Source organism: Styela clava, chromosome 13 (assembly GCF_964204865.1).
Source record: "Styela clava chromosome 13, kaStyClav1.hap1.2, whole genome shotgun sequence".
Lineage (NCBI taxonomy): Eukaryota > Metazoa > Chordata > Ascidiacea > Stolidobranchia > Styelidae > Styela > Styela clava.
The window spans coordinates 14,494,890-14,639,068 of NC_135262.1; the positions used below are offsets into that span (position 1 = coordinate 14,494,890).

Genomic DNA, 144,179 nt, shown 5'->3' on the forward strand with positions numbered 1-144,179 from the left:
ATACGCATGAGTGATCTCGGCGATACGCTCCAGTGAGCAATATAGGATTTTACATTTTCATCTTCTTCTCGAGAACGACACTACTTAGAGACTTGAAATTTACATCACATGCAGATATTAAGTCCTCCATCATAAATTGCAAATTTTATGCATGACTGACCACGCTTTCACGCTCCAGTGAGCAGAACGCGTTTTCAGTTTTTTTGCGATTTCTCAAAATTGATACATGCTATTGGGTTGAAATTCATAACAATGATTAATGGACATGTTCCGGATACGATATGTCAAGGATACGCATGAGTGACCGCGGCGATACGCTCCAGTGAGCAATATAGGATTTTACATTTTCATCTTCTTCTCGAGAACGACCTTACTTAGAGACTTGAAATTTACATCACATGCCGATAATAAGTCCCCCATCATAAATTGCAGACTTAATGCATGACTGATCACGGCTTCACGCTCCAGTGCACATAGCATAATTTTCAGTTTTTTTCGCATTTCCCAATTACTATTGAATATTAAGAACTCAAACTTGGTATTTGAGGTCGGTTGATACACCACAACTTATGTTAGCCTTTTGGGGTAGCACTCCCGGTCACATGAATAAGTCATGCATGAGTGATTTTTTCATATTTTACGTTATTTATCAATATTTTTTTTTTTCCAAATTGGTCCTACAAACTTGAAATTCACCTCAAATGTGTAGAGGTCCACAACTAACAACAAAATGCAAATTTTATTCATGAGACTACGATTTCTTCCAAAGAATATCAACTATTCACTACGTGTGTATTTTGTACGTTTCTCTTCACAAAAATAGATTAATCACAACTTGCGTATTTTGAATGTATTTAGGGTGAAACGGGGACTGGGACGAAACTCAAAGCTATTCGAATACCATTATGGTAGCTATAATACGTCGGCAATGATTCTACAGTTACTTTACATGTTTTTATTTTTATGTACACGTGATCCAAAAGAGTACACCCGTCTGTGGTGTAAGAGTGAACAACCTGAGTAAAGCCAGCAATGCTGAACATCTGCTCGATACATTTATTGTCAGCCAACAGATCTTCATTGAAATCGCCCATTATGAGACAGTCCATATCCAGATTTGCAAGTTCTTTTAACAAAATCTTTAACGCATTGCTAAATTTTGACAAAGGATAAGATGGCGGCCTGTAAATACTCACTAATACGGTATCTTTTTCGACGAGCAGAAGGCATAAAAATTCCAGGTTTAGAACTTCAATGTCCATCACCCTCACTTTCAATTCGCTTCGAAGCAAAAATCCAACTCCCCCTTGCTTTTTTGTTTTAAATTGTCCGAAAAAATCATCGTTTTTATCATAGCATTCACTTCTGTTTCGAATTACGATATTAAAAACAGAAGATTGAAGTGAGCAGATTCCGTGCGTTTCAGTCAAGCAAATAACGTTGCATTCTGTAAACCGGGAATCACTCATCAAGTCTTCCCAATGTGCACGTAATCCTTGAATATTTATCAAACATATTTTCAATATAATATCGATATTATCAAATATTTTGCATTTTTCAGGTAAAAATCGAGACATTTTTGACATGGCACTTTCAATTCCTTCGTCGCAATATATAGCGCTTTCCCTGAAATTTTCTATGATGAGATTCTGAACACATCTCACCCTACTGAGCGCGACATACATTTGACCAGCTCTAAAGGCTTTTTTGAAGTCAACGAGAGCTGCGTCCACTGTAACACCTTGCATTTTATGAATAGTGCATCCCCACGACAGTTTAAGGGGAAACTGTTTGTAACTGCCGCGGCCTGAAAATGAATCTTCGACTTTTGTGATAGGAACGCCGTCCTCATATCTGCATTTTGATCTCATTCTCAATGCGGCGCCAACACGATGGTCGTCAAATCGGACATGGATGACATCTACTTCAATTGTACCTTCTGCGCGGTGAATGCTCACAATGGTACCAATTACACCGTTAACAAGTCCATCGGTTGCATCAATGTTGCGTAGCAACATCACCCTAGCCTCAACAGAAAATTTCAAAGTCTTTTGCAATTGACCCATTGGTATATATGTCCGACAACTGGATGAGCGATTTTCTGACGTGGGAGTTAAAACATCAGCAGCTATTTCTACTATTTCCTTATCAAGAGAAATAAGACGTTTCAAGTTGAATTCATTCACTTGAGCGTTTGTTGGGTAAATGTGGATGATATCTGATTTTGTTTCACCAGTTTCACGCTGAGAGAGCATCGAAATATCACATGCGTTCATTATCTCGCCTTTTTTCTTTGTGCTTATACGATTAAGCATTTCTGCAAATTTTTTATCGCCCTTTTGCCTCATAATTTCGTTAAGCTCTACTAGCTTAAAATAACCATTCCATAGATCGCCCAACGGATTTGGCTTGAACAACGGGGATGCTTTAACCGGAGGAAGTTGATAGAAATCCCCTACTGCAATTATGCTTACTTTGCCAAATGGAAACTCATCGCTTGCGCTTTTTATTTGGCGTAATCTTCCGTGAATATATGATAATAATTTGTAATCGACCATTGATATCTCATCAATGATCAATAATTCCAAATTTTCATACCTGCATTTCAAGGTGTTGAGTTTTTCTTCTGCAAGTGGTCTGTATGGAATTGTCGCTTGTACTGGGATGCTAAATGTACTGTGTATTGTTGTGGCTTTGATATTGTATGCTGCAACGCCAGTGGAAGCGGTCAGTAATACTCGGATTTGAGAAATGTCTTCTGCTCTGTTGGCGAGCACCTTGGATGTCTCGTAATAAATTGCTTTCACTAAATGTGATTTCCCGGTTCCAGCTCCGCCAGATATAAAAAGATGAAATGGATCTGGATTTTTTCCATTTGCTTTTTTTACACACCATTGTCGAATCGCGTAAAAAACCTCAGTTTGCATTTCGTTGAGAGATCTTAGAATTGGCAAGGCTTCGTCTTTACTAATAAAAACATTTTTTACGAATGTGATCTCGCTTGTCGTCTGATGGAGATCAGGTATATCATCACATTCCTGCTCGTCTTCAACAGTGTGTATTACGTTGCTGTCTCTACCCTCGTCACGAGTACGCTGTTGGAGCTCTGTTATTAGATCAGCCCACTCATCTTGTGAAAGCTGTTCATCAGCTAACATATTTCCGGCTTCCGAAAGTTCTTCGCGTATATTTTCAAACTTCCGCATATTTTCTGTCACGAGCTCTTTTACATTCATGCTTCGACCATGAACCGAGCACTTGCCAAATTTGTAAAATTCTGTATAATTTTTGTAATAAAGCGGCTTCAGATCTTCGTCGGTTCGGTGTGGGAAAAAAAGTTCCAATATACTTCGATAATATTTTTCACTATTTTTTTCTTTACGAAAACGGGGGTATCGAACTATTGCGGGTTGAGTTGTTTCTCTCTTTTGTACATGACCTAATTCTTTTTCCAGTTCCAGAGCTTTTTGATTTCCTTTCGCCTGTGTTTGTGACAATACGCGATATCTTGAAAAAAACTCACCATAGCATACTTCGTCTATTTCCTGTTGTCTTGGCCTTGCCCTATATTTTTCTATCATACTTGTCATCCACATATCAGACGGGTTGAGCTCGCCGCCACTTGCTTTCAACTTATTTTTTAGCACTGACAATGGCAAGCTTATTTTTACAGAATCACCCCCAGTTGGTAAAAACACTACGTTTCGTGAACATCCTTTTAAAGGCATATTGCAAGCTCTGAATGCCGACTCCTGTGCACTCACTTCCCTGTTTCTCAAATACAACATCCCAATCTTTTTCATAACGTCCCTTGCAGAATGATGGCCTTGGTTCAAGCATTCGTTAACGCATCCTTCCATTAGAAAGCTCATTTCTCTCTCTCCCTTAGAAATATAGGATAGAATATAAACTACACATGCATATGCATCCGTTACAAATTGCACATTCAAATTAGCGTTCCAGGCCCGCAGCAATGTAGGGTTATATGGATTAGTCCATATGCTACTACATTCTCTTTGTAATATCACCGAAACCTTCTTTGTGATCATCCTGCACGACATTTCGATATCGTCCTGAGTTATGTTCAACTCTTCAAGCAGTTTCGCTAAATTTGCATCCTCAGCACATTGCCATTTTTCATTGAAGATGAGTGACATTATTTTTTTTAATATATCCTTGGCCTTGACAATGGCCAAATCATCTGCAGCAATACCTTGGTCACACTGAGCTATAAACGTCCTGGAAGAAGGTGGCCTGGGAAAACCATATCTACACACAGTGCCTTTCTTCCGGCACGATTTGGTGTGGGATTTACTATGCTGTTGTACACTATTAACTATGTCAAAGAGTTCTTTGTCTTCATGCTCTTGTGGAATCTGACAAGTTACGTGCCTATCTATATATGCTTCAACCTCCGCGTTGCTGTTGACCCCGTATTTCGGGGAATCTTTCACCCACAAGAGGCAGTGAATGTGAGGGGATCCGCGTTGTTGGAACTCTACCCTAAAGAAATAATCTTCCACTTCTCCAAGAGGTTTACATGAAGAAAGTATAATATTTCTCAAGAAACTCTGAAACCGATTTTGAAAAAGTCTGGCAGTCATCACACAGTTTTCGCGTAGAATTTGACATTTTTCCAACCAATCGATTTCTGATGACAAACGCTTATCACCCCTTTGACGAAGCAAACAGTCAAAAACTTCCGGCCATCTCATTTCCGCGGACGAAAAAGAGCAAAACCAAGTCGGCAATCCAAGCTGGCGGACCATTGCCAATAGGTCTTTCTGCGCGGCCTGCCAGAATGCTGGTGTCCCTCTGACAGGTCTTAAAAATTTGTATGCCTCATCTGATGTTAATAGTGACCGAATATATTTTCCATCTGTTATATCCTTAATAGTCATTTTTCGAATTGAAGAATCAGTTCCTTTGCGCAATGCAATTGAAATGTTTGATAAAATTTGATTGAGTTCACTCCTATACTGTGAGAAGAATATGTAATCTACGTTTTTCGAAAATCGATCATCAGCACTCATCAAACGACAATTAATATATCTCGATAAAGTAATTTGTTCGTCCCGAAATGCGCCAAAGGTCCCAAGGCCTGAGGGAAAGAGTGTTGGAAAAGCTTTGGCTTCATTTTTGTCATCCATCAATATTGAAATTGGGCGGTTCCCTTCAGCGGGAGCAATGCACAGAACGTCTTCGGAAATTTGGTCTAAAACTTCTTGAGCAATATCTACAGGTTGCAAGCAAGTGTCAAGAGTGGCATCTGATATAATAACATCTTCGGAAGGTGCCTCCAACAGTTCTTCATCTTCCTCCTCTTCACGTAGGTTTATGTCAGGATTCCAGATTTCGTTAAACGTTACATCAGTGTAAAAATCATTATTCTCTTTTAACCACATGATGGCGTCCCTTAGGTTACCTTTATCTGCAACTTGGTAATCATAGTAACCCTTGTATGAAAGTTTTCTTTTTAGTTTAATTGTCAACATTTGGTCATCCACTCTCACCCGTGGTAGGACGGTAACCGTTTTTTGGACATTGGAAGGTACACATATCACTGGACCATGAATTCCGTATTGGCGAGTTTTGGGCAACTGACTTATTTTCATGAAAGGAATATGTAGCGAGATTAGATGGCGCTCAATTGAGTTTAGTCTCGCTAACTCGGGCGGAACTTCCTCTACAAGCATGTTGTTGTCCCACGCTTTGACAGGAACTTTACCACTCTTGAGTTTGCTGCTACAAGTATGACATATCCAAATATTTCTTGCGTTAACAAATCCACAGGGCTTCGTGCAAAAAGTGTTACATTTGTGCTTATATTTTGTACTGATGTTCCCGCATTTATACTTTTTTCTTTTGTATACGATAACGCTTTTACGGAAAAACGATCGAATGCATATGCAGCATACGCAATCTGGTCCACATTTTATCGACTTTCTGAATTTTTCAATAGAATTTTTAGCTGACATATCGCGTTTACTGCACCAGTATTTCTTTTGAGCTACGTTTCTGACACGTTGGTTATGTTTTGCATCAAATCTGTACATATTGGCACTCCTGGTTTTAACTTCCTGTCTGTGTAGTTCGTCAAGATCGTATTTCTTCACGCTTCTAGTTTTCATTCTCTCCCTGTGTTTTTCGTCATGTTTGTACTTCTTGACACTTCTGGCTTTCATTTGCTCCCTGTGTTTTTCGTCATGTTTGTACTTCTTGACACTTCTGGCTTTCATTTGCTCCCTGTGTTTTTCGTCAAGTTTGTATTGCTCAGCACTTCTGGTTTTTACTTGCTTCCTGTGTTTTCTGTCAAGTTTGTACTGCTCAGCACTTCTGGTTTTTACTTGCTTCCTGTGTTTTTCGTCAAGTTTGTACTGCTTCACGCTTCTAGTTTTCATTCTCTCCCTGTGTTTTTCGTCATGTTTGTATTTCTTGACACTTCTGGCTTTCATTTGCTCCCTGTGTTTTTCGTCATGTTTGTACTGCTTCACGCTTCTAGTTTTCATTCTCTCCCTGTGTTTTTCGTCATGTTTGTATTTCCTGACACTTCTGGCTTTCATTTGCTTCCTGTGTTTTTCGTCAAGTTTGTATTGCTCAGCACTTCTGGTTTTTACTTGCTTCCTGTGTTTTTCGTCAAGTTTGTACTGCTCAGCACTTCTGGTTTTTACTTGCTTCCTGTGTTTTTCGTCAAGTTTGTACTGCTTCACGCTTCTAGTTTTCATTCTTTCCCTGTTTTTTTCGTCATGTTTGTATTTCTTGACACTTCTGGCTTTCATTTGCTCCCTGTGTTTTTCGTCAAGTTTGTACTGCTTCACGCTTCTAGTTTTCATTCTCTCCCTGTGTTTTTCATCATGTTTGTATTTCTTGACACTTCTGGCTTTCATTTGCTCCCTGTGTTTTTCGTCAAGTTTGTACTGCTTCACGCTTCTAGTTTTCATTCTCTCCCTGTGTTTTTCGTCATGTTTGTATTTCTTGACACTTCTGGCTTTCATTTGCTCCCTGTGTTTTTCGTCAAGTTTGTACTGCTTCACGCTTCTAGTTTTCATTCTCTCCCTGTGTTTTTCGTCATGTTTGTATTTCTTGACACTTCTGGCTTTCATTTGTTCCCTGTGTTTTTCGTCAAGTTTGTACTGCTCAGCACTTCTGGTTTTTACTTGCTTCCTGTATTTGTCATCGAGATGGTACTTCTGAATATTGCTAGCTATTACCTTTTCTCTGTGTTGTACGTCAGTTTCGTATTTCTTTACGCTTCTTGTCTTTAATGCTTCTCTGTGGCTTTCATTATATTTATATTTTGCTGAGCTGAGCTCAAATTTGATTTTTTGTTGTAGTTTTGATCGGTTTTATACCTTCGCCTGCTACTTCTTTTCACATTCTCTCGATATTCTTCACATAATTCATAGCGCATATCGGCTTCACTCATACTTGATGTTGTTTGCTTTTCTATGTGTCCCACCTCATACCATTCGGTATTTCTCGTAACTTCGTGCTGAGTAACCATGGCCGCATCCCCCTCATCATCGCCATTCTGCCAACTCTTGACGTCCGTAACAATTTCATAATGATTTCCACCTTTGTTATTTAAATATATCGATCCCCTTGAATGCGTAACGTAATTGCGATTCAGTAACGCTCTGGAATACTTCAGCCACGTGTTTTCAAAATACGTGTATATGTCTAATGCCAGTAAGTCACAAGCAGAAAATATTTCCACTTCTGTTGCCCACGTGCCGTCATCAAACATCTTGGACTGTTTGATATAATTCTCAACCCCATCTTCCGCGTATTCATCGCGCAAAATATTTGAAAAGACGCATGGATTTTCTTCGATATTTTGCGCAATTGCTTGCCTAAGTTGTGCGTTATTGTGTTCAGTTCCGGACAGCTCATGAGATAACGCATTGAAAAAGCAATTTCCGTCTGCCTTGACTGAAACAACTTTTGCAGGTTTGTTCAGTCGTTCGTTGATTGGATTTTCATCTATTAACAATTCGATTTTCAATCCCAGTTTTTTACAAATGTCAAATCTTGTGGCATAGTTTAGTCTAGAAAAAAGCATCTCGTGTTGAGTACTCTTAACTTCTTGTACCACATCTGTGTCATTTCCAGCAACAACCTGGGTGATTTCGACGGCGACCATTTCAAACTGACAAGCAAAATCCTCCGAGGGCGAGATATTTCGGTGTAGTATTTGAAGGTGACAATGAACGTCATCTAAACACCCAAATTCAAGCGTAATTGACGTGCCATTATAGCACACCATACCATCTCTATTACGAGAATGAGGATCAAAAACAAAGTACGTCGATTCGTCCTTGATTATTCCCAATGTGTTGCTGTTCAGCGTAAAGAGAGCACATACGCTGCTACTAAACGTCTCTGCAAGAGCATCTGCAAGCGACATTATGCCAACCATATGTTCGGACGGTGCTTCTGACGAACCAACGGCACCAGTTAATGGGCTCTGGTACTTTATTTCGTACAGTACGTCGTTCAACTCATAAGTTGAGGGCAACTCTGTGACCATGAGATAGTTGTCAATATAACCCAAAAAGTCTTGGACCCCACGATATAGTTTGTCGCCTTCTACGAGAATTTCATCCAAATCATTTGAACGCCATAAAGTTGCACGAGTATTGGCGTGCTTAATAAGCGCAATCAGGCAGTTTGCAATGCATTGTCGTCCACGGCTGGAGAAGTTAAATCTAGCATCAGACTGGCTGAATTCACCAGTAACCACCTTAAGAGCAAGGCGTTTACGCGCCATTTTCCAGTATCTTTTTCGTGGCATTTCTACGCACAATAATAGTTATACCGTATTAGTTAGCAACCAATTCCAGAAAGTGCTGTCAACAACGATTTCTGCAAAGGAATGAATTATTATCCTTTCGTCGATCGTCTTATCAAAGAGAGCGCTTATCGCGATGCGTTTTTTCCTCGCGTGTTTGCTTCTCTCGCTTACTGCGTCGTTAGCTTAATTAGGCTTCCCGCTGCTTGTCAGCAGGGAACCTATTGTATTCCTGTGTTTTATTATTAGGCTTCCCGCTGCTTGTCAGCAGGGAACCTATTGTATTCCTGTGTTTTATTATTATTATTATTTATTAGGCTTCCTGCTGCTTGTCAGCAGGGAACCTATTGTATTCCTGTGTTTTATTATTATTATTTATTATTATCATTTATTATTATTATTTATTATTAGGCTTCCCGCTGCTTGTCAGCAGGGAACCTATTGTATTCCTGTGTTTTATTATTAGGCTTCCCGCTGCTTGTCAGCAGGGAACCTATTGTATTCCTGTGTTTTATTATTATTATTTATTTATTTATTTATTTTTATTATTTTTTTTTCAAATTGGTCCTACAAACTTGAAATTCACCTCAAATGTGCAGAAGTTCTCAGCTAGCAATAAAATGCAAATTTTATGCATGACTGACCACGCTTTCACGCTCCAGTGAGCAAAACGCGTTTTCAGTTTTTTTGCGATTTCTCAAAATTGATACATGCTATTGGGTTGCAATTCATAACAATGATTAATGAACATGTTCCGGATACGATATGTCAAGGATACGCATGAGTGACCTCGGCGATACGCTCCAGTGAGCATCATAGGATTTTACATTTTCATCTTCTTCTCCAGAACGACACTACTTAGAGACTTGAAATTTACATCACACGCAGATAATAAGTCCCCCATCATAAATTGCAAATTTTATGCATGACCGACCACGCTTTCACGCTCCAGTGAACAAAACGCGTTTTCAGTTCTTTTGCGATTTCTCAAAATTGATACATGCTATTGGGTTGAAATTCATAACAATGATTAATGGACATGTTCCGGATACGACATATCAAGGATACGCATGAGTGACCTTGGCGATACGCTCCAGTGAGCAATATAGGATTTTACATTTTCATCTTCTTCTCGAGAACGACACTACTTCGAGACTTGAAATTTACATCACATGCAGATAATGAATCCCCCATCATAAACTGCAAATTTTATGCATGACTGACCACGCTTTCACGCTCCAGTGAGCAAAACGCGTCTTCAGCTTTTTTTACGCGGGAAGCCTGTTAAAGCTGCACGCAGCTCTAGTTATTAGTTAAGTTATGCTAAGACGTTGTTGAAAAATGTATAAGTAAGTTATTAAACACTTGCAGATCCTTACCACGGATATGGGCCGTGAGACGAAGCCATGAAAACGCCCAGAAAATGAGTTTCGTAGCGCACATCTGGTAACTAAATAAATTCTTCAGTTTTGTGTGAAAACGAACATAATGAACGCATTACAGCTTGTTCCACAATCCTGGTGCGAAATTGAATATAAGAGGTTCCCGGAAATTCAATAACCATAAGTTTACAACACATACATAAGAACTATGCAATACGAGAGCCCTACAGCACACTAACACAAATGTATTCCTGTAATGTTTTGCCTGACCAAAATCGGACTTCCTCAGTCAATCATAATTTATTAGGTAGATTACGAAAAATATGGCATACATGTAACCAACAACAAAAAATACTTTAATTGTGTGACAGGAGTTGGGAGTGACCTCGAAAGCAGCGACACCAACAACGCTGATTCACATTTGCGAATAAATTTTATGTAATAACCACAAGCAGTTTACATACAACAAGAACAGCATAAAAAGCTACATCCATTTTATAGAAGCTATCAGACGTATTTATTTTTAAGCAATGAAGTCACAAATTAACATCGTGAGCACGAAAGCACAAATAAATCAGTTATTTCTCACTTAGAAATTTACAGCAAAAGTCAAGAAAATTAAATGAATGTACAATATGTACATAACATAGTGAACAGAAATATTACAATTAATCTTTTTTTAGTTTATGTGGTTATGTATTTGAACAAAGGCAATAATATTACTAGAAACAGGACTACGACACTAACAAATGTCCGAAAAAAACAACAAATAAATGATACTTATTAAATCAACTGTAATATCTAATTCACTTTCTGCTGAATTGTTTTCGAAATCCACTATCTCAAAAATCGACTTTTCCTCTATAAGTGTACTGTGATTTTTGCAGTCAATACAAAAACAAAAATCTGTGCAATTTAAGTTGATTTTGGCACACTTTCATAAATTATTTTGACTATTTTTCTTACACTTGCAGTTTGCCAACTCAAGAACTGATTTGAGGGCCACATGCTTCTTCAGTGAATCATTGTTGGGTGGAGAGTATAATCCTTATGTTTGACAGTGTTAAATAGACGTGCCCTGGTATCATTTACATTCTTCTATCCTCTTCAAATTCCTCAGCTTTATTTATTAATGCCTCGTTAACCTCAAAAGATCTTCATAGTCGAGAGAAAAAAATGAATTGAAAATCTCAATGAAGTCTCCAACATGAATTTGATGGGCAGTTCCAATTGCAGAAAAGTGCTAAAGTATTTCAATATGAATAGCCCATCTAAGCTGTTTGCAACTATTATGATTCTCATATACCTTTAAGCTTCAAGACTTCTTGTTTAATCCATTTTATAGCACTGATAGCAGCAGGGATCAGAGCCTGCGTTAGGTCGGATTGGTGGAACATTGCCGTTTTCTTTTGTAGTACAGTATCTAAAATGAGGAAGAAAATAATATTTGGAGCAGCATGAGTTTAAAAATACCCCTAAATACTAACTAATACCTTGAATACATAATGCATTTTATCTGATGTACTAAATGAGCGTATATATATTCATTGCATGTACTACAGTCCAGCAGTGTTTGCATACCATTACTAGACTATATCTACACTAAATTTTGATATATCACAGTCTGAAATGCCCTATGACAGTATGAGTACGGACTAGGCTATAGACTATTTTTTAAAACATCAACTGTTTGTCTACAACTTGATTTCTCACCTCTCAATCGTTTCCAATGCTACTTTCTTTCCACTCCGGCATAACTTATCATTGCTTCCCAGGTTCTTGTCGACTCTATGAATTTAGATTTAGACCAACCGACATTAGTAAAATTGAATAATTTCTTCTCTTTCACACAATCGTGCATTACAGAAACAGTCATTCATTTCTATTTACAAATATGCTGTGGCCTATATAGTAGTATAAGTCTGCTGAATAGTCAAGAAGAGTCATTAAATTAATCATAAACATTTCATGCAAGCCAGAAAATATCGTTGTTTGTGACATACGGTATTATGCTAGGTCTAGCCTTCCTTGGAGTTACCGGTACCGGTACCGCTCCGTACCTATTTAACAACGTCTTATGAGCTAGTGCTCAACTAATATTGCTCTTTATGGTAAGGATATACAAGTGTTTAATATCTTACCTATACTTTTCAACACCTCCTTAGAATAACTGAACTAATATTACCGGTAACTGAAAAAAACTATGGAAAGGCTACTCAACGCAAAAGCGAGCAGTTGTAGTACATCTGATATTCATCCGACCACTGGGGATCCACCTACAGCTGACTAACTTGACTGTTACGTCGTGCAGAAGTCTGCGTTCATTGGCCCATGATACCGGAAAAGCAGAGAAAATAGGACAGATGGTAACACATATTTATTGTAGTAAAAGCGCCTTTTCTGTGAAACGTGCAACTTTTGGAAGTGGGAACAAGGCAATATTTGTTACTAAATTTCTAAGGAACATTTTAAAATCATTTTCAGGTAGTTACCTGATGTGCGCTACGAAACTGAAAGATAAATGGCCTCGGCTCGCGGCCTATTTGCAACCAAATTGGTTAATTAAATTAAAACTACCAGGGAGACAGGGTGACCATTAAATAATCTGATTTACATTTAAGTTTACAAAACACAACTGAAAACTAACGAATAGAGTTCAAAAATGCGAAAACGAGATAATGTTTAAGACGCTTGAAAATCTGTCTGAGTGAGAAAAGTGTCTGAGCGGATGCGAAAAGGAGCATAGTTACATCACTTTTTGCAATTTGCTGATTGGCCAATGTCACGAAGTAAACAAGGAAGTCGATGCTCGGGGAAAGGTCCATAGGAACCTAGAAGACTAAAAAACCGCCATTGTTACCGGTGGCGGTAGACGGTAGTGGAATTGGGCGAGCAATCTGTCAAAAATTTGCAAAGGAAGGAGAAAGTGTTGCAATCCTTGACATAAATTCTGAAGGTATTACTCGAACGCTAAATGAATTACCGAGTAATCGTACAAATAAACATTGTGCTATTGAAACTGATGTATCGTCATCTGAACAAGTAAAACATTCATTTGTGTTAGCGGAAAAAAAACTGGGAAAGAGAAGCACTATTCTCGTTAACAGCGCTGGGATTGCTGATTTGAAAGCATTTTCGGACGTTGATGATTTTATTTTTGATAACATCATCAACGTCAATCTGAGAGAAACTTTCCTGATGACTAAAGAATTTTTAAAGAAGACGTCAAAAAATGCTTCACGTGGGAACGATATAATTGGTTATATAATCAACATATCTAGCATAGCCGGGAAGCAAGGTTGTGCTGGACTAGGTCCGTATTGTGCATCCAAATTTGGTGTTATTGGTTTGACAAAAACTGTCACGGCCGAGTTTCCGAAACACAAGGTCCGCTGCAACGCTGTTTCGCCCGACATGACTGACACCGATACTCGATGGCTGTCCAAAAGATATTCAATAAGCCACTTTGAAACAGATTCCTATGCAAAGATTCGGACACCCGGATGAAGTCGCAAGTGTTTGTTTGTTTGTTTTTGACATCTGATGAAAGTACTTATGTTAACGGCGCTTGTTCAGAAGTTTCTGGTGGATACGAATGTTGAATATCATTCTTATTCATCAATCCACTGGATATCAAAATTGGTTTCGAGTATAATATTGAGTATAGCACTCTGAGCGTTTTTGCATACTAGCACGAATAAGCACTCGTTTACCCTAAATCGATTTCGATTTATATTATCGAAAACTGGGAACAACAGGTCTTTTAATTCGTTGTTGCAGCGCCACGTCTTCAATTGAAAAACAAACAAAATTTTGTTGCTTTTTACAACGTCTTTCTTATCGTCTTTCTAGCACAGACAGAAAGTTTGAAAATGTGAGGACGAATCTCTATAGGCTTTATACTATACAGAAAAATGTTAGCTTTTATGAATAAAATACAAAAATGTTTCCTCGCGTTTCAATAAAGATTTTTACAATTAGAAGAATGCATCATATCAGTGCTTTTCACCAGTGGGTCTATTTAGCCATTTAGTAATGTGAAGTGCAACATGGTATCAAGAAATTTGAATTTATTTATTCGAATATATGCGAGGAGCAAATTATAGTTATATGGGTAGTTAGTATGGAATCGAAATTTATTTTCTAACTCTGTGCTGTGGAGGAGAGGTTTGCTAATATTCCAGGCGTGCAGCATTTTAAAAGACTTCTATTTATTATTGCATTTTGATGTATTTGCGGGTAAAAAAATATACCGTGTCTGGCCCGTGACTTTTAGCTCCTGCAGTCACGTGTGAACTTTACACATTTTTAGCAGTGCTGTCCGATTCGCTAGTGTTGTTAAATATTTGTTTTGCAGCTGTAAATCGTACCGAGTTCTTTGACTTCCACACACGTATTTTAAATATATTTTGTGTTATACTGACTCTAAAGTCAGTCTCAAGTCGAAAACTTGAAGCAAACCGAAGTATAGTCATTAGTCAATGCATTATCAGTTATACTAAGTAATTCAATTAACGAGATGTGAGGCACGAGAGTATACTGTATATATTACAAATGTATGACATTTTGTGAATAGTATTGCAGATATTAGGGCTATTCAAACAAACGAATTGCATAGAAAGCAAGTAAATGTACTGTGTTCGTAATAATACATACGTTATAATTGAATAATACAATTCTTTCTGAACATAAAAACAAAAGAGCTAAAGTGATTCCAGGGAAATCAAACATTACAGATAAGGCAGCGCAAGCAGACGTCATATAGATTTCAGTGGAATGATAAGGCAGCTTGTACATTCAACCAATTAAACGAAGGCGACAGGGCGATTTATTTTTGTTTGGAGTTCTTTGTCTGGCACATATTTACGATGTCGTTGCTTACATCATTTCCTTTAGTTTAACGTATGTTGTTATCTCATCAAATACGGTTGCGATTATAAATTTTGAGAATAGACTTGAAAATGTATAAATAGTCACATAATTTGACGGACATTCATTTTACCAGTAGTTCATGTACTGCGCAACAATACGATTTGTCATAAACAGCTCAATGAGCGAGGTGAATTCTTATATTTTTTAGATTTTTTTATAGCTCCAATTTACAGTCCTAGACACTGAAATGTCTACTGGAAGACTAATCGGAACAGCCGCCATTGTTACCGGCGGTGGTAGCGGAATTGGGAGAGCAATCTGTCAAAAATTTGCAAAGGAAGGAGCAAGTGTTGCAATCCTTGACATAAACTCTCAAAGTATTACTCGAACACTAAATGAATTGCCGAGTAATCGTGCAAATAAACACTGTGCTATCAAGATTGATGTATCGTCATCTGAACAAGTAAAAAATTCACTTATGTTAGCGGAGGAAAAACTAGGAATGAGGAGCACTATTCTCGTGAACAGCGCTGGAATTGCCAAATTGAAAGCATTTTCGAAAGTTGATGATGCCACTTTTGATAACATCCTTAACGTCAATCTGAGAGGCACTTTTCTGATGACTAAAGAATTTTTAAAGATGACGTCAAAGTATACTTCAAGTGGGAACGATATACTTGGCTCTGTAATCAACATATCTAGCATTGCCGGTAAGATGGGTTCCGCTGGCCAGGGTCCGTATTGTGCATCCAAATTTGGTGTTATTGGTTTAACAAAAACTGTCGCGGTCGAGTTTCCAAAACACAAGGTCCGCTGCAACGCTGTTTTGCCCGGCATGACTGACACACCGATACTCGATGGCGTTCCAAAATATGTTCAAGAAGCCCATTTGAAACAGATTCCTATGCAAAGATTCGGACATCCGGATGAAGTCGCAAATGTTTGTTTGTTTTTGGCATCTGATGAAAGTTCCTATGTTAACGGCGCTTGTTTAGAAGTTTCTGGTGGATACGGATGTTGAATAAAGAAATTATAATTTTTGTTTGTCATATACATGTTTAGTATACTGTATATGATTTTACAACGTTATATTTTACAAACTGTCAGAATAGCATAAATTATGGAATTCGAAGTTTTACCAATTGCTTATTCGTACTTCCCGAAAGTTAGTGCAGTCGCATTCTAGTTGATTTTAGTTAAAATTCAATGTGTAAAATAACCCAGATTAAAGATTTCCATGAAATTATATTTTATATATAATATATAATAAAAACATATAAATATATATATAAAAAAATAGATATATAACTATATTTCCATGAAAATATATTGAACGCTAAGGTAAAACACCAACTGACACAAACTTATTTGGTAAATCAAAGAATTACCAGATAATGTTAACGAAGAGAATATTCACAAAATGTGCCCTGGTTCTGTATGGCTCTGGTATGACCGTCTCTGCCGTAAGCTATTACAGATAATGCTCCTGAAGTCACGAACCCATTGTTCATCATAAAGGTCTTTTTATTTAACCTTAATTTTGAGCCCTGATCTGAGTTAAACCTCCGAGCGCGTGTTGCAATATTTATTATCTTAAGATGTCTCTTAAAAAGTTACTCTTGATGTCTATATGAGACTTATATATTTATTCAGGGCGGGGAAAAACAAATCATATATGGTGATCCGAATTTTTGATTACTGGCAATAAATTAAAACTCATCAGAATACTGAGTGATAATGAGGTATTTAATTTGTACTTAAATTTCAGAAATACAACTAAAAATCGACAAGTAGCTAGCAAAACAACATTAAAAAGCCAACGTTCATCGCCATTACAGAAATCTGTTTCAGTGAAACTTGAGTGCTAAAATTTCAATTGTTATGTTACAACGGGCATCTTGTTGATTAGCCAATATTATGGAAGCAAGTGAAGAATACGATGCTCGGTAACATCCAATGTATGAGAGAAGCTGAACGAAAGTTGGATGAAAGAATTGAAAGGACTCGATGTGTTGAACAATTCTATAAAATCTTAACAATATTTGACCAAGGGTTTTGATTAAACATATAGAAGAAAGAGTAATTATCATTATCTTACCCACCAAAACAAATGTAGAAAAAAACGTTTCAAAGGTATAAATCGGCCAAAAAATTTTAGAGGTGGGCCACAAACATAACAAAAATTTCAAGAGTTAAACTTTAATTGTAGTAACAATGAATGATAATGCTGTACTAAGCTACCAAATGGTAATTTTAATTATGGAAATGGATGTGTCTAACTTTGCATAAAGAATTATTTGTTTTAGTTGTAGTTTTTATCTTGCATGAGAAAGTTATTGCGCCAAAGATTTTTTTTTGTGCAACGGAAGTGAGCCACGAGAGAAAAAAGAAAAACCAGTGGTATAAATAATGAAGATATCAGTCAGCTCCCACAAATTATATCATGTGTTGAAAATCCGTGGCAAAAGTAGCTAAACGAAATGGCTATTTCCTTTAAATTTTATCTTCAGCTTAAATATATCAGAAAAGCATGAATTTGACAAAGTATTCTAACAATTACTCTGCAAATATAAATCTTGGTTTCGCTACAACAAAGCAATCTTTGTTCACTATAGCAATTATAATTACCATCTGAATTCGTTGAAAACACAAAATAGAAGTGAGAAATAAGAAAACAATGGAGTAGTACGAAAATATATTTTTGCACGAAAGCTTAAGTGAACTTTCACATTTAAACCACAAGCCATGCACTAGGTTGGTACGTATGAATAAAGAGAAATGCAAGTTTGTGTTCCATCTCAAATACAATTGCCTAAAACGATATTTCCTGTCCAATTAATTGTAAATGATGGTGCGTTTGGCTTGGATACAATGTTGAACCGTAAATAAGTACTAATACTTGAACACACTTATTTTGGAATACCTAATTGAAATACCACATTTAGTTATGACCCTTATGTATAAATAAAAACTCAATTTGAACAATTTTTTGACAGTGCGCCTTATAATTCGGTGTGCCTTATGGGCCGTAAAATACGATAATTTCCATTAAGCTTTATGTTATACCCATAAATGAGATCAGCAATATTTCTGTAGTACGTAAAATTAGTGTTGTTCAATAATGCGGCTCTGTATATACTGTCCAGTAACTTGCTCGACTCGGCGAATTTCCAAAGACTTCATTCATTCAAACAAAATGATTCAACTCGAACACAAACCAAACGCCGGAGAGACTTGACTTAAAAAACAAAAAATATTTTTGAGCAAGTTTTTGTAATAAAAAAATCCAGTAAAATGGGATTAGCACGTTAATAAATGTTGTATTATAATTTGAAAACAGGCAACGTTATGACTAGGTTATATATTATCAATAGTCACAGTCAAGTTAACTATTTTCAGCCAGTAAAATAAAAAGCCATAGAATACATAATTTCAAGAATCTTCAACACGCAATCACATACGTATTACAAAATACAGATCAATACAGAGCTGAATCATATTCTTATTCTCTGTCGCAAGACATCTTTATTGATCATAGTGCGTTGCCCGTCTTGAGTTTCGCGTCAACAGGATTCAACGAGAGTTTTATGCATGAACATAGTTCTGTTTCAGTACCTCCTTGCAGTTTTGTGGTCACTCGGAAGTTGGTACCATGGGTTTCTGAACCAGTGCGCGTGACATTGCCCTACTAAAAAAAGTCTTCATATGAGACAAATTCCAGGGAATGAATAAGCAGCAAAGTTGGTCTGGCCAACAAAAACTAAAATACAATCGATGTATTGGATGCCTAAGATACAATGACAAAACAGCTCTATAAACAGGGATTTTATTTCATCAGACCCGTTTTCAATTATAAAATTTGAGGCCAGACTTAAAAATGTATGAATAGTTGCATAATTAGACGTTGTTTTGAATATTCTAGTCCTGGTGGGGAATTACGACATTCAACGTGGACCGACATTCACTTTACCAATAGAACATGCGTTTATTAGGCTATATATGAAGATATTGCATACAGGCAGAGTGCTAGAAACGGAAACGTGTTTAATCGTTACCGATGCAATATTATTTAAACGTATATATCGATGATTTGTCACTATTTTCGATATTTGGACAAATATGTTGGGGCTTAAATAAGGACAGTTTCAAGAGTAATCTATCTCGCACATAAAGGTTGTTCAAAATTGAAACAATATATATATACATGGAAGAATTTACACGTATTCATCTTATCTTTATTGAAATTTATTTGAACGGGAAACTACAATGTATGTTCATTGAATAAACAGCTGCGCTATTTACATTACAGTACTATTTGTCATAAACGGCTCAATGAGCAAAGTGAATTGTTATATTTTCTTAACTACAATTTGTATTCCAATACTCTGAAATGTCTATTGGAAGACTAATCGGAAAAGCCGCCATTGTTACCGGCGGCGGTAGCGGAATTGGGCGCGCAATCTGTCAAAAATTTGCAAAAGAAGGAGCAAGTGTTGCAATCCTTGATTTAAAGTCTGAAGGTATTACTCGAACGCTGAATGAATTGCCGAGTTTTCGTACAAATAAACATTGTGCTATTGTGACTGATGTATCGTCATCCGAACAAGTAAAAAATTCATTTGTATTAGCGGAAGAAAAACTGGGAATCCGAAGCACTATTCTTGTTAACAGTGCTGGGATTGCTAAACTAAAAGCCTTTACGGGCGTTGATGATTTCACGTTTGATAACATAATCAACGTCAATCTGAGAGGAACTTTTCTAATGACTAAAGAATGTCTAAAGGTGACGTCAAAGAATACTTCACGTGAGAACGATATACTTGGTTCTATAATCAACATATCTAGCATGGCCTGGAAGCAAGGTTCTGCTGGACTAGGTCCGTATTGTGCATCCAAATTTGGTGTTATTGGTTTGACAAAAACTGTCGCGGCCGAGTTTCCAAAACACAAGGTCCGCTGCAACGCTGTTTTGCCCGGCATGACTGACCCACCGATACTCGATGGCTGTCCAAAAGATATTCAAGAAGCCACTTTGAAACAGATTCCTATGCAAAGATTCGGGCACCCGGATGAAGTTGCGAGTGTTTGTTTATTTTTGGCATCCGATGAAAGTTCTTATGTTAATGGCGCTTGTTTAGAAGTTTCTGGTGGACACGGGTGTTGAATATCTTTCTTATTTATCCATTGGATACCAGTATTAGTTTTGAGTATATTATTGAGTAGAGCACTCTGAGCGTTTTTGCATACCGTCATAAATATGCAACTGATTATCCTTATCGATTTCGATTTATATCGTCGAAAACTAGAAACAAGAGTTCCCTTAAATTCATCGTTGCAGCGCCACGTCGTCAGTCGGGAAACAAACAAAATTTTGCTGATTTTCCAATACGTCTTTCCAGCATATATAAAAGTTTGAAAATGTGAGGACGAATCTCTATAGGCTTTATACTATACAGCAAAATATTGGCTTTTATAAATAAAATACAAAATATTTCCTCGAGTTTTAATAGCGATTTTTGCAATTAGAAGAATCCTTCATATCAGTGCTTTCCAACCAGTGCTGGGTCTATTTAGCCATTTAACGTGAAGTGCAACATAGTATCTAGGAATTCGAATTTATTTATTTAAATATATGAGAGGAGCAAATTATAGTTTTGAGTAGTTAGTATGGAATCGAAATTTATTTTCTAGTTCTGCGCTGTGGAGGATAGGTTTGCTAATATTCCAGACGTGCAACATTTTAAAAGACTCCTATATATTATTGTATTTTGATGTATTTGCTGGTAAAAAATATGCCTCGTCTGGTCCGTGACTTTTAGCTCCTGCAGTCACTTGTGAACTTAACATTTTTTTAGCAGTGCTGTCCGATTCGCTAGTGTTGTTAAATATTTGTTTTGCGGCTGTAAATCGTACCGAGTTCTTTGACCTCGACACACGCATTTTGAATATATTTTGTGGTATACTGACTATAAAGTCAGGCTCAAGTCGAAAATTTAAATCAAGCCTGAGTAGAGTCAGTCATTAGTCAATGCATCATCAGTTATAGTAAGTAATTCTATCAACGAGATGTTTGAGGCACGAGAGTATACTGTATCACAAATGTATGACATTTTGTGAATAGTATTGCAGCTATTAGGAATATTCAAACAAACGAAAAGCATAGAAACTAAGTAAATTTACTGTGTTTGTAACTAAAACATACGTTATAATTAAATATTAGAATTCTTTCTGAACATAAAAACAAAAGAGCTGAAGTGATTTCAGGGAAATAAAACATTACAGATAAGGCAGCGCAAACAGACATCATATAGATTTCAGTTCAATGATGAGGCAGCTTGCATATTCAACCAATTAAAAGAAGGCGACAGGGCGATTTATTTTTGTTTAGAGGCTTTTGTCTGGCACATATCTACGATGTCGTTGCTTACACCATTTCCTTCAGTTTATCGTATCTTGTTATCTCATCAGATACGGTTGCAATTATAAATTTTGAGACTAGACTTGAAAATGTATAAATAGTCGCATAATTTGACGAACATTCATTTTACCAGTAGTTCATGTACTGCGCAACAATACGATTTGCCATAAACAGCTCAATGAGCGAGGTGAATTCTTATATTTTTTCGATTTTTTATAGCTCCAATTTGCAGTCCTAGACTCTGAAATGTCTATTGGAGGAATAATCGGAACAGCCGCCATTGTTACCGGCGGTGGTAGCGAAATTGGGAGAGCAATCTGTCAAAAATTTGCAAAAGAAGGAGCAAATGTTGCAATCCTTGACATAAACTCTGAAGGTATTACTCGAACACTAAATGAATTGCCGAGTAATCGTGCAAATAAACACTGTGCTATCAAAATTGATGTATCGTCATCTGAACAAGTAAAAAATTCACTTATGTTAACGGAGGAAAAACTAGGAATGAGGAGCACTATTCTCGTGAACAGCGCTGGAATTGCTAAATTGAAAGCATTTTAGAAAGTTGATGATTCCACTTTTGATAACATCCTTAACGTCAATCTGAGAGGCACTTTTCTGATGACTAAAGAATTTTTTAAGATGACGTCAAAGAATACTTCAAGTGGGAACGATATACTTGGCTCTGTAATCAACATATCTAGCATGGCCGGTAAGATGGGTTTCGCTGGACAAGGTCCATATTGTGCATCCAAATTTGGTGTTATTGGTTTAACAAAAACTGTCGCGGTCGAGTTTCCGAAACACAAGGTCCGCTGCAACGCTGTTTTGCCCGGCATGACTGACACACCGATACTCGATGGCGTTCCAAAATATTTTCAAGAAACCCTTTTGAAACAGATTCCTATGCAAAGATTCGGAAACCCGGATGAAGTCGCAAATGTTTGTTTGTTTTTGGCATCTGATGAAAGTTCTTATGTTAACGGCGCTTGTTTAGAAGTTTCTGGTGGATACGGATGTTGAATATAAAAATTATAATTTTTGCTTGCCATATTCATATTTAGTATAATGTATATGATTTTACAACGTTATATTTTACCAGGCAGATATTCACTAAACTGTCAGAATAGCATAAATTATGGAATTCGAAAGTATTACCAATTGCTTTTTTGTACTTCCCGAAAGTTAGTGCAGTCGCATTCTAGTTGCTTTTAGTTAAAATTCAATGTGTAAAATAACCCAGATTAAAGATTTCCATGGAATTATATTTTATATATAAATATATGATAATAGTAATAATATATAAATATAAATAAAATAAAAATAGATATATAAATATATTTCCATGGAAATATATTGGACGCTAAAGTAAAAACACCATCTGAAACAAACTTATTTGGTAAATCGAAGAAATTACCAGATAATGTTAACGAAGAGAATATTCACAAATATTACCTTGGCTCTGTATGGCTCTGGTATGACCGTCTCTGCCGTGAGCTATTACAGATAATGCTCCTGAAGTCACAATTCCATTGTTCATCATAAAGGTCTTTTTATTTAACCTTAATTTTGAACCCTGATCTGAGTTGAACCTTCGAGCGCGTGTTGCAATGCAATATTTATTATCTTGAGATGTCTCTTAAAAAAAGTTACTCGTGATATCTATGAGATTTATTCAGGGCGGGGAAAAGCAAATCATACATGGTGATCCGAATTTCTGATTACTGTTAATAAAATAAAACCTATCAGAATACAGAATAACTGAGTGATAATGAGGTATCCAATTTATACCTAAATTTCAGAAATACAACTAAAAATCGACAAATAGCTAGCAACAGGACAAAAAAGCCAACGTTCATCACGATTTCAGAAAATCTGTTTCAGTGAAATTTGATGTGCTACTAAAATTTCAATTGTTCCGTTACAACGGGTATCTTGTTGATTAGCCAATGTTATGGAAGCAAGCAAAGAATCGATGTTCGGTAACATCCAATGTATGAGTTGGATGAAAGAAGTTGAAGGCACTCGATGTGTTGAACAATTCTATAAAATCTTAACAATATTTGACCAAGGGTTTTGATTAAACATAGAAGAAAGAGTAATTATCATTATTTTTACCCACCAAAACAAATGTAGAAAAAAACGTTTCAAATGTATAAATCGGTCAAAAAACATTTTCAGGTGAGCCACAAGCAATAACAAAAATTTCAAGAGTTAAATTTTTATTGTAGTAACAATGAATGATAATGCTGTACTAAGCTACTGAATAGTAATTTTAATTATGGAAATGGAAGTGTCTAACTTTGCATAAAGAATTATTTGTTTTAGTTGTGTTTTTTTTCTTGCATGAGAAAGTTTGGAGACAGCACATTTGGACTCATATATTTGCACCCGTGTATCCGCGGGTTCAATCTATATGCGGGTGCTATAATCCATGGGTTAGGGTTAGTATGGGTTCAAATATCCGTAGGTGCAAATTTCCATAGGTGCAATGGTATGCAGGTGCAATCGTCGTGGGTTCAAATGTACGTGGGTTCAAATGTAATCGTTCTGTTTCAGTACCTGTGCATCTTTTCATCGTCTTGCTGAAGCAAAAAAGATCAGAAGAACACGACTTAATTAACCGGATAGTAACTGCTAATTTCAGAGATTCACAAGATTTTTGCGGGGAATTGACCAAAAACCACCACACAGTTCTATTGTAAATAACTCTAATTTGCTAGATCGCAAAAATACGAATTAAAACTGGATTTATTCGTGCAGCTTACCACGTATTTTCATATATCGTCACACTAATAAAAAAATTGCCTAAGTCACTTTTTGTCGATTTTGAGATTTTGGTATCGCTGGATTCGTTGGGGAAAGATCTATCTTTCTATGTTATTTAAACATTCATATCTGGTATAAATCAGCCGCTAGGGGGCAAAAACGAATCTGCCTATCTCAGGAAGTGGACTTGGGCAGATTTTGGTTTTGCCTAAACTGACTATAATTGAGATAGGCACATTTAAACACGCCTGTCCGCATCCAGTTTTTGTACGTTCTGGTGTCGTTACGGCACTCTTCGACTAGCAACGCTTTCTGGTTCAAGTAGGGTGTACTGCAATATATATTTATTTCAATATCTGGACGCTACCGGCAAGTAATTGTAGTGGTCGAATATTAACAGTATGGAGTCCAGGAAGCTGAGAAACTATGCTCTACTTGGAAATGCTTCTGCAAATGATAGTGTCACACGTGGTAAGTTATTGAACGTCAAAAAATGCGGATTTATACGGCGATAGTAGCGAGCGAACTTAATATGTATTCGTATTTAATTTTCACAGATGAGGTGAATGAAGTTGGAAGTTTTATAGAGCTTCAGCTCGATGGTTGCGAGGGGGATTCCGATGCATATTTATATAGTGAAAGTGGCTATTTACCGTTCCACGAAATACTGGATATTGATGTAAGTCTCGATAATCTGGACACGACGAGTATTTCGAACAATACCAATGAAGGCTCTACAAGATCAGATGGCACTATTGAAACCTATGACGAGCCCTCACCTAACCGAGAAAAGAGACCAGTGCACGATAAATGGAAACAAAATAAAGGAAAAATCAGGCGCCTCCGTGGAAAATCATATAGAAACTGGAAAGGAAAGAATGTGCCCAATCGTCAACCAGGGCCACCATGTAGATCTGCATTCTGTAGCAAAGTCAAAACTCGCCAGTGTAACGTTGTAGATGAAGATCAAAGACTTGCTATGTTCATTAAATTTTGGTCTATGACGACTTGGAATGAACGCAAAATATTCATAAATACTCTGGTTGGGACACATGAGGTTAAACAACAAAGATCTTCCGGTGTATCTAGGAGAAAATCTTCATATGTTTACAAACTAAAGCTTTCGAATGGTTCTGAGCTGCCAGTCTGCAAAGAAATGTTTGCTTCCACGTTTGGGATGCCTTGCAGAACTTTGGTATCTTGGATTAAAGATAAAACCTCTTCTAACCAAACAGCTGTTGTTCAAGCAGGTCCGAAAAGTGGAAAGTGTGTAAAAGTAAGTGAAAGGGATAGAGAGTTTATAAAAGAGTGGCTCAGCACACTACCAACTGTAGACTCCCATTATTGCAGAAAATTGCCAAGTTACAGAAACATAAAATTTTTGTATCCAGGCACCACAATATCTGCCCTCCACAGACATTACCAAAATGTTGCAGAGGAAGAAAACAGGAGGGTCGTTAGTGAAGCTTATTTCAACGAGTTTTTTCACAGATATAAATACTCAGTTTTCATTCCCCGAAAGGATCAGTGTGATAAGTGTGTAGGTTACAAACATGGTAACATGAGTACAGTTGAGTATAACTTGCATATCAAACTGAAGGATGATGCTAGAAAAGAAAAAATAACCGACAAAGATTCTGCAAGTGCAAATAAATCCGTTTGGACGATGGATCTACAGGCCGTGCTTTTATGTCCTAGAACGAGAGCTAGTACCTCATATTACAGAACTAAACTACAGGTACACGATTTCACTTTATATGATACGAAATCAAAAGCAGGTTACTGCTACGTCTGGAATGAAACTGAAGGCAATCTTTCTAGTGAAGTATTTGCTTACTTGCAGTCTGAGCATTTTAAGCGAATCATTTGTAATAATCCCGAGCTGAAGCATATCATAGTTTGGAGCGATGGATGTGGTTACCAAAATAGGAATAGCACGGTAGCCAATGCATATTCTAGTCTGGCAAGAACTTACAACATAGATATAGAGCAAAAATTTTTTTGGTGGCTGGACATACACAAATGGAATGTGACTCGATGCACAGCGTCATTGAACGAAAGATCGTAGGCGACATTTTTTCTGAAAGAGATTTGATCGTACTTATGGAATCCGCAAGAATCCATCCATCACCCTATCATGTTCGCCAAATGAGGCACACTGATTTCAAAAGAATGAATCAATTGTTCCTTCAAAGCATTAGACCCGGAAAAAGAGTAGGAGATCCCAGAGTGCATGATTTGCGTGCCCTGAAGTACGAAAGTGATGGTAGTATTCGTTACAAGCTTTCGTTTGAGAAAGCAATTTGGAAAGCGCTACCACACCGTGTACAGAATGTTCAAAGTCAATGGGTGCCAATGTTCAGATCTCGTATTCCAGTTTGTGCAAGGAAATTTAATGATCTTCAAGAAATGAAATCAATTATGCCAATTGACTGTCATCCTTTTTATGACAACCTTCCTCACGAGTAGATTATACAAACTTAAATGAAGTATACTACTATAAATTCATGATTACAGTTGTTTGTTTATGTTGATGTTTTAGGTTCAAAAGAGTTATTTATGTTTTGATTCTATTATATTGTTTGTTGCTTGAGTTGTGAAATTTTACATTCCTTGTATCAATTGAATACAATTCATCTGGCCTGTGGGCTGACATCTATTCTTATGATCATCAAAGCCAAATTATGATTAAGGAGGAATATCGAATTTTTGACTTGGCTTTCGTGTCATATTAATTTAATGGAAGTCACTCTCTCATTATTTGCCGAATGGACTTTTACAAAGTATATAGGTCAAGCGAATGTACAGAGAAAATATAGGGCGAAGATGTGAATAATATTGCCTAACTCAGGGTGCGGGAATAAAAAAATGCCTAAGTCAATTTTAGCGCATATAAAATAGAATTTGGAAGTTATAGATATCCTAAAATGATTAAAAATTTGATAAGATAAATCTAGATAAAAATTTTTTTGAAATAGATTGAAAAATGGGAAAGTTATGAAGTTTTTTTTGATTTACTCAAAATGTTAAAATTTGACTTAGGCAATTTTTTTATTAGTCTGACGATATGCAGAATGCCGTGGCATTTTAGAGTAGAAGTGCTTTCATTTTAACGTATGTCGCCGCAATCGCGAGATACGTGGAACACAGTTATTATGGAAAGACATTCTAAAATGCTCGAATCGGCCACAAATTAAAATATTTTGCGCAACAGAAAAATTTAAAAAGTTGAAAACATGCACATTACATGCATTCGTGTACCGAAAATTTTGAAATGCTACACAGATTACATCGAATCCGGAGTATTGTGCAATTAGTCCTCGAAATTCAAACTGGCTTATTCTATCATGAAATGCCTTCCTTCAATACGTGCAAAAACTAAAAGCCACACCCGACCAAAAAGCAACAAACTCACACCCACGATTTTGTTACATTAACTCTTAACCATAGGCCTACCCAATAAGAAATAATTGCAGTTTCTGCAGCTGCTCAGACAGATGTTCAAGCAGGGTTGTAAACATTGCCTCGTTTTTATGGTTTTGCGTGATATTTGTCAGTTTTATCTTCTGTTTCCAAAAAATAGTTGTATAACTTAATTTTCATTACGCCTGATATGGTTCATGCGAGCTTTGGTTTAGTTCTGCAATTGCAGTAACGATGTGATTAACTACGCTAAAATTACTGAATTAGATATCAGTGGTCCACCTGTGAGCGGCAGGGGGTTAGAAAATTTTTTAATAAAATTGATGGTTTATAAATTTTAAAAGTGAAAAAATTTTCAATAGTAAAGCACGATATACTGATATATGAAGAATTTTTTAAGGTATATCACAAGTGTAAGTAGAAACATGTAGGTATATTACATACTGACAGACTGAGGCGGCACCTTGTATTGTATATATTGAATGGTAAAATGATGCTGTCCGTTTGATATTTATTTTACTTTCTACAGTTCTATAGGAACTTTACTTTCTATTTGTGTGCCTCACTGAATGAACTGATGGCTCTACATCATCATCAGTACGTTGCCAAGGGCTCAAAACCTGACAAATCATGGGGCTTTTGTACTTAGTAAAATTGTTGGCTTTTTTATGTCTTGATTTGGCTTTTTTTATCGCTGGGGTCTGGCAACCCTGGTCTCACCTACAGAATGGCAGTTCCACTCGACTGCGAGATTACCTTCGCTAGCGTATTATAGACGCAATTACGAAAATGGAACTACAGTTCCGTTTTGGCTGAACACATGAATAGCTGCGTTCCTGGGCCTTCAAGTACAGACAGATGTACTAACAACAACAACAGTTCCGTTGACTTTACCAAAGTAAATTGAGATGCCAGAGAATGCGATTAATGCTAGCATTGCTCTATGTAATGAGCAATAAATCATTACGTCCATCTGAACTCCGAAATACCACGACAAAAATCACCCCCAGTGAAACACGTTGGCATCGGTTTCTTTGCTGCCAAGCTTGACAGGAACGCACATTGACTAAGTTCGGGTTTCTGTCGGAGCAAAAGCTAATTTTTATTATCACAAAAACAAAATTTATAAACCGTCTCGATGTTGACATTGACATTCGTCTAGCTATAAAAATGACTGCGCCTAATACGATAAACCTTGTCAGTCAGTCCTAAGCGCAAGATTCCCTTTGATTGTATACTGGAGAGCGTTTACTTTCTTGTCTGTGGTTTGCTTTTGCATTCCATAATAGGTCGTAAACACATATTACAATCCAACACGTTTTGTTTTTGGAATGGCGAAAACGGAGACCGCGAGTGCAAAAGGGCGCTGGAAGGGGGCCACGAGCCATAAAACACCTGGTTTAGACGTATATCTTGTGTAATTTTTTGGCATCAGTGCCAAATTAGGTCGTGTGTGACTGCCTTGGTTCATTTAAAACGAGTTTTCGCTTCGTTTATAAGGTTTTGCCACATTTTGCCGCCCTCCAGTAACGTGCCGCCCCTGGATTTATGGTCCGTAAAATACGATAATTTCCATTAAGCTTTATGTTATACCCATAAATGAGATCAGCTTGCAATATTTCTGTAGTACGTAAAATTAGTGTTGTTCAATAGTGCGGCTCTGTATATACTGTCCAGTAACTTGCTCGACTCGGCGAATTTCCAAAGACTTAATTCATTTAAACAAAATGATTCAACTCGAACACAAACCAAACGCCGGAGAGACTTAACTTAAAACACAAAAACTATTTTTGAGCAAGTTTTTGTAATAAACAAATCCAGTAAAATGGGATTAACACGTCAATAAATGTTGTATTATAAATCGAAAACAGGCCACGTTATGACTAGGTTAAATATTATCAATAGTCACAGTCAAGTTAACTATTTTCAGCCAGTAAAATAAAATGCCATAGAATACATAATTTCGAGAATCTTGAACACGCAATCACATACATATTACAAAATACAGATCAATCCAGAGCTGAATCATATTCTTATTCACTGTCGCAAGACATCTTTATTGATCATAGTGCGTTGCCCGTCTTGAGTTTCGCGTCGACATGATTCAACGAGAGTTTTATGCATAAACATAGTTCTGTTTCAGTACCTCCTTGCAGTTTTGTGGTCACTCGGAAGTTGGTACCATGGGTTTCTGAACCAGTGCGCGTGACATTGCTCTAATAAAAAAAAGGTCTTCATATGAGACAACTTCCAGGGAATGAATAAGCAGCAAAGTTGGTCTGGCCAACAAAAACTAAAATACAATCGATGTATTGGATGCCTAAGATACAATGGCAAAACAGCTCTATAAACAGGGATTTTATTTCATCAGACCCGTTTTCAATTATAAAATTTGAGGCCAGACTTAAAAATGTATGAGTAGTTGCATAATTAGACGTTGTTTTGAATATATTAGTCCTTGTGGGGAATTACGACATTCAACGTGGACCGACATTCATTTTACCAATAGAACATGCGTATATTAGGCTATATATGAAGATATTGCATACAGGCAGAGTGCTAGAAACGGCCACGTGTTTAACCGTTACCGGTGCAATATTATTAAAACGTATATATCGATGATTTGTCACTATTTTCGATATTTGGACAAATACGTTGGGGCTTAAATAAGGACAGTTTCAAGAGTAATCTATCTCGCACATAAAGGTTGTTCAAAAATTGAAACAATATATATATATATATATTATTACATGGAAGAATTTACACGTATTCATCTTATCTTTATTAAAATTTATTTGAATGAGAAACTACTATGTATGTGCATTGTATAAACAGTTGCACTATTTACATTACAGTACTATTTGTCATAAACGGCTCAATGAGCGAAGTGAATTGTTATATTTTTTTAACTCCAATTTGTATTCCAAGACTCTGAAATGTCTATTGGAAGACTAATCGGAACAGCCGCCATTGTTACCGGCGGTGGTAGCGGAATTGGGCGCGCAATCTGTCAAAAATTTGCAAAGGAAGGAGCAAGTGTTGCAATCCTTGACATAAACTCTGAAGGTATTACTCGAACACTAAATGAATTGCCGAGTAATCGTGCAAATAAACACTGTGCTATCAAGATAAATGTATCGTCATCTGAACAAGTAAAAAATTCACTTATGTTAGCGGAGGAAAAACTAGGAATGAGGAGCACTATTCTCGTGAACAGCGCTGGAATTGCCAAGTTGAAAGCATTTTCGAAAGTTGATGATGCCACTTTTGATAACATCCTTAACGTCAATCTGAGAGGCACTTTTCTGATGACTAAAGAATTTTTAAAGATGACGTCAAAGAATACTTCAAGTGGGAACGATATACTTGGCTCTGTAATCAACATATCTAGCATGGCCGGTAAGATGGGTTCCGCTGGACAAGGTCCGTATTGTGCATTCAAATTTGGTGTTATTGGTTTAACAAAAACTTTCGCGGTCGAATTTCCAAAACACAAGGTCCGCTGCAACGCTGTTTTGCCCGGCATGACTGACACACCGATACTCGATGGCGTTCCAAAATCCATGGAAATATATTGGACGCTAAAGTAAAAACACCAACTGACACAAACTTATTTGGTAAATCAAAGAAATTACCAGATAATGTTAACGAAGAGAATATTCACAATTATTACCTTGGCTCTGTATGGCTCTGGTATGACCGTCTCTGCCGTAAGCTATTACAGATAATGCTCTTGAAGTCACAATTCCATTGTTCATCATAAAGGTCTTTTTATTTAACCTTAATTTTGAGTTGAACCTCCGAGCGCGTGTTGCAATATTTATTATCTTAAGATGTCTTTTAAAAAGTTACTTGTGATATCTATGAGACTTATATTTATTCAGGGCGGGGAAAAATAAATCATATATGGTGATCCGAATTTTTGATTACTGGTAATAAATCAAAACTCATCAGAATACTGAGTGATAATGAGGTATTCAATTTGTACTTCAATTTCAGAAATACAACTAAAAATCGACAAATAGCTGGCAAAACTACAAAAAAAGCCAACGTTCATCGCCATTTCAGAAAATATGTTTGAATGCTACTAAAATTTCAATTGCTACGTTACAACGGGTATCTTGTTGATTAGCCAATGTTACGGAACCAGGTAAAAAATTCGATGCTCGGTAACATCCAATGTATGAGAGAAGATGAACGAGAGTTGGATGAAAGAAGTCGAGGTTGTGGGACAAGTCTATAAAATCTTAACAATTTTTTACCAAGAGTTTTGATTAAACATATATATATAGAAGAAAGAGTAATTATCATTATCTTACCCACCAAAACAAATGTAGAAAAAAACGTTTCAAAGGTATAAATCACTGGTGGCCAAAAAAAAAACATTTTCAGGTGGGCCACAAACAATAACAAAAATTTCAAGAGTTGAACTTTAATTGTAGTAACAATGAATGATAATGCTGTACTAAGCTACTAAATGGTAATTTTATTTATGGAAATGGAGATGTCTAACTTTGCATAAAGAATTATTTGTTTTAGTTGTAGTTTTTTCCTTGCATGAGAAAGTTATTGCGCCAAAGATTTTTTTTTGTGCAACGGAAGTGAGTCACGAGAGAAAAAAGAAAAACCAGTGGTATAAATAATGAAAATATCAGATTCATGGGGATCGAATTGACCCCACATCGGATTCGAACCCATGAGTGGTAATCAGAGGTGCGGCTACGATCCCATTCCTAACGCTTAGCATGATGTGCCGCCATTGATACCTTTGAAGTAATCGATAGTGCCACACCGCCGAGCAAAACGCAAACAGCGATTTTCATTCAAATTTCGCTTTGATTTTGGGTTCCAGGTCGAAACATTACTGCTTTTATAGTCTACTTCTTACTTTTTATATCGTAACGATACACCATTCGTGATCGTGTATTTCAGCTTTATATAAAATGGATATTGTTCTTGGGGTATTTGTCATTCTCACTATTCAATTTTATGGAAAGACTGAAGAAAACACATCTTATGGTGAGTGAATAATTCAGAAATAATATAGATTCTTGTAGATTTGTCACAAGGCGGAACAAGTTTACCAGGGGTGTATTTAGTACGATTTGACTCCAATCCATCGAAAATGACGCTGCCAACGCATGCGTTTCATCATTTCCGATTGGGCACAGTGATTTATGCATGTTCTTTTCCGAAGTAGGCCTATATCTGTAGCATTCTATAACCACAAGCGTGTAATCTTGGTACTACACTAAACACAACCGTTCGCAGTTATACAAATCAATGTCATACAAACTGTGAAGTTCTAATTAATATATTATATTTAAAAACCACCCAACAGGCTTTGTACTTTTCATGTGGACTTAATATTTCGCACAAGATGAACAACGTTTCTCTTGAATTTCTTTCCACTTTTCAAATTTATGCATTCAAGATTTTGGTTTCATAATGATCTTTCACATCCCGAGGCATCAATATAATCGATCCCCATGTGTTTCTGCACATCTAGACTTGAGCCTTGTCCCAAGTGAAACTCTCTTTAAACGGGAGTCGCACTCCTCTTTAATTCGACAAACGCTACGTCAGTTTTTTTGTTGAACTTTCTACAGAAATTCTTGAATGGCGCAAGTATTATTTTTCGGAAAGTCCAATGTGATATGCAATACATTTGAGCAAATCTTGCTACTTTTCTGACATGTATTGATGTTACGAGTGGTTTTTGCCAGATATATTAATAGTTAAACACGTACGTCTGTGAAGAAAATCGGATGAAATAATCATAATCATTCAGGGAGAGAGGAAAGTGGATTCGGCGACTTCATCATACGGAAAACAACGATCCATCGGCCCACTATGAAATGGAGTCGGGTGTGGTATTGGTTAACCAGTTATTCGTCTCAGATACTTGGGCTTATAGTCCGGCAGAATCGGGCCTTAACATTGTTTTGGGACATAAAGTTTTTTTTATTGTTTAGATATAATGTATATGACATATATAATGATACCCATGTGGGTGTGGAGTATATAATGTTGAGCAATTTTTTTTAAGTGGATTTAAAGTATTCGGTCCAAGATGACGCACATCCTGAACACTAACCTGGTAAACAGAAAATGTTCAGGTTGTGCCCATCTTGGTACGAATACTTCAGGAGCGCCTTTTTGTTAAAAAAAATTATTTCATAACTACATGGTTTAGTTTTGCATACATAGTAACAATGAATCTCCTTGCAATGTCAGAAATTCAATTTTAGTAGAATAAATGGTAGTTTATTTCACTAATACAAGCCAAGATCCATTGACAGCATCTAACCACTTTCTATTGCGTTGCCGCGCGCATTTCGTTTTTCTAGTTTAAGCTTAGGGACTTGGAAAATATTTTAGTAGTTGAATTGGATTGGAATATTTGACCTCGTCTTTCACTCCGAACAAGGCCATGTAAAATCATCCACCTGTATCTAAAGATGTGTAACGTGTTTTCTTTTGGAAGAACCGCAACCTTTCAGTGCTGCATTGACTTTGGCAAAATTAATATATCCTTGTGGAGATAGAAGGTATGCGTATGCGAAACCGAGATGTGCACCTGTTATGCCAACATAGTTGAGTCAAACGTTTTGAATACTAGTACATCACACACATTTTCTTGCGTGCTTCGGTTGTAGTAGTAACGCGCACATTTTTGCGCACATGCATCAAATTCCACTTGATTATTGAGCTATAGGTTTTTGACGAGCTTTTGTGTATGATTTCATTCCATAGGATTTGTATGCTGTTCTAAAGAATACTAGTTTCAGCTTTTTCATTCATTCAAACCGCGTGTTGGAAGTAAGTAAACACAGTAAGTAAGAAAGTAAGTAAACACAATTGGTTTCCAACATCCTTAAATCGGTGATGCCAGTAAATCTTTAATACAAAAAGATCAGTAAAATCTGCAATAAAAACAGCAGTACCCACTCAAATGACAGCTGGGGAATGGATACTCTTAGTATCTGCTCCATCGCGTGCCTCTTACAGTCTTACCAGTTTACATGAGTGAGTGCCAATTGGTATCTAGGCTCAGCCAGAGACAAAAAGTTTCGGACTGCAGTTGGCGTGACGAAATATTTTTGAATATATATCAACCATAAAGATTATTAGATTGCATAATACTGAAAGTTCCGCCTTATATGTCTTTTCCCATTGTACTATTCCTTTACTGATATTCGATGATATGACGCTCATCTGACATAGTTCCTAAAGTGTGCAAATATGGGTATAATCTTTTCCACGCTGTTCAGATGGGAATGCGCGAATATATTATATATAAGAATCCCATCTTGGCATTTCTGCCTCTCGCAATTGCTGCGTATACTTATCGGGGAAGTTTTTTTTTTATTTTTTTTTTATTTTTTATGAAAAGCACTTCGCAAAATAGCATTTCGTGCTGAACAATGGAAAATCTGTCACTAAAATGTTGTGAAAAAAAAACCTGTGGCGTGGTTATCAAATGAAAAAAAACATGGGAGTATTTTTTCTACTTCTCTACCACTATCAAACCTTGACATTTTGTGAAAACTTTTTTCCATGTAACCTTTTTTTTAAACATCCCCAACAACCACAATTAATTCTGTTATTAAACTTCCGAAACAAACACATAAAATCATCAACAGATGCATATCACCAAGTAGATATTGCTGAATTGATCTTTATTTTACCATTTTTCATGTAATTCTTCTTGGTAAACCTGTTATCTATCGTAAATACAGCACATTTGACAATGTTGTAGTGTGACTTTTTTGGCCTCACATTTTTGATATTTGTAGTTAGAACTCTTGGGGCTCTGTCAAACAAAGTTACATACAAAATATTGGTTGTAAATTGCAAAGCATGATCATGTTGTTGGAATAACTTGGCATTTTACCACCATTCATTGTTGAGAATATTAATGAAATCATAAAATTTAAAAATCCGTTTCCGTGAAATTTTTGTTGTAGCTGAATTCCAGGGACAGCATGACAACAGGCAAGACAAGAGAAGCACGGTCGCCTTTTTTAGTTTATGACAGGGTTTCTTAAAAGGGGACCCCGTCCTCCTTGGAGGCCGCTGATCGGTTATCTGGGAGCACGAACAAACAGATGGAAATGCGAATATATAATAACAACGTATTTTTATAGAAGAGAAGAAGCAAAAGTGTTGAGAGTCTTTGGTAGTTTGAAAAGCATTGACATGGAACATAAGAATGAACTACATTCTTTCCCAGGGATATACTATAAAATGTAACAATTTTCTCATTCTTGTTCTCGTGATATCATTATCTTTCACTGCGTCGACGTGATCATCCCGCTGCATAACAATTCTCGCTAACAAATAATTGACTGTTCTCCACCGGGTGTATATCCACTTGAACCACCGGCGACTGCATTAGCAGGCTTGTATTGTTAATTGCAACAAAAAATAGTACTCTTTATTTTACGCGTATGTTTTGACAGTATTTCCATATACTGTATATGGGTCGCGACCCAAGCTGGGCTCAACAAATACCTAAAAGTTATTGATTTTATTTCTTAGTAAATTTGGTGCTTGCGTAGTTTGTGCACCAAGATTGCGCCCAACCTGAACATAGTATTGTAACAGGTCATGGTCCAGGTTGTGCGTCATTATGATGCTTAGGCTTGACGAAAAACACTAATACAAATATCGAGCCGTAAAAAAAATTGCTCAAGGCTGCAAACTCCACACCCATGTAGAAATGATGGGCAATGACCCCAAGATGAATAATCACAAATAAAAAAAACTTTATGTCTGAAATCAAACTTGGGCCAAAAAGGTCCCCTTATCTGCCGGACTATTATATAGGGTGACCATATTTCCAAACCCCAAATGGAAGACACACCATTCAGTAGAACCATGTTTTACCCGTGCCTGATATATATACATTATATATCTACTAAATGTCTATGCTTAAATATGGAAGTGACAATAGACGATGTGACGACAATGCAATAATGCTCTTTTGTCTTGTCAACATGCAACTGTAAGCTAATCTTGCCTTCGTTCACTTCAGAAACGAAAGTACCGTATCCGCAAGTAATGCACACCACTTCGCTATTAGTTTTATCTTTTCTGAGGCATGGATACTTCTGCTTTAATTCTTGTGTAAATTGAGTTTTTAATGGGTCTACTGACGAAATTTTCTGCCAAAATCGAAACTTCACTAAATTGCGAAATACAAATGAAATAACGTAAAAAATAATTGACTATTGTAGAGAACCTTCGGCGAACCTCTTGAACAGCTCCTCCAAGTTTCTACTTACTTTGGAATTTTCTTAACACATCAAAAACTGTTGAGTATATCATAAGAGAATTTTGAATATTTAATCCCGCGAAAAAGGAGGACATTTTGACTTTTTAGAGCGTCCTCGGAGGACACAAAATTTTCAACGAAAAAGGAGGACAAATCCTCCAAAAGGAGGACGTATGGTCACCCTAGCTTATTAAATAAATAGTCTGCATCTTACAAATTTCTCATGTTTTTGTATGTATTTATGTTATTGTAGTTTCATTGATACATAACGAATAGCGGTATTATTTGAGTTCAAAGTTTCCCAATTTCTCAGAAATATCTTCTCTTTGACCAAGTCCCGAGCGTACTCCGTTTAAGTTTATGTGTCCGCAGTAAGCAAACCACCATCCGCCTCTCTGCCTTTTCACACAATCGGCATCCCTCCATGCGTCGTTGTTATGACCATGAGTACTAAAGCGAGTGTGCATACTGAATGCTAACAGGTTTCCTAATCCCGGTGTGCCCTTGTATCGCCCTAAATTTCTTATTTGAAAATCGTATTGCTCTGAACTCAATGCAAAAGAATCATATTCCAAAAAACCTTTAACGCCATCCCAATCCTCTAAATCAATGCGCAGAAAACTGTCGTAGGTGTCATATTTTCCTATCCTTTTCTGTTTAGTTATTCTGATAATATTTTGAAGACCTATCTAGTGTTCCCCATCAGGAAATCCGAATCCGTTAACGTAATCTTCCCATCCGCGGTCGAAGTTGACTTTCCCATCAATTCTACATTGAATATAGTTATCCAACCAGACTTATTTAAAGCGATCCTACTGTTTCCATGTCACAAAAGACGCTTATCGATGTTTGCCCGTGAAAGAGATGAATCCTATTAACTCCACTTTTGTGATATCCATTTTCGTAAATTTTGTTGCAGTCTGTGTTAAAAGTTAGAAAACAGTGAGTTTGCCCAAGTCAAGAAGCTCACGATAAAAGTGGGCGAAATTGGAATCGAAAATTTCCGCGCAGCATTCTTCGCGATTAAAAAAGCGGATAACGAGATTTTTGTTGCGTAAAACATACAATCTATGACCGATGCGAGCATTAAAAGTGTCCTGTCGTAAAATTTTAATTGTGCTCATCGTTACTCACCTTCGATTCGAGATTACTATTAGGATTACTAAAATGAAAGAATTCTATTCTAAAATAACATATCGTCACGCTAATAACCGAATTGCGTAAGTCATTTTTGGCGGTTTTGAGTTTTTCATAAAACAGGTATTTATGTAATGCTGCGCACCTGTCTGTTAACTCAGATTTTATTTTAAGAATTCCGAAACCAATAGAGATTTTGTATAATATGCAAATTTGTTCAATTGTTTCGTCATAATGAATTATCACTGTTAACGCAGGACTATTGTGACGCCACAAAGGCAAAATAACCTCGGCGAAGGATTTTCGAGTTTTTGCATCTCAGATTCTAGCTTAGCGCTTATAAATTTCAATTTATACTACAGTATAGGAAGGCGTCCACTTGTGATATTCACTGCCTGAGTCCAATTCACCTTGGTTGGCTTTTATACAAGGGTACATCGCTGTTTTATTCCTCATATTTAACTTTAGTCTTATTTCGGTGGATGTGCAGAGCGTGTTGTATTGATGAAATATATATTTTAAACTTAAAAAAATAATGTAATTGAAACAGATTAGCTTATTTGGGGATTAGACTTCGTATATACTAAGAATTACATTCGTTTTTGGATTGTTTGGTTTTCAGGACTGGTACATATAGTCAAGTTGCAAAATTGCGTATGTCCCCTAGTCATAGACACATTTCTGCCTAAGTCACAGTGCGTCATTATGATGTCACATGACTGTGTCATACAAATTAACTTAAATCCGGCTACGATCAAAAAATTCAACCATGGCAAATTATTGACTCTCAATGGCATAGCAATTTCATTAGGAAGTTTTTTACGTTTTTCTCAAAACTGCTAAAAATGACTTACGCAATTCGGTTATTAGCGTGACGATATAATACGTGATAAACTGCCAACTTTAAATAAATTAGAGTCGTATTTTTGCGATCTTGGGATTTGTCAAACTTGATTAGTTCTTTTGCACTCGAGATTATTTTTAAGCAAGATACCGCCTTTAAAAAATCAAAAGGTCTGGGCAAAATACGAACGATTGAAATTTATTTTATTGCATGCGGCTCTGTCGGTAGTTTCAGAATGAAAAAAAGGTACATCGGGCGCACAATTGACTGTGTTTCGATTTCGCAGTTACTATGATGAATAACCAAAGAAAACCTAACATAACACCAAATTTTGTGATTTACAATGCCTGTAAAAGCGTTTTTAATCTGACGTGAGTCTGCTGAAACCGAACTTATAGTGTGATCTTCCATTTTAAGTTTTAATATTGTAAAATGCCGTTTTTCAATCAAGAAATTTGAGTTGCGGATTTACCTCTTTAATAATTATTATTTTTAGCATTTCGTCGCCGATGACTATAATATGGTTACATGTTTTTCACATTGAACTCATAATTCCACACGAGAACAAAAAAACAATTATCTCATTGTGGAACAATACATGTATATGATGCTGAAGGAAAGTTTTGATTTAGGGAGAATAAACACCGGCGTAAAGATGTTTAAAAGCACGCCATGCTGACGAAAACAATCGGCAATTGTGACAAAATGCAATCGCGCACGTTGTTAGCGACCTTCTAAGTCTTCCGAAAATGTCAAAAAGCAAAAGATTCGACCCCTAATTTATTAATATGTTTGTCAAATGTCAAATTTACAGCTTTAGTTTATATAATTTATCTTTGAAATTTAGATTTATTTATGACTTGTATTATCCTTATTAAAAAAGGTTTAGCATTTAAATTTAGTAACGTACTTTTAACTTACTCAGGAATATTGATCGGAAAGTATCAATTTTAACATTTCTTTTGAGGCTCCGTGAATAAAGGTCAACCTTTTCAAGGGCTCCGCAACACCAAAAGTTTGAGAACCCCTGGTTTAGGGTGTCTCAAAATCGTCGTTTCCACATTTCCACACTTTTTTCACTTATCCCACACTTATTCAACTCTTGTCTCACTTGTTGCGCATTTGTCCCACTTCTCTCAAACTTGTTCTAAGCCTGTCCTACATACCACTTCTCCCACTGTTCTAAGTACGGTTAGATCGGATACCTATAATTTGTATTATCCAGATAACGGATATATCCGGGTATTTATTATTTTAAATATCCGGTTAACCGGATAGTTACTGTTAATTTTAGAGAACCGATTGCACAAGAATTTTGCGGTGAATTGACTAAAAACCATCACACAGTTCTATTGTAAATACGCACACATGTATTATTTATCTCGAATAAGAATGATTGTGCATTTTGATGTTGCATGTGCCAATAAATAAAAATTTAAGCTCTGTAATCGTATCGATTTACAGCGGAATAATAAAATGAAACAATTTTTAATAATACTGTGTCCTAATTGTCTTTCCCCGCGACTGCTAAGTTATTTTCTCCTGTTCAAATCATATGTAAAGATTTATATTATTTCTTACTTTGTTGTTAAATTTTTTGGAAGTTTCTTTTTGATCCTAGAGCCCCTTTTTTTAAATTTTGACTCGTATTAATTTTAGTGTCGCAGACTCACGATGACCATTTCTGATCCTTCGCAACTTCCTATCAATTCCAATGAAATTTATTATTGTCATGTATAGTATTTTGTGTTCTATATTAATTTGTGATTTATTGCACGACGAAATAAACTTTGTACATATATACCGTAGGAGCATATACATATAAATGAAATCATGAACACAAAAAATCAATCCAAAAAAAAAAAATAGAATACAGGGGGGACAAAGTGCGTAAAAGTGTATATAGAGAATATTAGTAATTTGAACGAAATTTTTAATAACAAAGAAAAATGATGATTTAAAAAAACCGAACTAGTCAGAAATTTCCTCTAATTTGAAAACTTCACTTATTAAACATGTCACTGCAAATATTCTCAGGTGTGTACTAATTGGGCCACAACTTTAAATCTATTCCAATCAATCATTTATTTTGGTAAATGATTACCAATGCCATGATTTCCATTCGAATATCTTTTAAATTAAACTAACAGAGCCAAAACAATGCTGCACCAGTTTTTGAACAACAATATTATAGCCGATCGTTTTTCTTCCGCGTCGCGTGATTATTTCAGGAATGACCATTGGCATTATGCCAGTTTTAGTTTGATAAGAAGTAACATCCCGTGAAAAGTTACCCTTGTTGCAAATTCAGTAAATACGATTATTACGAAATTTTGGCGATTCAACAGCGCCTAGTATAGCGTTTTATTTTTTCAATCACTGGCTCAGAAATCAAGAGTCGTGGTATTTTCGTTAGCATTTACTTTCCTATTTTCAGTCAAAAATTAGGGGGGTTTCACACTACTCTCTTAATTAATGATAGATAGATACGACGATAGATAACATACTACGGCAATTTCAGTTCCGGGAGAAATAAAACAATTATCGGCATTATATACCGACGAGACCGCACTCGACTTTTCTCTCGAATATGTTGATATATACCTAAGCTAATTAATAACTGTATTTATTGTTCTAAATGAATTATACTCATTGGAATTGCAATAATAACTCAAATTTGAGAAATTCGAAAACTGGAGTTATTCGTGCAGCTTACCACGTATTTTCATATCTGAGGTAGAAGTGCTTTTATTTTAACGTAAGTCGAGCTCTTCTATAACGCAAATACGCAATAATCACATTTGTTCTGCGTGTTTTGTGATGTAATAGTCAAGTTCACTCCAGCATTACAGGGATGGCTAAATATAAGCACAGTAGTGTGAATATAAGTTTTTATTATATGCTCTGGGAGATGTCAATCGCCACTCAACAAAAATATATAAAAATCACTAATGTGCATAAGCATTATTTATACTGCCCTATTATCCGGTTAACCGTCACAATTATATCCGTTTACCAGATAGCAAAATACCTCTCGGTTAACCGCTATCCGGATAATCCAACCCTAGTTCTATAAGTAATTCTAATTATAACTCATATTGTAAAATTCTTGGTTGTTCACCTGCGCAAAAAAAAAACTATTTTGCCCAATTCATCGTACATTATATATCGATCGATTCCATCGATACTTTTGGGTACGACGGTAAAATTGCGCACCAAAACTGAGAAAATGATCACTGTAGCTGCGTTCTCGTATTTATCATTGTGATGTCATAACTCGTATTTGACAAAATAGGTCTACGGGAGATGAATCAAAATAGTTTTTGTAGGCTATTGTCGCATTGTCATAGGCAGCAACTTTTCGAGCGTATTACAAAAAAGACGATATTAAACTGCAAATAATTTCCTAAAATCTTAATTTAGTCGCGGATCCCCTGGAAATGCTTCGCGGACCACTGGGGGTCCGCGGACCCCCGGTTGAGAACCACTGTTATAGATCATATTTTCGCACTCCTGGTAGTTTCTTGAGTCAAAATATTTAGAAAATGCATATGAATTGTTCTTTGACACTTTCGTTTACCTATTTATTTAAATTATTTTGAAACTCTAAATTTCCATATATATTAAAACGCAAGAATATCGAAAATCTAGCTTTCACATCAAAACAATTTTGCATTTACTTGCTGTTATGTATTTTATCGGCAAAGGAATTTTAGCGTGAAAGTCATTATGGTCACGTTATGCTGCGAAAAAATTAGAAACAAAATTTTTCGGTACCAGAAAAATCGTTAGCAATATGTGTGTTTATTCACATTTTTACAATTTCGATATTTTTTTGACTGTATATATGGGCTATTCCAAGTGACACTAAGGGACAATTCCAGAAATTTTGCAAGTTGTTAGATTCAATATATTTTCACATTTTCAGCTACATGTTTTGTTTCATTGTCCAATCAGTTGCTTTATTGAATATGTAAAAAATTGCACAAAAGTTACACCCAACCTTACTTAGTAGATAAAAAAAATATAGTAAAATATAGCGTGACACTACAGGACAGCAAATCCACCATGCACTAACAGTACGTTGTGTTGTGCTGTAAAATTTTTGCGATGGTACAGTAGGAGCCCATAATATTTTCTGGTGCAGTAGCTGAACTACCCCTCTATGTGTTGCTCAAGTTACTTAATGTAACACTGTAAATCCATGCCAATAATGTGCATATTGTATGTGACACTACAGGACGTGACACTACATGACATTTTTCCACTTCGGAATAGCGGCATCTATCATCTCTTAAAATTCTGGTAATAAATCGTTAAATGGGTGAAGAAATGTTCTACAGCACTGCAAACATTTAAACTTTATTAACTTAAATCCAGTGCGTCAATTCCATATGAAATAACTGTATCACACAATCAAACCCTTTGTGCCAGGAATCATCACAAAATATGTCAATTATACCAAAATTTCTACATTTCAGGCCATTTTTCAAAAACCATCAAAAACCTGGGTGAAATTTTAAATTGTTCGATGAAATGAATGCAGTCCAATAAAATTCCAATGTCTTTTGGTACCAAAAATAAAAAAAAATTACTTTCACTACACTTTTTAAAAAATTGATGGAATTCAACTTTTGCTTGGAATGGCCCATATATGTTTTTTTACTTCAGATTTTTGTTTGCATTTATCGACCGCCCCTCCCCCAATCTAAAAGACGCTATAAAAGCACTGACCAGAAGTAGTTTTCTGCATCATTTGTGTTCAGACCAATTTCATTTTTGTGTATACATTTATTGTTTTGCTCAGTAATTTGTATATATTGATTCAGGAGTGGATTGCAATACCATAACGGCGTTGTCAAAAATTCAGAGCAGAGAAAAACTGTGCTCTTTAAACGTTGAATTTGTTCGTCTGCGCTGCACTCGGACTTTCAAAACACGACTAAGTTTCAACTCTAGATAGCTATCGGCTGCTCATATAAATTCCAACAGTCAAAATAATGAAATGGTCTGAATTTTTTATTCTCAAAATCTTAGCTACATAAATATCGTTCTGGAAACGTGTTTTATCGAGACCAGCGTAATCATATTCATAATTATAAATCTCGATTTCCTCTTTATCTGAAAGTGTGACATTAGAAATACGCGCTAATTCAACGCAATTTTCTGCAAAAATTCTATTCTTCGGCATATCTGCAATTGTTCTGCTAGATCGCTGAAAATACAAATAGAGAATCTGAATTAATCTAAGACACTTCTCTATTATTCTAGTCACGTATTCATGTCCATTATACTTGGATTTCATTTGGTTTAAATTTGAATCATATCACTTGTGCATACTTTATGTCACGCCTCCTAATCTGATGTTTACAACAAAATTATTGTAAGCCAAATTTTTCCCTGCTCCGCAAATTCTCATATAAAGCATCTTAATAAACCCGACTGCGCCTTATATGACATAGGAAACTCATTAACTACGTTATCTGCTCAATAAACCAACATAATTGGCTAAACTGAACAGACAAATCTGAGCTAATTTAACAACCAAAATCTACTTCTGAGGGAAGATGTTGTACCTATGCAACACTAAATTTTAACCACCCCCTCATTAAAAACACATAAACCTTTTGAGGCTGCAAACAGTTTGTACAGCTTCTGTATACACCATTCTTTTGTCCCAAGCACAGATATGACGAATTTGGTGTATATTATTTGGCATGGGTGCTTGAGATGTGACCTTGGCTCACCAGCCTGACACGAGCATCGGAGACGGAAACTTGTTAAAGCCGCTTGCAGCGTCATCCGGTGGCGCCAATGAAAAGTAGCAGTTGCATTGAATCAACTATAAGTACCACAGTAGTACTTTGGGTAGAAAAAAGCATTCTGCGGCAGAAAATGTGGGTCACAGCTGGTTTGCAATAAGCTGTTGCATACGTGTTACGCATTGCCGGAGAAGGATATATTCATGAATTTATATGTCAAAGAGCCATCACTTTTAATGAAAGAATATCCGCATATTCCCCATTTACATCGCTAGTTACGAATACCCATTTTATTTAAATGCCTCTTGTTCCAGGAGCTTTTGCAAATTAGCTATGGTTTCGGGGTATCGATTTCTGTGAGTTGGTACTCAAGGTATGAGCTATTGTTTTACTTCATATTGTAAACGAAATGGGCCCACGGGTCGTTTTGTTATTATGTTAGGATTCTTCTTCTTCTCGTTGTTGTAATTGTGAAAAATTCACGCATAATATTGGAGCAATTGCTTTGGAATTTTCAGTGGTTAAAGATTGTTGTTGCCGCTAGAAGGCTTTTGCTTTTATTTGTTTTAAAATTACCTACTAATCCTATGAGATCTGATATTTCATCCAAAATTTTATTCATAGGAACACCGTTTTCATTCCGCCAGGCATGACAGCTTAAGTCAAGACTGTCCTCGGTTTTGATTTTGCGAACTCAAACCACGCGGAAGTCGAATTTTTTGATATGGGTACGGTAGGCAACTGGGGATCTAGTGTAGCTTAGTACCACAAGTACTTCTAGTGAGCGTGGCGCAACAATTTTTGCACATGCCATTCCTGATCCCCTCTGTCAATGTCACTCAAAATTCATGCGACGTCACAATCACGTCAATACGAGAAAGAAAGCGCTGGCTTTTGTGAGTTAGATATTGTTGTCGCAGACGCCATTACGAGCGATCGTCGTTATACTTTGGCAAGCTCTATTACCTGATTGTGGCGTAATTTTACGATGACGTAGACAAGTTGTTACGCCACTAGAAGTACTTGTGATCCGGTTTCGTGTCCAAACTCAGCGATCTGAGAGAAAAAGCAATAATAATGTGGATAAAAAATATTTGGACTATTCCTATCGTATTGAGATTTTTGGATCGCTGACCTACCATCTCAAACTGTCCGGCAATCCATTCGAGTGACTAAATTGTATGTTAGTCTTTAGACCGACAAAGCATGGTTTCCCGGACCCTTAATTCCTCATATATACCTACCTTACTTGCTCCTTCACTGCGATAACTACGGGGACGCTGACTTCGAATTGGGATGCGCTGGTTTTCCAACTGGGCCCCTGTCAAGTTAATGATAAACGAAGAATAATGTTGTTTTGGATTTTCAGTCATGGAGGTGTTTGGGATTCAGAAAGTTGTCCAAGAGGGCGATTCTAGAAAAAAAAACACGAAACACTGGACTAGAGTAGTCTAGTGGTTTTCGACCCTTCCGATGGAGGCATGGAGCGGAACCCCGATAAAACATTCCAGAGGCTCGAGGAACCCATGTGCAATAGTTCGATTTTTTTTATACATAAAAACATTTGATTAATAAAATAAACTACTGTACTCATATATATAACTTTATAACTTAGGGTGACCATACGTCAATATGTCCAGTTTTACGATATTAAAAAAAAATAACCCAGCAATGTTGACGACGATTAAAGGAACTGCCAAATACTCATGGTCTAAGACATAGGTTCTCAAAGTGCTCCGTACGGAGCCCCAGGGCTCCGCGAGAGAAACCCAGGGGCTCCGCGAGCTATCCGATTACTTTTCAAAATAATGACTAGTTTTGTAACTGTTCAAAGAAACAATAACAGCTTTGATAAAATTTGACAACAATATAGCCTCGAAATATGGCAAAGAGGCGGAATTGAAAAATGACATTATTTATGAGCTGGAGCGCAGCCAGGATTCTCAAGAGGTGGGGATTTGAATCGGAAATTTCCGCGCAACATTCTTTGCGATTATAAAAAGCGGATAAGGAGATTTCTGTTGCGTAAAATATTCAATGTATGGCCGATGCGAGCATTTAAAGTGTCTTGTCGTAATAATTCAATTGTACTCATAGTTACTCAAGTTTCATTCGAGATTACTATTAGGATTACTAAAATGAAAGAATACTATTCTAAAATAACATAAAACACGTGATAAACTGCCAACTTTAAATAAATTGGAGTCGTATTTTTGCGATCTTGGAATTTGTCAACCTTGATTTGTTCTTTTTTGTTCTTATTATTAAGCAAGATATCGCCGTTTAAAAAATCACAAAATCTGGGCAAAATACGATTGAAATTTATTTTAATGCAATGCGGCTCCGTCGGTAGTTTCAGAATAAAAAAAGGTAAATCGCGCACACAATTGACTGTGTTTCGATTTCGCAGTTACTATACGATGAATAACCAAAGAAAACCTAACATTACACCAAATTTTGTGATTTACAATGCCTATAAAAGCGTTTTTAATCTGACGTGAGTCTGCTAAAACCAAACTTATAGTGTGATCTTTTATTTTAAGTTTTAATATTTTAGAATGCCGTTTTTCAATCAAGAAATTTGAGTTGCGGATTTACCTCTTTATTATTAATTATTATTTTTAGCATTTCGTCGCCGATGACTATATGGTAACATGTTTTTCACATTGAACTCATAATTCCCCACGAGAACAAAAAAGCAATTATCGTCGTCATTGTGGAACAATACATGTATATGCCGAAGAAAATTTTTGATTTAGGGAGAATAAACATCGGCGTAAAGATGTTTAAAAACATGCCATGCTGACGAAAACTATCGGTGATTGTAACAAAATGCAATCGCGCACGTTATTAGCAGCCGTTTAAGTCTTCCGAAAATGTCAAAAGGGAAAAGATTCGACCCCTAGTTTATTAATATGTTTGTCAAGTGTCAAATTTACAGCTTTAGTAATAGTATATAAAATTTATCTTTGAAATTTTGATTTATTTATGACTTGCATTAACCCCATTAAAAAAAGGTTTAGCATTTAAATTAAGTTAAGTACTTTTAACTTACTCAGGAATATTTATCGGAAAGCTACAATTTTAACATTTTTTTTGGGGCTCCGCGAATAATAGTCAACCTTTTCAGGGGCTCCGCAACACCAAAAGTTTGAGAACCCCTGGTCTAAGAGAATATCAATCGATTGTCCTGCATATTTTTTTAATACAACAAAAATGCGTTATTTCATTGTCGTCATTTCGTCTATTGTCACTTTTATATTTAATTCTAGGGAATTTAGTAGATATATTATAATGTATATCTCATACACAGATGAAATGCGGTTCTATATTTACGGTTCTACCAAACAATGTGTCATCCTTTAAGGGTTTGGAAATATGGTCACCCTAATATAACTGTAAATATATACGACTACGATATAACTTAATACGGGCAAAATGAAGTATCGCAAATTTGAAAATATTGACAAGCCTAATGGGTACTTGATTATATTTGAACAATTTACTGTATACATGTAATCATCTCATAATTTATCTCTCGGGTTTGAATGTGAACTTGGAACCCCTGTCGGAACCCGGTTGAAAACCACTGCTCTGGCGTTAATAAAGACTAATACCGTTCTAGTCTCTTGCAGCATTTTAGGGGCGAATTGTTGACTACTACAACTAAATTGGATATTATCTGAGAACAAAATGACCATTCGCTTATTCAATTTATACTTAACTTTTGGAAACACAACTGACAATTGGCTAGCAAAACCACAAAAGCGAGCTAAAGTTTACCACTGTGCCTGAAAATCTGTGTAAAAAAGTGTCTGGGCGGGTGCTAAAATTTCGATTGTTACGTCACTGTTAATATATATATAGCTGAATAGCCAACGCTGCAGAAGCTGCAGAAGTACCGAAGGAAGTCGTTACTGCAGGAAACATTTATGGAAATTGCTAGGGTTGGTGAGGATATTCCAAAAAGTAGAATGTTCGTTGATAAATTCCTGATGTTATCTATGAGTATTTTATTGTGTGGATGTGAAGAAAGAGATGTCAATCACAGTGAGTAACGATCATATTGGACGTTTGTTCATGGAAATTTAAAATGATGCGGTTAGAATAGGATTTGCATATTCAACCCCGGAGAGAGGAAAGTCGATAAGACGGTCGAAGCTTAATCATATGGCGAACCACGGCCTGTCGTATGGTTACCATTCCATGTCGGTTATGGGATTATGGGACCACCCTACGGCGGCGAGGAGTCCAGCAACCCTCTTGTACATAACTATCTTCGCATGGGCTTCGAACCTGCGAACCCACGCAGGGTGATCAGACAGAGGTGCGGTGGCGAGCGTATTACTAACGCTTAGCATGGGATTTGAACCTGCGAAACCACGCAGGGTGATCAGACAGGGGTGCGGTGGCGAGCATATTACTAACGCTTAGCATGATGTGCCACACAGCCGAGCCGGTACATGTTTCTGTGTTTTGTCAATCTTTTTTTTTCTTAATGGTTCCAAATTAACGCAACACTAATGTATACCAATATACATGATCTCGTATTGCTGGAATACTTTCAACAAATTAAATATTGTTTATTTTCCTTATCTATATTAGCGTACTAATCGGAAAAACTTTAACCGTCAGGTCTGAGGCCTACTCGTATGTCTAGCGCGCAAGTAATGTGCGGTGTGAGATGTCAGTAACCTATCTTATACCTCAGGGCAATATTTTGTAAATGTGAGTTTAATGACAAGATTTTTTCAAATAAAAAACTAGATCATACGCCAATGATATCCTCAAAAGAGACAAATTGGGGGTTAGGGATGCGCTGGTTTTCCAACTGGGCCCCTGTCAAGCTAATGATAAACGAAGAATAAGCACAATAACCGTAAGCACAATTCCGAATGTTGAAAATCGCAATATCTCATCATCACAAACATTAATTTAAAAGCATTTTAAATGTTTCATCGGTAGGATTGAATTAAAATTGTGACAAGAAGAATATTTAATTAAGTGAGATATGTTTCAATCATATATATTATGGCGACTCCCCTCGCTTGTTTTTCAGCCACTTCGTATATTGTCTATTTTGCAATGACATCTTGATCACTTATTGTAGTTTTATGGAAACGTAACGGAATGCTGAGTTATTTGGATTCACCACTCTCCAATTTCGAAGAAAGATATTTTGCTTGCTCATCTTCTGGTCATGCTTTGGATAAACACCATTGAGATTTATATTATTGCACAAGCCAAACCACCAGCCCCCTCGCTGTATTTGTACGCAGGTGTCAGTTCGTTTAGGATCAGTGTTATGGTCGTGCGTACTGAACGGCGAGTATAAACTGTATCGCATGTGATTTCCCAATCCAGTGGTTCCCAAATACCTACCTAAATTGCTAATTCTGAAATCAAACTCTTCTGTCAGTATATTAAAAGAATCGTGTTCCATAAAACTTCTTCTGCCCTCCCTGTCTTCAATATCTATTCGAAGTTTGAGGTTTGTAATACCTTGTTGCCCAATTGCCTTCTGTTGGACTATATTGTGTAGATTTCGAAGACCAACCCAATGTTCTTCATTTGGAAATCCGAAGCCTTGCAGATAGTCGCTCCATCCTCGGTCGAAATTGACTTCTCCATTTACTCTCTTCTGTATAGTCATCCATCCTGTCTTACCAGAAAATGCTCCAATTGTTTCCATGTCACAGTAAATGGGTATGGAGTAGAGGCCGTGAAATATGTGTATCATGTAGACTCCGCTCTGGGTATTTCCTTTTGCGTAAACTTCTTCACAATCTGTAAAACAAAAGTGAGAATATATGCCACAAATTAGGCCTGGTTAATCGGTTAACCAATTTTAAACGGTTAACGGTTACGATTCATTTTGACCGTCAACTGACATCTCAGGTACAAATCACTTTTATACTGTATAATTTCTACAAAAATGATTAGTTCATCGCAAATTCATCTCACGTGGCGTTCAATTCAAGAGAATATCACTAACTGTATAGGTTAGCACCAAAACTGTAGTAAATATTTGAAGTATGATAATAAAGTCAAATTCTTTTTTAATACGTCGTGATTTGTATTAATGAAAGTAATTGGGTCGCGAGTTAAAAAAAAAGGAATTCGATTTTTCAAAAGTACGCCGCAAATCCCTTGTAGTTGAGCGATCATGAAACTATCTCGATCTGTGAATACTTTTGAGCGATGCCAGGATAAGATCACGCGAAATTGCTTTGAAAGCATTGGGACGTAGCAAGCTTAAAAATTATACCTATTTACGTCAAAAGTCACGCTGCGGTTAATCGGTTAATATAGCCCGTTTAACGGTTAAAGTGTTTTCTCTGAAATTCCCAGCCCTAAATATTTCATATAATATCGGTCAGTACAAACGGTACCTCATTTATTTTACATCAGTTTTCTATTTCATCTCTAATGAAGCTTGTGATATCGGAATTTGCAGTATATAAGGTTAAGGATATTTTCCAAATTGACACGGAATACCAAATTTCGACCCCCTACTCCGGGGAGTTTGAAAATACGCCTCCGATTCCAGTGAAATCATATACTGAACTACGGACCACAGACCTGACACTGTGTCGAGGTTTTCATGACTTCTTCTCCCATATCGCGAGTCGAGAGAGTTTTGAACACAGAAAATTGAGTTCACGTTTTCCCCAGGGCAGACACCATAACCAACGGCCAGTCATAACACTAAGTTTGAAATTTTTGATAATAAATCACATCATCTATAGAAAATTATTTATTTCTTGGCATTCAAGCAAGTATTTGACCTTGCCCTGATTGTTTACTCTATTTAAAGCAAATGTTGAGATCTATTTGTTTTATAACGTTTTCGGAGTTTCCTTTCGAAGGTATAATATAAACTGGACGCGGATTCGAAATGCTTCAATAATATACCAACTATTCGATAATTACACTTTATAAAATATTTTGACATTGCCACATTTTTCTTTTCATTTATAGTGCCTATTGATTAAGTTAACTTACGACTGATATATTGAAAGCCATTAAACCCCTATTTTTTAGAAATTATTTATACTGGTATCTATAAACTCACCATGAAATATGTTTAGTTTCAGTTGAGGGAGTGGCATTGATATGTTGCAGTTCCTCTGATTTGTTACATGTTGACTCCCTGTCTTTTTTAATTCAATATAACGCTGCAGGACCATTTTCAACTGGTCTTTTAGAATCTTAATAGGCGAATCCAATGAGTAGTTGCATTTTGTAAAACGTGGTTGTAGCCAGAATACTCCAATCAGCAATTGTACCGTTAATATGGAAAGACGAACCATTTTCTACGAAATAATTATGTACTCTTTTAATTCAGAAATCAACATTTCATCGGGGAAAGGACATATTCACTCTCCCAATTACCCTGGATGCTCTAGTGAAAAATCAATATCATGGATATTTAACGCAACGATTGATCACCCCATTGTGGTAGAATTCATGGATTTTGATATATCTTCGTAAGCATAACATATTTACCTAAACCTTCTCTAGGTAACAGTATGACAAATATATTTAAAAACACAGGAAATATCCCCCTTCCTTAACTGAGCTACCGGCTCAAATTGAATTAATACGGCTAGCGGGTGTTGCACATTTTTGCCACAGTTTACTGAAGTGTCACTTTTCGTAAATTGTACTGGATCCTCCTACCAGGTAAAATATTTGCAAAAAAACGTGGAAAAGCGTGTACATTTTATAATTCATTGTATGGTATAATGATGACAAAGGTTTGTCTTTTTGAAAAACCTACACCCACCACTGGTGAAACTGGTGATTTTCAGAAGTTTGTCGAAATTTACTGGAATTTTTTTTAATATCGATTGCCTACAGCAATTGTCCAATGTTCAAGAGAAGAATGAGTATGACAGTGTTTGCCATTATAGTTATAGTCCGACAGTGATATAGTGAATTCGACCGGCCTATAGGAGTAAAGCAAGTTAATTACTCAATACAGATGCACTAAAGCTCGTTTAACTGTAGAAGCTCGTGGAAAGCGAAAAACCGAGTTTTGCGAAAAAACAATGCCTTCAATTCTACATTCGACGACTGAGATTTCTTTGAACTATGATAGCAAAAAAAGTGATTGTGGACGTGGCATCGCATTCACGTATATCTTTCCCAGTAAGTTATCCCTATTACTTTATTCTCTATTACCGAACATGTATATCATATCAAATTTATCTCTTGACTAACCCAAGGCTATCTATCACAAAAAATACTATGCAGATTTATGGGTTGCATGAAATTGAAGCTCTTTTTCTTAGCCTTCATTGTGTATTTTGTTGAACATATCTATGCATTTATCGAAATGATTTTCAGGAATTTTGGTAGAAATCAAAAGTGTTGGTGTGGTTGGTGAAGGTGTTCCAATCAGGATTGACATTCCAGATCTACCTGATGAAATTTCAAATGAATGTCAGATTAGTTTTGGTACAGAATCAAAATATTTTCAAATGTTCCAATCTGGACATAGTTTCAATTGGACTTTCAATACTGCGGGCGAAATGCGAAGTACAATTGAATGCAGCCTGATTGTAACATCTGACGGAAGCGATGTGGGAATGATCAATAAAGACGTGTATATTGCGATTCAAGATAATTTAACCTACATAGATTTCCGCCGAGTTTTTGACCAACTGAGTCAATCTCTTTCTTTTCAATTTGGGCAAAAGATAAACGTCACTTTAACACTGCCATTTACTTATCCTTTCACATACCGCTTAATATTCGTTAGCATTCAACAGTCGACCAGCGACGGAAAAATTAACTACACTAACGATATGATGATTTTTCGAACGAACCTCACCTTATTTTTACTTGTCTCAAGTCGTGTTCAAATCACTCTAGGACCAGGTGCACATATAGCTATCCTTCTACTCGAGAACGATGTTACAACAGCAAACCATACTTTTAATATATTACTTTGTGAAAAACTAAAAAACTTAAACATCGAACCAATCCGATACATTGACCTTGAACCAGCGCCATTTTCTATTACAATTCAAATAGCTGAAGGGAGTCCTGCATTCATTGGAGCTAATATAAGAAATAAACAAGATAACAGAAATGTAGCGACCACGAACGCATTTTGCAGCAATCCTCAAGAATGTAAGGAAGTTGTTTTAGAAATGTCGGTTCCGTTCGAAGGGGTGTTTGATATTTTCGTAAAAGCGAATAACAGTTTGGGGGAAGTGACGTCAAAGGTTGGACCTGTTGAAAGTTTTCCTCTGGTACACAGAGTATATGTGACGTCAACACTCCCGATTTTCACCACAAATGATGCTATGGTATTTGTGTTTTATGAACTTACTAGCAGTGGCACATTTGAAATACAAGTTTCAGTAAATGACAACGTAATCGCAAAAAAGGAAGTGTCGTACCATATTACTCTCAAAATGATCGAGAGCGAATTGCCGAAATTAAGAATTCCATTCGATCCCGCTAAATATAAAGTATACAACACATCATATCTTTTTACCAAGCCTGGACCATACAATATAACTGCCAAAGTAACAACTGAAAACCATAAACAAAGTTTGAGCGATGAAGTATCAGTTATTGTAATGAGCGCAGTCGCGACTGTGTGCTTGACGAAAGTAAAGATTCAAGATGGTAGTGCTGGATCATTTATGAGATCAAGTTTGCAAGCGAAATCCCCGATTATATTGAGCACTGATGTTCACATCGAGTGTGAAATTCCTGGTAAAGATGAGATAAGATATAAGTGGAAGATATATAAAGTGAGTTTATTCGTGGTTATAGTATATTGACTTTTTTGGAAGCAATATATTAGCATCTGCTGATCTAGTACGGCTTATGTCAGTATGTGAAATAAAATATTAGTTATTATTTAATTATTAATAAAATATTATGTTCATTGCAACTTGCCTATCCGAACGTATTTCTCTTTAGTTAGTTTCTTATACGTTTATATCTGTTGCAACAATTCAAATGCAGTTGGGAATTAATCAAGAAAGGTTTGACATTAACAGCAATACTGAATGTTTTATGAAACTTTTTATGAATCGCTTCGATCTCAACCTTAAATTGTATTAAATAGGAAATCATAATGTATGCCTGCTCAGAAGTTTTGTCCACTTTTTTTAAACCTGAGTGCAATGTCTTGCAGCCTTTCCTGTATTTTTGTTATAGGTCGATACCATGACAACAAAACCAGAAAATGAAATCCACTACAAACAATTAGTGACAGAGACAAATGAAATTCATATCAAACCATGGATGATTGATCCTGGTCTTTATATTATTCAAGTTATTGTTACTCAAGTTGGCAACAGTGGAATTCTTATTCAACAAGTTGAAGATTTTACATCAATTAAAATACCAAGAATGGAATTAAATGCACAAATATGTGGGGGAACACTAAGAGAAATAGGTATGGAAACATTGATTTTTTTTGTAATGCTATTTGTCACTGAATGAATTCTACTAAGATTTGAATCATATTCCTAACAATGAAGTCAGCATGTTATGTGGAATTTTTTTTTACACGGACTAAACATATTTTGTGCTTCATTCCGTATTCTATTGATAATCAATCTTATTTCATATTTTCTAGGTCACAACACATCTCAAATATCATTTGATGGATCTTGCTCATTGAATCCACATATTCAAGATCAACAATATGACTGGTTTTGTTCTTTGAATATTGAAGATTTACCTGTTGATAAACATATTGGAATGTTTCAACATAAGGGATCATGTTTTGGTTGGAATCCATCATTTGTAGGAAATCAATCAAAAGTTGAAATTAATGTTGATGAAACTAAAATAAAAGATAAATTTTACATCAGATTATTTGTTAGTTTATCTGGTTATGAAGATGTTTTTACTGATCAAGAAGTTTTCATTCTATCACATCCTGCTCCAAGTTTAAATATTTTGTGAGTATTGTTGATATATATGATTTATAGCTGTGAGTTTTTTTATTTCATTTTTCTACCTAAATATCTTATTACAGATGTTGGGTAAATTGTGGAAAATCATTAAAACCTCAAGAACCTTTCATTCTACAAATTCAATGTGATTCATGTGTGAGCTACGAATGGAAAACAATATTTGGAAAGTTGAGTGATTGTGATTCAAGAGAGTTTTGTAAAATTGAATCTGCTGTATTGGAAAAAATCAATTCAACAAAAGATATTTACATCACTGCTACAGGTTTGTAGTTGAACCAAGGTTTCATATCACTCTGAGGAACTATCCTGTCTATATTTCTATCAACAATTTTTTTTCTACTAGCTATCTTTAATTCTCTGTTTAGTTGTTTTTATTGTTTATGAGATAAAGCAGACTAAATCTCTAATGTTCAAATACTGTATGCCAAACATTTTCAAAAATAATTAGGCTATGAATTAATACTTTGGTATAATATTATAATTTTTTTGCATATTACCAACATTTACTTTTACAGGTGTGGATGATATTGACCAAAATGCTTCCATCACTATCAAAACTTACATTATTCAACCTCCATCTGCAATGCAATGTTCATATCAACCTGAATCTGGTTTTGGATTCATCACAAGATTCAATTTAACTTGCATAACTTATGAAAGACTCATATTCAAGTTTTCATTGATTGATGAAGGTTGGTTTTCAAATAACATTTAAAAGATAGTTCCCATAACCTTTTTATCTAATGTCACCCTGCTATGTTGCTCATAAATATATATGTATAGTTTTTATGTACCGGTAATAGGAATTTCAATTGTTCGAAAGAATATGATGCCAATAATTTGTTTTATTCCACATTTCTATTTTATGATGTCATGAGTCTTTGACAAATATGTGGTGGTTGCTGTTCAGTCCACACCCTTAGAAGATCAATCACACCTTATCTTCTATCACCCTTAGAAGATCAATCACAAACATTTTGTGATAAAATATCAGTGATATGTTGTATTACATGTTCTTTTCTTAAAATGCAAATGCAATTTCAGATTTATTAGGTTAATGCATCACAACATCCACACACTTTGGATCTTTTCTCGTTTTAGCAATCTCGAGAGAAAAAAAAAGTAGAGTCAAATTTTTATTCATTGTTTTTATGGATCAAAGTATTTTACAGATTCCAAATCTCTTCTACAATATGGTTATGAAACTGAAGTCACAGATTTAATTCTTCCACCTGGTTACATCCAAATACAGGCAGAAACATGTAATTCTGCTGGTTCGTGTTCACACAATATATTTCCAATACAAGTACAAGAAAGTAAAGATCCAGCAATAACTGAGAATTGGCAACAAGAACTTGAGAATGCAATAAAATCCAAAAATTCACAAAAAGTAGCTCAATATGCTTCATCGTTGTCGAAAAATCCTGATTTTTCTATGAACTTGGTAAGTTGGATTAAGAGCACATGGAAATAGTGCCTATGTAATAGATTTCAGTCTCTGAATTATGTGAAATGTTTAGGCCAGTGGGGTCCAAACCCAGGCCCGCGGGCCACATGTGGCCCGATGCTTCATTATCTGTGGTCCGCGTCACATTCGGAGAGTAATCGATAAATCGCATTTCGTGTTGTTTCGTAATCAAATTTATCAGAAAAATCTTTTGACATATTGTTTCATCACTAATGTCACTGAATTGACTAGTGTTATGGCTGGCTGAGGCAAATAGCGAAGTTGAATGATGTGCTTGGCAGTCTAAATTATTATCTGGCTTTCTATCTTTTTTGTCGGAAATATATGCTAACAATAAAGGCATCATAGAAAACTAAAAATCAAATGTGGATTCTATTACCCTGAGATAACTATGCCTGATAACTATGTGTTTGCACAATAGAAGTGTTTATTTTGTATTGCACTGTTTACCTATTATTGGCACTATTGTGGCCCACGAACAATGAAAAAATAAATTTGTGGCCCGCGGAGCCGACAACCTTGGACCACCCTGGTTCAGGCATATTCAATTCTTTGCATATGTTCACTTTATCGATGAAGAGTTTTAGTAAGGATATGAGGATAAAAAATTTAACTCAATGTCCTTTTTGATGAATCATATTATTTATGTTTTAGAGAAACAAAATGTTGAACTTTGCATTGGATTCCATACTTATATCAACTGAATCAGTGAAGCAAACTTCCGATGTTCTGCAAGTTGCAACAGAGGATTATTTCAAGAGCTTGGATAAAACTATTCAGGTAAATCTAAACAAAGTCTTATTGATGAAATACTACTAGTGTAGCCTTGTACTGTACTACAAATTTTCAAAGGCAGTATACATAATATTTGCACGGCTTATCATTTAACTTTAACAACTACTCGAAATATTTTAGTTTTATTTTTAATTTATTTTTTATTTGAATTTTGTAATGCTTTCAGTGTTGATATAGTTTTTCTATTTTCATATTTTTTTTAGGGAAACCTCATAAACAAACTATCTGATGTATCTACCTGGATACATAATGATATTGATTCATCAATCGATTCTATTTCATCAGTCGTTAGAAAATCATTAATTGTTTCATCAAATATTATGGAAGGAATGAGTGAAACTCAGGTGAGATCCAAGAGATCCAAAAAGTTATTCATTGGAATATCAAATTTTGTTGTGGTAATCATTTTTTCGCTTTAAACGAGTTCCCGACTCCCTCATTATCCCATTTACCGGTAATATAAATTGTATTTAGTTTTCTTTATTGAGAGATAATCGAAACATGGCTCTATTTCTATATTCCAGGTTACTACAACATCCAACCATCGAACTCTCACAACAATAGTTGATGATTTAAGTCGTGAAATGCTTGAAGCAATTCTACCTGGAGATGAAATAATGAAAATTAAAACAAGATCTGTGGATACTAGTATTAAGCGATATAAGCATAGTGAAAGTGAGTTCTTCATTTTTTACTTTAATTTTTTTTTTTGGTATTTTCGCAGAAAATATATAGTTTAGCAATTTTCACATTACTGTAATGTATTATATATATATTTTTATATCAACTGTGCATTTCAAAATAATATGTCTATTTTAATACAATAGATTTGACCTTGACTGATGATGAAGTACAAATCAAAGTCGAAGATTCGATGGGGACACAAGATGATGATACCGAATTCTTAAATTTACAGGTAAGAAGATAATGTTTAAAATTTAGATGGTTGTCTATAATGGCTTATGATAGATAATCAATTTAGTCTCATTCAATTCATTTGTTAGGTTTTCAGATTCAACTCTTCAAACACAAAATTTAACACAAAATCAAACAAAGCAGATGAAGTAGTTGGAATAACTTTGTCGAAATCTCACAAAATTCCAGGAAAAATAAAATCAGAAACAAAAACATTTTCCTTGTCAAAACCAATAAAATATGGTTTGTTGAATCATCAACCTGAACCTGAATATTTTAATTTAAAATTAAACGAAACGAAACCAGGTTTATGGAGCGGATTTTTACCAATTGTTGTGGAAGGATCTCATGAAAATGTTGCTTTAAAAATAAGAATAATTACAAATGATATTTTGGAAATGGAAAAAGTGAAGTTGACCTTACAAGAAAGTAACATCCTGGAAATGGATCGGTTCAAACTTAATGAAATTGTCAATGGAACAGGTATAAATAAACAAATTTTTTTTTTCAAGTTTTGTCTACTTCAAATGTTAAAAGTTTCTTTGCCTGTGCAAGTACAAGAAATTTTTCTGAAGTAACACTTTTAAATGATTAGTGGCAATTGACCCTTTTGAAAATCAGGTTAAGGCATTCAAGGCAAAAGTATTTGTAATTCTTCAAATTTTCTTTACATTGTGAAGATTAATACTATTATATATTTATTGTATATTGTTGAGTATTTTTGCTTTACAGAATTTGCGTCTGAAGGTGGATTTACTTGGACGATACCTATCCTGAAAGGTCACTCAATTTTTAATTTAACAGTAGAGACTCAATCTATTCATGCAGTGACTTTGAAAATATTGACATATGCCACCAAGTGTTCATTCTGGGATGACATGATTAATGATTGGAATAGTGATGGTTGTAAGGTTTGTTATTAAAGACAATTTTGTACATTAGTTATAAATTTACATTAGTTATAAATTTACATTAGTTATAAATTTACCTATTCTCAGGCCACTCTGACTTCAACACTTGACAAATGGACATGGTGTGAATGTGATCCACAAACATTTTCAAGAACAAGAAAAATTTCTTCACCAAATTTATTTTCATCAAGATTGATTGTTTATCCAAATAAAATTGATTTCACAAAAGTAAGTTGGACTGAATCATTCTTTTTTTTTAATTATTCTCTTGAACTAGATTCACTCATTCAATGAATCGCTTGAAGCAGGAGTAGATCCAGGAATTTTTGTTTCTACAGGTTTTTCTCTTTTTAATTTACACAAATTTGCCTGTTAATGGTATGACATCAGATGTTTATTTAGACCAAGAATGATACAGTCTTCTATGCAAACATATTCTTAGACATAAATCCATACTTAGTATATTGAAATTAATCTGTTATTCAGGTATCTTGGAATTTATGGGAGGAATTTTATGACAATCCAATCATATTTCTAACAGTATTTGGAATGTATTTAGTATTTGGATCGGCTTTGTTCTGGGCAAGATGGAAGGATAAAAATGATATCGAATTCGTGAGTATATCATTTTACTTCTGTATTTCTGTGCCTAATCATACTCAAAAAAGTAAAATTGTACCAATTGTAGACTCTGGTTTTGGGTTATTGTTACGTATTTTCAAAGGAATCAATCTATGTGATCATATACTTGTCCCATGTCTGTTATTTCTGGTTATGTTTAAACAGCATTCTTACATAGAAGTGAGCGACAATCTTCCAAATGAACACTACAGATATTTACTTACAATATTTACTGGTAATCGTCGTAGATCTGGACCTTCATCTACTGTTGTTGTTAAAATTAATGGATCAAATAATAAAAGTGTTGTTCATATATTACAGGTAGGTAAGTGATATTTTTATGATAAAAAAAAGAGGAAATCAGTATAAAACATTGGTAATTACCGTAGATTAAATTAATAAAGTCTATATAGAGTTTTGTTTTTCAAATTCTGCTAAACATGCTACTTTGTTCATTATTGGGGAGTTGCATGTGTGTTCATGACATTTCGGAAATTTTTGTTTGGTTCCAGTTTCCCAAGTAAAGAGAGCAATAATCATCATATTTAAATATTTGTGGTTTTGTTATCAGTGAATATTACTATGTTTGTTCACATTCACACGGTTTTTCATTGTAACCAATAAATTGTAATACTCATTATTCTTCTAGAAATGTGAAGAAGAAAGAATTTTATTACAAGGAAGTGTTATCACATTTCTTATTACAACACCTGGGTGTCTTGGTGATGTTACTACTGTTAGATTATGGCATGGTAATGAAGGTACAAGTCCTGAATGGTAGGATATTTTTAATATTGACGAGTGTCTGAAAAATTATTCATTCAATTGTATAGCACTTGTACTACGGGAAAATGAAATCATGTGTGATGGAATAGATATTTAGGCCAAGTAAAACAGACTAGACATGTTCTGAATTGTATTTCATTTACATTTTCCTTTCTTATCTGGGTTTAATCAAATTAGCTATCATAATTACCAGATACCACATATTCACATAAATAAGTTTTTCAAAACATTCCGTTTAGGTATCACACTTTTAGAAAATTAATAAACTTCTAAATTTATCGGTAAATATGATCTTTGTGATATAGAGTTGGTTCCAATTGACACCATCGCACTACAAGCAAGACACCACCGTATTAATAGTATGTAAAACTCGGACATATACTTATGCCTTTCAGGTACATTGATCGTCTTGTTGTTCGAGATTATGAAACAAATGAATGTTGGTTTTTTCTTATAAATACCTGGTTATCAGATTATCATATGGGAGAATGTCAGATTGATATTGAAGTTCATGCAGCCACTATCAAACATCTTCATTCATTCAAAAGTTTGTTCACAATTAAAAGTGAAAATTATTTAAAAGACAGGTTAGTGGAATGTCTTGATGCTGCATTACTATATTGAGTCAATTCATCTGGTCTTCTGTTATTTTTCAGACATCTCTGGTATTCATTATTTGCGATGCGTCCATGGTCACAACATGACATGTCTCGTACTCAACGTGTTGCTTGTTGTTCAATTCTTGTATTTATGTTAATGTTGACTTCTCTTATGTTTTATGGACTTGAAGCCTCTCTTAGTATTGATCTGGGATATTATTCATTCAAATGGTCGAATATTGCTATTGGTAAGTGGGTGATTTATATTGGCAGATGTTGATGAATACTAACTTAGCTTTTCAGCTCTCACATCTCATCTCATTTTTAGGCTTAGAAAGCAGCATTCTATGTTTTCCTGCAACCTACATTGTATCTGTGATATTCCGACAATCGCGACAACATCACCATAGATATAACCATAGTGATACAGTTAACTATGACAACATCACACTCACATCTACATTATCAGACTTCAATTATCAATGTAGAATTTCATCTCGAAGGTTCAGTCGTGGGACAATGACATCATCAAGACGTCTTTTGAGACATCGAGAACTTGATAATATGGATTTGAGCGTTCCAAGATTTCGACATTTGAAATCAAAACGACATACCGGTAACAGTATGACATCACCACATAGAATAAGCTATGAGAAAATATCATCTTCGGATACTAAAACGCAACAATCATCTAAAGTGCTAGTTGTTGATGATGCAAGAGAAATTCAACTTACAAATAGTAAAAATTTAAAACAAAAAAGGAGAAAAACAAAACAGCAAATAAAATATGATGGAAGGGAACTGCTTTTACCTTCTGCTGGTTTTCATGGGGATGCAGATTTGCAAGAACAAAAAAGGTTAGAAAACTGGGCAAATGCATAGAAAATTCTGAGTTTAATGCTGCATTCTTTTTCAGGAGGTCTCATCATCGATCAAAAGTTGTTACAGTCATGGATATTGATCCTGATTCTGTTGATTTTAAACCAATCCCTTGGTTTTGTATTTATTTTGCCTGGATATTGATTACTATTATTATCATTGGATCTTCTGTACTTAGTGTGATGTATGGAATGACTTATGGAAGTCATATTTCTAAGCAATGGTAAGTATGTGATACAAACATGTATAAATTGTTCTCTTGTATTCTTAGTTGAAATCATAATATCAATTCTAATTACTTGTTTTACTCAGGTTGGTATCACTTCTAAGTGGAATAATTCAGAATGTGTTTGTATTGGAACCATTCAAAGCTATATTTCTTGCATATATTATTGTTGTTAATAATCCTAGACATGATATATCAGACTGGATCCCACCTCTGAGAACTGAAAGTATGAAGTTTGTTCATTTTTTGCAATTCTTCCTTTCAATATTTGTTGCAAATAGAATGTCTGTTACCATTTTTAATTGCTGAAACTCTATTATTATTCTAGTTCTTCCACGAAGATACAAAAATCCTCATCATATTTTACAAAAATTAATCAAAGAACGAGAAACTGAATCAGCTTACAAATATCCTGATGTTGATAAAGTTAAAAATCAAACTATTGATAAATTAGAAGATAGAGTTTTTAAAAGGCGAATAAAGGTTGGTGAAATTTTCTTCTTAAAACTTATTTTTGTAATGTATGTATAATTTTGTATAGAGGTAGGAATTGAGGACTGATTATTGAAATCAGAAGACAATTGGAGTTTTTGAAGTTTGCTCTATTTACATTGTCAAATTTTTTTTTATTGAAATTTCAGTATATTTTCAGGACATATCAGTTCATCTCATTTATCTTGCTATTCTGTTGATAATTGCATACGGACTTCATGATAACAAAATCATATATTTCAAGACAGCTGTTAAAAATATGTTTGATGGAAATTCAGTCTTAAGTAAAATGAAAGTGAAAACTCGAACTGATGTTTATGATTGGTTCAAAGGACCTTTGATTGACAGTTTGTATGGAGGCCATTCTTCTCATTTTCCTGATAAACAATTATTAGTTATAGGACCTCCTACTCTGAGACAGCAAAGGATTAAAGAAGGTGAGTACTCACAATATATGAGTATGCAATATGCACTTGCCACAAGTGTGTGAGCAAATTTTACTAATTACAACCAAGCTTTGCAAATGTTTGGATACGAGTATGCAATGTGCTCTTGTCACAAGTATGTGAGCATATCTTACTAATAATTACAACCAAGTTTTGCAAAAGTTTGGATTGTATGTAATGCAAACCTGCAAGTAAATTCATGTAGTGCAAATAGTCTGTATGATGCACTGTTTGTTTGAGACTGCGTTCCACTTTTCTTGGGAAGTTTGTTGCTTTTGTATGAACTCAGATTAGAAAACTTTAGTACGCAACCTTGTTCATCAAATCCAATAACAAGTTGAGACATTTTTTAAAATGGCCATGCTTTGATTCCAATTCATTGCGATTGGCCTCAAAATTGAAACTTTCTCTGATCCAATCCTGAAGTTGTTATTTCGTTATAGTTCTTTGTACACAGCCAATCTTCTTCCCCCTTTCAACTTCCAGAAAATGGCTTGCAACAACTATATATAAAATCTTTCACTTTTTGTTATATTCATCATTTCTCATTTACCATTAACACCCCCAGGTCCATCCTGTGTCTACACATCTGTTATTCCATATTTAAAAACATCATCAACATGTAAATCAAACGTTTATGAAGAAATTGGAAAATACTCAACTGCTTGGTTCAAATATCGTCCATATGAGACGCTGACTCGTTATGGCAGACATCACAGGTGTGCGTATTACCTTAATGTCTATCTACATAACATCAATATATGATTGTTCAGTTGTACAATCAATGCCATATGAACATTATATCAGTTATTTTTGAGAAAGAATGTATATTTGCAAATGCTATAAAAAGATGTATCAAAGTCATATTATGTTACAGTGTGTTTTGTTTCAATACCATAATATTGCAAACTAGTTGTCATATTTAAATTTGTATCTTCTTTCAGTCCTTGGACTTATGTTGCTGGTGATCCATACTCTCTACCATTCTTAGGAGAACATGATAACTATCATCTTGGTGGATATGTTGGAAAACTCACCAAGAATAAAAATAATGCAACAAAAATGATTCAATATTTACAAGATAATAATTGGATAGATGATAAAACAAGGTAAGATTATGGGCAATTTATATAAATTGCCAGCAGGTCTAATAATATTCCTTGGAAAATCGCAAAAATACATATTAGTGAACAGTTACTAACAAGCATAAGATGAGTAAATAGCTGACATAGACAATAAATATTGAGGAATTTGTCATTTCCAAAATCATGATTTCCAATTCCTGGAGTAGACGGTTTTAACTGTCAGCAAAATGTGGAAGTTCATTACTTACATTTACTTAAAAAACTATGAATTTCGGTTTTTCAGAATTGTCATGTTGGAAACAGTTTTATACAACACTGCAGTTCGATTATTTTGTATTGTTTTACTTGGTGTAGAAATTCCAAACACAGGTCAAGTTCATGTAACTTTACAATTAATGGTAATGAGATCTCATCATGTTGTGTAAGTTTATCTATAATATTACTTGATTATAAATTACAAAATAATGTCAATATTTTGTCTATTTAGTGCGGATCTATAATTTTAGAGTTAAATTTTAACATTGGTATTGTAACAAAACTCGCTAATCATATTGCGAAAAAGGAACAATAAATATTAGCAATCCTTTTGGCCAATGCTTTCACTTACATGATCTAATTTAATCTGTTTCAGAACATCATTTGACGTAATTGTATTCATCAGCCTATTTGCTTTACTAGCAATGGTTTTTTATTTTATTTACAATATTGTGAGTCTTGCTAGAGAAACAGGATTTGAATATTTTGCTGATGTTTGGAATGTTCTTGAAATATTAACATTGATTACATCTGTTGGAGCTGTTATTACTTTTCTATCCAAGTGAGTATTAAACTTCAATGATTCGCTGCTTGAAGATTTGATTTCTAGACATAACCAGCAGAGTTTTATCAAACAGGGCAACATACACAGACCTAGCACTTCATGCAACTAAGACAGGAGATGATAATTTATTTCTATTCTACACTGCATCATGTCTTGATTATGCATTAACGTGTCTACTTGGATATTGTATATTCTTTACTATGATGAGAACTGTTGCAGTAAGTTACATCTCATATATGACAATAAGTATCAATGGTAACCTCATACAAATCTGACATAACGTCTCTCGACTTCTTTTTTAGATAATGGAAGGCCACCCTCACTTCAGATTATCAAATGCAACAATGCAAATTATAAGATTTGATTTAGCGGGACATTTATTTTGTTTGTTTATTGGATATATGGCATTTTGTCATTCAGGTAACTATCGCAAGATTTTTATGATATTTTTGGTTAACTTTTCATCAAATATGCAAAATCACCAAATTTATCAAAAAATAGATTGCTAGAACATTCGTTATTCATTTTTTTAAATAGCAGACAACACTCTGATATTTTCTTCAGGTCTTATTATGTTCCATGATATGTTGGATTTCAGCAGCATCCTTAGGGCAACACAATCAGTGAGTTTTGAATTTTATTTCCAATTATAGTGACTGAACTAAGCAACTATATTTCCAATTGTGTGCAGTTTAAAAAAAAATTGGAGTTTTGTCCATGAATATGGCCGAATCGACAAATTTTGTATAATAAATGGTAGTGACTAAAAGATTTTACATAATACTATGTGCATATTATTCGAGAATCCTGAGTGATCGATCCCAGATTAAGTCATTGCCCCTAATCTATTTTTGTGTTGAACAGAAAATTTTCTTTTCAGATAGTTGCCTATGCAGCTGGAGCATACATGAATAATTTACTTGCAGAACATCCAATGCATGGTGGAATATTTCTACTCATATTTTTGCTCATTTACGTCAAGTTATTTGTTAATTTTTATGCCTGTATTTTGGAGAATGCATATCGAGAATCAAAATTATTATTACGAGATATTAAAAAGGGAGATTTTGTTCATTTGACAAGAAAACAAATCAGGCAAGTAATTTTATTATAAGTGAGGATTATAATTTATGTTATGGAATTCTTTGCTATAAAGCCTATGGATTCTCTTGAATAATAGCAAAATAAAGGTCTAGTTTTATATCCCAAAGTACATTCTTTGGCGCTTGTGAACCAAGGTGGCGGACCCTGAACATAGTTTTCTTTATTTTAGTTCTATTACGAGTTCGGGGACTAGCCAAGTGACTCCTGTAGTATTTGTACCTGAAATTAGGACCTAAGCCTAACCTGGTACACATACTACGGGAGTAGGCCTACCCATTCTTTACACAAACTTATTTCGTTTTTAATAAATTGATATCTTGTCGTGAAATTTGTCTTATTTTTCCCTTGACAATATATTGAGATTTTGAAACTATAGAATATGAACTATTATTGATTTTTTGTTGAGCTACAAGAAACTGACTTGTCTAAGATTTTATAATGTGAATACCAGTGTCAGGTCTTTCTGAATACAGCAAAAAATAGAATTTTATCCATCATTCAGTATGTACCGGTAAATAAAATTGATTTTGTTACCCCAAACAAAATTTAAATGATTTCGATTTATTTTGGTCTTTCTTGGTCTCATCATCTGAATAGGTTAACTGTGTGTATGTTATCAAATGTATTCATTGAGTCAAAAAATTCATGTTGCTGCATATCTTTTGCTCAAAGATATTTTATCACAGGAATGGCATACTTGTAGTAATCGAAGATAAGTTTTAAATGAGGTGTTGCTTCTATATCTGAGCTGGTTTTTAACCTTATTCACCAATTGACTCAAAAGGAAGCAATAAATATAGCCGATACTAGCCTCAGCTTTGCAAAGTATAGTTAGTTATTAGTGAAATTTAGTTCCACTTAGCAGGCTATACTGTACTTAGTTTTTGGCCATAAAATAGACAAGTTTTTATGCTGATTTTTAACAAAATTTCTATGCTACAATTTTTTTTTTAATAGCTTCCATTTTGTGGAATTGAATTTCTAGCTATTTTTCTGACAGTGTTAGCTAGAATTTTTTCTACTATTCAGACATCTCATCGCAGGGCTAAGCTCATAATTGAACAGGGAGTGGACCTATAGTGTGTTTTGTTATTGTTGATTGTCATATCAGCTTTTTTTCTTTTCCTGTTTTGAAAAAATCACGTTTCTCATTTACTAGCCTACTGGACCAATTGCTTTGAAAATTTCAGTGGTCAAAGATTGTATCTTAGCTAGAAGGGTATTACTTTTATTTTATTAGATTTCTGGGGCCTGCATGGGATTTGTTTTTTGTGTGCGATGATGTCATAAAAATTGTGCTCCCTGTGGCGGTCGCGCTTTCGCTTACTAATAAGTGCAAATCTGCAGCTCAGCTGCAATACCAGTAGACTACGATGACAGATTGAATACCCGTACCACTTCGTGTCCATATGTTTGAGTACCGTTCTCTTGTTTTCTAGATCTTTGTTTGCAATTGAAGCAAGAAAGAGACTTAAAGAAGAAGCAAAAGAAAAGTTAGAGAATGAAAAATTGAGAGAAAAAATTCTGAGGGAAATGAATGAAATTGAAAAGGAGAGAAAGAGTAGAACAAAACTTGAAAAAAAAAACATAGATGCATAATGGGAAGATGAGAAAAGAGAAATAATCACAAGGACGTATAGCTTGGCCTACGGAAATAAAATTGATCCGACAAGGCAGACAATTGGGTTAGATATACCTTGAATAGTATTTTTAAAATGTACTCCGTGATAACCCAACTACCTACACTTAGTCAGCGTGGTACTCAAAAAATTCACTTGACGAATTTTATACTATAAAAACTTTTCATGTTATAAAAAGATTTATTGAAAAGAATATTCTGGCTCATCAATCATAAAATATGTTCCTTGCTTAACTGCCGAACAGGTAAGACTGGAAGGCTATAGCAGAGATTCTGGGAAAGAGTCGGCTATTTGTTACAATTGCCTATCCAAAAAATGAAGATTCACTAACTGTAACAAACTAATAGCTAAATTAACATATTTAAAATTTTTTTACCAATTTCATGTGATACGCATTTCTAAAGCTACTCAAAACTCAAAAAAAAAAACATGGAATATAGAGTGATAACTTGACTTGTCGATCCATATAAGTGACCCACACTTATGTAGCAACATACTATCAATTTCATACCACAGTGTGTCAAGAACGTGACATGAATTCGGCTCAGGTCACAGAAAAAGATGAGCTGAATTCATACTCAGGCCTGACATTACGAAAACGAGTCAATCAACTATGCTTGAAAATGACGTTTGAGCTGCTAATCAAATTTCAATTGTTTCCTTTAACATTTTGTTGTTAGCTATTGTTTCAGAAATAAACTAGGAAGTCCGTTCCCACGGGAAGGTTATTACACAAATCAGAATCTTCCTAACACTGAATACATGCTTGGTGGATTTGGATTACTTTTTGTTATAATAAAATATCCTACAATAAAAGAATATTTCGGGGACAACAATTTGACACAGAACACAGATTGTGAATCATTGTGTTAGTGAAAGTGCTATTATCATATAATGTTGTGGATGGTGATGGTAAGCTTGGTTTCGAATCAAACTACTACTTGACTCTTTATGTGTAGCGACATTAGATTGAAATTAATTGAAAAAACACTATTACATAGAACAGTTTCAAACCCTTGAATGACATCATATCTAGCAATTTAAAAAGCCAACCTAAAAATGGAAGTTTTCATCACTGTGCTTGTAGCGACAACGACAACCATATATATATATATTTATAAAGCACCAAAATGAATGACAGTAATTATTACACTGATACAACAACACTTTGTAATGGGCAATTCCGCTTTTTTCATTTTTATTCTGCTCCAACATCTCTCGAATAATATGCTTTTCATTGCCAATTTTGAAGCTGATCTTCTCGTAAAACTACAAACCCAATTCTAAACATTTTTCAGTAATTTTGTTCCATTTTTTCTTTCTTTTTGAATTTCATTCATTTCTTTCAGTATTTTTTCTTTCAATTTTTCACTTTCCAGCTTTTCTTTTGCTTCCTCCTCAGCTCGTTTTCTTGCTTCAATCGCAAATAATGATCTAAAAAACATTCAGTGACAAATTGACTATTAATGCAAAATGGTATTTATTGATGAGTTTGTGATTTTGGCAAGAATTAATTAATCTGCGATATAAAAGTTTCTCAAAGATAATAGTGATGGATGCCAAATCAAGCCAGTGATGTTTATGTTTTGACATTATGAACACAGGAAAGACAGATCTGTAATCTCTGAAAAATTGACCATCAGAATTCTCCATCCTCAAAATATTGATCATATAATTCAAGTTTTAAAAATTCATTTATGTTCCAAATTCATGTAGCATTGAAAACAACATTCAATGGCTATTTTTCTATATCTGGACTGATCATAAGACGAATCTTTGATTTCCGATCTTTACACCCTTAAAATATCATCAAATATTCCTATGACTCAAATATCAAAAACAATGAAATTTGGCTCATTATAATCCTCACCAAAGAAAAGAATACTTGCCTGATTTGTTTTCTTGTCAAATGAACAAAATCTCCCTTTTTAATATCTCGTAATAATAATTTTGATTCCCGATACGCATTCTCCAAAATACAGGCATAAAAATTAACAAATAACTTAACATAAATGATCAAAAATATGAGGAGAAATATTCCACCATGCATTGGATGTTCTGCAAGTAAATTGTTCATGTATGCTCCTGCTGCATAGGCAACTATCTGAAAGTTTGGTATATTATCGAAAAATGTTTGTGCAATCTAATGTCCGTGACACAAACTTATAAAAGTGTAAAGTAAATACTATTTGAAATACATATAGTTTTTTCATTTTCACAGAAGAATCAAAGCAAAGAGAACTTGGGTTGGGTTGGGTTCAACTTGGGAATAGTTTTATTACTGTAGTTTGTAACATTAACATAAAAAGAAAACTTACAGATTGTGTTGCTCTCAATATGCTGCTGAAATCCAACATATCATGAAACATAATGAGACCTGAAATATATTAAACAGTGATAAAAAATCGGGCGATAATTGTGAAGTTGGCGCATCTGAAAAAAAGCAACTGGTAAAGTATTCCCAACATGGACTGGTAACTAAGGAAAGTCTGGTTCGTCATATGATTAAGTCATCTGGTCGACTTTCCTCCCACCTGGGATAATGAAATAATCCTATTTCGAATGTCTGAAAGCAAGATACAAAATTCGCTTTTGGCCGGCTTCACCATGCTGTTGGATGAAATGATTGTTTCTCGAGTATCATCTTTAAATAGTACATCATATATACGTATAATCATACACATCATCTCAACAGGTGGTTACAAAAAACAACACCCACCTGAATGACAGAAAGCCATATATCCAATAAATAAACAAAATAAATGTCCTGCTAAATCGAATCTTATAATTTGCATTGTCGCATTTGCTAATCTGAAGTGATGGTGACCTTCCATTATCTAAAAAAAACGTTTAAAAGTCTATACGTCAGATTTGCACAGGTTAACCTTGATATTTATTGTCATATATGAAATATAACTTACTGCAACAGTCCTCATCATAGTGAAGAATATACAATATCCAAGTAAACAAGTTAAAGTGTAATCAAGACATGATGCAGTGTAGAATAGAAATAAATTATCATTTCCTGTTTTAGTTGCATGAAGTGCTAGATCTGTGTATGTTGCTCTGTGAAATTGAACAGTTTACTAGTAAAATCATAATACATTATACCCCATGTATGCAGGGATTCACATCTATATGCTCTCAACCACTTAGGAAAAGCTATGTTACATTACAATAACAAAACCATAAACTTAAAAATGATAAATTCAGGGAAGAGGTACTGAGTACCTGGCTCGGCAGTGAGGCGCATTGTGCTAAGCGTTAGGAATACGCTCGCCACCGCACCTCTGATTACTCTGTGTGAATTCCCAGGTTTGAGTCCCATGCGTGGATAGTTATTTGCGAGGACTGCTTGACTCCTTGCTGACGTAGGGTGGTTCACATAACCGCTGGTCGGTTAGGGCTTCCTCCACCATCAAGTTCATGCATCTGAAAACAAATAACTAATCCCATACCTGACATGAACTGGTAACCGGATGAGAAGCCGTGGTCCGCCATAAGATTAAGCTGCCTTATTGGCTTTCCTCTCCCCTAGGTCAACATGTAAATCCTATTCTAACTTACTTTGATAAAAAAGTAATGACAGCTCCAACAGATGTGATCAATGTTAATATTTCAAGAACATTCCAAACATCACCAAAGTATTCAAATCCTGTTTCTCTAGCAAGACTCACAATATTGTAAATGAAATAAAAAACCATTGCTAGTAAAGCAAACAAACTGATGAACACAATAACGTCATATGATGTCCTGAAACAAACAAAAGCATTAGTTATGAAGATCGTTAAACTTCATTTTTAATACAAGCAAGGCGATTATTGTGATCAATTGCAATGATACTGTCAAAACTATTGTTTCTATTATTGACCAAAAACATTCTTGTGAAGTCTAACAAAATATAATTATAGATTAACTTACACAATATGATGAGTTCTCATCACCATTAATTGTAAAGTAACATGCACTTGACCTGTGTTTGGAATTTCTACACCAAGTAAAACAATACAAAATAATCGAACTGCAGTGTTGTATAAAACTGTTTCCAGCATGACGATTCTAAAAGAAAATTTTTGAAAGTTTTTACATGCCTACCAATGAGGAGAAGTTTCTGCATTTTCTGAATGTATATCAATCAACTACACTGGTCCGATGCCCTGTTCATGATTCTACTCATTATAAGAATGTGTGAGACCAAATTGATGATTATCGTAACCAGTTGACAACCTCGTAGGTGACTATTCTGTGCAAATTTATTATTGATTTTTTTGCTACCATCCCAACTTTACACAATTGCTTGCTGTAAACAAGTTCCTTCAGCAAGTAAATACACCAATCTGGGATGACTATTGACTAATGAGCTTTTTCCCTACACAGAATGGTATCCTAGCAAGAGATCATGGTTCGCTGCATGATTCAATTCATACCCTTGACTGGCCGAGAGAGCTATTTCAGAAAATGCTGATCAGCAGTGACGTAGAGTGAGCATGAGCACCTTATTCATTTGACTTGAACCCCCCAGATGTTTATCTGTAATGGTATTCGATGTACAATGTGTATCAGAACAATCCTCAAACAATTGGTCGACTCAAGACTGCGGCAAAAATAAGACAAATCCTCATACAGGAGTGTGTGTGAGTGATTGACAATTTTGCACAATGGATGTAAGTCTGGCTTCAATGCCGAAGAGGGCTTTGTAGCATATTTTAGAGAGAACATAACTTCTAACTAAACTAAACTTCCTAGAGTTCTTAAGACATTCATGGGTTCTGTTTTATGGGGTCACCCTGTACTACTGAAAGCATTAATTCAAAGCTATGCCTAAGTTTTTCCAACATTCTCAAATGCTTATACAATGTTATGTGAATATTACAGTCTTCGGATTTAAAAAAATATACCAACAACAACTAATTTTCTCTTAAATTAATTCCTACAAATCTCATAAAATCTTACCTAGATTTATCATCAATCCAATTATTATCTTGTAAATATTGAATAATCTTTGTTGCATTATTTTTATTCTTAGTAAGTTTTGCAACATATCCACCTAGATGATAGTTATCATGTTCTCCTAAGAATGGTAGAGAGTATGGATCGCCAACAACATAAGTCCACGGACTGAAAGAAATTACAATAATAATATATGATAATCATAATAATATAAAACAACTGGCCTGGAATCATAACACCATTGAAATAGAAAACGCCAGTCAATAACTTATATGTCTCTTCATAGCATTTGCAATGAAACATAATCAGGTATATTTGATTCATGATAAAAGTAATAGAATTAATTTTGATACCTTTGTTCTCTCTTGTAATGCATCACTATCTCATATGGATGATATTTAAACCAACCAGTTGAATATTTTTTATTTTCTTCATAAACAACTGATTTACATGTTGATGTTGTTTTTAAATATGGAATAACAGATGTGTAGACACAGGGTAGACCTGTAAATGAGTTGGCAAGGTTTGTGAAGGTTTCATTTTTAAAAGTAAAAAGAGTATGGAGATGAGAACATAAGGATTGAAACGCATTACACAACATTTTGATACTGCAGCCGATTAGCCATGTGCAGTATTTGCATATGTGTACCACTTGGATCACATACAATCCATTTAGTTGGCACAACTAGTTTCTAGATTGTGAAACCTGGTAGCACACTTGTTATATAAGTGATTCATTCTTGTAACAAATTTGTTGTAATCATTGTAGAAACCAAGTTTTTTGATGTCACATGTTAAAAATCTCTAATTAGTTAAAACACTATGCCTTCCACCAAGCAACACGCACAACAAAATATACTGCAGGGCTCAACACTATATATCAAATGAAAGTGTGAAACACATATTAAAAAATTCCAAGTTTTCCGTTTCAATGAACCTAAACTATAATGCTTGAACACAGAGTACCTACCCTCTGTGATCCTTTGCTGTCTCAAAGTTGGGGGTCCAATAACCAATAATTGTTTATCTGGGAAATGGGAGGTGTGACCTCCATACAAACTGTCAATCAAAGGTCCTTTAAACCAATCATAAACATCAGTTCGAGTTTTCACTTTCATTTTACTCAAGACTGAATTTCCATCAAACATATTTTTAACAGCTGTCTTGAAATATATGATCTTATTATCATGAAGTCCGTATGCAATTATCAACAGAATAGCAAGATATATGAGATGAACTGATATGTCCTGGAAATACATATTAATATAAAATACAGTGGATATATATATGAGAATGAGGAAATAGTTTAGTTTACAAATAAACAACTGAGAAGCGATTAATTTAATTTCAGTGATTAATTTTCAGATCTTATTGTCTATGGCCCTTGTCTGAGTGACTGCTGACGCAAACAGGCAAAAACCATTGACCATAAGTATGCTTGTGAATACTATTTTGTAGCAAGGAAAATTACTGACCTTTATTCTTCTTTTAAAAACTCTATCTTCCAATTTATCAATAGTTTGATTTTTAACTTTATCAACATCAGGATATTTGTAAGCTGATTCGGTTTCTCGTTCCTTGATTAATTTTTGTAGTATATGACGCGGATTTTTGTGTCTTCGAGGAAGAACTGAAAATATTCATTGCGCAAAAATATTACAAACAATCTATTTGCTATGAATATTGAAAAGAAGAATTGCAAAAAATTACAGAAACTCCATACCTTCAGTTCCCAGAGGAGGTACCCAGTCTGATATATCATGTCTTGGATTATTAACAACAATAATATAAGCAAGAAATATTGCTTTGAATGGTTCCAATACAAACACATTCTGAATTATTCCACTCAAAAGTGATACCAACCTGAATGAAGCGAAAACAAGAAATTAGCATTGCATTCATGACTTGAACTAAGAATTTACAGAGCTTCAGCTTTCAACTCATAAACAATTCATACTTGTTTGTATCACATATTTATTACCATTGTTTAGAAATATGACTTCCATATGTCATTCCATACATCAAACTGAGCACAGAAGATCCAATGATAATAATAGTAATTAATATCCAGGCAAAATAAATACAAAACCAAGGTAATGGTTTAAAATCAACAGAATCAGGATCAACATCCATGACAGTAACAACTTTTGATCGATGATGAGCTTTTCTGAAAAATGAATAAGGGATAAAACTCAGAGTTTTTTTTTTAAATTGCACTTACTGAAACGAGATGTTACCTCTTTTGTTCTTGCAAATCTGCATCTCCGTGAAAACCAGCAGAAGGTAAAAGCAGTTCCCTTCCATCATATTTTATTTGTTGTTTTCTTTTTCTCTTGTTTTGATCTAAATGCTTACTTTTTCGGAGTTGAATTTTTCTGTCTTTATCAATAATTTGTATTTTGGATGATTGTTGTATTTTACTGTCTGAACATGTTATTTTCTCATAGTTGCTTCTATGTGATGATGTCATACTGTGATGTCTTTTAGATTTTAAATGTCGAAATCTTGGAACACTTAAATCCATGTTATTCAGCTCTCGATGTCTCAAAAGATGTCTTGAAGATGTCAATGTTCTATGACTAAACCTTCGGGATGAAATCCTTTGTTGAAGATCAAAATCTGATATTGATGATGTAATAGTGTCATAGTTACTTGTGTTGCAATGGTGATATCTATGATGTTGTCGAGATTGTCGAAATATCACAGACACAATGTAGGTCGCAGGAAAACATAAAATACTACTTTCCAATCCTGAAAACAAAAGGAATATTAGTAAATCAAATAATAATTTAATAAAGTATTTTTTGTAAAACTTGTCAAATTGGACAAAACCTCCAGTGTTAGATATAGGCTTATTTTATAGCAGTTCACATGATTAATATTTATTAGATTGTGTCTGACATCTATGACACACAGATGTGAAGCTATGTTAGAAATCATCAATGTCAGTCTGTATAAATCATCAACTCACCAATAGCAATATTTGACCATTTGAATGAATAATATCCCAGATCAATACTAAGAGAGGCTTCAAGTCCATAAAACATGAGAGAAGTCAACATTAACATGAATATAAGGATTGAACAACAAGCAACGCGTTGAGTACGAGACATGTCATGTTGTGACCATGGACGCATCGCAAATAATGAATACCAGAGATGTCTAAAAAATAACAGAATGCCAGATAAATTGACACAATTTAGTGCTGTAATATCAACACATGAACTCACCTGTCTTTCAAATAATTTTCACTTTTAATTGTGAACAAACTTTTAAATGAATGAAGATGTTTGATAGTGGCTGCATGAACTTCAATATCAATTTGACATTCTCCCATATGATAATCTGATAGCCAGGTATTCACAAGAAAAAACCAACATTCATTTGTTTCATAATCTCGAACAACAAGACGATCAATGTACCTGAAAAGCATTCCTCAGAAATTTCTTACCTGTTCACACATTGCTGTCTCGTATGTCGGCTAATAGGGTATTGGCAACTGGACACCAATTTCATACTACAAAGCTGATATTTAACAGTGAATTTGGAAGTTTATTAGTGTTCAGTTCAAAAAGAACTGATTTATGTGGTAATTATGCTAGCTAATGTGGACCAAGCTTGGGATGTCAGATGTAAATGAAATTTAGGAGAGCATTGTCTGTGGAACTTGGCCTAAATAATATTTACATTCTTACAGTGTTGGTGATTTCATGTTTCTCTAGTACAAGTGCTGTATAATTTAATGAATAATTTTTTCAGCCACTTGTCAATATTGAAAATATCATACCATTCAGGACTTGTACCTTCATTACCATGCCATAATCTAACAGTAGTAATATCACCAAGACATCCAGGTGTTGTAATAAGAAATGTAATAACACTTCCTTGTAATAAAATTCTTTCTTCTTCACATTTCTAGAAGATTATTACAATTTAATGGTTACAATGAAAAACCGTGTGAATGTGAACAAACATAGTGATAATTTATGATAACAAAACCACAAATACATAAATATGATTATTGCTCTCTTTACATTACTTGGGAAACTGAAACCAAACAGTAATTTTCAAAATATCAAGAACACACATGCAACTCCCCAATAATAAACAATATGACATGTTCAACATAATTTGAAAAACGAAAAACTATATAGACTCCTAAATAGTTGGTCATTCAAAATATCAATATTTTTTTCTTCAATGATTCTTTTTGTATCTTAAAAATATCACCTACCTACCTGTAATATATGAACAACACCTTTATCATTTGATCCATTAATTTTAACAACAACAGTGGATGAAGGTCCAGATCTACGACGATTCCCAGTAAATATTGTAAGTAAATATCTGTAGTGTTCATTTGGAAGATTGTCGCTCACTTCTATGTAAGAATGCTGTTTAAACATAAACAGATGATAGGCATGAGACAAGTGTATGATCACATAGATCAGTTTTTCCCAAATTTTGTTCGGTCGCTGACCCCTGCTTTATAATCTTGTTTTTGACGGACCCACATTCTATGCCTAACAATCGAGAAAGAGTAATGTTTCATTTACATCATAAAAACATGAACGATATTAATGTGTTGAATGAGATTGCTTTCGACTGCACTATTTATCAATTGTCATAGCAATTTGTGACAAGCAAACTCGTAGGTCCAACTCTACGGCAAGTCTCAACCTATATTTTTACATCAAATTGGTAAAAGATGAAAATGCTGCCTCACACATGTAGATTTTTTAAATTGCCCTCTCTGACATTAATTTTGTCAGCAAGTTTTGTCTACAACGTTCCAAAGAAAAAAAACAATGGCTTTAAATCAATCATTAGAGATCCATTAGACTTATTTAATATCGTCGCAGACCCCCTGTGCATTCATCACGGACCCACAGGGGTCCGCAGACCCCAGTTTGGGAAACCATGACATAGATTGATTCCTTTGAAGATACAAAATGTTTGGCCAAATCAAAGTCACACCTCAGTAAAATATACTCACAAAATCCATATCAGTTTTATCTCTCCATCTTGCCCAAAACAAAACCGATCCAAATACTAAATACATTCCAAATACTGTTAGAAATATGATTGGATTGTCATAAAATTCCTCCCATAAATTCCAGGATACCTTAACAACAAAGTAATCTAATGTGAAGAGCATAGGTTTATGTCAACGATTTCATGGTCATAATTTTCTGAAAAAACTATATGTAACTTGATTGAACAAAAATATTTTAAAAAAATGGCCACAGGTCAATCGTGGTTGATCTGAGTAACATTATGTGAATTAAATACCAACAAATACTTTAGTTAAAATCAAAAGATTAATTAGGGATCTTTTGTTCAATTTCCAGAGCAGGACAACTATTACAGCAAAATGTTTCTGATGTATAGATAGGATCTATGGAAGAAACATAGCAGAAGTTAAAAAAACCAAACAACTTACCTTGGTAAAATCAATTTTATTTGGATAAACAATTAATCTTGATGAAAATAAATTTGGTGAGGAAATTTTTCTCGTTCTTGAAAATGTTTGAGAATCACATTCACACCAAGTCCATTTGTCTAGTGTTGAAGTCAGAGTGGCCTAGGAATAGAAAAATGTAATCAGCTGAAAAAAATTGTCCTAACTCCCAAACCAAAATGTTTTACAATTACAAACCTTACAACCATCACTATTCCAATCATTAATCATGTCATCCCAGAATGTACACTTTGGGGCATATGTCAATATTTTGAAACTCACTGGTTGGGTAGATTGAGTCTCTATTGTTAAATTGAAAATTGTATGACCTTTCAGGATAGGTATTGTCCAAGTAAATCCACCTTGAGATGCAAATTCTGTGAGATGATAAATTAGGGTGAATTAACTAGGTGATAACTTCCTCTGCTAACCATGTCTATGCATTTGAAATATTTACCTGGTAAGCTACAAGCAAATAACGCTGGTTCTGTGGTTCATATTATTTTTTAAGCCATATTATTGGCATTTTATTATCCAGGGATAAAAATATATAAATACTATCCTATTCAATGGCGAATCAAAAGATGATTTCCAGACATTTTTCACAAAATAGGAAAGTAACATAAGACTTTTGACTCAACAGAGCTTTAAAGAACTATCCTTTGTTGATTATGCTTCAAGATTGTAATATATCATTTAAATTGAAGGGCCTATTTTAAACATATATCTAAATTGAAAACGAAACAAAATTTATGACTACCTGTTTCATTGACAATTTTTTCAAGTTTGAACCGATCCATTTCCAGAATGTTACTTTCTTGTAAAGTTAATTTCACTTTTGCAGCTCCCAAAACATCATTTGAAATTATTCTTATTTTCAAAGCTACATTTTCATGAGGACCTTCCACAACAATTGGTAAAAATCCGCTCCATAAACCTTGTTTTGTTTCGTTCAATTTTACATTAAAATATTCAGGTTCAGGTTGATGATTTAACAAACCATATTTTATTGGTTTTGTCAAGGAAAATGTTTTTGTTTCTGATTTTATTTTTCCTGGAATTTTGTGAGATTTTGACAAAGTTATTCCAACTACTTCATCTGCTTTGTTTGATTTTGTGTTAAATTTTGTGTTTGAAGAGTTGAATCTGAAAACCTGGCAAATATATTGAAATAGTTTACCAAATGTCATCCATATTACACCATCATCCTCAACCATCTAAACATATTTTTGTTACCTGTATATTCAATAATTCATTATCATCAACATCTGTCCCTTCAAAATCTCCAACTTTGATTTGTACCTCATCGTCAGCTAAAGTCAAATCTATTGAATCGAAATAGACAAATTTCAAAATGTATTTGAAATGCAAATAAATTGTTGTGTCTCAAAAATGTTGTTTCCCACTTATCGCCATTTTAATATATTTGTCCCACTTCACCACATTTGGTTCACACTTGGTTCTAAATTAGGGTGGACATATATATCAGCGCAAATGGTTGAAGTAAGCATACATAGTGGGATTTGTGCCATGTTCTGGTTTAGTATATATATATATTATTTTGGTACAAATTTAAAGTAATCATATAAAATTAGATTCATACAATTGGGGCACGTCATCGTTGAGACACCTCTCAATTAATTGATTTAGTAATATTCGCGGCAAGACAAATTACCATAATCTATATTTTTTACAACACAATATAACATAAAAAAGAATAACTCACTTTCACTTTGTTTATATCGCACAATACTAGTATCCACAGATCTTGTTTTAATCTTCAATATTTCATCTCCAGGTAGAATTGCTTCAAGCATTTCACGACTTAAATCATCAACTATTGTTGTGAGAGTTCGATGGTTGGATGTTGTAGTAACCTGGAATGTAGAACTAGGGCTATGTTTCAACTATCCCTGAATCAGTAAATCTTGACTCGAAACATAGTTTAGTAAAAATTGTGTATTCATGGAGTCTGAACCTTTGCCTGGAACTCTTTTTAAGCATAAAAAAAAATAGGAAATACTACAACAATTTTCAACATTCCAATAAATAACCAAATAACTTGTGTAGTTTTAAAATTCTTGGATCTCACCTCACTTTCACTCATTCTCTGCATAATATTGGATGAAACAAGCAATGATGTTTTAACAACTGATGAAATAGAATCAATTGATGAATCAATATCATTATGTATCCAGGTAGATACATCAGATAGTTTATTTATGAGGTTTGCCTAGAAAAATAAAAAATATATCAACAGGTTGAAAGCATTTGAAATTAAAATAAAAAGTAAATTTAAAACAAAACTCATATTTTAAGTAGTTGCCAACATCAGATGATGAGCCATACATGCACTTATAATTATCCTATTGCCTTTGAAGATTTAGAGTACATTACAGAGCAACATTAGTAGTATTTCATCAATGAAATTTTGTTTAGATTTACATTTACCTGAATAGTGTCATCCAAGCTCTTGAAATCCTCTGTTGTAACTTGCAGAACATCTGTAGTTTGTTTCACTGATTCAGTTGATGTAAAAATTGAATTCAATGCAAAATTCAATATTTTCTTTTTCTGAAATATGAATAATATGTTTGATTGAGAAAAACATTAAGTTTGATTTATATCCTCATATCATTACTGAGATTCTTCGTCTCTAAAACGTGCATATCCAAAGAATTTGATATGACTAAATATTCTACACAATAGATGTGTTTTGGTCGGAAGCTGAAATCACGTAAGAAATTATTTCTATGTACTCTAGAACTGCTATCTAACTTACCAAGTTCATAGAAAAATCAGGATTCTTTGATAATGATGAAACAAATTGAGCAACTTTTTGTGAATTATCGGATTTTATTGCATTTTCAAGTACTTGTTTTAAGCTCTGAGATTCTGCTGGAATTTTGCTTTTTTCTACTTGTATTGGGAATATATGATGTGAACACGAACCAGCAGAATTACATGTTTCTGCTTGTATTTGAATGTAACCAGGTGGAAGAATTAAATCTGTCATTTGAGTTTCATAACCATATTGTAGAAGAGACGTGGATTCTAAAAAAAACATAAAATTAATAAATAAAAAATCTACTCTACTTTTAGCTTGTTTTCCAGGTTTGCCACGAAGAGAAAATACCCAAGTTTTGTGACATTAAATATAGCAATCAGAAATCGCATATACTTCTTTAGAATATAAAAGAAAATGGCCTATTACATATATCTGATATTCTAGTACAAGTTTGTGAATCTGATTGATATTATCTGAAAGTGTAAAGTGAATGGTCACCACCACATATTTATCTCGTGACTATGAAAATATTTTTCAATATCTTTCGAAATATTACAGTATAAGAATTACCTCCATCAATCAAAGAAAACTTGATCATGAGTCTTTCATAAGATGAGCATGTCAAATTAAAACTTGTGATGAATCCGAATCCAGTATTAGGTTGATATGAACATTTTATTGCAGATGGAGGTTGAATAATGTGGGTTTTGATAGTGATTGATGCATTTTGACCAACTTCATCAAAACCTTAAATAAGTAAACATTATTATTAATATCTAAAGTTTTGTCGATAAGGGGGAAATAATAATTAACAATATCACAATACCTATTCGAGGATCACTAAAATTATTCGTATATCTAAACATCAGAGATTTAATCCACATACTATGTTTAACTCATATGACGACTGAAAATAGATGAAAGAAAAAGGTAGTTACTAATGATAACATGGGAAGCATTAAGTTCAAACTACTAATTAACCTGTAGCGGTGATAAGAATAGCTTTTGTTGAATTGATTTGCTCTAAGGAAGTAGATTCCACTTTACAAAACTCTTTCAAATCACAATCACTCAACTTTCCAAATATTGTATTCCATTTGTATCGCACGCATGAATCACATTGGATTTGTAGAATCAAAGGTTCTTGAGGTTTCAATACTTTTTTGCAATTCACCCAACATCTGTAATGAGATATTTAATCAGAGAACAAAACAAACAACACGAAGCAACAAATAAAAACAAGATAAAAATAATACACTCACAAAATATTCAAACTTGGAGCAGGATGTGATAAAATGAGAACTTCTTGATCAGTAAAAACATCTTCATATCCAGATAAACTAACAAATAATCTGATGTAAAATTTATTTTTTATTTTAGTTTCATCAACATTGATTTCAACTTTTGTTTGATTTCCTACAAATGATGGATTCCAACCAAAACATGATCCCTTATGTTGAAACATTCCAATATGTTTATCAACAGGTAAATCTTCAATATTTAAAGAGCAAAACCAGTCATATTGTTGATCTTGAATATGTGGATTCAGTGAACAAGTTCCATCAAATGATATTTGAGATGTGTTGTGGCCTAGTAAATAGGGAATAAAATCATTCATCAAAGGCTGAAAAGCAATAGAATTCGGAATGAAGCATGAAATATGTTTAGTCCGTGTAAGAAATTCTTTCCACATAATATGTTGACTTCATTGTTAGGAATATCATCCAAATCTTAATACAATTCATTCAGTGAGTGACAAATAGCAATACAAAAAAAAAATTCAATGGTTTCCATACCTATTTCTCTCGATGTTCCCACACATATTTGTGCATTCAATTCAATCCTTGGTATTTTAATTGATGTAAAATCTTCAACTTGTTGAATAAGAATTCCACTGTTGCCGACTTGAGTAACAATAACTTGAATAATATAAAGTCCAGGATCAATCATCCATGGTCTGATATTAAGTTCATTTGTCTCTATCACTAAGTTTTCAAATAGAATTTCATTTTCTGGTTTTGTTGTCAGGGTCTTCACCTATAACAAAAGTGATAGATAAGGTTGCGGGACAAGTAACATGAAATACCCTATTACAGTAAATGGAAAAACTTACAATGAGTAAGTAAGAGACAACCAATTTGATATAAATACGTTTCTAACTAAAGTCCTCATTTAATTTTTAGCAATAAATATGAGAATTACAACTAACCTAATCGTTTCACACAATATTTAAGTATTAATAATTTATATGCCTTAGCATCAGATAACTTACTTTATATATTTTCCACTTATACTTTATTTCATCTGTATTAGGAATGTCACATTCCATATCAATATCTGCGCTCAATAAAATCGGTGATTTTCCATGTAAACTTGATCTCACAAATGATCGAGAACTTCCATCTCGAATCTTTACTTTCCACAAGCACACAGTCGCGACAGCGCTCATTACAATAACTGATATTTCATCGCTTAAACTTTGTTTATTGTTTTCAGTTGTTACTTTTGCAGTTATAATGTATGTCCCAGGCTTGGTAAAGAGATGTGATGTGTTGTATATTTTATATTCAGCTGCATCGAATGGAATTTTTAATTCCGACAATTTGCTTTCAATAATTTTGAATGTACTATGTGACGACACTTCTTTTTCTGCAATCACGTTATCATTGATCGAAACTTTTACATCAAATGTTCCACTGCTTGTAATTTTATAAAAAACAAGTATTATCGCATGATTTGTAGTGAAAATCGGCAGTGATGACGTCACATACACGTCGTGTACTAGAGGAAAACTTTCAACAGGTCCCATCTCCGACGTCACTTCCCCCAAACTGTTATTCGCTTTCACGAAAATATCGAACATTCCTTCAAACGGAACAGACATTTCTAAAATAACCTCCCTACATTCTTGAGGATTGCTGCAAAATGCACTCGTAGTTGCTACATCTCTGTTATCTTGTTTATTTTTTAGATTAGCCTTGATAAACGCAGGACTCCCTTCATATATGAAAACTGTAACAGAAAATGTTGTCGGTTCAAGGTCAATGTATTTTATTGGTTGAATGTTTAGAATGTTGAGTTTCTCACAGAAGCATATCTTAAAGGTGTAGTTGGTAGCTGAGACATCGTTTTCTAGGACGAGGAATGCGTAATGTGCACCTGGCCCTAGTTTGTCCTGGAGTTCAATTGGAAATTGAAATACCATGTGTATGTTGGAACGATACTGTAGAAGTTCTTCACTGTAACTAATTTTTTTAGTAAGCACATACTCACTAAGCTCAGGAAAATATAGATGATATGTCACAGTGTAAAGGAACGGCAGATCAACAGTTAGGTTGAAGTTGTTTGTATTTGACATGCAACGTTGCAATTTCAACTTGTTTCCCAGTAAAATACTGCTGTTTACTAAATTATCGTAGACTACAAAGGTTGGATTAGCATCTATGAATCCAATGTATTTATTCTCATTCAAATAGGTCATTTGACATTGAATGAGACATTGCTTTTTGCCAGATTCCATAAAAAATAATTCGACAATATATGATTCCTTGGATATTTGAAATTTTTTTTTTTGATGATCCACTTGCAGAAGACAGTCACATTCAATTTCTTCAGGAATGCTTTGAATGTAAACTTTCATATATTGCTTCTTCCCGGCAATGCCAAACTCTTTGAAAATTGTGCTTATATCTGACAAAGGAATTATGAGCTTGCAAACAGACAGTAACCTCTAAATTCATCCTACGTATTTCTGATCATATCAACACCATTCCAAATGTAATAATAGAATTTTCACGTTCACGTGAATGTTTGTTTTGTATAGATATATTGAGGCCGCCTCCTCTGAGTGCAAATAATACATTTTAGTGACCAATAGAATTCAAGAAAATTACACCGAATAAAATTGAAACAAAATCAGAGGCTTTTGCTGCCTATATATCTTGAAAATTCGTTTGAGTGGAACGAACAAGCGATAGGTAGGAATGTCCTACAGACCTTCGACGGGAAGATTTTAAATTTGAGTAGATATCCATGTTATGATACAATTGCAATAAATCATTGCTTTTCAAAGTCAAAGTTAAAATTATAAATCGTATCAGATTTTATTTAGCACTCATTTAGTGGACAGGACTTTTAATTAGTCTGAGCCCTGAGGTACTGAGTATACTGACTATGATATATGACATATTTTATTCACTCACTCGGGAAGACGTAGAAAAAAGCAACGCCTCGTCCGCAAGTATTCTCTACGGCGTCTACGCCATTGAAGGTCAGGGAGAGTTTTTTCGTCGAATGTAAAATGTAAGCAGTTTCTTGTTCACAAAGACTTATAGGCAATAGACCATGATGATCTACAACAAGTTGAGCCTGTGCACATCTGTATTTAATCGGTTTTATTAATTATTGAAAAATACCCAACTTAAAAAAATGTTAATGGAGATGGAACTCACGAGGGTATGTCAAAGTCCATGAATTTTATTATCACAGGTGACTGAACTGATGCATTAAATATCCAAACAATTGACTGTCGTCCCGAGCACTGCGGATAATTAGGCGAATAGAGATGTCCAGAACCAACTGAAATTTTTTTTTCTGCAGATATATAAAATACTTAAAATACGTGATTGCTGAAGGGATGATTAGAAATACAGCAACGTTTTTGGTGATTATATTTATAGTTCCGTTCGCTATATGCCAATGGAAAAACGCCGCCCTGGGAGACGATTCCTCCCACATTACATTCACCGCTTTAAAAGATCAAATAACATTAATGCTTCATCTTGTGGTGGATCTTGAAAAAGTTATTATAGAGTCTAAAGAGAGAAATAACGCAACGAATCAGCTTGAAATATCAATAATTCATTCGAATGGAGATGTATTTAACGGTATGTTGCTTTCAGTATTCTGAGTACTATACGTAGACCCAAATCTAATTTTTTGAACCAATTTAAAACTAGGCATAACAATAATCGGGCACACAAAGCTGTCTACATAAAATTGTTTTAGATGAGATACAATATAATCCTAAAAATAGATTGGAACATGGATATGTAGCCGTCATTGCGGATTATTAAATGTACACTATTTGCGTAAAAATACCCGAGCTACATATGTGTAAAAGGCTACACCAGTATTTCACGAAGAAGATTTATATAAATGCTGTCCCCTTGCTCCAACGCGTGTTTCTGGAGAGTGATAATCGTACACATTTTTGCATTAAGATTGCAACGAAATATTCAACAAGGGATACACGCAATCCGGTGTATATATGATTCAGATTTTTCATGGCTTTTATCAAATGCCTATATTTTGTGACATGCAGCTACCTGGAGTATTTTCGGGAAAAAGAGGCTGGATGACAATTCAAACAAGAATGAACGGAGAAGTCAATTTTGATCGTAGCTGGAATGACTATTTACATGGTTTTGGGTTTCCAGATAGAGAGCATTGGATAGGTCTCCGAAATATTTTGAGAATTACGAAACAAAAGAGAGTCGGGAAATTTGGTATCAGAAATTTAGCCTTCCGCATTGATGTGGAAGACTGGGACGGTGTTACTGGATTCATGGAGCATAGTGATTTCAGCATGTTATCAGAAGAGTTCGATTTTGAAATATCAGATCTTGGACAATTCAGCGGAACCCGTGGCCTCGGTAGTCACCTAGGCTTCAACGCTCATAAGCCATTCAGTACGTACGATCATAATAATGATCGCAGGCGAAATGAAGCATGCGTCAAATCCCAGAGAGGTGGATGGTGGTATGGTTTTTGTAGCCATACAAATCTTAACGGAGTTTACTCTGCGCGCAGAGAAAAAATGACAGAAGAAAAAATATTTATCCGAAATTGGGGAAATGTCAATCCCAGAAATACCGCATTTCGATATGTTTCCATAAAGCTTCAATGAACGATTTTTTGTACTCAATGTTTCTAGATGCTTAAATAAATAAGGATCATTCCTTCCAATAACATATTGCAATATGGGCAATTTCTCATATTAAAAAATGAGAAAATTTTAATTCATAATCCAACAGCACACCAGACTTCGACACCGATGCGTGTAATACGAAAGGCAGATAAGATAAAGTGGACAAATTATAATTAAAAAAAGAACTAAAAAGGCAAACATTTGGAATATAACACTACAAAAGTCTGTTTATTTTTAGACCATTTCGTGGTGTAATGTAACGTGCATCACATTAGAATGTGCAGTAAGTGAGACTCTTTGTTATTCTATTTTTTCGCTATAAACTATTGGAAGTATCAATTTTGTCTCTCGTGTATTTCGAACAATCAAAAGTGGCGACCTTAAAGCTGAGCTGAGTTCAGGGTTGACTCAACGTAAACCTGAAGTAGCGCGTACAGAATTAATTTAGAATCTATCGAATTCTATGAAATCGTATTAACGTATTGCTATAATTTTTCATTTACAAAGTTGATTGTCAAGGGAATGCGCACGGTGACAGTATTTATATTTTGGAAATACCATTGTATGCTTGTGACGAACACTGTCATTTATACTCCTACTTGTTCCCAAGTACGCGCTCCCACGACTATCTAAACAAAGGTGGTCCAAGGTTGTCGGTCTCGCGGGCCACACTATAATTTTTGTGTTGTTCGCGGGCCACAATAATGCCAAGAATAGGTAAACAGTGCCTTAAGGAGAAAATGCCGTTTTAGTTTGTCACCGACACAACTTGCAGACATATTAAGCAAGCATTGTGGTATTTTCCCTCTCATATCCAGTCAAAAATCTGTTTGAATTCGTCAGATTTTTTTTCAAACTCATGTTTACAAAATAACTGAAGATTTATTGATTACCGATTTTTACCAAATTTGAGATACACGAGGGCAATTACTAAATTTTCTGACATATATAGGCAGCATTTTTTTGTAATACTGTTTAGGCTGGTTGCAAAAAAACACCCGACAGGAATTATATTGGTCAGTCATTACATTATTATTTAGTTATCAGGCATAGTGTCAACCTAGGCTAATAGATTCTTCATTCGATTTTTAGTTTTCTATGAAGTTTATATTGTTAGCAAACATTCCCGACCGAAAATATAAAAACCAGTTAAAAATTAAGACTTGCCAAGCACATCATTTAACTTTGCTAATTGTCTCAGATGGCCATAACACTAGTCAATTCAGTGACAGCGACGCGGGCCATAAAAAATGAAGCGACGGGCCACATGTGGCCCGCGGGCCTGGGTTTGGACCATCCTGATCTAAACTAATAAGCTACTGTGTATATATATTTAAATATAAAGGAGTTAATAAAGATACTTGCGATATTTGCCCAATCGTTCAAAAGTATCTGAACGACTTGACGGCGGTCAGAAATAAAGCCAAACAAAAAAATTGTATAGAATAATACGTACTTATATTTCCAGCTTATGCGCCAGAGCGAAACTTCAACCGCGCTATCATTTTGAGTTGTTAATAATGGTCTGATCCATCGTTTCTCAAACCTCTTTTGCCCCGGAACACCTACGTCTTTTATCTCGCTTCGCGGAACACCAAGAAATGAGGTCAAATTGATAATAAAAAAATTGTGTAATGGATTTGAACCGACTTATCACGAAATCTTTTGAGGATTTCAGTTTTAGGCAATCCAACAATCCATTGAAAGAAGGGTGAATTTAGCCTATGGTAAAATTGAAAAGTTTGCTGCAAACTTTTTAATTAAAAAATTAGGTAGACGGTAAGTAACGATATTGAACGATTGACGAAAATGCCACGCTTACCAGACTGGCACCAGGCCTGTCCGCCTGTTTGTCGTCAGTTGAGAGACAAATTTACGACACAGGAGCGCCAATGTGCGACCGAGATTGCCATGGTGACCAATTTTTTCGCAAATTTTGATCTCTGCCCGGCGGAACACTCCAAAGACCAAAGTAGCTCGCGGAACAACAGTGTTCCGCGGAACACAGTTTGAGAGACGCTGGTCTAATCACCGAGCTAGCGTATATTACGAACCAAGTCGGGAATCCCTAATTTATACGAATGGGTTGATGTATTAAGGGCGGTTCCATTACATTTGAACCCACGTACATTTGAACCCATGACAATTGCACCTGTATGCTATTGCACCTATGAAATTTTTTTTGTTTCACGGATAGTTAAACCCATACTAACCCTAGCCCATGGGTTTTAGCACCCGCATATAGATTGAACCCGTGGGTATACGCATGGGTTCAAATGTACGGTCACCATCAAGGGCATGACGCAGGAACGCCATGCCGTTTGATAGTGCCTTCGAGACCTTATTCATTAAAAACCCATCCTACGCGCAAAAAGAAAAGTGATGTAAAATTTTTTTTTAACATTAGCTCTTATGGGGAATGTGATCACCAGAGCAGAAATTTGCATTTTTGGTAATTTTCTAGATATCTTTCATTGTATACGTGAGCAGTTATGAGGATAGAATATTTTTTACATCTTCTTTAATATTTTTATCATGATAAACATGGTCAAGATTTTTGATAATCGTTCATTAAAATTTCAATGAGAGCGGTGTTTCCGATGATGTCATTCTCACTAGACTATGAAATTCTGCCAACGCGCCGTGCTCTGTGGGATATGTGCTGCAAATGCGGCGCTAATGTCGCTTTGGGTCCGGTACTGGAAGCATTCAACATTGACAATCTATAACCCATACCATTTCTATCACGTTTGTTTACTGGTTTTACGCATTTATACCTGTACAGCTAGCAATCATTTACTGAAGGCATGCTGACGTGTTATTTAAACTACCGGTACCGTACCAAGGCTGCAAGAGGTGAAAACTAAATTATTTAGTCCAAATAGGCTACTGAAATAGGCCTACGAACAAAAATGTTGGCCATCCTGCCAATAGGCAGGATAAGTTTTACGATACCGGTATACAAAAAAGATGAATATCTCCAACCTACAATGGTACAATACCGGTCTCCTAACTAGGTTAAAAAACATGACTGAATACGAGAGGGAGATTTATTTTGTCAACCAGAATACAAGCATTGAATCAATAAAAATTATATACAAAACACACAGTTATTCAGTATAGACTGGGGGAGCGATACGACCATCACTGTCAGCTCCCCCCTGCCCCACATGTTTGCTATCAAGATTAACAGTTAATTAAGATGTTTGAACAATTTAACAAAAACTCCTTGGAGGAAGAGTTGACTAAGTTACAGAATATTTTTAGATTCGGTTAAAAATGTAGTCCATTATTAAACCACTGCTTTTTTTTGCAGATTTTCACTTAGTGGATACTTAGCAAGTACGACAGTTAATTTATAAAAAAAATTGTAAACAAATAACAAATCAGTAGCAGTCAGCTCGGGTATTCAAACATGTGATGATTGAAGTGAGAAAAAAATTTGAAGTCACATTTAGGATACATTAAACAATTAGGATTACATTAAACAACAATGGGAAAGGTACATTGGAATCAGTCAAGCTTCAAATGCTAATGGCATTTATGAAAAGAATATGCGAAATGAAGACTGAAGTTTCCATCTGGGACATTGGAAGACGCTAAAACCTCATAGTCTAGACTTGATAGTGTGGAAAGCCTTCTCACAATGCAGAAATAATGGGACATATATTTATAATATCAATATACAGGCTTTAAATTGAACTATATGTTTGAATAAAATATCTATCTTTGCAAATAAATGCTGAAAACCATTTATTTCACTCTGCTGAGTGATTAGGGCCAGAAATTTGCTGTAGGGACCATCACCAGGGCTGGATTTACCAATAGGCTAGGCAGGATGAAACCTAGAGCCTCGAAATTCGGTTTCGAAGTTTGTAATTCTTTTGAAAACTTGACAAGTTTGAACCCTACAAAAAGTAGCCTATATATATATATCAAGCTTTTCAGAGTAGAAAATTCTGTACCTAACTGGTTTCAACCACATTGTAAACAGTCATTATTGCGTCGTTTGCATCATAATAAGGGAAATTATTATTATGCGCATTCTGCTGGAAGTTTCTATGTTAAAGTATGGCTGTAGCGGTTGTTTGATCAAAGAAATTGAAAGTAAAACTTCCTCAAGTAAATTTTTATTCTTTTAATTAAAAATTTACACCCATGAATGGGGAGAATAAAAAGTTAAATGCTTTCATATTTTTAAATTTTAAGCAATTAAATGTGGTGTTGTTTAGAGGGAAATTCTGAGCTCAAAAATATGAAGGGGCCTCTCATGGTCTAAATCCAGCCCTGAACATCACCAATTTGGGATAGGTACATGGTGTCAACATATGAACCGAGTTAGGCCATTGGATTATGGAATTCATGAAATATATAACATCCAATTAAAACCAAAATAGGTCTTTCGTTGAACGCCAGTTGTGGTCCCGGTACCGGTATACCAGTATTCTGTTATCACAAGCAGTTGGAGCGCATAACCCACAGAGCACGGCGCGTTGGCAGAATCTCATGGTCTAGTGAGAATGACGTCATCGGAAACACCGCGCTCATTAAAATTTCAATGAACGATTATCAAAAATCTTGACCATGTTTATCATAATAAAAATATCAAAAAAGATGTAGAAAATATTCTTTCCTCAAAACTGCTCACGTATACAATGAAAGATATCTAGAAAATTACATAAAATTCAAATTTCTGCTCTGGTGATCACATTCCCCATAAGAGCTCATGTTAAATATTTTTTTTTTACATCACTTTTCTTTTTGCGCGTAGGATGGGTTTTTAATGAATAAGGTCTATTTCGCAATGAAGTTTTACTTTCATTTTCAGGGTCAGATTAGACGCAATTATATAAGCCAGGCATGCTCTCCAATGATTAACTTTAACTAAAACAAGTGAAATTAACTGTTGCCCCCAAGCGCACAAATACGTTTGCAAATAAGCTTTTATTCTATTAGGGGGGGTATATAAATTATAAAAACATAAATCGAAAAGCTGATTACGTTGTAAACCTGACAAAATCCCTGGACACCTGAATACAGGGATGGTGATTGCATGAGTCGAATTCTTGATTTAAATTGGCCGTACAAAGATATAACGTTACGTACCAACATTGATGTATTCTTTACTGCGGCCGGATGGAATTCCAGAGATGATGGCAATTACCGTCGATAATAACATTATTGTCTCAGATAAAGGCATGACTAAAATCATTACAAAAATACAAATTAGGTTGGTTATTATTCTGTGCTCAGCGAGTCAGACTAAAATGGGCGTTCTGTGACATTTGCTTTCGTCCATTGCCCTAGCATAGACTAGAAAAGTTTGATCGCTTAGTGTTTGCTTTGCTGTTGACATACTATATTGAATATTGGACAATATCCAATTCTCTGTATCAAGGGTCTGCTAAAGCCAATGGGTTCAATATTTTCTGAGCGCTTCTTTGTGTCAGAGCATAACTCGAACTTGGAACTTCCTGTATGAATGGGACTAGCCTATTGGTACAACTCGATGAGTTAGTTAGCTAGCATATATTCGTTTACAAACTAACTAGTAATGAGCTGACTTGATCGCAATATGATATACAATAATTGTTCTACAATTTTTTTCAAGTACCGGTACAATCGTAAATATATACTCATACTATTGCTAAACAAGAGCTAGTGTTCGACAACATTTATAGATTGACCTTGCTGGACATACAAAATGTCGTTTATTGCGTCACCTTGGCGTAAGGGAATTTTCGTACAATTGTGATATCACTATCACCGAAACACATAGAACAAAATCAGTAAGATCGTAGTTCATAAGAATTCATACTAGGAGCCATCGTTGCAAGGGGCGATGCGTGAATATATTGTTTCGTGCCATATATGCAAGGTAATCGTAATACACTATAATATAAATGTTGTAGTACTAGAGATATTATTTCCATTGGAACAAAATTTGGTCAAGGTGAAATGAACTTATTTGGGTATTCCTAGTATAGAGATGGCATATGGAACCATAATACTGGTAGAATGCTCAAAATCATGAAAATTATATCTTGTCCAGTTACAACTTTTAAAACTATTAACATAACTCGAAGGTTGGCAAATTGTTAGGAAATGCGGATTCGCAGGCCGGGTAATGCCAAATATATGCGCGACAATTGTTGGATTATCTGCCGGGTGGCTCACATGATCACTGATGGAATAGCGCATTCTACAGCCCATGTTGTATATGTATCTATTGATTTGCTGATCAGATAGATCGAACCTCAGTGTATGCTTCGTCATGATTAAATATTTGACGGACGGTTATTTTTTGACAGTGGCAGTGGCACAAGGTTACAACGTGACCCTGGATAATCAATTGCACGTTTCTGAATTGTTTGTTTATTATATAGCATGAGATGTTAAAATTATTCCAGAATCATTTGCCTTAAAAATATTTGATAGCGCTAAAACAAACGTTGTTGATTGTATGTACGAACTATGTCTAATCATGAAGTATTGGCAATCATTATGTATGACTTCCCGTATCTGATCTGGTAAAAACTTGGTATGGCTATATCTGAACGAGAGACCAATTTAGAAAATTAATCAATATACATTCAAAGGCCGTCATGTTGCATATGAATGATTATTTGCAAGTGTTGTAACACCTTTTCTATGTATCCTGACAAATACAGGTGTCGCATAAGGGGGTGACTGAAATATCTGGCTGTTCTTTGATTCTTGGAAAACTATTCGAAAACGCGCAACTCTCAGTGTGTCCTCCAATGCCACAAATATCAAAAGATGTTGTTCAATGAAATTTGATATATTGAAATAAATTCAGTAAAACAGTTCACAATGTTGAATGAGGTTAAAGAGGTGTAGCAAAGGCAGTGATGCGAATGTAGCGTAATGATCCAAATGTTGCGGTTTTCTGAATTTAAATAAAGATATTCAAATACAGATCATGTGAAACAATAATGCATTGAAGCACTTGCAATCTTAAATTATCAATTAAAGTGAATATTATGCAGACACTAACAAGTAATGTTGATCACAAATTATTATCAGACCAACGCAGCACTATGAGGAAAATATTACCATAACCAGTAATGTAAAACAAAAGTTAGAATCTTACCGAAACTTTTTGAGCCAGGCAATAACAAATTTAACTTCAGAATATATAGAAATAAATTTTTTAATTTCAGTTCAGGAATCAAGCAAATTATAGTTTATTTCTAGCTTACTTAAAATTCTACAATAAAAGTTACAGCAGTTATATGCTCCAATAAATAAGCCTAAGAAACGGGTAATTAATTATTCTTACAATCGGACCTTAATCGTAACTTGTTACAGACAAAGTTTCTTTGTTTTATTTCATATATATTTGACCTGGGGTTATCTCGAGATAGATCGGTCATTGCACTTTGTCGAATGACCGTTCAGGAAATTACTCCCTTCAAGGCGATTTCACCATCTGTTCGTGGGCAGGAACGAGCATGTCAGCGTAAACAAAGTCTGTTATCGGCCTTTTCTTTTTCTCTCGTTTTTGTTTGTTTATTATTTCGAATCATTTCCAGTCGGCTGTTTACAATTTATTTCTTGTTAGGGGTTTGCCGTTTGAGTAGTGCTAATTTATTCGCCGCAATGAGCGGATTTGTTTGTTTGTTTCTCAGTTTAATAATAGGGTTTGATTCATTTTGCATATCTTGTATTTTTATGTTGCTACTGTTTGCATATTCTAGAGTTAAGTATGTAGTTAACCTGCCTGTTGGGTTGGTCGTAAACTTTAGCAACCCTCAACACCTCAATAGTTGATCATTCGACCTCAACACGTCAACAATTGATCATTCGTATTCTACAATGATCATTTGACCTCAATATTGTTGTAATCAATTGATTATTGGACCTCAACATTGCTATATCAATTTATTCGAACTTCTACAATAGTGGAATCATTTGTTTTATCACCACACAATTTCGTATTTTACGTGACTGCAATAGATTTCAATCATATTCAAGTTGTGGAGTTGTTAACATCGAGAAACCAGGCAGGTTATACATCAAAGAAAGTTAATAGCGCGAAGTGTCACCTCCCAACACGTTATAGGCTTCTTGTAGAGCCTCATCATAAGTACTAAGTCGCTTATAATCTACATCAGGGCTACTCAACTGGCGGACCGCGGTCCGAATCCGGACCTTTCGAGTATTGGATTTGCACCTAATTATTTATTTTGGATCATTAGCCCCACTTTTTGAATTTCCTATTATAAAATGACTTTCATAGTTTTGAATATATACGAAAAGAATTATAACACCATAATAAACAATTTTAATTTGCTACTAATCATTAGTCGGTCGAGGAAGTGCTCGTTTGAGGATGCCGAAATATCATTTCTGGAAAGACCGGACCCAAATAATTTTGAAGTTTTGTTTTCGGACCTTCGATAAAAATAGTTGAGTAGCCCTGATCTACATAACTAATGTACACACAAAAAGCAATCCTTGGAATAAATACGCAACAACTACCGTCGAAGCACGGCAGCGAGTCACATGAGACAATTCTGTTCCGACCGTCGTCGGGTGCGGACGTGTCAGCTTGAAAAGACTAGTGAATGCTACGCGTTGTATGTTTCGGTATCTGTAATCTGTATCGCGCAATATCAACATGAGCAAAGCCCATCCACTAAAATAAGAGAAGTTTATGGATAAAAGATTGGATTTAAAGTTTGGACGATCCTTCTATGAATCTAGTCGTGTATGATGGAACAGAGCATAGAAAAGATGGGATCACTGCACCTGTTGGAATGGCTGAATGGTGGTCGTTCGAGGAAATTCGATATTAATGTTGGAAGCATTGGAACGGATACAATGATTTTAAAGTGAACTAACCGAAAACGACAAAAGAACCCAATATCCCAATTGATGATTTGTGCATAGACTGCTATGGAACATTCAATCCATTTACCAAGCTTGTTTTTTAGTAAAAAAAAATTGTCACTGTATTATTTTTGCAATATAATTGAAGTAGGCCCACAACATCATAATTTTTTGTCAGCGAGTGTTCTTTAATCCATATATCTGTATAGGAAAAGCACATACACGTCTCACATTTTAATTTGAATTTATAAGATATTGCCCGATGTCACATCGTGTTTTTGTTTTATTGTGTTTTGCCTGTTTTTGGGGGACGGGCACGTACTTGTACGTATTTAACTTTTTTATTAAGTTATGCCCGTCCTCCAGGTCCTCTGTATTTTGTTTGTCCCTTTGTTGTTGTTTTGTGTTTTGTTTGTATCAGAGTGACCGAATAAAATTGATTGATTGATTGAGAGCAAGGCAAGATTAGACTTGTCCAGCGAGAGTCGATTGCAACATGTCTGGAGTTTTCCATTTGTAGTTTCACTTTAGGGAAATCCCCAATGATAGTATATGCAGTGATTCCCAAAGTGGGCGATATCGCCCCCCAGTGGGCGAAAACGATACAGAGGGGGGCGAAAAAGTCTAAGGGGGCGATTTCGCGAAACCTGTTTTATGTTCGGCGCACTTAATTCTGTACTCTGTGTGCATTGGCAGGCTTGAATCATGTGGGCGATATTCACACGCGAATGAATTTCTGGTCTCGTCTTCGCAGTAAAGTAAGGTAGTTTGCGTATCCCTGTGGTCGGCAAAATGCGGCCGGAGTAAAATAATCTGGCCCGGGACGATTCACTGAATGGACCTTTCCCCGACCTTTGACTGCGGAAAATTCTTCACCATTTTAAAATTTTCGGTGATTATTTTAAGAGTGGTTTCGCGAGTTGTTGCCTGTAAAATGGGGTATTTGTTTCAAACTATCATTCTAATACACACCATTTAACAATCTGTTTTTTATAAGTACCGATAAAAAGTTTTAGCCTAGTCTATCACAGCTATTTCTACACTAATTTTTGATTGCTGTATTTAAACTGAAACTCATAGAAAGACAAAGTAATCATTGACTTATTTGATTTATATTTAAATTTCCGAAAAACAACTAAAAACTAACGAATATAATTCAAAAACGCGAAAATGAGGTAGTGTTTACGACCACGCCTGAAAATTTGTCTGAGTGAGAGTGCCTGAGCGGATGCGAAAGGGGGCATTGTTACGTTTTTTGCATCTTGCTGATTGGCCAATGTCACGAAGTAAACAAGGAAGTCTATGCCCGGGGAAATATCCAAACGGCGGTTTTGACGATGAAATTTTTTTATTTATAATCTACGCTCGAAAAGTAAATTACATTTTTTACGTAACAGAATTTATCGTGAGACACGTTTAGATTAAATTATACTATATCCTAACAATTTAGGGAACAGCCACTCGTTTGACGAGCCTACAATTTAATTATAATTAGACAAATGGAAACACGCAGAAAAGTTGATGCTGAGTGCAGGGGTTCAATAGCGCAGTAAATATTCGAATATATTGCAAAGCAATAAGAAAATAAAATTCGTATTCTATTCGAGAGATTCATCACTGCTTAATTTTTGTAAGAATGTATCTTCTTAGAAAGAAAATATTTATCAAAATTTCACAAATCATGCGAAAATATTCACTTCGATGTTTGGAAGTACTTATTTGTGCAAACCATTATTTTCGAAAATGAACATTACAAAGAACAAGCAAAAAAGTGGGTTTGGTGATGCCCATTTGGAAAATGTTTCAATCTTGGCGTCGTAAAGCTATCCAGCGTGATGCAACAACGAGACAGTGTCACATTAAATATCGTTGTAATATTTTTCTAATAAGACGACTGAGTTGAGTTCACGAATTGTCGCAGTTTTCGCGCGCTGTTCCGTTTTCAACTTTCAAAAAATATATGCGACCCGCAAAAGACCAACCCTGAATTAGCAACCCTGAATTTTGTCCTGCGAGCGACATTAAATTTGCCGACCCCTGGGCCGTAGCCGATAGTCAGTCACGGCTTCTTCCACATCCGAGTCAATGAATCCAAAAACAAATAGCTGTTATTAATTATGGACTGGTGATCGGACTGAAGGCCGTGATAGGATGCGGAATCGGGGATGAATTTTTCCGAAATATTTTGGTGCAGGTCATCAGGCTGTACGAATGAATGAGATGTACGAAAATCATTATTATAAGTTTGGGAAAATTGACTTTGTTTTTAATATTTTAATGTGAAATGGGGTGAATTTAGGAAGTGAAATGCTATGAGGCAAGAGTACACGCCGGTTTTTGAGGAGGTAGAACCCTGGATTCTTTCATTTCCGACCTATTATATGGTGAAAAAGGGGTTTTCAGCCGTGCTACTATTGCTATTAAATCAAAGAAATCACCTTTCCATCAGTAAGCGGGGTAATTTTAGATATAATAAAAAACTCGCTGAAGAACACCAAGCTCATCTATCTCATTAAATAACACTATAAACTATGATTTGTCTTCTTATTTGGTCTGTAATATATTCGTTTCTGACTTTATATTTTTTTGTAGTACAGGGGGGCGATGAAGTTGCACAAACTAGTTTAGGGGGGCGATGGTCAAAAAAGTTTGGGAACCACTGGACTATAGAAGACTTGCACGGGTCACGTGACCTTGTTTACTTGACGGCAATAAAACAAAAACGTCCATTTGGCTCCTGTCAGTTGCAAGTCGGATTATACGTTTCCGTTTTGTTTGGCTGTTGAAAATGGTTATTGCGTATTGTTCCGCTGGCTGTACGTATAGTATAGACCAGGGCTACTCAACTGGCGGACCGCGGTCCGAATCCGGACCTTTCGAGTATTGGATTTGCACCTAATTATTTATTTTGGATTATTAGCCCCACTTTTTGAATTTCCTATTATAAAATGACTTTCATAGTTTTGAATATATACGAAAAGAATTAAAGATAACTAAAGTTAAACGCCAGTGCTAATGCAAAAAAATAACCAGACTTCAATTGAATTCTCCATCTAAGAATACGCTCGCCACCGCATCTCTGATCCCCCTGGGAGTTTCACAGGTTCCAATCCCATGCGGGAATAGTTATGTGCGAGGGGATTGCAGCTCTCCTCCCACTTAGGGTGGTTCACATGCCAATTTTCGAACTTACAAGTGTTTCACAGGTTAAATTTACAAAAAGAACTTATGGTGCTGTGGATGTATTAAAAATGAACAATAGCTATTACTTATCGATCTTGATCGGTAAGTATGTTGATAGGTATTTGTCTGTCTGTCTGTTAGACACTTTCACTGCATTCATCATATCTCGGACCAGAAGCCTATTGATTTTGGATGAATTATGTCGTATAATTAACGAGTTATTAATTAAATATTCAATTTCTTATTTTTTAATTTTTTTTATAATTAGCAAGTTAATTAATTAATTCATTTATTTTGCGGAGGATCGATATGTCGGCGTTCTCTGATCTCTATCTCGGTATTTTAATTGCGCAAAGAACAAAAAAATTCACTACTAAGATTCACAGTTAATGTTTATAAACAATGTATAAATAAGCTACTTGTTGGCCGGTTGACTAAATCTTTTGAAGAATATTATTGGGTTTTAGCTAAGTTACAGAATAGTTCAATCTATAGACCCTTTTTTGGCCTTGCAGGTGATAAATCAGGGGTTCAACACCAGTGGGTCCATCGCATGACCATTGTTGAATTATTATATTTTTGTTTATCTTTTATTGTAGAAAACTATCTAGTACAGGGGTGTTCAACCTTTTTTACAGGCGGGCCAAATACACGTAACTGGATTAAGCCGCGGGCCGAACGTAGAAACTCTACCTACGAAAGTCTCTGAATACGAAAAATTTGTAGTTTTTGTTCGATATTTTTCTGTTCTTTCTTCTTACCATGTGTACCTGAAAGAATTTTCTGTTACTGGGGCCAATAGTTAGTTTTTGTGTTGTGTGTACCCCCTTTCAAAGGTAGCTCCTGTGTATTACCGCTAGTGGGCAGTGGTTCACTGATGTGTATTCTTAGTTACAGTAAGGCCTCTTCGGCAAGAACCTGAAACTGGGAGCGCACATAGTAAGTTTGCTCATCTACTTTATCTGTTTATAGTAGCACTATTGGTTGGATAGACACAATTGTCATTTACCGCAATCAATTCCTGTATAGTTGCTTTATTGGATTACATTTAATAACTGGATATTCTGTTTAACTGTGGATTTACTTGGATTAAAATATCATTTCAAACAACAATATCAGAGCTGCATATTTCCAGTGTACCGGTATCATAGACAGCAAGACAGGTTTTGGGAGCGCGTATAAATGCATTGCAGTCATAGACTATTTGCGGGGCTATTGAACTAAGTTAGACTTTGGCTACCGTAACATTTTCTACTTGCGAAAAGGTTTCCATAATTTTTTTCGATTTTTACCTGAAAATGCATTAATCAGTTCCAAGCCCCCACGAAACTCGGAGATAATATTTGACTGGGCTAAGCAAAGACTGTGGAGAGTAGGAGGATTGCGGTCGGAGGAGATTAGAGGAGGCGTTAAAAGTTGAAATCTAAGAAAGAACGTCATGTACGAAAATGAGCACTCGTACATGAAATTCAAAATTATAATTCAATCTTTTTATTTGGCAGTTTCATTTATTTATTTTTTAGTTTTAACTGTTACGCGTATTATCGTCTTCTCAACTTAAACTGCAAGTGCAGTTTTAAGTATTTTGTGGCGTCTAGAGCTGCTGCAAAACCATGGCGGGATTTCCATGCCATGGCCGCTATGACCAAACCCACGGCGACTGAATTTTTAGCTGCCACAAACCAGTAGCGAGCTGCCGTGGTTACGGCAGCAAATCGAATACCACCAATTTTGCTGCCGTAACCACGGCATGTCGGCTGTAATAGCAGGGCTGCACCTGATGGGGATAAATATTGGGTTGGAACGCTTTTCTTATCAATACAGTTTTAATGTATTTGGGGTTGGGTTTAGATTTAAGTAGATATAATTCCGCATAATAAACTAAAATATTGTACATGAATTTGTAAATATACCGGTAATAGCGCAATAAAACCATGGCAAGAGACGCCGCGGTTGGTTCGTGGCAGGAGCAGCCATGAAGTGGTAAGAACTGCGCCTCTGAAACTGAGTGCCTACGTACCCGCGGGAAACGAACGGGCCATTGGGATGGCAGATAGTTGATTGGCGTGTGGCAGGGCAGGTACCACGGAATTTTTATATTGGTTACGACGCCATTCGTTGATTCAGAAAAACGCAAATTTAATTACGCGGTCATCGTCAGTATCAAACGAGTGAACCTGATTCCCAAATTCCCATCTGCCAATAAAAGAGAATTAATACCGGAAATCTTCTTTTATTTTGCGAGTCGGCGCTGATTTGAATATTTCATGTCGATTATTATGATTCTATTTCTGATTATAAATTAATACAGCCAACTTCAACTCAACCGTATTGTCATCAATGACGCCATGATAGATACTAAATAATATTTGAGAGATATTTTATACGCTCTAAGAAAGATTGCAAGAAATGACGAAATTGCCCTTTTGTTCGACGATTAATTACATCATAATTTGCTTTTAGATTTATTGCCAAGGCCGCACAAACTATCTCGACAAAGTTGAAATATACGATAATAATTGTAAAATATTTTCAAGCAAAAACATCCTCGACGTGTAATAAGCACTTCAAGTCAGCGCTAATTCAAATCCTTTCATGTCGACTGTAATTTACTGCCGTGCCACATACGATTGTCTTCGATTACAATAAAAAATGAAATAATTGTAAAATGTTTTAAATTGAAACGTTGACGGCGGCGCTAAGATTTGTGCGCCATATTCGTTATTATTATAAACACGAAAAACAATATTCGAAAGTCGTGATATTCGAATTGGACATCCCTGCTTCAAGCACTGCATTAAAATTATCAAAACACGCGTCTTTTATTTTCGGTTTTCGGCCTTTCGTATGTAGAAAATCTTACGCTAGTCGAAGCAATATTTTTACCAAGAAATTTTCGTAAGTTGGATTTTTCGTATCCAGAGCCTTTGTTAGGTAGAGTTTCCACCAGGGATGGCCATTTCCGAATACTAAACTATTCCGAATACATTCTAAAATAATGTTTTCGAATCTGGAATTCCGAATACATTCTAAAATCGAAAATAACACATTTTTGTTTTAGTTCATTAAAACCCAGTAAATTAGGAAATAAGCTTCAATAGAAATATCAGAATAAAGCCACAAACCAACAGTATATGTACACAAACTAATTGATAGTTTATAACTATCAATAAAAAATAATGGCAACTTGTGACACAGTCAGTTTATTAAAATTATTCACTTTGTACAAATGACCATATGAAAAGATAGCCAAGGAGTTGTAGTCAAGTCTATTGCCAAAAATACTAATTGTATTCAGATAATTGTGTATATTTTCTGAGAGTAATAAAATTTATTGGCAATACAGGCAACTGAAGCAAGCAACAGCAATCGAAAATCCATTATGCCTTTACAAATTCTAATATTTAAGCCTAGAGTATTCTACTACCTTCCAGTATATTTATATATTAATTTATGTGAACCATATTGTTATTATGTATAGCATATTGTTGTGTCTGAAATTATAAATGAGTTAGTAAAGGATAGATGACCACCACTGCCAGGCGCGCAGCCGGGATTTTCGAAATCGGAAATTCTCATTGCCGCCTGTAACAGCCATCGCGATTCCGCGCTCGTTAAAAGAGTCGTTATTTCAGCGTATAATGATCATCCTGTTACGTAAAATATTCAGTCCATGGCAACGACGAGATTCCAAAATATCTTAGTATATTAATTTAATGTGTACAACGTAACTCGCGGTTGCTTCTTCTTACGTCGAAAAAAAACATTACTATTCGGTCCACGGCGATCTGTGACCTAAAAGTATGAGATAAACTGCCTGATGTATTTAATTTTGATACGTATTTTTGCAATCTTGACAACTCGTTATCGCCGTTAAAAAAATATCAAATAATGACATAAAAATCCTGTTAAGTGTAGAGTATAATTCATTTCATACAAGTTTAGCAGTAAATTGAAAATACATATTCATCGCCGCGATTATGCCACCTGTTAAAAGAGTCGACTTTTACAACAAATAATATAACAACGAATATATATTTTTCTGTTGTGCAAAGTGATGAATTCGTGACCGATACGGGCATATTTGAAATGTCTTGCTTTATTATTAATTTAATTGTCTTCAATTTAACCTGTGGTTGCGTCGACAAAATAAAATCCTTACCACTTATATACCCTTGCAATCCGCCGTCATAAATATAAAAACGTGTGGTAAACTACCCGATTAAATTATGTTTTGATCCGTATTTTGCGAATTCGGCAAATATTTAGATGTACTTGTTAACAGTGACTCCGATCAATCGAAATGCTGCCACTCTGTGATGATTTTTAGATAAAACCGTTCGACAAATCCATAAATCTGATGTAAAATCTCGGGGTAAAATTTATTCGATCACAATAAAATTGATTGAATATACTTTAGATTAATTATATTATATACATCCTCACAACCCGGGAAAAAGTCGCGTTTCAAACCTTGTATAATGTTAACACAATAATATTCGGCAATTTAACTTAATGGATAATCAGGCAAATCCCGCCCTCAATTTGTGACTATATGTTTTGCCGACCAAACATAATGTGTGCCAGAGGCACACGCAATTTTGCGATTTTCACTGCCTGGAAAAGCGTTTTTTAAATTTTCGCGGGCCTCAATAAAACTTATATTGTTTACAGTTTTATTTTCAGTATTTTAAATTGCCGCTTTTCAATCAAAAAGTTGCGTTGTCTTTAAAAACTCGCCGCCGATGAACGTATTTACCAAATTCACAATTCCGTGCGCGTACAAAAATAAAATAAATGTTATCGTTATCGTGGAACAAATTTGTGGAAAATTTTCGTTTTAGAGTAAATAACACAAACGTAAAGGCGTTTACGGCCTAAATAACACGTTACGCCTATGAGTGATGAAAACAATCACGCGCAAGTTTCTATCGAGAATGTTTTCATTCAACGGAAACGCCTTGAAAGCGGCGTCCAAAAAGTGTGACGTCACACAAATATCCGATATTCTTATGAACGCTAATTCCGATATTCGAATTATGAGATATTCGAATACATTCGAATACTTTATTCGAATTGGCCATCCCTGGACTTTCCACTGTACTTTATTCGTCTTTAATACAACTGAATACTCCAACTCCAATTCCAAATACTTCAAGCCCATTCCAGCGATAACTAAATAATATCATTAGCTATTAATTATTTGCGATGAAAAACACCTTCTTGAAGCTGTTATACGAGAAACCTCATATGGGCATTCAATCGGGAACCGCTAGTATATAAATATACAGCAATTCAAGTAATTTATTTACAAAAGTCATTGTCATGTGCATATAGAGCCAACTCAATATACATGCATATATAGCCATTAAATTGATGCACATACAAAAACCAATATCATATGCATATATAGAAAACTGAAAATACATATACAAACATTAAATTGATATACAAACAAGAGTCAATGCCACGACCACGAGCATAATATTGACAACCCAATGCAGTATAAATATCGTTGCAGGAAAACCAAATTGTGTCATGTCACATTTTATAGTTTTGAGAAATCACATCTCCGTAGTTTTCAAATATGTAGCCCATTGTAAAATCTAAAATATACATAAGACACTGCTTAAAATCGAAACTAAAAATACAGGTTTGAAATCCAGACCAAGAGATGACCCCTGGTCCATGATGACAGAAGGTCGAATTGATTGACTATATATGCATATTATGCGTATGCATATTATGCGTATGCATATTACTTTGAGACGGCTTATTGTATCGAAATGACTGTATATGCATAGGACACTGACTGTGTATGTACATTACTTGAATGGCTGCTTATTATATTGAATGGGACTCTCGCAGTATATGTTTATGACATTGGCTGTGTATTAGATACATATTTTGTTGGCTCTATAAGTATATCAGTTGGATGTATATGCATATTTTTGGCTGATTTATATATCATGTTATAAACCCCACTGCATCGTACCGCACAATGGGGAATGGTGACGTTGAAAAATCGAGCAAATGATCTTAATTTTGAGAAATTAGCTCCAGATGTTCTCTATATGGGTTTGTAGAATCGTAAAACGCCAGCAAATATGTCAGTACATAACGGGAGAACATAATATCTGCCAGCAGACCTAAGTCGAGACTCTTCGGACAAATTTGTCAAGCGAAAGCTGAAACTGAATTGACACAAAAATGCGAAAAAACAGTTGCTCACAAAACACCGCAAGATCATCAATATAAAGTAGCAATCAACGCCATGTTTTGTTTCCAGCAGTTATCTTCCCAAATTAGCAAAAATTGTTTCGCATCGTTATGGCAAAGCTGTTCAGAGATCTATTCAATCTGCTATATTGCTTTGATGTGGTTATAGTTTGGAATTCGATGGTATACCTGATTATATATGAATATTGGCAACACAAATATTGTGTGTTATTATGACCTCTATAGAGGCGTCCAGAATGTTCGTACAAAGATGAGGACTCGGAGAGTAAGTCCAGCCCCTACATTTGGTCACCGCCGTAGAGAGTGATTCACCCATGTATCTTTATCACAGTCAATCACCTTGTGGTAGTACATAGGTCATTCACAGTTTCATCATAATTAATTAGATAAATTTGTAGTTGATAATTTAATCCCAGTTCTAATTAGTCCAAACCGCTGTAAAGTACTCAGAGGTTTTACTTGTTCTTCTTACCATATCCCCGGGTATATATTTCTATAAAGCACCAAGATTTGAAAGTCATCTGTACAATTATAAACCCTTTTTAAACAGTTCTATGTAACTTTGTTCTATTTAAATCTTTCCTCTACTTTCTTAATTCCAATATTTCATTTTGCTTCCTCCTCAGCTTATTTTTTTGCTTCGATCGCATATAATGATCTAAAAAACATTCATGTCAAAGTTACTTTCTTAAAATAGATTATCAAAGGAAAAGTGGATAAAGATCAGCGAGGGATATATCATATATGGATGGCGAATCCCTTTTCAAATCGTATTTCCAAAGTTGCAGTCGCGTTATAATGTCTCTGAATCGGAGTTGGAACTGAATAAGACACAATAAGAAGCGCGTGGCAAATTCACCATGTTTTTATGTCCCAGGTACATAGTCTTAATCTGGCAAATCGTTGCCTATTTAATATAATAAGCAGGTGCTTTCTTTAACAAATTATCACCTCCCCTCGGCAAACACATCCTTTATATGTTTTTGTATAATCTATATAACGATTACACGTTCTACACATGGCTTGCCATTTAAAACGTTTTTTATATACAAATGAACTACGTTTCATGCTTGATGAGATATGAGAAGAACGCTTCTATTGTTGGATTTTAAAGCCTTTTACACGCCGCTAGGGGGCTACGGAGATAATCTCTGCAAACCGCCAATCTTCAGCGAAAAAGGGAGATTATATTTTCCGAGTTCGCATTAACGAAAGAAACGCTGTATGTACTAGTTATACTCAGTGGGCGAGACCACGTTCGTTAGGCATGGAATTTACATATACTTGTACCTTTTAGACAGTTTTGGTTATTATTATTATTATTATGGTACCATATTATTTAATTTATAGAATAATAAGTTTAAGAAAAATTCTACACCTTTTTGTCGCGTGTTATTTTGAATTTTACACACAGGGCAGAAAGATGACAGAAACATGATTGTTGGTCAGTACTTATTATCAAAACACTTACAGGTCATCGAATTTTAGCGAATTAGCTAATTGTATGACCAGTATCGAGTACATGTATACGCGTACCGCCGATACTACTATAATTAATGAGAAGTGAAGAGAGGCGAGATAAATATGATATTGCACTTCAAAATATCAATAGTAGATTTAAATAACAGACAAGTAGGTATTACAATTACAGAATTAGTGAAGTATATAGGTTTGCACATATTGTTTTTATGTGGTATTATATTGTAGTATAGCTAACCTAAACACAGATGAGTGTTTCAAAAAAGGAAGAAAATATTAAATATATATACCAAAAAGTATGATTGCACTTGATCATATTGCAGTATTGTAAAGAATTAATATCTATAAATTCGTATTATCAAGAATATCGTTATCAATAGTCTGATAGTGGATTATCATCGCAATACAAGATATGAGTTGAATACATTATTATTTTATATTTAGCTTCACTTAGCGACAATATACGTTCGATTAGTGTTTGCTGTACTTGTTTAGCTTGCATAAAAGTTTATCAAATTTAGTTGGGAATAAGAAATTATTGATATAGAAGAGTCATGAACATGGAAGCCTACAAAGTTATGTTGATATTGCTTGCTTTAGTACAACTATCTTCTGCAGCTCGTCATGTTGTATACTGGGACAGAGTACAAATTCCATCGTGAGTAAATTTGAATTATTTTATACTAGGTGAATTAAAACACGGAGTATATTGTATTTCGGATCGGTTATATTTCTGAGCTAATGTCAAACCTACACGTTCATGTTTTCACGTTACTTGAAATTTGACTTTGGTGTTATGAACATCATAATAACATTTTAATTAAGCGTATAGTGAACCATTATTACCGTCGGAAACAAGACCTCAATAATAATTAACGTAATTCTCATGCTTTGTCTTGAATTGTTTTGGAAAATTCCTTTGTTATTAATCCTATGTTTTTTTATTCTTTACTTCCTGAACACAGCCTAGTAATTTAAAATTGTAAATTATTTCGTCTGTTTTAGTATTGCGCCAAGTTTATCTACCAATCATAGATCATTATTTTTGCGGCGAAAATCATCTTCGATTGCCGCGTTTTGCAACAGGTACGACCGGTCTCGTGGTCGTCTAATTTCCTTGAATTATGGCGAATTAGGCACATGTACCTAACATTCATTTAAATTTAGAAGGTAAAGTGAAAGCAACTTATAGGATTAAAAATCGAGGCGAAATTTAACTGCGATTTAGTTTTGATATAAAATAAGTAACTTTGTACCTAGTAGTTTATTATTATATTAGTCATGACTATAAATTGACAATTAAAAATGAAACAGGTCATAAATATATCCATAAAAAAAAATGAGTCATAGACCACATGGATGAGTATTACAATTGCAACATAGAATTGTAACATCGCCTGAAGGAGTTTTTTTTTATAATTTAAACTAGCCTACGTTTGTGCACGTGATTCGTACAAAGCGCGAAGTCTTCATTTTGCCCTTTTTGGTCGGCTACAATAAAATCAGCAATAAAACTCGTAAAAAGACGCTACCATGATTGATTTGCCGATTAGTAATAGTTTTACAGGTTTTACTTTTTACACTTCTAACTTCAAGGGAATATTTGATAGAATCATATATGGGGAGTGATGCTTATCCTTATATCACACTTGATCAAGCACTGAACTTGGACATACAGTTTAAACAATAGTATTAAATTCGGCCTACCACTTTCCTTTATTGCTTTTAAAGGGGAAATTACGGATCCGTACTAAATCATTTATGTAATCCTGGTGTGGCGCCAGTATAACTTGATTTTGGACAATTCAACAATAAGTATTGTCTTTTAAGTAAATAGAGAAGTTCATTTGCACTATTTGCAAGATGGAACAACTCTTGGTATATATTGTAAATCAGCAATGCGTTTCAACGTTTGATGTATCGTGATGCTTTTATGGCTTGAACAATTGTGTATTGTACTTCAGTGCATGAGGGTTAATCAAACTTTTATTTATGTTTTGAGTTAGGAACTTTTTTCTTCGTAGTTGCTAATGTAAATCGGGAAGGCAGCCTTACTCAACGCTGACACAATCTCTTGTACGTATATATAGATTGTGATAAATCTCATAAAGTGCACATGGTAATAATATGTCCATCTATAATCAGGAAAATTGAAATTGAAAATCCTCTTTCACACTTATTACTCCAATCATTTCAATATTGGAACTATTATTTATTCATTATTCGATTTCCTACTGTGTCACGTCACAGATACTCATAATTACATGGTCATTATTACCACACAATTGATAACAATGTGTCGAACGTCGCTAATTTACTGTTGCTTAAGAATGACTCTGGTATTGCTTATACATACGATATATCGTGCTGAAAAGGTGCTGAACACTTGTGCCAGCCACAGAGTTGGTGATTTATTAAACTCGTTTAAAAGTTTTTCAATAATTCTCACAATAAGTCTGGTAATTAAATTATATCAATTATATGTTCCTTCACTGAATATTATCCATTGTTGTCTCGGTTATAGGTCATAATTGCGTGGCCACCAAATTATAATAAATTGTTTTAGGATTTTAAACTTTTCAATATTTTCAGACAATTTGATCAATTTTTCTTCATTTATAAAATAGTGTCAGTCGACATTATATATATAAATAACCCGGCATTTTAGAATTTGTATTCAATATTCCAGATAAATAATATGATAATTGATTTGATAGGCTCGTGATTATTATAAAGATACTCATATATGATTCAAAAATAAAGCATTTGTTGGAATTCTCACCAATTTTGTAATTCAAATATTAAATAATTTTAGTCATGTGCTAATTAAAAAGAATTTTTAGACAAACGGCAAAACAACAAAACTGGAAATTTAGACGATTTAAATTTATGATTTTTACTGAAACCGGTATTCAATCAATTTTGCTAAAAAAAACTAATGACAATTACAGTTTTAAAAAATGAATTGAAATGAAATTTACGTTTGAAAAAAATTAAATCTGAAAATTTCGAAACTGTCATCGTTTTAATGGCTATCAACCCTTGTTGACGATTCTCAAGATGATTGTAAACAATATAAGTGGGTGGAGTTTGGATAATGGGAATCGGTTGATTGATGTGATTGACAACGCCTATAAAAATATTTGTATTTCATCACTTTGTTTCCGGGATCAGATAAGACTATAGGAAGTGTATTGCTATTTCTTTAAGTGGTTCAAATTTTTTCAAAGAAAGATACTTATAACTAATTGTCAGGAAGAAAGCAGTTCTAAGAGTTTGTTACTTGCAAATTCAAAACTCAAGGAGAAACTCTTGAATGATTGTTAGGACTATGGTATATCATTCAACCCAGAGAATCATTTTTAGCGTCAAGAAGATTAAACTAAAAGTGACATGTTGTACTATTTTTTTGAGGTTAAATTTTTACATCGACATACTCAATTCCAAAAATGTTCCCAGAGGTATATGCAAACATTGACAAGTAATTCAATTCATTCTGATTTGTATAACAAAACCGTCTCCCTGAAAAACAGAATGAATTTAAAGAAAAAACTGATCATGTGGGATTTAGTATACATCAGAATGATAATGTCTAGTATAAATAATGATCTTTTTTGGCCCAAGCGTGGTAAATAATCTTTAACTTGACCAGCGTGTTATCGAAAAGTATTAATTCTAGGTACACTTCTCTAGATACTCTAAAACGCTAGAAAACTTTATTCCATTTATTGATACAAGATTACACATTTCGTTTAATAACATAAAATCTCACAATTACATTTCGATAACTATGAACGAAATAATCCCTTTAGTTACAATCATTAAATAGGTTTAATGATGTCCGACAGTGTGGGAAAATATTCTAAATGATCTATAATGCTAAAATAAAATTAATTAGTTACATTTAAGACGTTTAACTCAAATTTAGTATGGATGTGACGTATTTAGAGGTCAGTATACATTATTATTGGGGTAATTTCATTATTTGACTTAATTATTCAATATAGATTAATGTTGGCTAAATTTAAATTTTTATATTTTATTGACAATTTACGAGATATAATTGCAGTATACGTAATTTCACTATTTAGCGAGGTATCGTTTTAAACTTTTTCTTACAGTTTTTATACTTATCCAGTACCCACGACTTCCTAATTTGTTATCCATACCACACAGTTGTGATTCGTCGATGCCAAAATCACTGCTTAAGCTTGTTTGGATCAAAATCAAAAATTCTCAAGTACAAACGAGGTTTAAATATTTTGTAATGACTCGACTTCCCATATGTAATCCGATCAGATTTCGGAGCTTGCTTTAAACTAAGATTAGATTTCGCAAATAACATGGGCTTACTCAGGAGCTTAAACTAATTTATGACCCCACTTGTCAGAAAATCGTGTAAAAACTACCAGAAATTCCGAGTAATAAAAATCTTAGTCAATACCGGGCAAATATAGCACGCTTTTAAATTATATTTTATTTGTGTGTTAGAACGACAGACAACTTAAAGTGCATTAAGATCCTTAATCCTCATTTTTAGTGGAAATATAGAAAATGCGTAAATTTTCCAGATCTTCCCTGGGGGCGAATTCCATGCGATGTAAAATCTGATTAGAAGCGGATTGGGATGCAGTAAATAAATAAGGGAATTCATTGTGACGCCACCATAAAAACAGTATATAATAATCCAATTTCAAGCTTGATTTAGGTATATTAGTACTACGTTTCAACCTCGATACGATCTTGATTGACTGTAAACACAGCATTAAATCCATTTGTGCATTGTTGAGAAACAATGTTTCTGTGTTTGTAATCTATTAATCTGAAGATTTACTCGGAACCTTGCAAGTTTGGTCTTTTTAAAGATTTAGGATGCAAGGAATCTAGTGGGCGTTTTCCGAAACAGTGATGTTGTTTAAAAAAGGATAATTCATACGGCAAAGAAATGAAATATTCTAGTAAATTGCAATTGGACTTTATTACCGACCATGTAAATTATGCCGTATGACGTCATATTATCGATATGACGTCACTGCATTATTAGAGAACTGAATACAAGAAAGTGAAATATGTGAAACATCATTTAGGCCTATCACAAACAAGAACAAAACGAGATACATTTCCTCTTCCATAAAACTCCCACGTTTTAATATTACTTATGTACGTGGCTTCGCCCAAGGTTAAAAGCTAAGACATTTAATACGATGTATTAGCTATTTAATCAGGTAGTTTGGTACTAAGATTAGTAGATGCATCAATGGTATTAATTTCAAGAGCATTTCTCCTTGAGGATAAATATGATTTTCTACTGTATGGAGGATTTTTAAGGCGCCGTAATTCAATATTGACTGCCAAATTGAAGTCCTCTTAAGTGCTTGGTAACGTCGTGCGTTGTCGAAATAAATACCGTTTAAGCACAAAAACGGACATTCATTGTTTTGGTTATTAATCAAATTGAAAGCACTAGCTGCTCGCAAAAATCCTAGCAGAGAAAGTCAAAATAAAAAATGCAAAAACTCTTTTTTGAACATATTTTTGAGGAGTTGAAATAAAAATTCAATCTTGCGGCTTTCGCGTGATATATTTGTTCTATTTTGACACCACAAGCACGTAACTGGTTAACTCTCACCTTTTATTTACTTTATCGTGAGATTGGGATCGGATTTCGAATGTTGTTTATCTTTGCTTATTATTGTTAAATATCCTTTGTATATAAACAATGCCAATGCTTCGATGAAGATTTTAGAAACGATCGACACTTTCTATACGCGAGCGTGTGAACTGGTTTATTTTCGAAAAATTTGTAAATTCAACCTGTGATTTAAATGTACGTTGTTTCTGTACTACGTACTATTAAAAAATTTGAAAAGGTCTATTCATTATGAGATAGGAATCTGCTTCATAGTCTCTGAAACCAAGTTAAATATCTGGGCACTTTTGATAGTGCTGTATTTCCTCGGAATAGAGCCAAAGTAGTGGAAGGGGGAAACGACTTTGATGATGTCATCTGCGAAGACAATTTAAAAACATCCTAGCTCTAGAAATAAAACACCTCCTAAGTCTCAATTCGTTAATTTCCATATATGTAGATGAACTGCGGGAATATTTTAATCGTTTGTGCAATCCAAATTACATGCTCGATTTTTAAAAATGACCTGTAATGTATATCAACAAATAGACACCCCCCTCTTTTTTTAGGTTTACCGCAGTCGTAGGCGCCGTTTCGTAAAACTTTGTGCTGTTGCATAAACTTTGCTTATTAGATGTGAATAGCCTACTAATTGTCTTGAATTTTATCACAGCTGCATCACGCATCAGTCGTGTGAATCTTAATGAGACAGTCCCAATGGAAAATCGCACCAAACCTCCGTTTATTGATACCTTGGGAATTGATAGTACCAAAACAAAACAATTCTATATATTTATTCCATTAAAAAATTAGTAGCTATCCTGTATATCATCATCAGCCACGATGCCTAAATACGTTTACTTTGTTTAAGTTGGTCACATTCTTACTGGAAAAATTGTTCAATGGAGTCCCATTAGATCCTCAAAATCTCTGGAGATTTGAGAATATTCCAGAGAGATTCAGGAGTCGTATAGAGATTTTATATCATAAACAAATAAGCTTCTATTCCTGTTTCAAAAAAAGAAAGTGAGATGTACCAACGTGCAACCAACGTGCCTTCTATTGATATAAAAATGATGCACATTCAACTCTCTTGCAAAAAAAAAGACAATCATCCCAGTTTAAACGGTTTCAGTTGGGCAAGATTCACAACCTATCCCTTCCTTCATCGGGTCTGATTTTGGTCAGACGAAACGTTACAAAAATAGATTCATGCTAATGTGCAGCAAGACCCCTCTTCAAGTTCTTGTCATTTGGCATTGGAGTTACATAAAAGTTTAAATATTATTTACTATTACGTTAACTTATAAATGTAATCAAGAGGTTTTGATAACAGTATGATATACGCATAATATTCAAGATGTAATCAAATCTAATACAGGTCAAGTCGATTGTACTAGTTTTGCAGAAACATGTCTGCTGCAATAGCACAAAAGACGAACACGGTCGAAGAGTTGTCTGGTCAGCGTATTCTTTGATTCATTGTGTAAATTTTAAACATAAACTGAAGAGAAACATGAGCTGTTGGGAAACAAGTGTTGATTAACTGACAATTAATCTGATTATATATTCATGGGAATTACTTCGTAAATGATTTCCACGAGAATCTACATTTTTTATTTTTCGTTTCATCTTCATATGGTGAGATCAAATATACCCGAGTTTTGGGCACGTGCGGTTGCTAACCAAAAGTTTTTCATTTTTTTCGATGTTTAAAGGGATCCCGGATCCAATCCCATGTCACCATCGCACACAGTTTGTAATAAAATTGAACATATTAATACCTAATAATTCACGATTTTGCCCATCCAATTCCTATTGCAAATTAGCGGATACCGATGCGTAGATTTTTTGAATGACGGTGTGAGAACATGATAAAAATTTAATGGATAACTCTAAGCTTCTCATTGGTTAATTATTTGGAAAATACTTCTTTTGGCCTATTCAGGAGCCTTACTGACCATCCATATTTCAGTATAGCGGACTATCATTAATATTCGAAAAATCAAATTTTTTTTTCCGATCGTGATGACAATACATTTACATTTATTTACAGACTAACACTAACACCATGAAAACTGTTTTTACAAATTTTTCTATAGAATTACTATATAATAAATATCATAAGCATACTTATTAGAATTATAGTAAGGACGAATCAAAGTAGCAAACCTTAAACCTCGCAATTCATATCACCCACGTCATAAATCTCAGTATACGTGGTTGTGGATAGGTTGTTATTACTGAGAAAGCGTCTTGTAAGAAATCTCTGATTATTTGGATTTATAGATTTGCGTCATACTCGCAGACGGACGCATGAGTTGAATAATAGTTGATATGACATTTTACAAAGAGAGGGATTAGACTACATACGTTATCGATGTAATATACCATTCGCATTTAACCCCCGCAGCGTACACCAATCTCCCCTTTGTTAAAGCAGGATATGGCTAAAGCTAATACGTGATGTCTATCTATATGTTCATGGATAAATTTGAATGGATACTTCAGAAATAAATCCGACCGTATTTACTACAAAATACTTTTTTGTAACCCATTTTCGGCTTGATTACTAGTGATATAAATATCATCAAACAAGCACAAAAAGTGTGGTATTTCATGATTTACTCAATTTCACAATTTAATGTGAATTCAAGCGAGTTATATACAACGCGCCCCATCCATGTTCCATTTGTGTGGTTTTGTATGAACTGTAAAAAAAAATTGAAATCAAGCTAAAAATCGACGTTGACGTAGTTTGTGAGGTAAATATGCAAAATTCAACGTTTCCTATCTTTATAAATTGGAGAACGACCAAAATATAGCTGATCCTTAAATTGCAGCTTTAAACCCAGCAGCCAAAATACAGCTTTTATGTTACCAATCTCTCTTTTGTAACATTATTATTATGGGTCCGGAAGAGGTAATCATCCAAGCGTAAAATCCACTGAAAATTTTTGAACAGGTCGCTTACCAGAATTTACGCGCAACAGTTAACACGGTGTAACTCACGTCGCCCTATTCTAGGCTGGGATATTCTGCCTTTATAACGTAATTGACTAGTCTAACATGAAGCATGACTGACTGCACGGTACTCTGTCAAGTGTACTCCTCATTTAATACGATAATAATAAAACTAGCGCCGAGATAAATTTAAAAATGAAGCCCACACACTACGATATGTGCTTTTACAACCACAAGAAGTGTCAAAGGACGTGTTTTAACTAATTTTCTCCGAGTTTATTGATAAATTTACGAAGTTTTGACATTTTAGAGACACCTTTCTCTGCCCCTCTCTGTCGGTTCAAAAACCACAAATCTCAAATTATTGTTTGAATCAAAACAATACTACCGACAATTTTGAATATCATGTACTTTATTTATAACGATACAGTACTAGTTTAGATTTAATTAACAAAACCCAAAACACCATCATTGCGATTTAAATAGTTAAGATATAATTATTATGTTTATTATGTAATTATTAGTTTAATTTAAACCTCGATGAACTGACGCGTCACAATCACGCAAAATATCCATAATATATTCGTAAATTTTGAAATTGAATTTGAAATCTTATTTGTTATTCATTTGCGCGATAATACCATTATATATAACAAAAAAAATAAAAATAACTGTGTTTGTTATTGTATTTTGTATTTATTTGTTTGTTATTTATTTGTATTTTTTAACATGAAGTTTTTTCAAAAATTATTGAGAAAAATCATTGTTACAGTCTGGTCAAATCAAACTATATCAATCGTTTAAGCCGAAGAAAGCTGTACGTGAACGTAAGTTTCCCTTCGGTATATATGCGAATTCCGTTGAGTGTGCCAAGTACAGAACGGTACAAATTGATGAAACCACATACAGGCGCTTATGTTACACCATAGGTGGAAAATCATTTGTATCAAGCACTGGCCAAATTTGATACTGTCTCTGAATAGAGTTTCATTCCTTATTTAAGTTTTAGCAGGTAGAAAATGCTATAGATATTAAAATATTGCATTGGAAAATATCCAAGGTATTTAAAAATAAAATAGGTTTGAAACTTGCCCACGGCTAAATTCAGCTTTTAGAAAATAATACAAAATAAATGCAAAACTGGAAAAACTACAAAACTAATAAAAAGACATTTGAAGCCGACTGATTTTCAAATGCTTCTATCCTCTTATTATGAAATTACTCCTTTTCCACCTTTATTCTTGATTCTGTGTTTGATTATTCATTTCTAGCGATAAACAGTTGTTAATCTCATTAACATAAAAATTGACTGTACTTCATCTGTTAAGTTTGTTTCCAAACAAACTTTGATTTTTTTGTTTTAACTTTTAGACCCCTGTTTAAAATGTGCAGTTAATTACTTAGGATTCTTAAGTAGATCAGCATATTTTTCTGTTCATTTCTGATTTTTTTTATAAATTATTATTAATAAATATTATTATAATGTAAATGTAAATGTAAATATTATTATAAATATTAATCTGTGTTCATTAAAAAATTATTTGTGATCAACTGATCATGCATTCAAATGAAACGTTCTGATAACCAGCATACAATGTTCGCGTTTGCGCTACTTTATGTCACTTGACAAATGTTGATTAATGGGTAATCAGTCTTATTTAACCCTAAAAGTTTACTTTCCCCTTCATGTCAATTAAGTGAAAATCTTGGGTCAAGTTCAAATCATGGTTTCCTATTTTATGTTCGTTAAGAAAATGCGCTTCCAACCGCAAAACTTCAAATGGACTTGGTGTGTGAAATGAGAGTTCGTGTAGTAAGTAGATGAAATTATGTCTACTATCAAGTAAATTGACACAAATTTAATACTACTTCGGAATACACCAGACGATTGATAGAAGTACTTTACTTCGAGTACACCTAATTAGCTCACTGTTAGATTTCAAAGGAAAATGACTACATTTGTTAGTTCAAAAAAATTCCAGTTTGAAGGACATCTATTTCACCAAGTTTTCAGTAAGTATGTATGTATGGCAAAATTCCGTTTTGGTGGGTTTTCTTGTTCGAATTTTATAGTTTATCGGCTATGTAGCAACGTTCTAACGTTGTTTGTGAGTTTTCAAGTTTTCTCCCCACTTGCAAATCGGCATAACAAAAAGGCGTTTCTTATTTTTGAATGTCAAGGACATGGTTTACCAGCTTTGTTTATTACGTGACAATAGTAAGGTCACATAAGGGGTCATGATCACAGGCCCCACTTCGTATATGAATATGGATCGACGCCACTTCATAACCGCTGTCTAATATACTGGAATGCGGGCAGGTTTTCACAGCTACGAAACTGAAAAATGTGAACATAATCATAATAAAAAATTTGTATATTAAGTGTTTCTATCAGAAGGAAGAAATATTCCTAAACTTTGGTGGCGTTAAACGGTGAAAACCGATTTCGATAATACTTTCGCTTGTGATATATCTTGGTTTACCTAACTTGAGCATAGCTGCTTTCCAGAACAATAACATTGCGTAGAAACGGTCGTCGTCTTGCTGATATGTTTTTACAATAAATCCTTAAAAACCGATCAAAACAACACCACTTAAAATAACAGTATTAGTGTATGTTATTACAAGATTGAAAAATCAGGTACATCGCAAAAACCTGCAAAATTTCCTATTTTTCACGTTAATAAGAGTGTTTACCAGAACCAAAATCCTGAAGATTATGTGGGGCATTCCATGGCGATGATCGCATGACAAGCTGATGTCAATTGAATTACATTAGAATTACCGTTATTTTCACGGTGCTTTTACTTGTATCGATTTACAAATCGGATTAAAAAAATTCAAATTTCGATTTTGTAAAATTTTTGCCATGGCTGATATTTGGTCCTGAATGCTATATTTTAAATTCTACTAATCTTCGCGGTGAACATTTTCCCTTCAAGCAGAAACGTATTCAAAATAACTATGGAAGAGAAGAAAAAATTTCCGTATTTATAAACAGTACGGGAACCCTCGTTATTTCAAATCCCACTTCGCGCCTAATTTAACTCGGCCCTAGAGCAACATAACTCTAACTTTTTTGAAGTGACTAATCCTATTTTTTCTCGGAATTTTGGAGGATATAGATAATATCACATTCACAACCCGTGACGGGAAAATATCTCGAAAATGGCAAAGGTGGTTTTAGACAGTTAAGGCGCAATATCCAAGTTTTGTATTATTAGTTTCTTGTGATCAGCGCTGCTGTAATATTTCTTATCGCAAAATTCACTTTAGATTTGCATAAAAATAATATCACCGAAATCGAAATTTTTTGAAAAATTTTGCCTGACTCAAAAAATACATAATTTTTAGTCAATTTCTGCATATCTTGCGTTTTATTAAGTAATACCGAAACAGTGTCGTTTTAGGTATTCTCACCTTTTGTTGTTGCTGTAAACAACTATAAACGTCAACACTTGATTTTTTCATATTCTCGCCATCATGTTTGTCGAACTTTGACTTTTGTAATTTTTTAAAAGGTTGAGGATTTTTCTTCTAACTTTGCGTAATTTGGTCATAGATTTTCTTTCGGAAGACGATTTTCAATTGGAACATAACACATGGCTACAAACTAAAAGTTTATTTTTTGTGTTTGACTCGTACACGGCACGACATATTAAATGTGAATGACTCGCTGTAATGAACTGGGTCTAAGCCTTATAGTCTATTGGCTTCAGTACTTTAACTGAGCAAAATTACAACATTCAACAGGCCCACAGCAGCAATTAAGTCTAAAACACATCAGCTGTAGAAAGCTTGAGCCGTGGATGTTTATCTTCAATTTATGATGCTAAACTCATTTTCTCCATTTAGAGTAATTTTTTTGATATCCCCACATATTGACATTTATATTGTACAATAACCTTTCTCATAAATTGCGTAACAATACTACATACAACGCATGGGTGACTAATGTCAAATACACGTGCAACATTCCACTGCCCTAAGTCAAATTTACGATTAAAGCTTTTGTATTGTGCGTTGTATAATTTTATTGCTTTGGGCTGGGCATTTTAGAAATATTTGAAATTATTTCTATGCCGGTATGATGAACTGAAAGCTATGAATCTGTATAATATACAGTGTATATCAGTTTTAATTGCATTCAAGTCATTTTTAAAATAATCACATATTGCGAAAGCTTACCCGAGGCTGCTTTTTTATGTTCAAAAAAGGTCTTAGATCGTTTTAAGTAGATTTCTTAGGGTGTATTCTGTATTGTTCTTTTTTTAGTTAATTTGGTTTTTGGTTGGAAATTTATTGGTTCGTCAATGACTGCAAACGTTGAATTCGTAGAAAATGGTATACCTCAGAAAACAAGTCTTTTAAATTAATAGTACGTAATAGTTTTTGGGTATATTAAATATGATCAAACAAACTAAGTTTTGAGCTAAAAAGTGGAAGTGAAACGGTACACGGTATATTATATCAGTTATAGTTTTCTACAGTGTATAATATTATGTCTACCATCCAATTTCCTTAATCTTGCACTTCTATAATAAAAATAAAAATTAGATACAAATATTCTTGAACTTTTCTTTCAAGTCTCAAGATTACTATTGAAATGCAATAAAACTTACGATCAATATCAGTCTCAGTGTATACACTTCAAATATAATAAAGGAGTGTTTTGTTTACCAAACTTTTGAGACATATTGATGTAAACAATAGTTTTGGAATCAAATTCATGAAAATTATAAATAATCGTACTTGTGATAATGAAAATTTGTGGGATGTTGGTTGCTGGGAGGCACATAATGGCTCAACTGTATATTTTTCACGGAATTGGACGTGATTTTTTCCCGTACTAGTAATAATCGCAATGACTAATATTTATATGTTTGTTATTGGGTGAAAATGAATGTTTATCTGCTGATTTGCAAAAAAAAATGACTGAGAGATTTTATATTTTAGCCTGTGTGTAACCTCTACCTTCAAATTTCAGTAAACCCGTTTTGGTTCAAATCCCATCACTTCGCCCAGGATGTAAAAATTTGAGCAATATCGCATCGGAAAGATTCTGATTGTAGCTCCTTATTTAACAGTAGCCGCTTGCGCTGAACATTGTTCATCGTATAAAAATGTCGTATAAAAAACAACAACCTTCAAACACCTTTGAGTTGAAGTTTCTATTTTGCATTCACGTGGTTAGGTGATAAGATTTGTTAAAAAAAAAAACTTCAGTAAAATTGACAGAACAACTGATAAAGTAAAAATCAACAAAATATGAGTGTATTTCAAGACACACATTTTTCCAGGAATGAAACAACGTGATCGGACTATTTGGCGCCTTCATTCTGTTAAGTTAGGATAAATCGAGTTGTTTTACGCAACAAACAAAGTGCGGATAATACAAACGGTCCGTCAGGTTATGTTTTTTTAAATAGTTATTTGTGGTTGTGCTATTGCAAGCCTTAAACAATGTTATACAAAGCAACACATTTTTTGGATTTTCTGAGCAACTTTCATTCCTGAACAAAGTATAAAGCCCATGGTAGACATTATATCAATCAGGGTTGATAATATCGTTTGGAATAGACTTCGTGCTAGCCGGCACATAAAAAATTATGTTTGATTCACCAGGGGCCGGAGTCTCGTTCCCATCCAGCAAGGCAAACTTGGATCCTTGCGTCACATCAACAAACTGAAAGGTCAACCTAATTTAGGTTTTTCATTTAATCACCTCAATTCGATAAGGTTATTGTTTGAAGTTGTCTTTAATTTATATAGTTCGTCATCATTATGAATTTCAGTATTTCAAATGAGTCTATTGCGAGTTAAACTCCATTCACGCTGAGCGGCTAACCACTATGAGTTACAAAGATAGTTGATTGTCTCATACATTCACTACAAATAAAAAATGGCCTCTTCATAATCCCCAATAAATCCTGAAACCACATTATGACCCTGGATTGTCAGCTCCAAAACCATGAATATCGAATTACCGAATATATACGCAATAACAAAAGTATTACATGAGTTTTGTAGTTAATCAGTTACTGCAATCCTCCAAGACTGTTCATATGCAACGAGCGTTAGTTTCGAATTATCGGTATGTGCGACCCACGATAATTCTTAATAAAATGATTGACTGCGTGATGCCAAGCATGAAAGAGAAGAATAGTAGCAAGTTTTTTATTAATTTTACATATTTGTCAACAGTAATTTTCTTTTTCACGGTGGATATAAATCATTGCATTATCTTTTGGGTGATTTTTTTCAACGCACGGTTGCTAGGCAGTAATGGTTATTAATGACTTGGGGCATATTTACCTATGGGTTTTCGAGGGGTGGATTCTTGTGGGTTCATAACTATTAGGGGTATAACTGATAAAGAAAAGTGAAATTGGGGTAGTAATGTAAAGTTATAAAATGTGCGAGCAGTATGAAAGATTTTTCTGTGATAAGTGCTATTCATTGCGCGACCGATGAGGCCCGGCTCAACAAAGGCGCGTGTACAGCCGAGTATATCTACCAAACAATTTGAACCGGTTTATCGTAAATTCCAGAGCTCTAAATTAGCACCTTATCGCTTACATTAACCAGTTTTCTATGTAGAGAAATTTTACACCTACTAAAAATGAAAATTCGCGCATCATCAAAACTGACTAATACTGTATAATGAACTGTCCAGTGCCCAATTTAGATAATCAACTGATAAACCTCATTAAATGCATTCGGTGTAGATAAATATAAGAGTTCACGCAATGTCGGAAATATTGTAACACACATATTAGTTATATGTATAAATTACGTTGGTACTTTGCTATGAGCTTGTTTCGTTTTTCATTATGACTTCGTTCGTTTTTAATTAAATTTGCCTAACATTTGACAACAAAATATTATTTTTTCAATCCTCGAAACAGTTTTTACCATCTTTTTGTAGGATATTTTATGTGCTGTATTATTTATCAGAAAATAACATAAAATTGAAAACGTTTGGACTCTAATTTTAGTAACCTATCCTTACTTGAAAAGTAAAAATATTAACCGCTGAAAAAACGTTTAAAAGGAATGAAGCGTCTACCTTTGTTGGTATATAGTTACATTCCTCACGTCGCAATTTTTTTACAGTATCAATTTGAAATCATAAAGAATAAGAGAAAACGCGTCGGCCGTCTAAGGTGACAACAGATATGAGAACCTTAATAGACCAATGTCCATTTTAAAACTGTTTTTCATTGTTGGAGGTCCTTTCGTGAATATAGCTTACCATCAGCACAGCAGCTGACAAAAATTTCGTTTGTTTGCAATTGACCACGAATCTGAAAAAAAAAATACTGTTCAGTTCTACGCATTTAAAGTCAATAATAGATGGATGTCGTAGTAACTAACAGTTTATTTTAATATTGTAGATAGCGCAAAATAATTTTTAAACAAAGCGTTTCTGAAAATTCCGAAAATGAAAAAAAAGCGTTTGTTTACAAAGTTGCCATTCGTAGTTTGATGAATCGTGTTTTCGCATGGAATTTGAGAAAAGTTTCCGTATCAATCTATTAAACATGAACTATATATGAATAAGCCTGCTTCGAGCTGTTTCATTCATGGCCAATATATATCTAAGCAACGTGTTTTATCATCATAAAGCGTGTACGTAAAATTTCCACGCGACCGATTTCAAAATTGAAAGCCGTCGTATTATCAGGAAAGTAAATAAGAAAATCCGATGAAAAATTGTTTTTCGCTTTTAAAAAGATGTATTTCCGAGATAATAGGGGTGAAAATTTTGTTTGGGGTATTGTAAAAGATAGAATACTGATAGAGTCGGCTTGTGATTGTATGTTTCAGTACACTGTCTAAAAATTCAGTTATATGTAGATTGAAGATGGAAGCGTATAGCACAATGTGTATTCTTCCCCGTATCTGCTATGTTTTAGTTAAATATGATTACATTAAACGTTGAACTTGAGCAGAAATTCTTGAAATATAAGATAAAACTGAATGTAAATGTCTTGTGGTGGAACCTTCAGCATATTACCCTATTGCCTCAGAAATGACAATTTAATTATTCCGACATCCCAATACTCCACGCAATTATTCGTTTCCATAGCTATATCAAGCAATCAACACTATTGAATAAAAAAGGCAGAAAAAATAATAAATATTTTCACAGCTGTTTAAATACTTTGTTTATTTTCCTAGACTCGCCGAAGAGGGGCTACAAATTACTCTAGAAGTGGACGATTATATGGATGTACTATGTCCCTACGTCCCTACATCTCACATTGAAGAAACTAGACATAATAAACGTGGTCAAGTATTTCTTCAATTGTTCAACGTAACAAGAGAGGAATATGAAGATTGTGATAATAGAAGTAGGTCATTTCATATTTACAACTATTTCTTTCTTTTTAATTTTTTGGATAAATTTATATATTAATAAAATTGTTTCTTAATATTGATAATTAATCGAATAATTTTTGTTATTTTGGGGCATATTGGCAAAAATCCTTAATTTTATTTGAAAAAACCTTTTACAAATTCACGAAATCATCTTTAGTTTTTGAAATTTATTGAAATATGTAATATTTTATGGCTCACCAACAATTGAGTCTAGTTTCCTTAATTTCAAATATGAATCTTTTTTTTTCAAAATTAATTTTTCATGTCTTAAATAAACTCTACAGGCGACATTCTGGAAATAAGACCGCAGCACGTTCAAACGTTCTTAATAGTCACAGAAATAAATATTGTTTCTGTATATGGTATTGCTTTGGGTAGATTACTAATATAACTACAATCTAATAAATGTAATAAATTTTCATGAACGTTGATATAATAACCTAACAAAACCATATTTAGTTTCTGTTTGAAACCAAATCACACCAAAATTGTCCCAACAACCCTTACTTTACAATATCATTACCAGACATCTTGTTCAATATTAACATAGCAAACGTAGACTGTCGCCATAATATTGTTTATAAAAGCTTTATCCAATGTTTCACGTATGTTCTATGAATAATTCATACAATTATCTTCTGTTCATACGTGATGTAATTCTTTATAAGTAAACGATTTGAACGACTAAACTTCCGATTTGTAATGACTGTTACAAATTATACTTTTTTCAATTCAAACTTTATATTTGGCCGTATTTATTTTTCAAAATTTATCAATGTACATATATGAAAATGATTCTAATTCGTTATTGAATTTAATACTTTAGTATAGTAGCAATCTGGCGCCAATGTTACAAATGGTTCTTTGATAAATTCTGATGTGAGAAACCACAGTATACATAAAGGCAGACTGTAATACTCGTCTTTATTTTTTGTATGCAAATTGCTCCCACTTTTCGTAAAAAACCATAAGAAGAATACTTACTCTATGATTTGAAGTTGACATAATGCTTCGATAGTTAAAAATTTTATTCAGAGAAATTTTTTGAGTGCAAGTTTTATTTTTACAAATGATAGAAAACTATTGAATCTTGATTATTCTTTTCAATTGGAAGTAGTGATTGTCCTTTTCACCGTTCTTAATTAAAAACATTTGTTTTTTGTTTCAGATGGAATTCGCCTTCAAACTTGTGATAATCCAGGCATCGAAAAAAAATTGACGACAAAATTTCAAGAACGAAGTCCATATCCGTTTGGATTTACATTCAGACCTGGATCAACATATTATTATATTTGTGAGTAACTATTTACAAGTACAACTGTTAGCTTTGTGACCATTCAACAAGTAAAATAAAGGTTACGATCACTTGAAATCGATCAATATCTAAAAATGATTTCTCTTTTCTTCGGAGTGTGGCGTCAACTTCTTAATACCAGACTTCAGAACTCGCGAGCCCGTAGTCGAGTTAATTTCTTACCAAAGTCTCACGTGGTTAGTTGATGAAGTATACAAGTCATACCATTTTCCTGACTCGAGTTTCAAATAAATGGTGACTGCATCTAAACTTACCAACACTGCTCAAGGCTCCCTTCGTCCACTAAAGTTATCACTAAAGTTTTTAAATATTAGTTGATATTTATTGATTTGGTAATAGTGTTGTGTTGGTTAGCCTTCGGGCGCTCTACTCATCATAGATATATTTGACGCCATGAAATGTGGATTTTCGACCACGAATCGCATTACCTTTTCACACCATCATTTTGGTTTTATATCCAAAACGTTATGCCACATCAAGCCCGGTACATTGTCGTTTGAATGATTTTTACTGATTTTAATCTCTTTGTATTATAAAATCATAATAACATTATTTTAACCTTGACCTCGTGCGGGAAAAACATGTTTTGCCCATAATATTTTCATCAATATTTCTAAATTTTGTTAAATAATTTTATACATTTTGATATTACGAAAATCGCGTCAGGGAACGCTGTATTACGACGAATTTTTGTTTGTCTGGCGATGAGTTTCGTTGTAAATTTGTTTGTCATACTCGGCGTTGGTCATCGCGGAGTACAATCTAAAAATATTTGTTTTGTAACTGCTCCAAACAAAGCGTTTCTTATGTCGTAAGAACCCATTCAAGCACGACTTGATGATTCATATTTAGACTAAATTCTTGTCAACTTCGTGTGGTTTTAGAAGAAATTGTGGAATTATTTTTACCAAATATAAACTTGTAATCGAAATTTGTATATAAATTTCGGAAAAAAAATCAGATGAAAAGTTTTGTAAATTAACATCATTTTATATTGTAAAGTAACGCTAATGGATCTCTAAAATAACAAAACAAATTTTTTCAACGGAAGTAAAATAAAAAAAAACTGCCAAATGTTTTCCCAAAAGATGAGAAATAGACTTTTTTGACCTTGTTCCATATATTTTAAAAGCCAAGCTAATCTCAGTTAGTCCAACAACTATATGAGAAAGTGAACAGCTCAGTGTGAACGTCCAAGCGAGACAAAGTAAATAACTTTTTATTTGCGCGTGGATTTGTTATATCTCCGCGTAAAATCTAAATTGTACAAACTCCCCACCAGCGACCACTTAGTTGCTAGGATTCTTTAGAAAAGTATGTTTATTTTTACTATAGCTTGTCAAAAAACGGCCAACGATAAGTCATGCTTTTACTCGTAATTTGACATGATATTAAAATGATCATAGTCGAGAAGTTTGCTATCATCCATCTCTATTTGGCATTACTAGTTATCTTATTTCGCAACCAACTACGATAAGGCCATTATTTAAAAATGCTTCAAAAAGCAGCAAATTTAAAGATATTTTTAAATGTTTAAAAAAGATATTATGATCCATTTAAGGCATAAATGAGAACGTACAATATTTACACAAGTTTTAAAACCGTTTCGCTCGGTCAACTACGCGATGATAAAACCATGTTTTGCGTGCCAGTGTCTGTGATCTCCAACAGTGGATAAAATCTCATGAATACAATAAACTAAGAATATGCAAATCTTAAATAACATTGGAAAGAATAAATAACAAATATACCATGTACTCAAGGTGCGTCTGACTATAGTTTTAAGATCGTGATATAAAAAGTCACGGTAGAAAGAAAAAAGGTGGACATTTTGTTTGTTATGCCTGTTAGTAGTACAATCCCTAAATCAAATTTTCAACATGCGTTGAACTCTAGTAGTTTACTCTCTTGTTAAGGATGATCAAATTGTAGAATATATGCCATCTCCTATATTTTTGTTTCGTCATATTTATTCAGTGTTTCTTTTTATAATTTTTTAGCTAAACCACTTCATGACATCAGTAAAGGCTGCACTCAAGATACAATGAAAATGAAAGTTAACGTACAAAAGAAGGGTGCAGGTTGGTACAATACTTGTACACTCCATTTAAATTATGCTGATCTAATAATATAAAGATTCAAAACGTTCATCAGAAGGTCTTAAAAGATGAATCAAATTTTGAGAAATATTATAGGATTGCCAAAAAATTATGGACCAGTTTTACATAAGAGAGAAATACCAAAAAATGATACTATTTTAAAAATTAATATGTTAAATATGTATATATATAAACATGCTTCATTAAAGACCTCCATCAAGTTATGATAATGTTAGAGAAATTGAGATGTTTTGACTTTTGAGTCAAGCTCTCATCAATTCAGCTGTAATAGTATCATTGTAGTTTTCACAGAAAGACTGAACAATGTTAATTTTCTAATTTATACTTTGAAATTGTTTAAATATAGATTGTAGAATTCGTTGTGTTTCCTATCAATTTTTATTTAAACAGTTTTTGCCGAGAGCCAACATGAACATACGATAACATATAACAAACATAATCAGAAACATCATAATGGAAATCATAACAAGAACATACATGTAGCAACAGGTATTTATTGTTACGTGTTATGTTTTACATATATAAGTTGGTTTCGTATTGTTCGTTCTTGTAAATGAATAGACCTCGCATGAAAGTGCACGGCACAATGAATTGCCGCCATTTTGAATCATCAACACTGGATTTAAAAAAATTAAGTAACTAACAATATAAGATTACCGTTTGATTACTATAAATATGAATAATAAAACCAATTTGCAATTTATTGGTTTTGGAACTGATGAAAACACCAATCGTAATGCAACAATTTTTTTTACTAGATCGAGTTAAGTCACCTCACCGACACAATCATCACGATCGAGCGACCGTTAAGCCAACTACCAGGCCTCCACGTGTTGTTATTCAGTATGAAACTCCTTCCATTAAAACACCAAAGATTCGAGCGAGCGCTGTACAGCAGGACGATCCAGAAAATGGAGCTATCGGATTTAATAAAGCTTCTTTGCCTATTATAAGTCTTTTTGCTTCACTATCAACTTTGTTTTTGTGCAATTTCAATTCAAATTTCGGGTTTTGGCATTAAAAGAGCACAAGGGCTACTAAAGAAAATTCAGGCCATCGTTGAAGACCGCATGGATGCATAAACTAACACGAGGTTAGATGACAATGCCATTGCCGCGAAAAGCACAGAATCCGAATAAAGATGGCTGTTCATTGGCTTGCTTTAATAGCCATTAGAAGCAGGCCGAATACTAAAATCTCCGCTATCGCGTGAAAACTACCAACAAAAATGTCATCATTTCAATATGCCTTATAAATGTATTGACAATTATGACATTAATGATTGTATTTCAAACTATAAAAGGAAAATTGATCAAAATAGTTCAGAGTACCACAATTACCCTGTAACAGCATTTTTAAACCAAACCAAAATTTTAAGCATGAGTTAATTAGCAGTATTCTGTTGTTTATCGAGAAAGCATTTTTAAATGTGAAATTATAGATTTCAAAATTGGGCAATACAAGGTGTTCATTTATAATGCTTTACCTTGCTTGATTTTGATACCAATATATATATATATATATATGGGACTGTCTAATTTGCTTTAGTGTATTATACTATAAATTATAATGACGTGGAAAGTATCCATTACTAACGAACGAATATCCTTTTTTTTCAAATTTGTAAGTGGTATAATTGGTTGGATTCTGAAAAACATCAGTTTTATAATATCTTCAAAATGGTACAACAAAGTGTCTCATTTTTATTTTTAATGGTGAACTTTTGATGAAATTTAAATGCTTATATGCCGATGCTTACAGCAATGACACGTCGTTCATGACCAAAAATCATAAATTCACTAATTATCGCAAGTAATTAAAACCAAATAGGATATATACCCTAATTTTGCTATAACCTTTTCCTAAAACAGTCAAATTTATGAAAAACAGAAACTTTTATCACATTTACGGCAGAATCGAATCGATTAAATGAAAAGTTAAGTGATTAGAAGTTTATTAGTATATACCCAAATGGTAGGAACGATCCCCAAAAGTCCATTTTCAGTAATCGGCTCTTCCATAATGTGTGATTTATTATAAATTACGCATTATCTGTGATTAGATTTCGGCAATGCAGATACCCACGTGTGTCGTGATGTCTTTTTATGGTTAGTTGATGCAACGATTATACTTTTGTACAATGAGCTTACTTTGAGTTTTGAATGCTTTTGCGAATGTTTTATCCTATTTTTTGTTAAGTGGGATAATTTGTATCACAACAATTTCAAAGTATGTCATATCTAGCGCGTTTTACCGAGTCAATTGCCGAAATTAGGAATCTTTTTGTGTTGGCAACCGATACAATAAATTCCCGCTAGATGGCATTCAAGAACAAATATTATTTTAATTTTCCGATATGATATACAGCAAGCTATGTTGGCTTAAGCACTTATTTTTCTGCTATGCTTTATTTTGTTTTTGTTTCATTTTTCTTTTGCGATGTATTGCTTTTTCATTCTAGCAGTTGAAATAAATAAAATAATACCTGCTAAATATTTTAGTGCTGTAAGGTCTACGTCTACGGCACGGGTCGGGAACCTTTAGCATTGAAAGAGCCATTTGGCATTGCCGCAACATCTACTCTAATGTCCCTGGCTATTAAAACTCGCGGAAAACCGTTTATGATGCAATATTCTAGTTCTCACTAAGAAGAAGTCAAATAAATTACTAATGATGCAATAATTAAGTTTACGACGAAAAGAAAAAGAAAACTGTGAAAAAACGTTTTAATCACTTTAATGAGTCCTATTGTAATCGCCCACAACTTTTACCTGTGATGTGATGTGTAACAATTGAGTAGTAATCAACTTATCTCCATTACTTATAAAAAAAAAACTGCTACAGCCACTGGGATTCACGGGAGCTAGAGCACCAAGAACAAAGGGATAATTGGTACATGCGGCTACGGAGCCACAAGGTGTTCATCGCTAGTTTATGCCCATGGATTTTATTGCAGTTCATAAAATTCAACACTCAGTTGTCTGACACCATATAGTGTCGTCTGAAACCCTTGCATTTGTTTAATTGCAGATCATTTCAATATACAAAACAGAAGTATTATGCTCTGACAAGGACATCTCCATAGCTAAGATTTTAGATGATGGAGTTATTCTAATTGTTCAGTTGTCTGACAGAGCATAGGTTATGAAAGTCTTCTATACCAATTTTAGGTTCTAGCAATTAAATACAAAAAGCACGTGTCTCATGTTTGGCAAAGTTCAAGAATATATTTAATCAAATATTCGCAGTTTTAAAGGGTAGACCATCTCATACACCCTACCCTACACAATAGGTAGTATTTCATTAATTTGATTTCTTTGCATCCTCAAAAATGGCAAAGCAAAGTTGCGATTCGTAAACACCGGAATGAATCACAGCATTAAACAAAAATAGGAGATGAGACTATGAGTTTATGTGTAAACGTCAGCTATCCGAATTATTGGCTTGATTACAAAAATTGCCTAGTATTTCCATGACATCAGCAAAAGGGCGATGCTCGTCATGACAAAAATTTTCGAGTAAAAATCGAATCACACAAAGCTAACATCAAATTTTGAAATAAATATAGTCAACACCCTTAAAGCAAAAATAACAATCTTGAACTAATGATAAAGGAGATTCTAATTGACCTAGTAGTTAATGCAGTGGTTCTCAACCTGTGGCACTAGTGGTACGCGGGAGCTTTTCAAGTGGTACCCGAGCAGATTTGAATTATTGCAACAATTAACCTTACAGTTGGCTAAAATATGCTGGCAACGCTTTATCTTCCTCAGTGGCGTAACAACGCAATGTGGCGCCCCTGGATCTTTGCGCGAAATGCCGCCCCTTCAACACCGTCGTAAAAGCTGAATAAAATCCCACACAACAGAATAATTAAAGCAGTGGATAGTAAATTTTATCGAAAGTTCCAAATTCAATATCTAGTTTTCATTGAAGCAAATTCAGAAATTATATCGTCAAAAGATAATGTGTCGACTAAATCACTTTCAATGGGCAGTATTGTTGGCACAGGCAGCATGCTTTTCCCCATAGTCGATCTCAAGTAAAACTTCACCAACCTAGGTTTTGACTTCGTTATTCGCAGCTTGTGAAAGAAACGGCAACAGTGAGGTAAAGCTTGAGACTCATGAATAAATAAGGTGTTGATTCGCATAAACGATGTTTGCAAACCACTGCAGTACGTCCAGCGCTGTAGCGTTATCTTTAAATGTAAAATCATTTGATTGTACTAGTGCAGTGGTTCTCCTCCGGGGGCTCCCCACAGGGGCCACGAAGCAGTTCGAGGGGGCGGGGGGGGGGGGGGGCACGACACAAGACTAATAATTTATTATATAGCGACTTCGTTTGCATACTTTCCACGGCAGTTTCATTACCTGAATAGGATTATTTGCGATCACACGGTCAGGATGTATACACTTTCTTGTGCGTGAATTGTTTGATCATGATGGGATTTGAAATCTACCAATGAAAATAGTTCGCCGGTAGGCCGTCAGGTCTAACCTACAGAATGGCAGTTCCACTCGACTGCGAGATAACCTTCGCTAGCGTATTATAGACGCAATTACGAAAATTGAACTACAGTTCCGTTTTGGATGAACACATGAATGGCTGCGTTCCTGGGCCTTCAGGCACAGAAAGATGTACTAACAACAACAACAGTTCCGTTGACTTTACCAAAGTAAATTGAGATGCCAGAGAATGTAATTCATGCTGGCATTGCTCGTATGTAATGAGCAATAAATCATTACGTCCATCTGAACTCCAAAATACCGCGACAAAAATCACCCCCGGTGAAAGACGTTGGCATCGGTTTCTTTGCTGCCAAACGAGTTAGATTTGTCAGGACCGCACATCAACAAAATTTATAAACCGTCTTGATGTTGACATTCGTCTAGCTATAAAAAAGACTGAGCTTATTACGATAAACCTCGTCAGACAGTCCTAAGCGCAAGATTCCCTTTGATTGTATACTGGAGAGCGTTACTTTCTTGTCTGTGGTTTGCTTTTGCATTCCATAATAGGTCGTAAACACATAATACAATCCAACACGTTTCGTTTTTTGGATTGGCGAACACGGAGACCGCGAGTGCAAAGGGGCGTTGGAAGGGGCCACGAGCCATAAAACACCTGGTTTAGACGTGTATCTTGTGTCATTTTTTGGCTTCATTGGTAAATTAGGTCGTTAAATGTAACTGCCTTGGTTCGTTTAAAACGTTTTTTTCCGCTTCGTTTAAAACGTTTTGCCACATTTTGCCGCCCTCCTGCAACGTGCCGCCCCTGGATTTATCCACAACATCCAATAGGTAATTACGCCACTGATCTTCCTTACTGTATGTATTCGCTGAACAGCGTTTATGGATGTTATTCCCAAACATCAGTTTTTTTTGTTTATTTCCGTAACTATAACCAATCAGAAATAAGTGAATAATGACGCAACACGTAACAATTGCAATTTCTGCACTCAGCCGCTCAGCCACTTCTGTCGCTCAAGCAGATGTTCAAGCATGGTTGCAAAATGCAAACATTGCCTCGTTTTTGTAGTTTTGAGTGATATTTGTCAGTTTTCAGTTGTGTTTCAAGAAAATAATAGTAAATTAATTAACTTAATTGTCATTAAGTTATCCGCGGAGCTTCACTTTAGTTGCAATGATCGAAATTGAATCTTGCAAATGCTGCGATGGACAAGGCTAAACTTACAGCTATATATCAGGACCTGCAAACGGCACATGGTTGATTAATTTTAATAAAAATTATGGTTTCAAACACGTAAACCAGTTTATATGCGCCATCATACCAAAACACTCTCAGAATAAGCACAAAGTTTTCATTAGTAAAGTATAAGAGTAATTTTTTCGGGGTCAATGGTCGGGGAAATGTCCATAGCACTGGTGCGCTATACCGATAGCGCACCAGTGCTATGGACATTTCCCCGACTTTAGAGATTGCCCTCGCCCGCTATTGCCCACTTTAAATGAAGCGATATAGGCATGTTTTTGTTCGTTTTGCGTGTTACGCCACAAAGGATGTAGTGCCACATTATAAAATACACACATAGCATGTTTCTTGTGTCTCTTTCCCCACGCCAAAAAAGGAGCTTTGTCGGTGGTACGCGGCCATAGTTAAAAACAGTAAAATGATACGCGGTCAGTAAAAGGTTGAGGACCACTGAGTTAATGGGAAAAAAGATTTTTTCATGACAAGAAGAAGAAAAATACCAACAAGAACAATAACAACAAAAAAACGATTCATAGATTCACTTCGTGTTCATTAATACGAGTAGTTATATTTAATTTCTAACTGTAATCGATCAATCAATCGTTTATGATGCAACGAATAACAGTATTAATTATGTTATTTGTGTGACCGAAGTCGCGAGGGACATAAGAACGTCTTCAAGCAGCGACACCTACAGCGCTGTTACAGGTTAGCATAAAAAGTGACATGAATGAGGGATAAAATATATAAATCCTCAGATGAGTCAACAACTGATGCAAATACAGTTGCGACATTAGAAATATTTGAGATTTTGACACAGGGTAAAACTAGGAATATGAAACTATGTCGGAATAAATATCAGTAAGAATGCGAGGAAAACAGAATAAAAATACAAAAAAATTTTAGAAAATGTATCTATATCTATCTATATAATGTTCGCAATAATGAGAAAGAGATAAAACGGCCAAATCATTTGAAAAAAATAGCAAACGTAGATTGAGGGCAATAAACTATCGCGCTCCACTCTGAACGATCTTTGAATCAACTATTAATGTAGCAGATATTTTCGGATTTCGACTCCTTGCACCTATTCTCGTCCGCGAAGCTTGACGTTAGCCTGTACACCAGGCTGTTAAAAAGTGGATGATCCTCCTAGAAATTTCAATGGCTACCGGTACCGGTAGAAAGATAATTACCGATATATTTATTTTTTAGGTCTCTTTTAGTAAAAAAAAAGGTAATATTTAAACAATACAATGGTATAGTTGTCCCATCGAAAAGACGTTTCAAAAATGACGTCAGTCAGGGTGTCATTTACAAACTACCTATCATTAGAATTGAGAGGATTGAGAGTGATGCTTTTCCAGTATATGTGGAATGGCTTAATCCATGGCTTGTTGACTAGTTGTAAACTGGTGAAAGTAATTATATTATACCAGTTAAGAAAGGACGATATTTTCTCGCCAACAAATACAAATTGCAAATTTTTATTTTTTATAGAAATCATTGACTACTATTATTGATTAGGCGCGTGGGAAACGAATTGGCCCACGATAAACTTATGAACTTTGTTCTGCCTTACAGAACACATTTTCTCGGAAAACCAAAATATCTTATCAATATTTACAATCTTACAATCAGTTTAGGAAAAAAAATTATTTGTAAAGTTTTTACATTCTAAACAAGATTTCGTCTGAGATTATTGTCAAGTATTTACTGAACTGACGTAAATATTTGGGACTGAGATAATTTTGTTGTGAAGAAGTATGCTGTGGCTAAACGTATACCACTCGTGTCCGATTGCAGTAATATAATTATTAAAATCTTGGTTCTTAGTAAATTATGTAAACCGAAAAGGATTATTAGTTATTTTCCAATATCACAAAGCGATTTGAAAGTAGAGCATTTAAATCAAATGTTCCGAAAAAATATATTGCGTTAAATTATTTAAATAATCAACCGCGTGTTGTGTCGTCGTGGAGAGATACTGTATTTCAGTACATTGTTGATATTAAAAACCCTATATATCATATTATTCAGCCGTATATAACTTATTAACTAAATGAGTCACACGTTATAGTTTTTCCACAGACAAGAAGAATGTGGGTCAATATTCAATGACTTTCCGCAAATATTTTACCTATTTTTCTCGAAAACCACTCTAAATTCTTCCACAAAACTGTCAAAAATTTGTCTCTGACTAAATTCACGATTCCCGTTCTTCTAGATATTTGAATATATATTATTGTTTTTGCCGACTTTATAGTGAGTTGTTTGACAGAGGCAAAAAAATATATATAAATCATTAAATATAAATATTTAACAATAACGGTTGTATTAGTGTTAGGGTTGCACATGAATATCAAAACATTGTTTGATAAATGAGGTATAGCGTTTAGCCAATAATGGATGAAAAAACTGATCATATATATATTGATTATGCAAAACGTACATTTTTAGCGTAAACCTATATTGTACCTATCGTATATTGTACCTATAAAGATAGCTTGAACTTTTGAGAGGATTTGAATTTGATTTTTAAGATAGTTTAAATTTTCGAGTTGATTTCAATGAAGTATTTTCTATATCGGCCCACAAAATTAAAACAATAGGAAAAATTCAAAAGCTAGAGGGTAATAAAATATAAGTACTATTCTTTGAGCGAAAAATACATACTTTCATCACTAAAAATCCAACGCAATTAGTTCAGTAGTTAACAAGAAACGTGATTTTTTATACGGTAATAATAAGAACAAGAATACAAAATGACAAAATGATTCATAAATCGTTCAATTTGTGCCTAATAATTTGACTAATCGACAATTTATGTAATCATGGCACAATTACAGCTTCCCCGGCTTCTACTGTTATAAGTGATTCGTCTTGTTGACATGAACGCGAACAACGGCTCCCTGCTGTGTTTCCAGATAATGTAGCTAGTAGTGTTTCATAACTTTGTTTTATTGATAGATTCCACATATCATATCCAACCAGGTGGAATAGACGAAATGTGTCCAAGTCTGATAATTTTGTCTTTGGTACAACGAAGACCTGAATCTGCGTGAAAACAAAATTACCAAGATAATTTATTCATGGACTGATATTATTGGACATGGAGTGGACCTATGGATCGTTTTATTATTGTGCTGTTGTTGTCTTAAAATTTCCTTCACTAATAGACCAATTACTTCGAAATTTCCAGTGGGGAAAGATTGTATTTTTTGCCAGAAGATTATTACTTTTATTTGTTACTAAATTTTCTTTGAGATCTGATATTTCATCGATAATGTGCTTTACAATTTTTTAATTAAAGGAAACATCGTGACGGCTGGTACCGGTAGTTTACTATGACAGATTGCACACCCGTACTACGGTGTTATGGACTTCGCGTCCATATATTTGAGCATCGCTACGTGTAATATATTTACGTTTGGTCAATAACAATTAGAATTCACCAATTGAAACTTACCACTTTTGCAATTCTTTTTATATGTATATATATATGTTAAATATTGGAAATAGATCAGATTTCAGTTTATATTAGTCGAAATCTGGTAGATTTGTACAATGTGCTTGGTTGAAGCAAACTTCAGAATTTCATAGATTTATCAAGGATATATATTGCTGGATGATATAATGTATGACAATTCTACCTAAAAATATATATGAATTTATATAACTTTACTTACAAACGCTCCTGTCGCCTGAAGATTTACTGAGTCTCTGACGTAATCATCGTCGGATTTACCAGTTGTAAAAATTATGACTACGTCTAGTACGTTCAAGCGATTTCCTGCTTCAGGCGCCATCATGTTCTCGGTAAGGTACTGTATTGCTTGACCAAGGTTTGAACCTACTTATGCAAAAAAAGCAATGGTGTTGTGTACATTGTCTTTTTCCCTAGCTATTCTCAACGATGCTTTAAATACGTCTCAAACCAAACGTTTTGAATTGTATTCACCTCAAAATTAGCCTTTAGTTTGTTCGAACATGTTATGACTCAACAAACCATTGGTAATGAAATTGGATTTTATTTAAACGTTTTCATTTTTGATGCATCCAAACCGATTTCTTTATATTTGTTTTCAATAATTTTTTGAATTTTTTACTGGAAATCTTTTACATGAAATGGACAATACTTTTAATTTAAAATATTTCTCTGATTAAATTTCACTCACCTGTACCATCATATGGCAGTGAATCAAATGCGTACCAAAATTCCGAAGGTTTGTCGGAATAATCATCCAACGAAATCAAATTTTTCGTGTCAACTTCGTTATTGTAACGCATAATTGAAATTTTTGTAGAATCGGCGGAAAATGAAAAACCTCTGAAGGTATAAAAACACGTGATATATATTTTATTCATTATGAATAGGATAAACCGAGAAATAAATCCTCGCTTGATTTGCAGGTTCTATTCATAGTAGAGTGAATTCATTTGCAGAAATTGCTGTAATTGATGGATTATTTCATATATGCATCAATAACCTTTATAATTAAATGTTCAAGCCTATATATTTGCATATAACTAGGCATATCTGTCGCAGTCGCAGTTTCATATACCTATCGTAACAAAAAAACTTGATTATTTAGTGAAGTTCAACATATTAATGACGCAATATATATTTTATACGTGTCAGTCTGGTTTCATATGAAGTCTCATTGTCATGTCAAATTATGAATTATCCTAAAAAAAGATAATCAACTTAATGGCACAAATTACTAATCTCAACCTTTGTGATATACTCAAAGTTTTTGTTTACTTGCTAAAAATGAGCATCGCGCACTAAATTATAACTCTGTCTTGTGTACTGCCAAATGTCATCGCTCAAATTTGCTCTAGTTACGTACGTCGTCGCAGGCACCATCATTATATTATCGTCGGTATTTTTTATTGAACAGAAGTCAAGTTAATATTTTTGAACTATGTCGAACAAAAATTTAAAACCACTGTACTGAAACGTTTGCTTGACATATTCTTTCATTAAAATCCAATCTTCAGCCCCCACCAAATCCGAAGAATCCAATAGAATATAGACATCCATGACGTTGTGAGGTGGACACGGAGCTTTATTAAAAAAAATAAAGTTCAATGGACACGTGGTGTATCTATGAATTGTTTTGCAAAATTATTGTTGTTAGAAACTATTGCTTTAAAAAATACTATTATTATACTATTATATATATTATATATTATTTTAATAATCTTATATAATATAATACTATCATAAGTTTCCTATTTTCAATACTTTTCGATGAGGAAGTTACTAGTAGAGTATTACGTTTATTTTATTGCAAATTCACTCCAAGTCTTATGAAAGCAGATATTTTCACCAAAGATTTTTTAGTTATAAATTATTTAAAGAGGTGTTGCTAAAAAATTTGCTTGACAGCCAAACTTTCGAGCAAAATCGATACATTTTTGGCGTTACCGAGTCGTACCGGCAAAAAGTTTCAATACTAATAAAAGACCTAAATTCGTTCAAATTATTAAGAAATTACGTGCACAACATGGTATTTTCCCGCTCCATTCTTTATTTGGCATACATTTGATTGTCTTGCTACTATCCGGATACAAAGCATACTTCCGTTGCAAACATTTAAAATGACAAACTGACGTCACTCGGTTTTCTCGTGTACAACTGACAAATCTGTTTGGAACTGTTTTATTAAATGATTTGCAACGATCAGCTAAAAATAAAACAACACTTCTGTATTTTGAATTATTCTAATAATAGATTAAATCATGCACCACAAAATTTATATGATAGACAGTTATGGTTTTATTTTTTAAGAAGCATTATGTTGTGGTATAATATTGTGCAATGAAGTGTATAAATTTTATTATTTAGATTAAAAATCATTTACCTATGCAAATTGTTGTAGCCAAACTTGTCCATTCTGGTTTTGACGAATTTTGAACACATTCAATTATTTTCGGCCCTACTAAAGTGTAATGAGGTTCGCATGTAAATATACATTTGGAGCCGATCATTCTGTCGTTATTGCAAAATACATTTCCATTTTCCGGAACTTTGAGTTTGTTAAAGCAAAGGTTATCTGTATAAATACATGCAACTGTTGTTTATAACTTAAATTAATATATCATGAAACGTTGTTTGATTTTTATATAAGCTCTTGTCGTTTTATATATTTTAATATATATATATATATATATATATATATATATATATATATATATATAAGCTATCTTATTCCTCTAATTTAAAGAAAGGTAAGCAACAAATACAATTAAACGACACTTTATTTTCATGATGAAAAGATTTGCATTTTTCCAAAAGTGTAAAATTAAATTCCAAATAATTTTTGTCAAAAACTCATTATTGAATAAAAATATATTTTGGGGAAACAGATGGCATTTTGAATAATAGTAGTACATGATTTTGCCATATTTAGTCACGAAAAATGTTGAACAAAATAAACCAAACTCACCTGTGGAATTTACTGAAAATATTACCGAACTGATGATGAAGAAAACTATTAGTATATTTGCCATTTTATGCATAGACCTAACTATCCTAACAACACAATTCATAAAATTTCATTCAGTAAGTACATCGATGAACAGTCATTAATTTTTTATTGCTATGGCTTCCTGACCGCAGAGCGCTATTGATTGTGAACTTTTATTTATTTGTTTTATTATTATTTGAAGCATTTATTTAATAAAAAGGAATATAGACAGTTTTTCGGGAATATTTCGTGCGAATGGAATTCTTTGAAACTGTGCATGAAAATTCAAATATATCAATTCGATGAAAATTTCTCAGTAACAAGGTGCTATGACTTGTATTGTTTTGTTTGACCATTGATAATGTTAGAAAAAATTAGAGAATACATTCTTTCGTGGTATGTAACAAAAATTTATTTTAGCCATAGAAGGTATTGTAGTTAAATGTATCTTTGTTCTATGCAACCAAATTCAACAAATAATTTTAAAATATTTTATTTACTTAAATAGATTATTCAAACTTTTTTCAGACTCTATACTAACCATGTGAGACAAGCAGCAATGTAATTCATAACATTATTGCACGCAATATCTGACCCATTTTACCCCGGATGTCTGCGATGTCTGGATGATGCATACTGTGCAAATAGAGTTTGTTTACACACGTGAAACTGATGTCTAAACTTGACCAAAATTCTATACTTCACTATTAACTGGTTCAGTAAAGATTGAGAGAAAAGGTTGTAATCTTTATATAACGATTGAGGTATCGTTTCTGTACCTTAAAAAATCTGTACAAAAATCTGAACAAATTTACATTTTTTCTGACAAGGCACCATCATCTCCCATAGTAAGCTAAGGATATGTATGGTATAATCGCAATATAACGTAAAGGGGACATGGGTGATGGCAATTACAAATGGGTACCTAACCTTGATCACTAATTGGCTATGGGTGAAATGAAGTTAGCTTCGTCGTCTTTGTCTAAATCTAAATACTGAAATTTTAAAGTTTCTGGCTGTCTTTTGTTTGTTTGTTTATTGCATCATTTCGATTAAAGAATACGTGATGATAAAATAATTTTTAATTATTGTCATTATTCAATTATGTCCGAATGAATAAGTATGGCTTTTGGTCTCTTATGGAAATGCGTATTTTGAATATGCAGCAAGATTCCTGAATGACTGACTGGTACAAAGTCGGTTCATACGCGAACCCTGTTGGGTAGTTTGCCCTACCATTTGGTCACGGTTTCAGCTATTTACGTGATGAGTTTATCACAATGTGAGCTAGAAATACGTGTGTCAGATCTTAAAATAACATTTTCTGTTACTGTTATTGCTTTTATCACGTTTTTTTCAATTTTTAGTTTTGAGGTGATTGTAAAAATTAAATAAAAATAAGTTTTAGTCAGTAAAATGAGCATTATAGTTTCGTTCATTGATTTTGTATTTACTTTTGCATATTTTGAATCATTTAGAAAGTGTAGTACAATTCAAATTAACATTGTAAGAAAAAAAAATAATGTTTCACCTTTCTGAAACATAGGTTTAATGATTGAAAATGTTTCCGGTTTCGTTTTTTTCACAATCAATGACTTTTTACGGGAAATCGTCCTTGCCAAATTTTCACTTTAGTTGTTGTTGTATTCCATGGAACAATAAACATGAATGGTAGGTGTGAAAAAAAGGGGGTTATGATAATCGTGGGTCAATGTAAATAAATAGAAAATGAGATCACTGGAAACAACTATAAAATAATTTACTACTCAAATTTTTTTTCGAAAGTTTTGAATATTGTCTTTTGTCTTTATTTGGGTAAAACCACCGTTTTTTTTTATTTGTGTCACTTTTAGTAATTTAATGTTGTGAAATATATTATTTTACGCTACGCTTGAATTACTTTGAGTTTAAAAAGTACTGGATTCCGTATGAGGTTGTTCAAGATGAAATGTTCTAGACATAACAAGCAACACCTTTAGGTTAGATTTGTGCAAAGATTTGCTTTTTACCTTTGAGCCTTCTTGTACTGGCTCAAATTGACATAATTATGTAAACCAGTCTAAATATACTTGCAGCTTACGTTTCCGAAATAAACTCTTAATCCATGCGACCCGTATATATGGTACATTGCGTACGGTGCACAGATCTTTTCCAGCTCAGTCACTCTATGAACTCTTATCAATGCCACAGTGGTTTTCATACTTTTTGCTGAAGCGGAACCCCAATGAAGCATTCCAGCAAGATAAGCAAAAAAGCAAACCTATTATTTGCAAAACAAAATGGTTTTTTCAATGTATGAAGCTTAAGATATGCTAAGTAAAACGTAGAAAAAAATTCTGTGTTTTTTTGAGCGGATATAAATTTAATGTATGAAGGTTTCGAAGAAAGCATTCAAATGCATCCAATAAACCTACCATGCATAATCAGTTAAAACTTAATCATATTTCGCAATTATGACGTTGATAACATTCCAACATTTTACATGTTTAAATATTGATTTGGCCGAAACAATTTTCGAATACCACAATTGGATTGCGTGAATTGATACGTTTCATCAGTAAATACGAAAGCCCGACCGCATAAGAGACATTTCCCGACTCTTCCACTTAAAATGCACTATAGAAGATAGTAAACAAAATATAATTTAATTTGAAACGAAAATCACATGAAATTATATTTGTTTATGTTGCGTAAACTGCATAACCTATGCTCTGGCAAAAAAATCGATATATTTTCATTATCGTATTTTCGCAGATCCTACTTCTCAAGCTTGTTTCCAATGCTATATGTATGAATAAAGCTCAGCATGGAATATTTAACCCGAAAATGTATCTATTCGCCCCGAATGTAATACCCAAATGATAAAAAAATAAACTCAAATGATATTTTAATTCCGTGTCTTTTCACTATAGTGATCCACTTTATACATACCACATATAATTTACATTCTTAAACGAGGCTATATGAAAGGGTATCCAGTTGACGGTGTCTCGAAGATGTCTTGTCTCACTTGTCCCACGTGTATCACTTGTTCCAGTCATCCCACTATTCGCACGTGTTCCCCTTGTTCACCTGTCCCACTCTTTCTGCGCGTCCCACGTGTCTCATTCGCCACACTTGTTCTACGTGTCCTACTTGTCTCACGTGTCCCAGTGTCTAACATGTCCCATTGTCTCACATGTCTAAATTGCTTCACGTGTCCCACGTGTCCTAGTTATGACAAGGTTGTGAAAATTGGCGTGTAGGCGAACTATACCTGATTAAGGTATTGTAATTACTATTTATAAAACAGATTTTTTAATTCAAAATTTTTAATGGCGATACATGCATTGGAGATATACCGGTGCCGATACGATATCGACACGATAATATAAAGCCGCTATTGCCGGTATTCCGATATTGATATTCCGATAATATTCGATTATCATCTGGATTGTAAAAGACAGACAAAATAGAATAGTTATCTTCAAACTATATTTACAGTGATCATTATTTCAGCTTGACGAACAAGTATTTTCAGAACATAAGAAATTGATATTTGTGATTCAAATGCATGAATCACGTGTCATTAGTAGGGTTACCATATTTTTGTGACTTCAAATCGGGACGCCTCGAAAGACAACGACCCCTTAGCTGTGATTTTATACCTTCACATTTTCCGATTTCACTACGTAGGCCTACATTCCAACATTTAAAGCTGTCTCGGCTGTCTTTATTGACCATAATGTTATCGAAATTTCATGCGCATATTCTCTGTCCAAATATCGGGTTCAGTTCGAAAAATAGAAAGGAATTGACGTTAACTATACCGGTACAAATAATTCGAATTTAGACTAATTAGTATTGGTTTTACATGCGATACGTCTGCCATCAATGGGAATCAGCGGGAAACGAACGCATTCACCTTCAGTAAGTAGGCTAGCGCTGCACTACACAGAAACAACAGTAACGAGAACATGTTTGTGTATTATGCCGGAAAAGCGGGACTTTTGGCTGACTTATCGGGACGGAGGGACAAAACGCTGAAAAGCGGGACTGTCCTGCCTAAAGCGGGAGCCTAGTCATTAGAATCAATGCTAACAGATTGAAGTACTCAAATCAATTTCTCCTAATACATATGGAAAGTTGCACCTCCACGCTCTTATCAAACAGAGTATTGTAGTTTCTGCAGACGTTTTGTTGCGCACAGGTGCAAGGTATCGCGGTGTTTGATCTGTGTAATCCATAAAGTTGTAGTAGTAGGTACGGTAAGTACATTTGGTAATTTTATCACTT

The 144,179-nt window shown here is 34.4% G+C and overlaps 8 protein-coding genes and 3 pseudogenes across 10 annotated transcripts; 7 read left to right on the forward strand and 4 right to left on the reverse strand.

Moving 5' to 3' along the window:
• Positions 1-1,077: 1,077 nt before the first annotated feature.
• On the reverse strand, positions 1,078-6,131 carry LOC144431387 (uncharacterized). The gene is made up of 2 exons (XM_078119471.1): positions 1,665-6,131; positions 1,078-1,152 (listed from the first exon to the last, which is right to left on the reverse strand). Exons 1-2 carry the CDS (start codon positions 6,129-6,131, stop codon positions 1,078-1,080), a joined length of 4,542 nt encoding a protein of 1,513 aa, XP_077975597.1.
• Positions 6,132-15,171: 9,040 nt separating this feature from the next.
• Positions 15,172-16,085, forward strand: LOC120332498 (3-oxoacyl-[acyl-carrier-protein] reductase FabG pseudogene; annotated as a pseudogene).
• Positions 16,086-19,421: 3,336 nt separating this feature from the next.
• LOC120333008 (3-oxoacyl-[acyl-carrier-protein] reductase FabG pseudogene) lies at positions 19,422-20,320 on the forward strand (annotated as a pseudogene).
• Positions 20,321-21,618: 1,298 nt separating this feature from the next.
• Positions 21,619-22,614, forward strand: LOC144431325 (3-oxoacyl-[acyl-carrier-protein] reductase FabG pseudogene; annotated as a pseudogene).
• A 7,974-nt stretch (positions 22,615-30,588) lies between these two features.
• On the forward strand, positions 30,589-31,242 carry LOC120333009 ((3R)-3-hydroxyacyl-CoA dehydrogenase-like). Its single transcript, XM_078119038.1, has one exon. The coding sequence runs from the start codon at positions 30,589-30,591 to the stop codon at positions 31,240-31,242; it is 654 nt and encodes a 217-aa protein (XP_077975164.1).
• Positions 31,243-48,581: 17,339 nt separating this feature from the next.
• LOC120333011 (polycystin family receptor for egg jelly-like) lies at positions 48,582-68,607 on the forward strand. Of its 2 annotated transcripts, none has more exons than XM_078119300.1 (35): positions 48,582-48,725; positions 52,024-52,165; positions 52,663-52,829; positions 53,028-54,448; positions 54,861-55,101; positions 55,285-55,612; positions 55,690-55,889; positions 56,143-56,319; positions 56,800-57,071; positions 57,750-57,875; positions 58,094-58,234; positions 58,415-58,565; positions 58,718-58,806; positions 58,895-59,288; positions 59,538-59,716; positions 59,804-59,944; positions 60,203-60,331; positions 60,503-60,658; positions 60,987-61,114; positions 61,519-61,710; positions 61,780-61,970; positions 62,051-62,579; positions 62,639-62,824; positions 62,914-63,053; positions 63,156-63,310; positions 63,480-63,756; positions 64,334-64,484; positions 64,710-64,874; positions 65,134-65,271; positions 65,482-65,667; positions 65,744-65,888; positions 65,973-66,090; positions 66,235-66,293; positions 66,551-66,765; positions 68,214-68,607. In XM_078119300.1, the coding sequence occupies exons 1-35, from the start codon at positions 48,608-48,610 to the stop codon at positions 68,371-68,373; spliced, it is 7,707 nt and encodes a 2,568-aa protein (XP_077975426.1). In that variant the 5' UTR covers positions 48,582-48,607; the 3' UTR covers positions 68,374-68,607. The 2 variants fall into 2 exon arrangements, with proteins under 2 accessions (XP_077975426.1, XP_077975427.1); XM_078119301.1 differs by having other exon boundaries at positions 62,642-62,824.
• On the reverse strand, positions 49,566-51,998 carry LOC144431319 (microfibril-associated glycoprotein 4-like). Its single transcript, XM_078119305.1, has 2 exons — positions 51,751-51,998; positions 49,566-50,462 (listed from the first exon to the last, which is right to left on the reverse strand). Exons 1-2 carry the CDS (start codon positions 51,986-51,988, stop codon positions 49,777-49,779), a joined length of 924 nt encoding a protein of 307 aa, XP_077975431.1. The 5' UTR covers positions 51,989-51,998; the 3' UTR covers positions 49,566-49,776.
• Positions 68,608-68,727: 120 nt separating the features above from the next.
• Positions 68,728-93,030, reverse strand: LOC120332856 (uncharacterized). 2 transcript variants are annotated; one of them, XM_078119302.1, is made up of 35 exons: positions 92,649-93,030; positions 86,065-86,206; positions 85,816-85,991; positions 83,886-85,303; positions 83,410-83,650; positions 82,876-83,203; positions 82,595-82,794; positions 82,184-82,360; positions 81,608-81,879; positions 81,277-81,399; positions 80,918-81,058; positions 80,552-80,702; positions 80,062-80,150; positions 79,586-79,979; positions 79,024-79,202; positions 78,808-78,948; positions 78,361-78,489; positions 77,603-77,758; positions 77,152-77,279; positions 76,595-76,786; positions 76,336-76,526; positions 75,602-76,115; positions 75,346-75,531; positions 75,088-75,227; positions 74,840-74,994; positions 74,335-74,611; positions 73,718-73,868; positions 73,368-73,532; positions 72,336-72,473; positions 71,982-72,167; positions 71,336-71,480; positions 71,134-71,251; positions 70,733-70,791; positions 70,304-70,518; positions 68,728-69,848 (listed from the first exon to the last, which is right to left on the reverse strand). In XM_078119302.1, the coding sequence occupies exons 1-35, from the start codon at positions 92,752-92,754 to the stop codon at positions 69,698-69,700; spliced, it is 7,674 nt and encodes a 2,557-aa protein (XP_077975428.1). In that variant the 5' UTR covers positions 92,755-93,030; the 3' UTR covers positions 68,728-69,697. The 2 variants fall into 2 exon arrangements, with proteins under 2 accessions (XP_077975428.1, XP_077975429.1); XM_078119303.1 differs by lacking the exon at positions 68,728-69,848 and having other exon boundaries at positions 70,353-70,514.
• On the forward strand, positions 86,080-87,798 carry LOC144431318 (microfibril-associated glycoprotein 4-like). Its single transcript, XM_078119304.1, has 2 exons — positions 86,080-86,499; positions 86,836-87,798. Exons 1-2 carry the CDS (start codon positions 86,250-86,252, stop codon positions 87,519-87,521), a joined length of 936 nt encoding a protein of 311 aa, XP_077975430.1. The 5' UTR covers positions 86,080-86,249; the 3' UTR covers positions 87,522-87,798.
• A 14,703-nt stretch (positions 93,031-107,733) lies between the features above and the next one.
• Positions 107,734-130,206, forward strand: LOC120332717 (uncharacterized). The gene is made up of 6 exons (XM_039400024.2): positions 107,734-107,958; positions 124,078-124,250; positions 125,447-125,572; positions 127,594-127,674; positions 128,104-128,202; positions 128,472-130,206. Exons 1-6 carry the CDS (start codon positions 107,855-107,857, stop codon positions 128,732-128,734), a joined length of 846 nt encoding a protein of 281 aa, XP_039255958.2. The 5' UTR covers positions 107,734-107,854; the 3' UTR covers positions 128,735-130,206.
• Positions 130,207-135,760: 5,554 nt separating this feature from the next.
• Positions 135,761-139,136, reverse strand: LOC120332882 (collagen alpha-1(XIV) chain-like). The gene is made up of 5 exons (XM_039400212.2): positions 138,933-139,136; positions 138,387-138,498; positions 137,607-137,758; positions 137,118-137,281; positions 135,761-136,485 (listed from the first exon to the last, which is right to left on the reverse strand). The coding sequence occupies exons 1-5, from the start codon at positions 138,973-138,975 to the stop codon at positions 136,261-136,263; spliced, it is 696 nt and encodes a 231-aa protein (XP_039256146.2). The 5' UTR covers positions 138,976-139,136; the 3' UTR covers positions 135,761-136,260.
• Between the last annotated feature and the right edge of the window lie 5,043 nt (positions 139,137-144,179).

Bases quoted from the DNA above. Each gene is read 5' to 3' on its own strand.
- LOC144431387 (XM_078119471.1), bottom strand. From the start codon at position 6,131: ATGAAAACTAGAAGCGTGAAGAAATACGATCTTGACGAACTACACAGA. The intron at 1,153-1,664 runs GTGAGATGTGTT...GTCAAAATTTAG, and splicing joins TGTATGTCGCGCTCAGTAGG to CAATGCGTTAAAGATTTTGT.
- LOC120333009 (XM_078119038.1), top strand. From the start codon at position 30,589: ATGTCTATTGGAAGACTAATCGGAACAGCCGCCATTGTTACCGGCGGT.
- LOC120333011 (XM_078119300.1), top strand. From the start codon at position 48,608: ATGGAAATTGCTAGGGTTGGTGAGGATATTCCAAAAAGTAGAATGTTC. The intron at 57,072-57,749 runs GTAAGTTGGATT...TTTATGTTTTAG, and splicing joins CTGATTTTTCTATGAACTTG to AGAAACAAAATGTTGAACTT. The intron at 59,945-60,202 runs GTAAGTTGGACT...TCTGTTATTCAG, and splicing joins ATAAAATTGATTTCACAAAA to GTATCTTGGAATTTATGGGA.
- LOC144431319 (XM_078119305.1), bottom strand. From the start codon at position 51,988: ATGGTTCGTCTTTCCATATTAACGGTACAATTGCTGATTGGAGTATTC. The intron at 50,463-51,750 runs GTGAGTTTATAG...TTTGTTTTACAG, and splicing joins GAAACTAAACATATTTCATG to ATTGTGAAGAAGTTTACGCA.
- LOC144431318 (XM_078119304.1), top strand. From the start codon at position 86,250: ATGATTAGAAATACAGCAACGTTTTTGGTGATTATATTTATAGTTCCG. The intron at 86,500-86,835 runs GTATGTTGCTTT...TTTTGCATTAAG, and splicing joins GAATGGAGATGTATTTAACG to ATTGCAACGAAATATTCAAC.
- LOC120332856 (XM_078119302.1), bottom strand. From the start codon at position 92,754: ATGATTTTAGTCATGCCTTTATCTGAGACAATAATGTTATTATCGACG. The intron at 76,116-76,335 runs GTGAGTTGATGA...TTTTGTTTTCAG, and splicing joins ATGGTCAAATATTGCTATTG to GATTGGAAAGTAGTATTTTA. The intron at 70,792-71,133 runs GTGGGTGTTGTT...AATATATTTCAG, and splicing joins TATGGCTTTCTGTCATTCAG to GTCTCATTATGTTTCATGAT.
- LOC120332717 (XM_039400024.2), top strand. From the start codon at position 107,855: ATGAACATGGAAGCCTACAAAGTTATGTTGATATTGCTTGCTTTAGTA. The intron at 124,251-125,446 runs GTAGGTCATTTC...TTTTTGTTTCAG, and splicing joins TGAAGATTGTGATAATAGAA to ATGGAATTCGCCTTCAAACT. The intron at 128,203-128,471 runs GTATTTATTGTT...TTTTTTTACTAG, and splicing joins GAACATACATGTAGCAACAG to ATCGAGTTAAGTCACCTCAC.
- LOC120332882 (XM_039400212.2), bottom strand. From the start codon at position 138,975: ATGCCAAATAAAGAATGGAGCGGGAAAATACCATGTTGTGCAC. The intron at 137,282-137,606 runs GTGAGTGAAATT...TTGCATAAGTAG, and splicing joins ACTGCCATATGATGGTACAG to GTTCAAACCTTGGTCAAGCA. The intron at 136,486-137,117 runs GTAAGTAAAGTT...GTTTTCACGCAG, and splicing joins TTCAGGCGACAGGAGCGTTT to ATTCAGGTCTTCGTTGTACC.